General features: G+C 37.9%; 8 protein-coding genes and 1 long non-coding RNA gene across 22 annotated transcripts; 3 read left to right on the plus strand and 6 right to left on the minus strand.

Annotated features, from left to right (window-relative positions):
- Positions 1-14,432: 14,432 nt before the first annotated feature.
- On the minus strand, positions 14,433-27,637 carry LOC113582621 (sodium/potassium-transporting ATPase subunit alpha-1). Its single transcript, XM_027018486.2, has 22 exons — positions 27,438-27,637; positions 22,091-22,210; positions 21,918-21,977; positions 21,520-21,723; positions 21,325-21,438; positions 21,094-21,228; positions 20,880-20,997; positions 20,523-20,791; positions 20,110-20,418; positions 19,449-19,583; positions 19,141-19,333; positions 18,766-18,941; positions 18,528-18,664; positions 18,265-18,415; positions 17,991-18,159; positions 17,724-17,878; positions 17,515-17,638; positions 15,729-15,874; positions 15,384-15,514; positions 15,150-15,251; positions 14,900-14,991; positions 14,433-14,692 (listed from the first exon to the last, which is right to left on the minus strand). The coding sequence occupies exons 1-22, from the start codon at positions 27,447-27,449 to the stop codon at positions 14,664-14,666; spliced, it is 3,081 nt and encodes a 1,026-aa protein (XP_026874287.1). The 5' UTR covers positions 27,450-27,637; the 3' UTR covers positions 14,433-14,663.
- A 1,711-nt stretch (positions 27,638-29,348) lies between these two features.
- On the minus strand, positions 29,349-36,845 carry LOC113582623 (sodium/potassium-transporting ATPase subunit alpha-1-like). Its single transcript, XM_035535015.1, has 22 exons — positions 36,735-36,845; positions 36,485-36,598; positions 36,272-36,331; positions 35,791-35,994; positions 35,579-35,692; positions 35,357-35,491; positions 35,160-35,277; positions 34,792-35,060; positions 33,643-33,951; positions 33,388-33,522; positions 33,112-33,304; positions 32,839-33,014; positions 32,609-32,745; positions 32,379-32,529; positions 32,101-32,269; positions 31,852-32,006; positions 31,629-31,752; positions 31,202-31,347; positions 30,961-31,091; positions 30,718-30,819; positions 29,645-29,736; positions 29,349-29,477 (listed from the first exon to the last, which is right to left on the minus strand). Exons 1-22 carry the CDS (start codon positions 36,744-36,746, stop codon positions 29,449-29,451), a joined length of 3,075 nt encoding a protein of 1,024 aa, XP_035390908.1. The 5' UTR covers positions 36,747-36,845; the 3' UTR covers positions 29,349-29,448.
- Positions 36,846-41,423: 4,578 nt separating this feature from the next.
- On the minus strand, positions 41,424-65,214 carry LOC113582622 (sodium/potassium-transporting ATPase subunit alpha-1-like). Of its 4 annotated transcripts, none has more exons than XM_035535016.1 (22): positions 65,174-65,214; positions 64,879-64,980; positions 64,613-64,672; positions 64,079-64,282; positions 63,855-63,968; positions 63,629-63,763; positions 62,734-62,851; positions 62,293-62,561; positions 61,406-61,717; positions 61,060-61,194; positions 60,781-60,973; positions 60,510-60,685; positions 44,282-44,418; positions 43,824-43,974; positions 43,551-43,719; positions 43,317-43,471; positions 43,087-43,210; positions 42,853-42,998; positions 42,646-42,776; positions 42,435-42,539; positions 42,004-42,095; positions 41,424-41,526 (listed from the first exon to the last, which is right to left on the minus strand). In XM_035535016.1, exons 1-22 carry the CDS (start codon positions 65,183-65,185, stop codon positions 41,498-41,500), a joined length of 3,069 nt encoding a protein of 1,022 aa, XP_035390909.1. In that variant the 5' UTR covers positions 65,186-65,214; the 3' UTR covers positions 41,424-41,497. The 4 variants fall into 4 exon arrangements, with proteins under 4 accessions (XP_035390909.1, XP_035390911.1, XP_035390912.1 ...); XM_035535018.1 differs by lacking the exons at positions 60,510-60,685; positions 60,781-60,973; positions 61,060-61,194; ... (7 more) ...; positions 64,879-64,980; positions 65,174-65,214 and adding exons at positions 44,501-44,676; positions 45,280-45,472; positions 45,572-45,706; ... (7 more) ...; positions 49,051-49,134; positions 49,245-49,340; XM_035535017.1 differs by lacking the exons at positions 41,424-41,526; positions 42,004-42,095; positions 42,435-42,539; ... (5 more) ...; positions 43,824-43,974; positions 44,282-44,418 and adding exons at positions 57,227-57,462; positions 57,786-57,877; positions 58,120-58,221; ... (5 more) ...; positions 59,972-60,122; positions 60,252-60,388.
- A 6,338-nt stretch (positions 65,215-71,552) lies between these two features.
- LOC113582626 lies at positions 71,553-77,018 on the plus strand. Its single transcript, XR_003411174.2, has 3 exons — positions 71,553-71,624; positions 76,717-76,790; positions 76,930-77,018. It is a non-coding gene; the product is annotated as an uncharacterized LOC113582626 (long non-coding RNA).
- Positions 77,019-77,761: 743 nt separating this feature from the next.
- LOC113582624 (sodium/potassium-transporting ATPase subunit alpha-1) lies at positions 77,762-91,949 on the minus strand. 6 transcript variants are annotated; one of them, XM_035535011.1, is made up of 23 exons: positions 91,866-91,907; positions 91,523-91,584; positions 85,861-85,974; positions 85,678-85,737; positions 85,131-85,334; positions 84,802-84,915; positions 84,577-84,711; positions 83,596-83,713; positions 83,177-83,445; positions 82,415-82,723; positions 82,097-82,231; positions 81,821-82,013; positions 81,533-81,708; positions 81,297-81,433; positions 81,062-81,212; positions 80,802-80,970; positions 80,562-80,716; positions 80,297-80,420; positions 79,983-80,128; positions 79,728-79,858; positions 78,338-78,439; positions 78,136-78,227; positions 77,762-77,911 (listed from the first exon to the last, which is right to left on the minus strand). In XM_035535011.1, the coding sequence occupies exons 2-23, from the start codon at positions 91,580-91,582 to the stop codon at positions 77,883-77,885; spliced, it is 3,123 nt and encodes a 1,040-aa protein (XP_035390904.1). In that variant the 5' UTR covers positions 91,583-91,584; positions 91,866-91,907; the 3' UTR covers positions 77,762-77,882. The 6 variants fall into 6 exon arrangements, with proteins under 6 accessions (XP_035390904.1, XP_035390905.1, XP_035390903.1 ...); XM_035535012.1 differs by having other exon boundaries at positions 91,840-91,894; XM_035535010.1 differs by having other exon boundaries at positions 91,843-91,893.
- Positions 91,950-101,974: 10,025 nt separating this feature from the next.
- Positions 101,975-104,551, plus strand: LOC113582618 (small integral membrane protein 11A). Its single transcript, XM_027018476.2, has 3 exons — positions 101,975-102,087; positions 102,844-103,048; positions 104,354-104,551. The coding sequence occupies exons 1-2, from the start codon at positions 102,073-102,075 to the stop codon at positions 103,030-103,032; spliced, it is 204 nt and encodes a 67-aa protein (XP_026874277.2). The 5' UTR covers positions 101,975-102,072; the 3' UTR covers positions 103,033-103,048; positions 104,354-104,551.
- A 2,050-nt stretch (positions 104,552-106,601) lies between these two features.
- Positions 106,602-117,451, minus strand: rcan1b (regulator of calcineurin 1b). 3 transcript variants are annotated; one of them, XM_027018505.2, is made up of 5 exons: positions 110,125-110,640; positions 109,926-110,014; positions 109,501-109,674; positions 108,430-108,589; positions 106,602-107,675 (listed from the first exon to the last, which is right to left on the minus strand). In XM_027018505.2, exons 2-5 carry the CDS (start codon positions 110,010-110,012, stop codon positions 107,506-107,508), a joined length of 591 nt encoding a protein of 196 aa, XP_026874306.1. In that variant the 5' UTR covers positions 110,013-110,014; positions 110,125-110,640; the 3' UTR covers positions 106,602-107,505. The 3 variants fall into 3 exon arrangements, with proteins under 3 accessions (XP_026874306.1, XP_026874304.2, XP_026874305.1); XM_027018503.2 differs by lacking the exons at positions 109,926-110,014; positions 110,125-110,640 and adding an exon at positions 117,006-117,451; XM_027018504.2 differs by having other exon boundaries at positions 109,926-110,640.
- Positions 117,452-117,502: 51 nt separating this feature from the next.
- On the plus strand, positions 117,503-128,225 carry LOC113582629 (chloride intracellular channel protein 4). Of its 3 annotated transcripts, none has more exons than XM_027018499.2 (6): positions 117,503-117,598; positions 125,704-125,813; positions 125,998-126,123; positions 126,271-126,377; positions 126,551-126,732; positions 127,413-128,225. In XM_027018499.2, the coding sequence occupies exons 1-6, from the start codon at positions 117,575-117,577 to the stop codon at positions 127,572-127,574; spliced, it is 711 nt and encodes a 236-aa protein (XP_026874300.2). In that variant the 5' UTR covers positions 117,503-117,574; the 3' UTR covers positions 127,575-128,225. The 3 variants fall into 3 exon arrangements, with proteins under 3 accessions (XP_026874300.2, XP_026874297.2, XP_026874298.2); XM_027018496.2 differs by lacking the exon at positions 117,503-117,598 and adding an exon at positions 118,790-120,730; XM_027018497.2 differs by lacking the exon at positions 117,503-117,598 and adding an exon at positions 124,041-124,391.
- A 529-nt stretch (positions 128,226-128,754) lies between these two features.
- Positions 128,755-131,723, minus strand: urp2 (urotensin II-related peptide). Of its 2 annotated transcripts, none has more exons than XM_027018501.2 (5): positions 131,320-131,723; positions 129,846-130,085; positions 129,587-129,627; positions 129,273-129,432; positions 128,755-129,093 (listed from the first exon to the last, which is right to left on the minus strand). In XM_027018501.2, the coding sequence occupies exons 1-5, from the start codon at positions 131,447-131,449 to the stop codon at positions 129,062-129,064; spliced, it is 603 nt and encodes a 200-aa protein (XP_026874302.1). In that variant the 5' UTR covers positions 131,450-131,723; the 3' UTR covers positions 128,755-129,061. The 2 variants fall into 2 exon arrangements, with proteins under 2 accessions (XP_026874302.1, XP_026874301.2); XM_027018500.2 differs by having other exon boundaries at positions 129,846-130,397.
- Between the last annotated feature and the right edge of the window lie 12,456 nt (positions 131,724-144,179).

A 144,179-nucleotide genomic window follows, 5' to 3' on the forward strand; every position in this document is an offset into this window, starting at 1 on the left:
CTCTTTACACGCTGTTGTTTTTAATGCACAACTAGTTGAATGGATGCATCATTTCACTACACAAGTAATTACCTATGCCAGATTTGTTGGTGGTTTTGGATGTTCAGACACCAAAAACCTCTCAGAGAAACTAAACTGCACATTTAAAACTCAAGTAAGTAGAGTAGGCGTTTCCATAAAGAAAGTTTATATGTGTCAGAATTAAGGATTGTTTATACTGCATTGTGTGCGTGTGTGTGTGTGTGTGTGTGTGTGTGTGTGTGTGTGTGTGTGTGTGTGTGTGTGTGCAGAGGAGAGTGCACTTCAGATGAATATCCCACAGTTGCAGTGTTCTTTTTTATTATTGATCTTCTGTCATGCCTACCACCAGATAGATAATTCAAGTGTTTTATGTATCAGATAGATCTGCTTGGTATTGATCTATGTAAAAATGTTATTATCAGGCTTCTGACCATTTTAAGGTCCTTTTGAGCCCGTATTGTTTGCTTCTGCAGTTTGAACCGTGGTCATTTTAGTCTCTTCATCATATATATATATATGATGAATATGATGAATATGATGAATAGACATATATATATATATAAAAAAGGTCACAACCTGGTTTTAACTAAGCAAATAGGTAAGAGCCTCCCATTGGATAATTACTGCATGGATGATTATGTTTCGGCTGGAAACAAATTATTTAACCCTAACTGATGCAGTGAGTAGCTTCTCATTTGTTAAACAACCAAGTCGAAAGACACATCCTGTGGTCGTGGAAAAGATGTTAATCTGTTTCAGAAGGGTCAAATTACTGGCATGCATCAAGCAGAGAAAACATCTAAGGAGATTGCTGAAACTATTAAAATCGAGTTAAGAACTGTTCAACGCATTATTAAATAGTGGAAGGTCAGTGGGGAAACATCATCTTCGAGGAAGGAATGTGGTCGGAAAAAAATCTTGAATGACTGTGATCGGCGAACACTTAAACTTGTGGTGAAATCAAATCGTACAAAAACAACAGTAGAACTCAGGGATATGTTTAATTGTGAAAGTAAAAGCATTTCCACATGTACAATATGAAGGGAACTAGAGGGATTGGGACTAAACAGCTGTGTAGCCTTAAAAAACCACTTGTCAGTGAGGCTAACCGTCAAAAACGGCTTCAATTTGCTAGGAAGCATAAAGATTGGACTCTGGACCAATGGAAGAAGGTCATGTGGTCTGATGAGTCCAGATGTACCCTGTTCCAGAGTGATGGGCGCATCAGGGTAAGAAGAGAGGCAGCTGAAGTGACGCACCCATCATGCCTAGTGCCTACCGTACAAGCCTGTGGGGGCAGTGCTATGATCTGGGGTTGCTGCAGTTGGTCAGGTCTAGGTTCAGAAACGTTATGTGCCCAAAGAATGAGTTCAGCTGACTACCTGAATATACTGAATGACCAGATTATTCCATCAATGGATTTTTTCTTCCCTGATGGCATGGGCATATTCCAAGATGACAATGCCAGGATTCAAATTGTGAAAGAGTGGTTCAGGGAGCATGAGACATCATTTTCCCACATGGATTGGCCACCACAGAGTCCAGACCTGAACCCCATTGGGAATCTTTGGGATGTGCTGGAGAAGACTTTGCGCAGTCCAAATCTCCCATCATCAATACAAGATCTTGAGGAAAAATGAATGTAACTTTGGACAGAAATAAATGTTGTGACATTGCAGAAGCTTGTGGAAACAATGCCACAGAGAATGCATGCCGTAATCAAAGTCCAATGAAATATTAGAGTGTGACCTTTTTTTTTTGGCCAGGCATTGTGTGTGTGTGTGTGTGTGTGTGTGTGTGTGTGTGTGTGTGTGTGTGTGTGTGTGTGTGTGTGTGTGTATAAAGCTGGTAGTCCATTATTTAATGCTGTTCTTTGCTGTTTCATGCTGTTCAGACACTTACACAGAGTATAACATAGCTTCTTCTGGGAGAAGGCTTCATATACTCACCCCGAGGGGGCCCTGTTGATATTAATGCAATTCCAGCTCTCTCCAGACAAACTTTAAACAGTTTAGTAATCAGTTTCACATCAGTGTAAAACACAAAAGCTAATTCTGGAATAATTTAACTCGAGCATGAGAGCTAGTGGTGAGAGCTAATTTTGGTCCAGTATTTCAACCCCACCCTCACTCCCCGGAAAGGCAGCACAGGGCCGGCACACAGCATCTGGCCGCAGGCGGGGTAAAGTGGCACTGTGTTTTGTCTTGTTGTTTTTACATCATGTCACTACTGGCTCATGTCCTGTTCAATAGTCTGTCTCATATTACCAAGCTTTTAGTGTTGCTACAAAGTCATGGTTTAAATACAAGGGGTCATGTAATGTCACATTTTGTGTTTTACTTAATAACACAAATAATATGTACTTTGCTGTATGCCATCTTTTAAATAATGATGTTGAATAAGTACAGAAACTTATTTTAAAAACCTGCTTTAGCAGTAGTGTTTACAATGAGTTAAAAAGAATGAAAAAAGTATATACATATGCCCAATGCCCACTTATGCTATCATATGTCCACTTATGCTATTGTACATTTTACTTTAAATTTTAAACTGTAATTCACCACTGGTGGCACCACTATGATACTATAATGTCTGTTGACTGTGTTAGCCTGCTGGTTTTAATAGACATCAAGTCTGTAACTAACTTTGTAAATACTCTTTTTGCAAACCCTTATAATGCAGCATAACCTACAATATTTTCATGAATATGTACATACAAAAATACCCAGACATTGCCTGTCCTGATTTCAAAATAGGTTATTTTTAAAAAAGAGGCCAGCAGCATGGTACAACTGTACAGTAAACATGTGCGTGCATCAAAATCTGGTTAGCCTACAGGTCCAACTACACGCTGGGTATGCATGAGAAAGTCATCCCTTGGCATAGAAGGATATCAGAGGGAAATAACACGCATATCTATCTGACCCCTCATGACTTCCTGTAGCTTATCTTCATGTTATTTTACTGCACAGCGCTTTCTGTTGTGGGCAGCTCTGATAACTCTCTTACCTAAACAAGGTTTAGTGTCTGCTCTTAATAACATTTATACTGGGCCAGATTGTGTAATTGTGATGCAGTGCAAGTTTTCTAATTAGATTTTTTTTTTTTAATGCTGCCTCTTCAGCTCTCTGTCTCGCAGAATCCATCTACCTATTATATATTTAGACCATACTACATTTATAGGCCATACTACATATTGGTATATTCTTAGTAATTGTTCAAAATTGTATAAGATTTCATGTGACTCAGATTGTTCCTGTCTTTTAATTCAGTTGTTTAACGCTAAAATAACTGGGAATTCTGGATCCTGTACACTGCAGTCAGTAGTCTTTTGACTTCAGGCATCATATATTTGCATACATGGGTGAGGTTGTCTATCATCTTTGTGTCTTACCAAATTATTATCCTTTTCTCATGTGTATGTTTTCCACTTTCTTTGGGTTTAGTAAGTTTATTTTTTGAAAGCATTTTTTCCCACTTGGATACACTGTAAAGTTCTGTATGAAAGAATATTACTTGAATGAACAGAAAAAAATCATAATCTATTTAACAATTGAACAGTTGAAGTAGTTTCTTACTTTGTTTGAGTCATTGAAACTGGAACATTTGATTAAGGATAATTCTATTTGCAGTCCTAACTGATATAAACTGTCCACAAGAGATTTAAACTTACATGACAAGAGTTTAAATAAATCTATGCATAAAGCCAAATGTGAGGGATTCATTTTACTAATATGGTGCCTTAGTGTATTCATCTTCTTGTATTCCTTATGCATTGCTTTCTGTTACCAATCATTTTGGGAATAGCTACAAGTAAGGAGATTCAAGACATATGAACACTTGAAAAATGAAACATTTAAAGAAATGTTTGTACAATCATTTAAAGACATGTTTATATGATTGGTGGTTTAATAATTCAGTGATAGGATGCACCATTTTTCAGTGGTCTTCTGTCTGCTTAAGCATGGTGTGCTGTCTCTTCTCCCCTAAAGTTGGGCTCCTTAATCTCTTCATGTTGTCTATGGATGACAGATTTCTTCTCTATGTTATTAAATTTTTAGGATTGTTCAGATTTTTTCAAAACTCTTTGTGGTTTTGGTTTTGAAGCAGACTGAAGGAGAAACAGAAGGGATTTAAACTAATAACTGGCTTACCTGATGAAATCCTTAAAAACAATACTCCCTAAATTGTCACAACATTATATATATATATATATATATATATATATATATATATATATATATATATATATATATATATATATATATATATATATATATATATATATTTATTTTTTTGTCAAAATCAAGTTGTGCCTGAGAAAGAATGTTAAATAGTGTTTAATGAGTAAATTGTACCTTGATTAACTGTGAATTAACTCTGAATTGAATCCCAATCTGGATTAAAGCTTCTACTGCTAACAGTTAAAATGTACCTTGCCTGTGGAGATCAATCCAGCTAAAGAAGGGGAAGAAATAATTCAACTATTACATAAACATAGATAAACACAGTATCTCTTTGGCATCTGTAGCTGCCCTATTGAAACTGTAAAGCCTAAATCTTCCCATAGTGTGTATAAACAAATTTAATCTAGATGTAATGGAGCTCAACAAAACCCACCTGCTGATGCACATTCCCATATGTTGTTCTCTTTCACAGAATAATTTCCACCTAATGATTACTGATAAAGCTGTTATAAAAGAGTAAGAGAACAGCATAAAATGTAAATTTGTACACGATGAAAATGGCTGTTTATTCCTTCCTGTATGGATTGTCTGCTGTGCAATAAAACAATTTTGTATGTGTGTGTGTGTGTGTGTGTGTGTGTCTGAGAAAGAGAAAGAGAGAGAGAGAGAGAGAGAGAGAGAGAGAGAGAGAGCATAAAAGCATGAGAGGAGAGAAAGCGAGACATCCTCATTAATTAGAGGATTTTCCAAGCTCTTGTTACGAATTCAATATTCAGAAGCCTGGCACCCCATCCTAGTCTGCCCCACTGTTTATCTCTGGTTGTGTGGCAGAAAATGCCAGCAAGCCCTCCACAGTCTGGCATCAGCATGTCCTACCCTGAAGCAATGCCAGGTGTCATGCCAACATCTTGTGCCAAGAGCACACATGCAGCTATATTGCAAAGAATGTGGCATTAGTGGCACATATGCTGGGGCCTGGGACAGCCCCACAGTATTTTTACCTTTTCCATGTAATTTCACCCTCATTTGCATTGCACAGCTTTATTTGTGTGATTGTGTAATGGTGAATGAATATGCATTGAGTCAGTGTTCATCATGCATTGTAATTAAGGACCTATAAATAGTGCCCTCATCAGTCAGTGTAAAGGTTCTTTTTTAGGGTAATTATAATAGAAAGTAAACAAGTGCGTGTAATATTTAACCAAGCAAGGTGATGCCCATCACGAACCCTAGGGAGGGGTGAGCTAAAAATAGCCTTACTGTGGCATGAGATCTGTTCCTCCACACCATTCTCTGTTTGCCCAAGATATTCTCAGTGGCATGGACAGCAGATGGTGTTTGTGATTATTACTGAATACAAACCAAATTATTAAACATGGAGTGAGAAGGACTGGCATTGAAAAAACAACAAGAAAAAAACAAAAAACTGTTGACCATATTTTTATTCAAATTATATAACACTGAAAATACCATAAAGAGACAACCTTCTCAGTAAATAAATTAATAGGTAACGGGACAACATTTAATTCATTTCAGATTTATTTATATAATGCTTATTATGCTAGATATAATAACAGAGCAGCTTTACTGAAATACATGTCAAAACTTAATGAACAGGACGAGGGTGACAAAGCAAAGAAAAATCTCCTTGAAACAGCAAAAGTGAAGAGTTAAAGGAGAAGTCCATTCTCCTCTGGGTGGCACTGGCTAGCAAGATTATTAGCAAAGCAAGATTAAAAATAATGATATCTGAATGTAGGAGAGGAAATATTTCTAAGTCTGTACCTGATAATTAACTGCTATTTTGTTAAAAATCCTAGTTACAAATAGCTGTATTCACAGGTATTAAACCATCATTTGTATAACAAGATTAAAGCAATAATCACTGTCCTGAAATGAAATGTGGCTTGTCTTTGTCTGAGAAATGAGCAAAACAACATGACTGCAAAGAGTTCTTATAGCCCCTATCTGCCTGCTGCTACATCAGTGCTGTATTATGTTCAGATCCGACTACTTTCTCTGCCTACACTCGTGCCATTATGTGTGTGTGTGTGTGTGTGTGTGTGTGTGTGTGTGTGTATGTATGTGCGTATATGTGTATATATATATATATTTGCATTCTTTGAGAAAGAAAAACACACTAGTGTTGGTTCCATGGATAGGGGATATATATATATATATATATATATATATATATATATATATATATATATATATATATGCAGTAACAATGTAGGTTTTAACCAGTATGGTGCAGTACACACCATACACATATGGGAAACAAAATAAACAAGATAAAAGAAGTGTATAAGGTTTCAGGGTTGGTTAAGGCCAACACAACAAATAGAACAATATACGCCCCAGTTCCCTCTTGTTCTCTAGCTAAAATATAAAGAAAACAAAACACTTCTGCACTAGCAACTAGCAGATAAACAGGAGAAAACTGACAAATAAAATGGTACCCAACTACAAAGGCCCTGAAAGCACTCAGACTCAACAATCAAGTTCAAGTTTGGTTTATTTGTCACATACATAGTCATACACAGTACAACACGCAGTGAAATGGTGGAGAGTGCTCTGTCCAAACTGAGGAAGAGAACCAGGGGTGCATAGAGAAAAAAATATATATACAGATAAATATATATTCTATGTATGTATCGGACAATAACTGTATGGGACAATAACTGTATGGGACAATAACTCAGTCTACATGGTGATAGAGCTAATGGTACTAACTCGAGGTTCTCATCCTCAAACCAATGACAAGAGCTCAATCTACAAGGTAACTAAGCTAAAAGCACAAACTAAAGGCTCTGATTATAGAACCTGCAAAAAATAGTGCCAAGTATAAACTCAAGGCTCTATGGAACCAATGAATGTAAGCAGAACTGAACAGACAGAGCTAAATAGTGTTGCTTGATGGTTTTAGAGAATCTTCTTACTTGCTAAATCTTGTTCAAAGTTGCTGTATTGACTCAAACTCTTCCTGTTTCTTGTCTGGGCATAGTGGCATAATTAGGTTAGCCAAGATCTGTGCTATTGCTATATCTGCTTCTTGCTTAACCATCATGAATCTGGCTGGATCCATTAAATTTTTCCCAAATAATATCTTTGCTACCATAATAACAATGATTACATCTTTAGTTTGATAATATGTTAATGATCTGTTACATGAGGTTTGTGTGCCTTTGGAAGAAAACAACTATTGAACAAAACAACTTGACAAAATATTGCACAGGCAATCGGACAAAAAATAACATCAGAATAAAATTAAAAAATTTAAAGAACATCAAAAAAAATAAAATAAAAATAAATAAAAAATCACACATCAAAAAATAAAACATCAGAAAGTAAATGGTTAATTAAAAGCTAATCTAAACAAGTAGGTCTTAACCCTCCTCTTAAAAGTGTTTAGGTATTCAAGAGCCCTCAGGTCACTAAGAAGATAACTACAATGCATAATAAGAAAGGACGCCTTGCTACTTTTATTCGGGTAGTGGGTATTGCTAATGTATTACTGTTGGTAGATCTAAAAGCTCCAAAATACAAAGCAAGATGGTTGGTTGTACAATTTCCAAATGCAACATAATATTCACAGCTGCTTGGGGAGGATTGGAGCCAATTTAAAAACCAGCTTTGTGGCCATCAAAGTTGTATTGTGCAGTCAACTGTATCTAAAGCAGCACTATAGTTTACTTTAAAAAGTGCTGTTTCTGTGCTATGAATAGTGAGAATACCAGACTAGCATGCAACATTTTAAACTGTTAGAACTGAGATAATCATATAATATAATCTTTTCAATGAGTTCACCTTGGAAGGGAATATTTGAAATTGTTCAACAGTTGTTAAACATGGAGAAGTCAAAATGACTTTTTTTGTAATGATCAGTCTCATAACATCTTACTTCAGAATTATTGAAGATTTGGATAAATTCCATGTTGAATTTGTTGTTGTTGTTCCTGTCTGACAAAGCCAAGAATGTCCCATGAGAGTGAACCTAATACTTGTTTGAAATAACTGGGAGAGGAGTGGGAGGACAACTAGTGGCATTGAGAAGTGAAAGCACTTTTGTAAGTGTTTCATGATTAATTGATGAGAATGGAATGCTGACGTGGTGCTTGTCACATCGCCATGGTGATCTATTGCCAGATGATCATTTGCATTCCTGGCCCTAATGGAAAGTATTTTACTACTAAGAAAGTTGGCTAAAACACACATCATGTTTGTCATTCGAGATCTGAGGGGCACAAGATGCATGGATAATCAGCCTATTGATTGTAGTAAAGAAAGATTGAACTTATCTGGATTTACTTAACTTTATTTTATAAGAATGGACCTGACTGGGAAATAAAACACCACCACCAGCATTAATAATAACAATAATAACACACAAGCTGATGTTTGATCAGGTAGGTCCAGGTATGATTCCAGAAATGTGAAGAAAAAAGAAGGTTAATGTCAATGAGTGCATACATTTTATGATTTACAGTGTTATGTTTTTGGACACAGCTGTCACCATGACAATGTCATGAAATATATGTATAGGCTATAATACTTGAGGGATACTGATTTTTGGGAACTATAGTCAATGGTTTACCATACTCACTCTTCATCAGTGGTCAGTTTCTGACTACAGAACTGTTGGTGGTTGAAGAATTTGGTGCAGCAGATCACTCAACCCAGCAGAGACAACGATATGTATAAAAACCATGGCTACCTATAATAGTGCAACATCCACCACCATTCACCTGTGGCTAAATTACAGTTCTTTGCGTTCAGTTAGACCACTGTTACACTTCTTTACACGCAGTTCTGTAGGAACTCACATGCATCTTGACCGGTAATAAGCATTGTTTGTAGTACAGTATTGCAAAGTCTGTCATAAAGGAGGTTTCAGACTGATAGATTAATGGTGAATTCCAGTTGTACTAGTAGTTCCCTTTGACTGCACAAAGAATTCAGACATTTTAAGAGAGATTCCAAACCAGTGGGAGTAAAAATGTTCAGTCTGATGGAAACTCAAACTGTGTGAGGAGTAGGGAATAGCAGTTTATTATAAGAGTTTTGTTACTATGCAGGAAACTGACATAATTGTTTAGCCATCAATCATTGCTTGTCTTGTCAAGATCTTCTGGTGAGTTTGAGCCTGCTGGCTGGCGGATTATCAGAGAGCAGTATATAAAAGAGTTCACTTATGTATGTCAGAGCTATTAATAGGTCATACATTGTTGATGAAAACTATCTGTGATGTGGAAGTAACCTGTTCAGAAACATCACATCAGTTGGAATTTAGCTAGTTACCTTTTACCTTGTTAGCCAATGTTAATTGCCTTGAGGTAAATAGTGGCTATAGCAAGCTGTTTAGCTAACATCAACCAGATATTTGTTGTACATGCAAAATATATATGGTTGAGGTTATGTAGATACAGTTTAGTATAGCCACATTAACAAACAAAAACTGTCCGACTGTCAAGAAAAGCAAAACAAAAAAAATGCAATGCACGGATATGCACAGTTTTGCTGGGAATTCTGAATGAAGGGATTTAATCAAGTGCAGTTCAATCACATCACAGGATTAGTAGGCAATACATGGGAAATTCTTAGTGGAATGGAATGCAGCTTCAGTGTTTTCTCTTTTCAATCCAGGCAGGATATCTGCTCTATTGTAGTCACACTATTTTTGATAGTCTCACCATTTTACGAGAAGAGAAACAACCTTGTGTTTAATTAATCATCTTCAAACGTCTGGACTATTGGGGGCCTTGTGTCTCGCCTATTTATGAAAGGTCTGTGCTCAGACATGCATCTGGTGGACCCATGAGTCCCATGAGCAACAGCTACTACCCTCTGGCACAAGGTACAAGGTGGCAAGGTATAAACCTAACTGATTCAAATACTCATTTTTGGCAGCTTCAATTAAGATTTAAAATAATCAGGCTGAGGGAATTGTGCAATACTGTGGGAACTGCAACACGAGGACATTGTGCAATATTGTGGCTCTGTGCCATATTGTAGAGGTCATCAAGGGCCCTCAGGATGTCTGGAAGAGAATTCCGGAGTTTGGAGCCAAGGCAACAAAAGGCAGCCTCGGAACTCTTTAGATGGGTGGTGTGCACAATCAACATGTTTTTATCAGCTTATCTGAGGGCCTTTGACGGTACATGCCTGTTAAGGTATAGAGGAGCAAGACCATGTAAACACTTAAAAGTAAGCAGTAGTATTTTAATGTCAATTGTGAATGACAAAGGTAGCCAGTGCAAGTCTTTAAGGATGGGTATAACATGATTTTATTATAATCTCTCATATGAGCTCTCATTTTTGTGCATGATAGTATTCTGGCCTATGCATTTAGCATTTTTACTAACAAAGAATTCGGCAAACTCATCAAACTTGTCATTAGAAAGTTCTAATGAGATATGAGATGAGTGATTAACCAACTTGTCAATTATAATAAAAAGGAGGAAAAAATATGGTATGGTTGAGTGTGGTTTACAGGCAGAGAAGGTGCTAACCGAATGTAAGACATTTCATTTTCTCTCTTAGATGAAATAAAGCTTTTTATTAGCAATTTGAATGTGCTAAGTGGACCTTGTAATGTGCAGTGAAGCAACGTATAGACCTCTGGTTCTCTGACATTTCTTTTTCATTCATTTGACACCACTTATGGATATGTCAGTACCAGATATTTTGTATTTGTTCAATATCACACAAATTAACTGTTGAGCTCCCTTGGGAGCAGGTGCAGTATTTGAAGTATTATGACTTTTTTCTTGAGATATGTTTTTTAACCAGATGACATCTACATGGTAGAGGCTTTCAGTCATCCATGGCAGATGTTAAGCATGCAACTGAAACATTCATGATTCAATTTTGAAACTGAATTTCTAGACCGCTAGGTGCACACAGTGATGGACACGAGCCTGGCACATCTTTCCGTAACATGCCCTTCAGCTCAGGTCTAACAATAACAGAATTTCCACATGGAGAGCTGTTCCATATATTCTGTCAATACAGTGCTAAAATATTAATTCACTTCCTAGAGTATGTATGTTGCACAGGCAATAATTGGCCAATCAGCTGGAGGGAAACCCTGACTTAGAGATCCTGTAATCACCATTAGCAATTTTGGTGCAGGGACTGGGTGATTTTTAATTTCTTCAATGACTCTAAATGGAGGGTTATGGTTTTGGCCAAATGGGTTTTTTGTAGCTAATGTAATGGAGCTTATCTTACAGGTTAATATTTAGTCATATTAACTCCAGTCTGGTGAGCACTTAAAATCCCTTTGATAAGGCAAGGAATCTCTTGACATTATAGCTCAGGGCTCAACCATGCAGGTATATATTTCATCTTATGTATTTAAGGCCCAGTCATAGTGAAACAAGCTGGAGACACATTAACTACGAAAACATACTGCAGATTTAGAAGGGTATGAATTGGTCAACCCTTTGTCTTAGAAACCTCTTAGAAGGTTCCAACTTCAGACCAGTGTTTTGGTTTATAAGATCTATATCTCTAATGTATTTATTTATTTTTATTACAAAATACATGAAAAATATGTACTATGCAATATTTATTCACTATATGTATGGGCATGATAATAGTAAAATAGTTTGATCAGTCTACTAAGCATTTCTCATTTGAATAAACTGTATATAATGACTTACAAGTGTCTGATAAATCTCATTAGATCACAATATCTTTATGATTATATTATATATGGATTAGATTGGTTTGTGGCATAAAGAATTCTACATACATGACACATGCTAGGAGATGTTTTGATATTTACACATGAACCATACAGACCTTAAAAATGGATCACTTTGGAATCTTACTTATAAAAGACAGTTGTTAATGGCAACAAATGTGAAATCTAAAAATTTCACTTGAATTTTGTGTTAGATCATCCAAAAAAAAAAAAAAAAAAAATTAAAAAAATAAATAAATAAATAAATTACCAGTAGCTTCATGAGTATATTTATTATTCCACAAAGCTGGGCAAAAATGGCCTTAGTGTAGGACATCCGTTATAAGAGAAAAAAGAATTCGCCTCTGCAGAAATACAGTATGAGAATAATGCAATGGTTGGGTTCTTTGTATTAACAGTCTGACCACACCTGAGATCTCAAGCCTTAAAGTACTTACAAGTGATAAACATACAGCCTAACAAACAATGAGCTGAACCAACAATGCTCTCAAGAGATGGTAAGAAGATGGTTTATTGGTTTCATTTTAACAGTCTTCATTCACATAGGGAATGCATTTACAATAATGGTTTAAATATCCAGTAGGTAATAGACAACAACAATTGGCAAGCTCAAATTTCCTGCTTTTTAAGAAGGCTTCAAAAAGTGTTTGAGCTAAAATTAGGCAGAAGGTAGCTAGTTAGCTAGTTGTTTTATCAAGGTGAAATTCTGTATGGGAGGAATCTGTATTGCATTCAATTGTACATTATTAGCACTGGCTCTCCAGGCTCCAGCCAAGGGACCGAGTTCTACAGCAAAGAGTATCACTTAGCATTTCAGTGGTACAGTTCTCTGAAGGTCATGCAAGGTCATGCACACACTATACATGGTTTTGTATACAAATTACACAAATTTGTTCTCCCTTCACTTCATATATCAGGCAAAAGCATACTCCGACATAGAAAATAAATCGGCTTCATGCTTATTCTTATTGTACCGTGGGACCAAACATAATTGAGTCATCTTACTGATCCATCATAAACCCTTAAGAGGAAGAAAATAAGAAATTGCTTTATTTTGTGTAACAATGTTTGTACTTCATTGACACACCCTGCTGCTGAAGACTATAATAGTGCCCAGTAACTCGTGTGACTAAGTATCACCTTGATATTCATGCAAAATTGGCAATGGTGTTAGAAATTTGATTTCAGTTTCATAGTGGTTGAGGAGGAAATTTGGCTTGAAGAGAATTACATGCTGAAAGAATTAATGTCACAAATAAAAATGTAATTATAGTAATAAACATGGAAGTAAACCCAAATGTTTGATTTTCTTCAGAAATGATGCACACAAGCGCCCTGGTGTTGCATTACAAGAAACTAGACATTTGATTGCAGGGATGCTAGCCGGCTGGTACTTTTTCCAATGCAGAATTACATAAAACATGAACAAAATATCATGCAGACTTTCAACAGCCTCAGCTTCAAACATGAAATAACTCATCATCTTGCAGTATATGACCAATGAGTAGAAACAGAAGCATCTTGTGGGGAGCATCTCGTTTCTCCAGGCGTGAACTATGGGCTTTCTCTCCATGGAACCTTCTGCTTGGAGGCTGGCATATAACCAGAACAGGTGAGATGACCCTGACCAAGTCAAAGTCGGGGAGTGAGAGAGACAGGTGAGCCAGCAGACTAGGAGAAATGACTGAGCAAATTGAAAAGTCAGCGAGACATAACTTGGGCCATTGGAAATAAGGAGCAGTTTTGATATCTCACCTCCTGCCAAGAACTAAAAGACAGACCTGTACGTTCTAAACTAACCCCAGAGGACCTTTTGCACTGCTGTTTAGTCACTCGTAACCTGCTCCTTTTCTTTTTATATGCTTTGGACTGTTCTTTTAATTAGTCTAATCTTTCTTTAATACCTTGATATGTTAAATGATTCTAATCTATTGTTAGACTAGTCAAATTGTGTGCAAAGTATGGATTTTTATTTTTTCTTGCCATTTGTAGCCAGAAAGATTGACATGTCTTCAAAAAACGGAGCTTGTGAAAAGGGGATCTATGAAAGTCTATGGCAGACTACATGGTGGGCAGTACAATCATGCCCAAAGTCAATTAGATGGGTGTCGTCTCCCTAGAGAAAGGTGGAGCACTTACATGTACCAGAAATGCTTAAATGCTACTGGGAATAATGCAGCTACAGACCTTCCATTCTTTGATCCCCTTTTAGAAACTGAGGCTGTAGAAAATAAGACTTAGTCAAATGGAAAATGCAGACTTAACTGTAGGGATAATGAATTAAACTACCCATTTTGATGTTGGATGATGAGTCCCTCATATCAAATTAACCAATTGAAAAAGTACCCAGTATAGGAAGAGAAATGACATTTTTCCATCATGCTCCAAGCATTTGTCCAAATAAATAAATAAATACATACATACATACATACATACACACACAAATAAAAGTTATGTATATATATTTTATATCAAGATTTATAAATTAAATAAAACATTCAAATGACTCCAAATGTGGGACCTGATTAGTTTATTTATATTACATTTTTAAAAACATGTATAAAATTGGTCCGGCTTCAGAAACAAGGCACACAATGTCTTGGTTCACGATCTCAGTGTTTGTGTCAAGCATTCCCTAATGATATTTATGTAGATATATATAAAAAAAGATCCAAATTACTGAAGTTAAAATTCCAAGCAGCAAGACAGCCATGCAAAGAAACGTGTGACGTAGACTGGATGCATTAGTAGTAGGTCTCTCTCTCCACCCAACCTACAACAAAACAGAAACCCCTTAAATGATCACAAAGGTGTGTATGACAACAAGTAATGTCTAACTTCTAAATATTCCTGGTCATATTTACTCTTCTTTTATCCAGAAATAACCAACAGATTTTAGGATAACCCTTAGAAGGCATACTATGTTATATATACAAATACTTTTTCATGAAAAGAAACTAAGGTTTGAGTTTCTCCTCACCTCCTGGACTACGCCGGATAATAAGCTTTCGGATTTCATCATAAATAAAGATGAGAAGAGAGTAGGGGAAAGCGCAGAACCACCAGTTTGGTCTAGAGAACAAGACACAAGGTCGGATTACAATAGGAACATCCGTTTTAAACTCCAGTCTTAAAATTCAACTTGCATAAAAAACAATGCTCCTTGAAAAATGCAAGCCAGAAGACACGCAATGAGTGAAACAAATGACATGAAATGCGGTGGAGCTTACTTGAGAGGGTACATTCTGAGGGCGACATCCATTCCTGGGCAGTACGATAGAAATGCTGCAAGGGCTGTCTCCTCAAATAGTCCAAAGATGAGGATTTTGTTCCTACATTGATGGGGGGTGGGGGGGGGTGGGAAGAGAAAAAAAAAAGTTGACTTTTCAATCTAAAAGCTAAATGATTCACTAGGAGGAGGATCTGTAGCTTATTTTAGTGAAAAATATGCATCCACTACTTACTTCATTCCTTGCTGGAAGACAGAATTTCTCCTGGTCTTACAAATGATCAAGTCAGCCCACTGCACAATCACGATGCTGATAAAGAATGCAGTATGGCATGTAAACTCCACAATCTTCCTCTGCTCATATGTCTGGACAGACAGACGAGGTAGACGCAGGAAAAAGTTAGGACACCGTCAATCAAATATACTGAATCTCAAAAAAAGAATAAAGATTGGGATAGTACACAATAGAGCACTCGGAGTTATGCATTTTATTTTGTTTTTGTGATTTATTGTAAACAAATAAATGGCCAAAAAGAAAAAGGAAAAAAAACAAACAAAAAAAACAACCCCCCCAACTCACCCATTGCTGGCCATAGCTATCTTCCAAGTCATTGATATATTTGTCATCCCAAAAGACACGGATACCCAGCAATGTTGATGGCAGGAATCCATTCTCGGCCAGAATGACAAAGTAGGTAAAGAAGCCAGCAAGGGCTTGAATCATACCTGTGAGTGCACAGTGTTGAATTGGGGGGGTTGTTAATTACATGATATACCCAAATACGACAATAAAAGCTTTGATTGTATTAAAATTGGGTCATCTCAGAAATGAAATATTCTAAAAAAAAACATATTAACCTCATTTTATCCACACCAGTAAAGTTTAGTTCCATCTTTAATCCAACAAATCAAGGCCGTTGGATTGCCAAGACTAGTGTTAGACAACCTGGTTTAAAGCAACATGGATCATTATGGCTGCTGAAAGAATTAGAATCTAAAGCATAATACCGAAATAAGGTACAGCTAAATAAAACAGGTGAAAACCTTGAGAGTGTAAAGACAATCCATTGTTTGCAATAAACCACAACAGCAAAGTGATAAAGACAAATTACAGTAGGCTGTTAAATATAGATATGGGTCTGCAAAGAGGTGGATCCTTTATCAACTAAAGAGAAGATAAACACCTACCAACACCTAATGAATGATAATGTTTAGGCCTGTACAGTAGCCTCTAGCATTGTCTCACACTCATTTAACTAAAGATCGCCAACTAAAGTGACTTTGAATGTGTACAGAATTACAGTGTCTGTCTAGAACATGCCTCCAGATTACTAAATTGTTTTTATGATGCCACATGATGGTGCCAGCCCCCTTAAAAAGGGATCTTATTATACTGGGCTAGGAACTGAGGGATTACTGACTTCAGCGCAAACAAGAACTGAAAATAGTTTGACAAAGCATCTCAGAACTCAAGATCATGGGACCCATTTTTCCAACAAGTAATCCAAAAGATAATCACTTTATAAATGTCCATTTTGTCCACTTTCTGATAGCAGGATCATAAATACTTAGATTAACCTTAATGCTGGCCTTTAGAGCTCAGACATGCCTACAGATGAACATTCACAATTGTTCCAAAATTTCTGCCTCTGGACAATGGGGCTTTGACAGTGGTTGAAACTAACCTTGTATTGCTTTGCTAGGCTCAACAAGCCAATACACTACAATGACATTAGTCATTTAGTATAGGGAATGAGGAAAGAGTTTCCAGTAAGAGTCATGTTACTTCAAAGAATTCAAATAACCAGTCATGTGATGAGCCAGCACATAATGCCTCCACCCCCCCCTCCTCATTACTGATGGTATGTGAATCCAGACATCAGTAATGATGGTAAGACCAAAACCTTCTTTCCCAGAGACTTCTGGGTGACGCATCTAGCTACATTCTCATTTCACACTTATAGCTAAAGTTAGTTTAAATAATTTTGGGCATAAATTAACTATGTGCCAGTATTCTCACAGTTCACCAAGGGTGTCAAGAACTTTTAAATACCTGAATATTTTAATACGCAATTACATTCAGGAAGAAACTAATGAAGGAAGCAACTTCCTCTACCCACAGAAAAATGTGACCATGTTCACTGTGAAGAATGTGCATTTTTTTTCTGCAACATCATAACCACTTATTACATTCAATCAACTGATGTTGATAAATGTGATTTTTTTTTTTAAAGCATCCAATATTTTTTGTAGGCCAAAACATACCTGAACATATATGAGAGAAATCCAAATCATTGTCATAGGGTTGCTCTGGTTGATGGTCTAAAAACTTTGCTAAATTTCACAGAGGTGGCAGAGATTCTTACCAATCTGTCCATAAGCCATGCTGATGAGCCTCTCATTCACCAGTTTGTCTGTTTTAGGGTTTCTTGGCTGTCTCTTCATAATGTCACTCTCAGCAGCCTCATAAGCCAATGAGATTGCAGGAACCTGATGGTTTTAGAGCATGTTAGAAAAGCATAATTTTAAATTAAAATTGTTTTTAAAAAAGGTAAACTTTGACAATTTTACTTACCATGTCAGTACCCAGGTCAATGCAGAGAATGGTGACAGTTCCCAGAGGAAGAGGTATATTTGCAATAATAAACAGGAGAAAAGGAGTAATCTCTGGAATGTTACTAGTCAACGTGTATGCAATTGATTTCTTCAAGTTGTCGAAGATCAAGCGGCCTAGGAGGAAAAATAAATTTGCTTTTAAATATAGTTAATAATACCTATACTGTATGATCTTGAACTATAGTGCATCATGCATCATTGCTATTGTGCATTCTATGTCCTCTACCTTCCTCAACTCCAGTCACAATAGAGGCAAAGTTGTCATCTAGAAGAATCATATCAGCAGCCTGTTTGGAGACATCAGATCCTGCGATGCCCATAGCAACACCAATATCAGCCTTCTTCAGAGCAGGAGAATCATTGACACCATCACCCGTCACAGCCACGATGGCACCCTGGAAGTATAAAATATACACGTGAAGTAACAATATTCAGTCTTTTTAATCACCAAAATCAATTCTTACTGGAGAATTCATGGCTTTGGGATCATCAGTTGTTACCTGGCGTTGGCAGCCTTCCACAATAATAAGTTTTTGCTGTGGAGATGTTCGGGCAAAGACAATTTCAGTGTGATGTTTCAAGACATCATCCAACTGCTCAGCGGTCAGGTCTTTCAGATCACCACCATGAACCACACAAGCCTTGGCATCTCTGAAAACAAAATCAGTGAGTAGTTCACATCACAACATATTGTGACACCATACACACACACAAAAAAATCCCACACCTGTAGGAGAATGTAAATACAAGAATAACACATTACCTGGGGTTAACTTCATTGATGGGAATGTTCAGCCGAGCAGCAATATCTTCTACAGTCTCGTTGCCTTCAGAGATGATACCCACACCTTTAGCAATGGCTTTTGCCGTGATTGGATGATCACCAGTGACCATAATAACCTAGATGATGTTACAGATTTTGAATTCTGGCAACCTTCTCAAATTAATAAGAAATGCTATGGTATATGATAACATTTCTTATGATTTATAATGGTTATAACCTTGATTCCAGCACTCCTGCACTTTCCAACGGCATCTGGCACAGCTGCCCGAGGAGGATCAATCATAGACATGAGGCCAACAAAGCACAGGTTTTCAGTTGGAAAGTTCACTTCATCAGTGTCAAACTGGAAGTCCTCAGGGAACTGATCATCAGGAAGACTATAATGGCAAAAACCTACAACGAAACAAGACGTATTGTGATTTGTAGACAGACCAGTTCACACTTGACTGTAGCTTTTAACAAACGTACCAGACATGTGACCAGATAGCGTCTGATTTGCTCAGTGGTTCAAATGGTGGAGTTGTTCAGTATAGATGGTGTAATAAGCAAAAAAATTAAAAAATAAATAAAATAAAAAATATATATATCTTACCCAGCACTCGCTCTCCCAGACCACCAAGTTCTAAGTAGGCATTCTGGAAGGCATCCTTCATCTCATCATCAAGAGGCTGTTCTTTTCCCTGAAGCATGATGGTTGAACACCTGTCCAGGATCCTCTCAGGGGCCCCCTTCATCACTAGCAGGTGCTTGCTCTCACCCTCATTGGAGTTTTTATGGATGGACAACTAATACAGAGAAGGCAGTCAACAAAATGAGCAAATTTCTTGTTCACAGGAAGAATATGTAACATTTACAGCATAACTGGGTCCATCATGAGGTTAACTGGTTGCATCATGTTACCTGATATTTGTTGGTGGAGTTGAAGGGGATCTCAGCAATCTTTGTATACTTGTCCCTCATGTCCTTTACTGAGCCACAACACAGCTCAATACACTTCAGCAGAGCACTCTCTGAAGCATCACCAGCGGTATCTCTCTGTGTAAAAAGAGGAGTTAAGCACGCAATTTCGAATGTTCTATTTGTAAACATTTCGGAAAAATTTCTCCAAATTCCAAATGGAATATACTTTAGCTCACTGCATTTTCTTCATCATAGCATCATATTTACAAATAATAATCATTGTAATTTAATTCAATTACACAAACAACCAAAAAGTGGTAACCAACTAGTAAAAATGAACTTGATTGCAACTGTTAATTCAGGAAAAAGGGTTCAGAAGCTATCCATAGCAGAAGACAGTAAGGGTGTTTACAGGGAAAGTAAGTGCTACTGAAAGGCTCTTGGGAGCAAGGGGCACAAAGATTCCCTGGGGCAAAGAGCCAAATTACACCAGAGTATAAGCAGAAAAACAAGTCTTACTTGTCAGTAAACAACTTGGCAATAACACAGTAATAAATAGCTGACCTGCCCAATTGGCACTTTTAAAGCTTAACTTTACCTCCCTGAAGCAGACTGAAATGTAGCATAACAAAAACTGAGTGATTATGAATCATGTGAGTACCTTGAGGATTGGAACATTATCCTGATCAGCTAGGAAGACAGCACGGTTACATAGACCAGCAATTCGAGCAAGAGCAGCCCAAGTGGCAGAGCTTCTGTCAAAAGAGGTTCCACTCTGGTTCTCGGTAGTGTCGGCCTCATGGATCTGATTGTCAAACCACATGTGAGCCACAGTCATTCGGTTTTGAGTGAGGGTTCCTGTCTTGTCTGAGCAGATGGTGGAAGTGGAGCCTAGAGTTTCAACAGCTTCAAGATTCTTCACGAGGCAGTTTTTCTTGGCCATACGCTTGGCAGTCAGAGTCAGACAGACCTTCATATAGGGATAAGGATGGGTCGGTTAGCAATCTCAGAGATATGGAAGTTTACATTATTATACATTACAGTGACTACAGTATTTTAGTATGTTCTACTTACAGTTACAGTTGCCAAAAGACCCTCTGGCACATTAGCAACAATGATACCAATGAGGAAGATGACAGCCTCCAGCCAGCTGTATCCAAGAATCAGTGAGAGAATAAAGAAGCTCACACCAAGAAAGACAGCTACACCAGTAATGATGTGGATGAAGTGTTCGATCTCAATAGAAATGGGGGTTCTGCCAACTTCAAGACCAGAAGCAAGAGTGGCAATACGACCCATCACAGTTCGGTCACCAGTGTTGATGACAATACCTCTAGCAGTTCCTGGGGAAACAAAATACCAAAGCATTATGTATGGACCATTTATGCTGATTGGCAGCCAAGTGATTAATTACCACAGAATGAACAGTACCTTCAACACAGTTGGTAGAAAAAAAAGCAATGTTCCTTGTTTCCAGGGGATTGTCATTGGAAAAGTCAGGAGTTCGAGTCTGAGGTTCGGATTCACCAGTGAGAGAGGAGTTGTCAACCTAAAAAGGAGGAAAACAATAAATGAGTCATCACAGACATGAGAAATCCTGGTACTCAGAAGGCCAACGCCTCACTAAACAATGAGCCAAGTTCACCTTGCACCCATGGGCAGAAATTATACGCAGATCAGCAGGAATTCTGTCTCCGCCCTTAACCTCCACAAGATCACCAACAGCTACCTCTTCAGCATTGATGCTCATCTTCTCTCCATCACGGATGACCAGGGCTTGCTAAACAACAAATCACAAAGATAAGCCACATAACAGACTTTGGCTTAAGACAAATTAAATAGTCCTAATATTAGAAAAAGCATGTTTTTTCTGTACCTGAGGCACAAGATTCTTGAAGGAGTCCATGATTTTTGAGCTTTTAGCCTCTTGATAGTATGAGAAGCAACCAGTGATCATAACCACCGCAGAGAGCACAATTCCAAGATACAACTGTAAGACAAGAAAACAGGCTAAAGAACCCCGTTGCTAATGCTTTCAAACAGGCTTCTAATGTAATAAAACCGTTCTTACATTATCATTTGCTGGTTCATCTTCTGATGCTGCTTGAATTCCATAAGCCAGGAAACAAAGAATAGCTCCAATCCATAACAGAGTTGAAAAGCCACCAAAGAGCTGTTTGCAGAACTTGACCCATTCCGGGGTCGTGGGAGGCGGAGTCAGAGCATTGGGACCATCACGTGCAAGGATCTCTTTTGCACGGGAGGCAGTCAGTCCCTACAAGAGGGAAAATGCTACATTTAAACAAAATTTAGACAGTATGGCAAATTATTACAGAAAATTATGGACTGTAATACAGAAACTAGTGCAATATTGCACTAGTACTTTCCATATCTAAAGAACAATATTTAATAAAGATGTGATTGAGTGCAAAATAGATTTAGATTTAATTAATTTTTAATGAGGCTTACCCGCGTTAGATTTGTCCCATACTTCCTGCTGAGGTCTTCCAGTGAGAGCCTGTGATCATCCTAAAATAATTTTAAACTTTAAAACAATATCTCCAAGCTAAAACCTTTAGATTTTTAAATAACATTTGAATAAAACTAGCTCTTTCACATATTGTACAAAAGAGCCAACTCACCAAATCCACTTCTTTTTTGAGTTCATCCATATCCTTATCCTTGTCCTTTTTACCCTTGGACTTGGATTTCTTGTTCCCCTGTTCTGAGGTGGCCGCAAGTTCATACTGTTCCCGACCTTCCTGTGATACATTAAACAAGCACACTTGAATTTTTTCCCACGATTCATGGGCTTTTGTTGAAGAGAAGCACCAATCAGGGATAGATAGGAATTACATTTGTAGTTACTTCTGCACAATGTCAAGAAAATCTGCCTTGTGGGTGCACTTTGGAATTCTCTCACAGTCCTCAGAAGGTGGAATGTAAACCAGGCAACCAGCAATTTATGTCTCACAGTTTGACCTTCAGAATGAGAATTCACTTAAATTTGTAAATTACTATAAAATGTTGTTATACTAAATGGCAGTCAACAATGCCTAATTTTCCAAAAGACATGCTGTAGCCTAGGTGCAAAAACACGCCCATTCTTCATAAATGCTTTATTGAACATAGATTTTGTCAAAGGTCCGCTCTACTGACATGGAAGGCACACTGTATGCAGATAAAATGTTATTAGTAGCTGATGCATTATTAAACAACAACTTCAAGAAACATAGGTTAACATTTGCCACCAAACTTTCAATTTTTTTAAATTATTTTTTATTAGCACTCTTTTCTGGGAAGGACACAGTGCTAGGGTTCAGTGGTGTTATTCAAAACTTGGACTGAGGCTTTAACAGCCAATTTTACATGCAGAGGTTTCCTTTAGATTTCAGTGGGCTCAAGTGTGTTCTGACTTAAGCCAAAGGTGCTTCAAGCATAGTCACACTAACAAGACTGTTGACTGGCCAATACATTCAGCAAAATGGGTTGTTTCATCATCAGTATCATTTTAATGTTATGCTGGCACAAATCAAATCTGTATTCCAATGTATAAACTTCAGGTAAATGTATTTGTATTATCTTACATCGTGATGCCGATCCATAATATGGGACTATGGAATGTAGCTCTAGGAGCTACTGACCAGCAAATGTGTGTTGTACCACACACACACACATGACAACAGTTATATAAAAGCAAGCACATTCATGCAATCTCCATAGACAAAACACAGGAAAAAGAATGGGTCACACTGATGGAGTCAGTGACTAAACATGGCACTGCCATGGAATGCCATCTGTGCCAGAAGTCAGCTCATGAAATTTGTGCACTGCTACACAGAGCTGACCAAGTCAACTCCATGTGCCATTATTGTGAAATGTAAGAATCTAGGAGCAAAAACAGCTAAGCCATGAAGCAGTTGATGGTGTAAAGTTGCAGAAAAGGGGTGGCCAAGTTCTGACATTTAACACGTAAAAATCGTCCATTTGCTGTTGCATCACTCACTAGAGTTCCAAACTGCTTCTGGGTTTCCATGGCCGAGCCACTGCACACAGCTTAAATAACTATGTGCAATGCCAAGCATCAGTTGGAGTGGTGTAAAGTAAACCGCCACTCAACTTTGAAACAGAGGAAACAATGATCACACTTCTCTAACTGGCAGTCTGATGGATGAATCTGGGCTTGGCAGATACCAAGACAACACTAACAACATGCATAGTGCCAACACTAATATTCGGTGAAGGTGACATTATGGTTTAGAGCTGTTTTTTTAGGGTTGGGGCTAGTTCCAGTGAAGGGTAATGTTAACACTACAGCATCCAATGACATGTTATACAATTACATGCTTCCAACTTTTTGGCCACAGTTTAGGTAAGGCCCTTTCCTTTTTTATCATGACTGTACCCCTGGGCAAAGTGAGGTCCATAAAGCCATGGTTTGATGAGACTGGTGTGAAGGAACTCCAAGGGCTCAACACCAGTGGGATGGATTGCAATGTTGCTTGTAAGCCAGACCTTCTCATCAATCATTGCCTGACCTCACAAATTCCCTTTTGACTGAATGAGTACAAGTGTCCACAGACAGGGTCTAAAAATATTGTGGATAGCCTTATCCACAAGCATAAAGGTTGTTATATCCACTAACAGGCATGGGGATCAGGTCCATGGGTTTGGATTGGAACGTTCAACAAGCTTATATAGACGTCATGGTCAGGGGTCCATATACGTTTGGCTACATAATTTCTTTAGAAATTAAGATGGGTGTAATGCTGGTGCTTTTCCATCAAGTCTTGTATGTACAACTGTGGATGGTGGTCAACTAGGCCAACGTTATTAAACAAGTTTGGTAACTTACATAATTGGCTGAATTTTTAAAACTCTGCACCCTGACATAAGTCGTCTTAATCGAATTCTGTATTGCACATAATTCAAGACTAATTACACAAAAAAAAAAAAAAAAAGCAACATATTTCATCCCTTGTGCTTTGCCCCTCTAAATAGCATGACGCTTTTTCATTCAGCATGGAATTGCTATACTCTGGCAAAACAGACACTGAACATCATGTCTCTAGTCAGTTCAGGACTTTCATCTGCCTTTGAGTGAGCACTGAAATCCTTTTGCCCTCCGTTTATTAATTTGCTCTAAAAGGCAAAGAGGTAGTAGAGGCTTGGTAGCACGACATATCTAAGGAACACTGCAGCCAAGAAAGAGAGACGAGGCTCTCCCCAGTCGCTGAAAATGAGTGACACATTTTCTATATTTGCCGACACATTTCAGAAGCCTTTGGACTAAAATACAAAGCTCATAAGTATATAGCTCATAAGTAAATGACATACTCCCAGACCTGGATCTGTGAACAGATCGGCTTTTTTGGATCATTATCCCTTTATTGTCTGACACAATGTAAATGGAATTAAACAAGGAACATAAAATGTAATACTATTTGGTAAAAAAATTAAAAAAATAATAATCCCATGACCTCTCCTCCAGAAATGCTACTGAATGGTAATCTATAATTAGGACTCCATCCATTTGTTATCCATGAAGAGCTGCAGATCAGGAGAAAGCAAGTGAGAAATGTTTAGTCAGTAAGATAAATCAGCATCTATGTATAAATGCTCTACAGAAGAGTATACAAACTTCAAGAAAAATGCCATTGCGCTCTACCTGTCTCTTGGTAAAATTATGCTTCTTACCTTAATATTTTTATGCTTTATTTAATCAGACAGTAGTATATGGTTTAAGTTATATTAAATGAAGCTGTGAGTGTGGAAATCACAAAGCATTGATTTTCCAAACAATGAAACAGTGCTGCATGTGTGCCTTTCTTCGTCTCCTATTCACCCATTTCATGTGAGCCAAAAACATACGACTGAGCACACCAGTAGATCACCTCCCCAATACTCAAGACTTTGTCCTGTTGCCATGGGTGCTAGAGCCACACCTCTAGATATTTGAAAGGGTTAGGTCATGTGTGAAACCAAGCACCCTTGATTTCATGGCTAGTAATTAAGAAAAAAGCTTTCATTTACTGCATAGTTATAATCCATAACCTAGTATAACTATTTTAAAATGTTTCACATTAACTTACATTTATTAAAAAATTCATAATGAAAACAATAACAGAACATTTCATGAGGAAATATTCTTCAACAGCAGCAGAGTGGGAGCAAGTTTGACGATATGCATGTCATGCCTCACGGTAGCTGCTCCTTTAGGCCACGTACCAAAAAAAGAAAATGGGTGCCAAGCCAGCCTCTACATGGGGGGGGGGGGGGGGGGGGGGGGGGGGGCGCTGCCTCTCCTCTCAGTTAAAAGAGATGGGATCACCACTGACAAACGGGCTCACCAACAAGTAGTGACTGCTGAATGGAAAGAATGTTAAATCCTTTGGAGGGGACAGTATGGCCTCACCCTCAGGGGTACATGAAAAAACACAGCTGTGATCTGCACATGTTGCGAACACCCAAATTACTGAGAGGGGTGAAAAAGCAAACACACAAGAAATATCGGTTTGTAAATTTCAGTTAATTTCACAGATTTTACCTGACATTCAATGGCATGTCAAATGACATAACTGGAATTAAGCCACATATTTCCCTGTTCTTCCGGCGCAGACCAGCACCGAAAATTAATAAAAGAATTAACGTGGAAAGCTTTTTGTTTGATCTCCGTCTCGCACAACCCTCCCAACATTAGACGCTTAAACAAATATAATGTCCCATGAAAAGGAACGGCATCTGTGTTACGGCAATGGGGGGGCTTTAGAGACGGGGGCTGGGAGCGTTGCTCAGCCCACCAGACCAGATGCAGTATATGAATGTTAGGTTGCTCCAAATCACAAAGATGGCTCCGGCTGCGTATGCATAATTTGGGTCTGGACTGGTGCTACGCTACTCACAGCAAGCAGTAACGCCGCTTATGTATGATGCCATGACATCCAGGGATCAAACAATACCCATGAACCCGCGCGCCATTTACCAACTGAAAATAACCCGACAAAGTGACGGGTTTATTCAAAAAGACGAAAAATCTGTCTCTCTCACGTACTCGGCAGCTTACCCAAACCAGAAGAGGAATCCTAGAAAAGCGGCAGATCTGTTTAAGCATATTTTTTGACGGGATTTACGACTTCTATCCATTGGCAATATAATGCGGGAGTTTGAAGTAGAGGGCGGGGAAGAAGAAATGAGGCCCCCACGTCTCCCATGACAGTGTTCATATTTCGCAACAGACATGAGGAAAATGCGCTCTGCCGCTGTCAGTTCAGAATTGTGTGTTACACGTACAAACTGTACATAGTGGGCAACTCAAACTGTTGCAGCATTAGTGTCAGCAGGGTGGCAGAAGCTTACGATTACAATTCACAAAATGCGAACAAGTTCATTGGAACCTCAATAAAGCAAACGTTTCTTGTACATTTCCATTGGCCGTGTTAAAAACGTGTTGCGTGGAAGCTTGCAACATTGTAACAGGTGAAGAGGATCAACCATTCCGAAATAAAGGCTAGCACCCCGAGACCGCTAAAATATTTGTGTAACATCACAAATGTAGTCACATTTCTAAATTTCGTTTAACACAAACAGGCCATTCAACAAAGCGGCCATCTCAGAGGAAGTTTCACTGCCTGCTACATTCCTGTAATCTTCACTGAACTCGGACGTTCTTTCTGAAATAATTAGACCCAAATTAATTATCTTTTTGAATCTGCAATTTGTGAACCTGTTGCTATTTACCTTAAACGCAATGGTTTTTAAGCAGGTAAAAATCAAGTCTCTTTTTATTAGCCCACATTAAACCACCTAAAGAAGCAACTGCGGAAGTCATGTGCGTGGTAGCCATCTGGAGATGATCTGTTACTGCATCCATTAACAATGAAACTTAACATGCGCTCACTCAAAAGCTTTTTCGTGACATTAAAATATTAATCTGTAACAACAACAATCGGTTAAACAACAAAGATAAAATATAAAGATAAGCGCACTTACTCCGCGTCCCATTTTGCGTCTTTTGGGTAAAAAACCTTGACCGTTCAAATCCCAAGTATTTTACAAATCTATCACAACTCACAAAATTTAAATTTCCGTCTACTTTATCTGAGTTCCCCCTTGATGTATCCTGCCTACACGTGTCTCTCCACCCCGACACGCACCCAAGCTCAGTCGCTGTTTGAGGGTTCGACACTTATATCCAGTGAAGGTTTTTCGTGTGACGTCTAGGTTTTTTTTTGCCATGGTAACATGAAGGGGGTGGAGTCTGAATCACTGAGTTGGTCTGGTTAAGATGTTGTACAGATTCTAATTCCTTTACAGTGCTTTCAACTCTGAATTAAAATCCCTTCAAAGCAATAGACAGACGTAGATCTGGCAACTATTCCTGACTGAATCTAATTTTAAATATTTATACCTGTTCAGATGCCACAAATAAAAACCACCCCATTCTGAACTTCAATGGTAGAAGTTTACATACAATATAGAATGAAAATACCCTGAATGGCAGGAGGAGAGCATGCTCTCAACTCCTTTGTTCAGCATGCAACTCTGAGAATGCAATTTCTGTCACTCTAAAAGCCCTGTGACTGTCTTACAACATTAACCTTTTCTTAGTATTATCTACAGAACTGAGGAAAATAGTACATTCCATTGAGCCCATGTCAGCTTCATCATGTTTTATTTCATACCAAGATTGAAAACTTACAGAGGCAACTTTAAAATGTTATCTTTAAAATAATTTTTCAGAAAACATGTATTTGTTCTGAGCAGCAGAAGATAGAGAATGGGCTATATCACAGCCCTAATATTTTGATTACATAATCTCTGCTTTTGCTCCTTTTTTGCCAGAAAATATTCAACTATATTCAACTCAACTGAGTCTGTGTTCAGCATATACTTAATATCAAATAAATAGTTAAATGTAAAAGTAAAATAAGGTTACCTTCATTGTTGTAAGAAATTTCAGTTTTAACTAAAATCATTAACTGAATATTGACTTTAAAGTTAACCTTTAATCATCAAGTCTAACACATTTGGCAAAATTTACAACCACACATAAATGGATGAGGCCATTTTGAGTTGCTTTATTTAACTGGTGAGTATTATCTACAGTATTCAATACCCTTTAGTGTTTGTGTCCTATTCAGGATTACAAATATGAATCTACGTCACCATTTAGGTCCATTTACATTTTCAGAATCCATCATGGAAATTGACCAGCCCTGCACAACTTGCGCATGTAAGAATGAGCAGCTTCAAAGTGGAAGCTAAAAATATCAAATGTTATTTACACACTGCAGGCACTAGCCTATAAATGTGTTGCCATGGAAACTATCATGTTCCACCCCCATTACAGCAGAATGAAGCCCACTGTGGGAGGGCATTAGGCTGATGTAATATTAACAAGGCCTTAAAGGCCCATTTCAGTATATCTAGGGTCTTTGGGGTTATACAGTGATGGCTACACCAGGACACATATCCAGCTCAGTGATGTCCCTTTTTGAAGTGAAAATGTAATTTGGCCATTGCAGTGATGGAAATTAACATAACTTCAGTTATTGTTGTTGAATACACATGGCAAAATCTTTCTATTATAAAATCACTACAATCAGATGTGATCAGTCAGCTGACTTTTCTTATCATTGTTTGCTGAAATAGGTAGCCAAATCTTTACTTTATGACAGCAATCAATATTCAAGGTAAATAAAATTGTAAGTCATGGATGTATTCAGTAAGCCCTATCGCTTGACCAGTTAAGCCTGCTGGTTTTCTTATGTTAACATGAATAAGATGAAAGCTCAACCATTGCTGATGTTGATTTGACACTTTGACACGCCCATAGTAATACACCTCCCTTTGAGCATGTGTTATTCTTATATATTTTCCATACAAATAAGGAAGCTTAGGTTGCTTACCCAGGAGATGTTTTTATTGTATAAATAAAAACAAAAAATATTATTTTCAGTACTGCACATGGAGGAGGTGTTAGGGGCAGAGTCATGGTGGTTTAATAGTATGTCTCTTTTTCTATCCAACCTAAAACAGGGGAAACAGAAATCCATGAATGCCCCTTTATAATGTAATTTAACATTTGCATATAATTTACTTGAGTACAAACTAAGCAAACTATCCTTTCTTTTAATCTAGTTAATAAAGCAATCAGAGCAGCCAAACTCAGACAATAAGGTGACATCTGATCTCACCTCCTGGGTTCCGACGAAGATGGTATTTTCTGATCTCATCATAGACAAAGATGAGAAGTGAATATGGTACAGGACATAACCACCACCATGGTCTAAAAAGCAGGAACGGAATTCATTAATTATATATTCATTGTTTTTTTAATTGAAACCTTCAATTATGAAACCTTTCAATATTTGGATTACAGTACAGTTTTAAGTACATGACTTGATTAAAAACTGTTTAATACATATAACCTTCAGGTAGCAGGAAGTGGATTGTGGCTGTGGTAAGCCATAGACTGACTACACTGGAAACTGACTACACAAAATTACAATTTAAAAATGATCAATAGGTGTCTGTTCACTGTAAGGGAAAGTCTAACTTAAAGATAAAATTTAAATATTTTTCCATACAATTAAAAAAAAAAAGTGCTTCCTCATAGTACTCTAAAGTGCTACATGGACTATAGGGTGAGAAACATTTTCTCTTTAGTGGTAAAATCAGTATAGAAGCTTGTGTCCAGTATAGAAGCTTGTGACTTGCACTAACTCAGAATTTAGTGAATAATATGATATTAACAAAAAGCAAAACTGTTTCTCAGAAACCACATGGTAACTTTTAATAACATTTCTTCACTCAAACCCACCATTTGCATTCCTCACACTATACATTGTTGAGTTTATGCTGACATCTATCTACTACTCAGAGATTTCCCTACAGAACACAAACTGTAAGAAGTAAGTGCTTCAAAGTTCTTTGCTATTGCTGTGATGATTTGGCCTATGCCATCAGTGGGTGCAGTCGATGATTAAAGGAGACTATTTTGCATTGTGACACTGACAGATTGAAAAATTACCCAAGACAGCACTCAACACACTAACTACTCTGTTAAGAAGCTGCTGATTAGCTTGCTTTAAGTATCTTGGGTAACTTGTTGTGTATTTGTGGATTAAATTTAATGCAGTATAAGAACAGAATTAGATTACCAAGAAAACCCTGAATGAAAGGTAATTCAGGTTCTTCTGTGATTTCTGACTCACTCTCTTGATGTAAACAATGACTTTTCTTTATATGTAAGTAAAACTAAACTTACTTGAGTGGATACATTCTAACAGCAATATCCATTCCTGGGCAGTAAGACAGGAAGGCTGCGAGTGCCGTCTCTTCAAGCAGGCCAAAGTTGAGGACTTTGTTTCTAAAAATACAAAAACACACAAATGATAAGGAAATCCCATAAATCTTGTTCTATTTTGATCTGAGCAAATGGTAACTGCAACAAAACTCATAAATCTTTAGGATAAATTTGGTCTTGTTTTTTTTTTTTTTTTTCACGTACTTCATTCCCTGGTGTATGAGTGAGTTTGTCCTGGTCTTACAGATGATCAAATCAGTCCATTGCACAATCACAATGCTGACAAAAAATGCAGTGTGGCATGTGTATTCCACTATTTTTCTGCGTTCGTAAGTCTGCCAAAAAATGCAAAAACACAGTGAAGTGTACAAAATTAAGTGATTTGGTCTATTAAATGTGGATTTCTATCATCTCATCTTGATTGCTCCTGATTTATGGCACATACCCACTGCTGTCCATAGCTATCCTCCAGATCATTGTTATATGGATCATCCCAATGTACACGCAGTCCGATCAGAAACAAGGGAAGGAAACCATTCTCAGCAAGGATCACAAAGTAAGTGAAGAATCCCCCAACTGCCTGCATCATTCCTATAAAGAAAGGACAAATGAAAGGGCAAATGAGAACATAGAAATGAAAAATATATAAACGACTGATTGTATTCCATACAGGGCTAATATATTTATATATCAGGAGATTCTTTTTTATCTTGGTGCAAGCGGTTTTCAATGTTATAGGTACATATCGCTTCTATTGTAATAAAGCACTTTAGACCCAGGAGTAACAAATAGCTGCTCATGCAATATATTTAAACACCCTAAACAAGACTGCCTAACAGTTGTATTTTGTTAGACAAAATTGGTTCGCTTACCAATTTGACCGTATGCCATGCTAATGAGCCTTTCATTCACCAGTTTGTCTGTTTTGGCATTTCTGGGCTGCCTCTTCATGATGTCACTCTCAGGACCTTCATAGGCCAAAGAGATAGCAGGAACCTGTAAGATAAACATAAGAGCAACATTTCTATAATTACCTATCCACAAATATCTAATACTTTACGTAATAACAGAAGCATGAAACTTCCTCATTCTTACCATGTCAGTTCCCAGATCGATGCATAGGATAGTGACAGTGCCCAGAGCAAGAGGAATGCCAGCAATGACGAAGAAGAGAAATGGTGACATCTCAGGGATTTTACTTGTCAGGGTGTATGCAATGGATTTCTTCAAGTTGTCAAAGATAAGACGACCTGGTAAGAGAATCCCATTTTTAAACTAACATGAACATCTTTAAAATCTTTAAAATCATCTTCTTTAAAGCCTTTCAGATGAAACCTTTTCTACCTTCCTCAACACCAGTCACAATGGAGGCAAAGTTGTCATCAAGGAGAATCATATCAGCAGCCTGTTTGGAGACATCAGATCCCGCGATGCCCATAGCAACACCAATATCAGCCTTCTTCAGAGCAGGAGAATCATTGACGCCATCACCTGTCACAGCCACAATGGCACCCTGTTGGTTAAAGATGTAATGTATAGTAATATTAAATAATAAAGCAGAAATTGAAATTGAGCCAAAGAATAATAAAAGTTTCAGCTTACTAAAAGTCATATCATGGTACCTGGCGTTGGAAACCTTCAACAATGATGAGTTTTTGCTGTGGAGATGTTCTAGCAAACACAATCTCGGTGTGGTGCTTTAAAATATCATCCAGGTGGTCTGAAGCCATATTTTTCAGCTCTCCTCCATGGACCACACAGGCCTTTGCGTCTCTGCAAATACATTTATCATTAGTCTAATGTATATTTAAAAAGGTTGAGCATTTTATAAAATGGTATTTTTTCTGCTTACCTAGGATTAACCTCTGTAACAGGGATGTTCAGTCGTGCTGCAATATCTTCCACAGTCTCACTGCCCTCAGAGATGATACCCACACCCCTAGCAATGGCCTTAGCTGTGATTGGGTGATCACCTGTAACCATGACAACCTAAGAACGAAGGAAAACATTGAAATACATTGCCATGGTTATGGAATTATATTTCTGCAGACACATGGCACATGTAAAGCTAAAATGCCATACCTTGATTCCAGCACTTCTGCACTTGGCTACTGCATCTGGTACTGCAGCACGTGGAGGATCAATCATGGACATTAAGCCAACAAAGCACAGGTTCTCAGTGGGAAAGTTCACCTCCTCAATATCAAAAGCAAAGCCCTCTGGGAACTGGTCATCAGGGAGGTTGAAATGGCAGAAACCTGCAAGAGAGGACTCTTTGTTCAGTTTTCTGTTTTGTACCTGAAAAAGTGTTTTGTAAGTGTGCATTTATTGAATAATATTAACATTGTGGCTAACCTAGCACTCTTTCTCCAAGACCACCCAGTTTCAAATATACATTTTGGAATGCATCCTTCATTTCTTCATTCAATGGCTGATCTTTTCCCTGAATCATGATGGTTGAGCATCTGTCCAGGATTTTTTCAGGAGCTCCTTTCATTACTAGCAGGTGTTTGGTCTCTGAGGTGTTTGGATTCTTGTGAACTGAGAGCTATGAGAAGCAAATTAATGTCAGAGTAAAATATCTTTATTGTAATCTAATCTAGAAGATTATTTAAAACAGTGAAAATGAACCTGGTATTTGTTGGTGGAGTTGAAGGGGATCTCAGCAATCTTTGTGTATTTCTCTCTCATGTCCTTCACTGAACCACAGCAGAGTTCGATACACTTTAGTAGGGCTGATTCTGAAGCATCACCACTGGTGTCCCTCTAAGAAAGGCAAAGACTATATTACCCAGCAACCTTTGGTTGGAAAGATTCTCCATTGACCAATCAGTGGTGACCAATCAGTGGTGACCAATCAGTGGTGACTGGGACACACAGACACACCTTAAGAATGGGAACATCGCTCTGTTCTGCAAGGAAGACAGCACGGTTGCACAAGCCGGCCACACGAGCGAGGGCCGACCATGTAGGAGAGGTTCTGTCAAACGAGGTTCCACTCTGGTTCTCTGTAGTGTCAGCCTCATGGATCTGGTTGTCAAACCACATGTGAGCCACAGTCATTCGGTTCTGAGTGAGGGTTCCTGTCTTGTCTGAGCAGATGGTGGAGGTGGAGCCAAGAGTTTCCACAGCTTCAAGATTCTTCACTAGGCAGTTCTTCTTGGCCATTCGTTTGGCAGTCAGAGTCAAACAAACCTACAAGAGGAAATTAAGTAAGTAGGAATACTGAGTAATGACTGCTGTACAATACTTTGGCAGTGTTTGTGCATAATCATAAAAAAAACCCAAAATTTTAAGCAGAACTAAGTGTCCACTTATTGATTTCAAGCATTTCTGTTCTGATGCTAGTGCTTATATTATGATTCATCAGTAGCATGTCCATTGAAGTAATTTTAAGTTAGGTAAATACCTCTATGCACAAGCTTTTTACTGAATACCATAAGACACTTTTACTAAGTCTGCTTTTTACATGCACATAATACAATACAAATACAAATAATATTGTACTATATTCAGCAAATTTCACTAGGCAGTTTTTCTTGGCCATATGCTTGGCAGTCAGAGTCTGACACACCTAAAAAAGATGCAAACTAGGTAATATTTTTGGCACTGTACAAACAGCCTTCGAATAAACATGAAATATTATTGCCCCAAAGTGTTCTGTGTCTGTCAGAGGAGCATAATGTTACATTATCTTACTGCCATCACTGCAACCACTGGGCACAGTTTCCAAACAAGCACGAGTATAGATTCAGCAGAGAATACAGGTCAATACTGATTTATTTTTGATACTAAAAACATTGAATTGGCAGATTTGGCAGATTAACAACAAAATGTGTTTGAAGTTTACATTATATTGTGATGCAACTGCTGACAATTTTGGCTCTGTTTAAAGGCCCTCAAGATTATAGTTTACATTATACAATACTAGAAATGATTAGTTAATCTGCTAATCAAATACTACATAAATGCAATTTGTATAATCTTGACACTTCACCTAAACCTTATAGACTGATATTGAAAGATTCTACTCACAGTGACTGTGGCAAGTAAACCTTCAGGTACATTAGCAACAATGAGTCCAATAAGAAAGATGACAGCTTCCAGCCAGGTATATCCAAGGATGAGGGACAAGATGCTGAAGGTACCACCCAGGAAAAATGCCACACCAGTGATAATGTGGATAAAATGTTCAATCTCTATGTTAATTGGTGTCTGTCCAACTTCAAGGCTGGAGGCAAGTATAGCAATGCGACCCATCACAGTGCAATCACCAGTGTTGATCACAATACCTGTGGCAGAACCTGAGGAAAAATTATGATTCATTATACATTTAAATTACATTTCTATCCATTTTTTATAAATCAGAAAACTTTTACCATTTTCATTGGTTGTTTTCTTACCTTCAACACAATTTGTGGAAAGGAATGCAATATTCTTTGTCTCTAGTGGGTTTTCATGTGAAAATTGAGGAGTACGACTCTGGGGCTCAGATTCTCCAGTAAGGGAGGAGTTGTCCACCTGGAAGAGTAAGAAAAAAAAAGTAGCTTTATTTGGTAAAGGATTTTCGTGTTGTCTGTGCACATTTAACTCATCTTACCTTGCATCCCTGTGCAGCAATAATACGTAGATCAGCAGGGATTCGATCACCCCCTTTAATCTCCACAAGATCACCAACAACCACATCTTCAGCATTAATGCTCTTTCTCTCACCATCACGAACAACCAGTGCTTGCTAAATAAATGACAGTACCATTAAAGGAATTATTGCATACAGAGTGACAGAAATTGCATTTGTAAAATATGCAGTCTGATTTTATACCTGTGGGACAAGTTTTTTGAAGGACTCCATGATCTTTGAGCTTTTAGCCTCTTGATAGTATGAGAAGCACCCTGTGACCATCACCACAGCTGCAAGTACAATACCTAGGTAGAGCTGAATGCAAATACCATCATACCTCAGTACTGCTTTATGATTGTCCTATACCATTTGTACATGTGTACCGAATTCTACAATCATAAGTTACTTCTTACATTATCATTTACAGGCTCACTCTCGGTGGTAACCTGTATTGTGTAAGCCAGAAAACAGAGGAAAGCACCAATCCACAGCAGAGTGCAGAATCCCCCAAAGAGCTGTTTGCAGAACTTCACCCATTCAGGAGTTGTAGTAGGGGGAGTCAAAGCATTGGGGCCATCACGGTCAAAAATTTCTTTAGCACGGTAACTGGACAAACCCTTGAAAGAATAACCATGAAAGGTGTTAGATAATATACCATGCTAGACTGAAAATCAATATCTATTTTGAAAATTTTGAAATTATGTTAAAAAAAAATCTTTGGTCTAGTTTATTCAGGCAGCTTAATATTTTTGTTTGTTCTTTTTTCGGCATAAATTTGCCATTATTCATTAACCAAAGATTAGATGAGCAAGACAAATGTTAATATATGTTAAATGTTAATAAACAGACATGAAGCAGTGGCTTAAAAAATTTGCTTGATTAATTTGTACTTACTCTGTTAAGGTCAGTGCCATATTTGTGTTGAAGCTCATCCAAGCTCAATTTATGATCATCCTACACAGGAACAAAAGGTTAATTTTTCACAAAAATAAATTCTAATTCATGTTAATCTGATTTAGAAAGTAGACTCATATTTAATTTATTAAAAAGATTTTCTGTCATGGCGAGCATCTAAATGCATGGATATGTTGACTAGATGTTTGTCACCAGGTCCACTTCTTTCTTCAGTTCTTCTAGGTCTTTTTGATCTCTCTTCCCCCTTGTCTTCTTTTTTGCTTGATTCTTAGAGGTTGCTGCCAACTTGTACCTATCATTCCCTGTCTGTGTAAATGATTAAAATGGAACCAATTAATTAAATGAAACATGTTGCTTACACTAGGCAAAAAGGAAGTATTACTTAAAATAGTATGAAGAACAAAAACAAAATTTAGGTAAAAGCGATTAAAAGAGCACTCACTCCTAACCCCATTCTTCTCCAAAGTCTGGTGTTATCCCCCCTCCTAAGTCCTCCTGCTATTGGCCTCAGAGACGCATTAGAGTCTCTGTATCTCTAACTCAGTTATGCCAACCTTTATACTCCACCATCTCACCTATTTGAAGAGGAGGAGATTCAGATATAGCTGAGACATACAGGTAGGTCATTTGAACTTCTCAATGACAACCTATCAAAGACCTTCCCTAAACATCTAGGAAGTGGGTGATTTGTTTATGGATACATCGTTAACATATTTTAGATACACAAGATGTTCATACAGGCAGGTCATTTAAAGTCCTCAATGATGAGAAATTATTTTTGCTTAAAAAACCCCTCCCAAAAAAAAAAAAAAAAAAAAAAAAAAAAAAAAAAAAAAAAAAAAAATATATATATATATATATATATATATATATATATATATATATATATATATATATATATATATATGAAGGAAGGGCACAATCTAAGTAAACATCCCCATAGCCATCATAAGCATGATTCATTTCATAAACCTAAAGTTTAAATTTACCACTGAACAAAGTGTGCAGGCATTTTTAGCTGCTGTCTGTTTCTATGAGGCAGTGAAGCCGGTCATGTTATTGAAACACTTACTCACAAGTTACATGCCAACCAACTACACCTAGTTTTGTTGGTATTAAAGAGATTATGTTAAGGACTAAAATACTATATCGATATCACTATCATACGGTTTACTGTAAAGTGCTCTTTGTTCTAATGCAGGAATAATGCAGTGGTATCTTCTTCATATGGATGATGTAGATTTGTGAGTAGTGAAGTGTTTTCACCATAAACATCTAGGATGTGGACGAGCTGTTTGTGGACAAATTTGTAAGTACTTTTGTTCTTGTCATTGACAAGCTCAAATGACCTATAGAGGAAGGTTGAATATATTATAATACAAATTTACACCTGCCACATCTCTACTGTAGACTCCTCCTTTTCAGGTACATGGGTTGCTAGTATGTCTCTAAAGTGGCTAATGAGAGCTAAGGGTTGCACATTAAACTCTATACTTGTTTTTGGAGGTTCACCACAAGAACATGGTGAGTAGCCAATATGTCTCATGCACTATCAAAATGTTATTTATAGTGTTGCAAAAAAGAGTCGCTTTTTTCACATAAGCAGGTACCTTTCCTTTTAAGTTATTATTATTATTATTATTATTATTATTATTTTGCAAAACCCAAAACTTAAAAAGGTTTATGTTTAAGATAAAACTCCTTCTTAGTTTGGTTTATAAACTAAGGCTGTAAGAACAATCTATCATTCCTCCACAGCAGGAATGATCTGAATGATCCTTTTAAGAATAATGTGTTATTACATGCTGCTGTTAAATTTAAATGAGAATAGTCCTGGTGGAAGACGAATCCCATTCTTTAAAAAAAGTGTTCTTTAGAATGTCTCAGTGCTTGCCCTGCTGCCGATTTCCAGAACAAGTTCTTGTTGAAAGCTTGATGTGTCCACGCTGTGGTGTGTTACAACCATTAGGCAGCTGTTTCCCAAATCCACGTTTGATTTGAATATGTATCTTGTTGGTCCATCAATTCTAACCAGTGAGAGGAGTTGATAACTTGCAGAGCAAAATAAATGAGTTTTGCTGTCATGGTTTAAAACAAAAATAACAGGGCAATCATAAAAGGCATGGCAGACAGTGTGGATAGTCAGCTAGATGAAGTCAGGAGTCAGGAAATAGAAGGTAGAATAGAAAATGAAAAGTACTAGGGAAAAGAGAAACAAAAGTCCAGAAATATGCCGTTAAAGACCCAGGGAACCTAAACCTGTGTTTCTAATTTGGTTAATCCTGCTCTTTGGGGTGCATTATGACAATATACAGTTTTTCTTATGAAAGTTGTTCCAAAGTATAGTAAATTACTAATTTATTTCTCCAGAATCTTTCTCCTTGTGATGTAAAATAGTTGGCTAAAGTTTAGGTAAGATTTATTCTCAGCATTCAGAAAGCTGATCCCCCCCCCCCCCCCCCCCCCCGCACACTCTTTCCTGCTTTCTCACTCTCTTCCGATCTGAGCAAATTCACTAGTGAGTGAAAATGATCTAGTCGAAGCTGTAGCCAAATGTATAGTATACTGCAAGTTGCATGTTTGGGACAGATCTACCAAGGGTGTATGCACAGCTGTTTTCAAGCTGAAACCTCTGCTGTAATATTGGTACACATGGATCAGTATGCTGTAGTGATTGCATAGCAGTAGCAGATTTTACACAGACATAAATTTAATATTGTAGATCACATGGTCTCATGAAAATCAGGCCATCACAGTGACACTGAGATTGAATCTTGAACAATGATGAGTTTATTTAAAAAACAAAAGCCTACCAATTAATCAGTACCCTTCAATAAGGCTTCTCTATTGCCTGAACCTCAAAATGATTTGTACTGGTATGTTTATTGGTAGGTTCTCACAAGTACAGCTGTATTACTTAAAATGCTCTGTCCCTGTGCCATTACATTTGGCGATTCTTAATTAGAGTAGCATGCAGTAAGACTGTGATGGTGTGCTGTCAATCAAAGCATGCTCACTGGAACATTAAAACCACACCCAGACAGTTCTTAGCTATGACCAATAAATTTGTTGTTTTTTGAGCAGTGTTTTATTACATTTATGTTCAGTTTTGTAGCTGATATTGTAATTAATATATAGTTCTGGGTGTATAGTATTATATATTCTGATTTCAGTGTTTTTCATTACTTTGGTGTTACATGCTTTTTTACATCACCAGTGTTGATGTAAGGCCTCAGAGCGTTAATTCAAAATGTATGTTTAATATCATACAAACATTTTTAATACTTTGCAATATATTTCCTGGGTCTTTTAGAACGAACACAGGGAAGGTTTCAAGGCTATGCTGTGGTAACTAAAAAGGTAATGTAGCAAGGCAGGAACAGCCAGATGCTTCTGAATAAAAGTGACTGATTGTTAAGTGACAACAGGATAATCCAAAAATGTAGTCAAAGAGTCTTAAGGAAAAACCAGAAGAGCAGGATTGCCAAACCAAAGCAGCATCATAAAAGACAGTCCAGGTGAAAGCAAAAACAAAAACAAAAAGACAATCCAAACATCTGATAAATCCAGATAGAGGTAAATCCAAAAACAGGCAAAGGAAACAAAACCAGTCAATACACAAGTGCAATGATACACAAAAAAACTGCTTTGGATGATCTGAATAACACGGGCAATACTTCCCAAAAACAGGAAAGAAATGCAGTCTTTATAAGAAGAATAAATGAGGGGCAGGTGGGCCCAGTCAGTCCTCCAGGGATGATGATCTTGAGACCTTCATCTGATTGGGTGATTCCTGAGTATGGCGGTCCACCTTACTCCCCTAGGGATTTTGGGGAGTGGCGTGTACACCCTGAATGCTTTGCTTGTTGGCTAGGGCTGCATGACACTCATCCACATGTGTAGGGGGCTTGGGGTTTCTCCATGCCTTGGTTTTACATCTGATGGCAAATCTGTGTTTTCCAAGTCACTGGGAAACTGTTTTACCCTCAAGACCAATGTACTGTGATGTTTTACTGTGAAGTTTTCCTTGTTACTGATGATGTACTTCCCTGTAGAATTCAGTTCCAGTTTGAATGTAATGCCTGATAATGGTTTGGTAAAGCAGTTATTATTAGCAGGATGATATGTGCTATATGATGTTTGGAGCTAAACTAAAATAGATCTTCAAAAGCAGGGTGGAAGACCACTGTTCTATCATCATCATCATCAACATTATCATCATTATTATCATCAATATGTATTATTATTTTTATTGTTATTTTGTTGTTGTTGTTGTTGTTGTTGTTGTTGTTGTTGTTGTATGCATGCACAGATACTCCACTTGTTTTAAAAATGGAACTTGGTGTTGTCTAAGCCTCCTACCCCCAGATCAGAGATCTGAAACTGCATACTAAGCATCCTGAAGGCAACAATGGAAAATATGTAAATTAATTTCAGGTGAGTTCCACTACAACATACTCTGTTTTAAAACAAAGCATCTACCGCAACAACAATAGTGCTATTATTATTATTATTATTATTATTATTATTATTATTATTATTATTATTATTATTATTATTATTTGATTGTCTACCTGGGTACTGGATATTCTTTCTTTTCAGCTTCATGTTGTTTAGCATTTGTTGTTTACATTTGTTATGAAAACTTTGCCAGGCAAAAATGAATAAATAGATAGAAATGGAACATGCAAAGTGACACAGTATAAGGCTGCATTTGTAGAGTGTCTATGGAACACAGGGACTAAGGCAAATATTTTCAGTGCCATTTTCAGATTTCATTGTGATGTGGCAGATAAAGTACAGTGGAAGAAGTGGATACTATAAAATACACAGCTGCCTCAGGGTGGTGAGGATTTTTTGAGCTATAGATTTACCAAGATTGTCAGTGTCATATCATATCATATGATGTGTGGAAATATAGTTGCACATTTAAGCTTTTAACTAGTCCAAAAGTCCAAAAAATGAAACCTATTGATTTATTATATGAATAAGCGAGACACATAAAGCACTGCAGATGTCCAGCTTCTGTGATATCTTGTATTTATTTATCATACAAATAAATATATGTCATATATTTATACAACCTTAAATGTGTTCCTTGTCAGAAAGCCCAACAGAGAGATGTGTTCACAGATGTGTATGCAGAGGAATGGATTGTAGGGAGTGGAAAAAAGTTTTGGGGCTATTGTAAGGTTGTTCCTTCATTTAATAATATGTCTCCTTGGCCACCCAGCCTATGAAGAGAAATAGAGAAACACACTCTATAATGTCATGAAAAATAAAGAGCACATCATACACTTGATTATCCACAATATATTCACCTAGACCTTGTGAGTGTAGAGTAAAGAGGAGAAATCATTGAGTCTAGGTGCATTTGGTAGCAGACACACCATGCCTAGTAAAGTAGTTTTATATAATTGTTTGAGTATAGAGTTGCTACTGGTCATTACAGGACTATTATAACTATTATCAGTAAAACTTGTTGGCAGATTTGACACCACTATTCACCCCTATTCATTTAATCCATGTTCATGTTGTTTAATCTCACTTATCAGATATGATATATGAGTCTATGGGGTCTCTTGCTGTCTCACAGATTTGTGGTAAACCATCATACTCAAGAAGAATTAGAACAGTTAATTTGCTGAGTGTTTACATTAGACCTGAAATATCCCATGAATAGTGTGAGGCGCAGGGGTATGAATTCTTACCTTCTGGGTTTCGCCTAAGTAGGTACCTTCTTCCCTCATCATAGAAGAAGATAAGCAGCGCATATGGTACGCCACAAAGCAACCATGCTGGTCTGCAATGTAACAACAACAGTTCATTCAGTTAACTCATTGCCTGCATAGTAACACAGGCTTAAGGTAGAAACAATTGTGCTATCATGAGACCTAGAAAAAGTTAAAATATTATTACAGTACATTAATATTATTAAAATGTGACATCTGGGTGTAACCCATAATGCATAATGTTTGATGTGAGCATACATTGGAGATTTCTGCTTTTATAGGAACAAGTATTCATAAACACAGAGAGAATCAAAGTTTTAGTTTCAAATAGCAAGTGTATGCAATATTTGACTAGGATGCAACAGTAGACATTTGCAATGTTTTCATAATCAGGGACATGGGAAACTTACTCAGGTGGATACATTTTTAGGGCAACATCCATTCCTGGGCAGTAAGCCAGGAAGAGTGCTACTCCCATCTCCTCTACAAGACCCAAGTAGAGCACTTTGTTTTTTCTGTGTATGAGAATAAATTTCAGTATGGTAAATTTGTCGGAATTGTAAATGCCCTACAATCTTATTATTATTTTTTACTTTTGCTTTGGTAAAATTAGTTCCATACCGCATTCCCTGCTGTACAATGGAATTAACTCTGGTTTTACAGATGATCGTGTCTGCCACTTGCACCACCACAATACTGACAAAGTATGCTGTGTGGCATGTGTATTCCAGAACCTTTCTGCTCTCATATGTCTGCAATGGAGATATAGTGTAACTAGAAAAATACAGTTCTTTTATCCACATTGATTCATTCACTTGTTATAAGTACCCATTGCTGGCCGTAGCTGTCTTCCAGGTCATTGTAATCCATATTGTCCCACGTGATGCGTAGTCCTACTAAGAACAATGGCATAAAGCCGTTCTCAGCAAGGATAACAAAATAAGTGAAGAACCCTGCTGCCGCCTGCATCATCCCTGGGAGGGAAGAGGAACGTTTCATGAAAATGAACATTTTTCAATGCGATCTGAAACAAACGGCTTTGTCTGATCAGTGCATTCCTACCAATTTGGCCGTATGCCATACTGATGAGTCGTTCATTCACCAGTTTGTCTGTTTTAGCATTTCTGGGCTGCCTCTTCATAATGTCACTCTCAGCAGCCTCATAAGCCAAAGAAATAGCTGGTACCTGTGAAAGACACAATATAGTATAGTGTAATTCGAATGGTATATTTAGTATAATTACTTATATTTACCTGAAATTACATCATGGTAGTTTGAGGATACTTATTTACCATGTCAGTTCCCAGATCGATGCATAGGATAGTGATAGTGCCCAAGGGAAGAGGAATGCCAGCAGTTACGAAGAAAAGAAATGGTGTCATCTCAGGGATTTTACTGGTCAGGGTGTACGCAATGGATTTCTTCAAGTTGTCAAAGATAAGACGACCTAGTAAGAGAATCCCATTTTGAAACAAACATGAACATCTTTAAAGTGTAAAATATCTTTCAGATTAAACATTTTCTACCTTCCTCAACACCAGTCACAATGGAGGCAAAGTTGTCATCAAGGAGAATCATATCAGCTGCCTGCTTGGAGACATCAGATCCTGCGATGCCCATAGCAACACCAATATCAGCCTTCTTCAGAGCAGGAGAATCATTAACACCATCACCTGTCACAGCCACAATGGCACCCTGTGGATATAAAAAATACAGTTATTCTTGTATTAAATTTTATTTCTGCATTCTTTTAACCATTTGCATTTTCAAAGTGTACATGGATAATTCAGTCCTGGTACCTGTCGCTGACAGCCTTCAACAATGATGAGCTTTTGCTGTGGAGATGTTCTCGCAAACACAATCTCAGTATGGTTTCTCAAGAGGTCATCCAGGTCTTCTGGACTCATGTCCTTCAACTGTCCTCCATGGACCACACAGGCCTTTGCTTCTCTGGAAATATATTTATCATTAGTCTAATTATCAATAAAATTAAATCCATAATAGTTTTAGTTCTCCAATTAATTATAATTAATAATAGGTAATGGTGAAATGTGTTACATATGTCACCATCATATTTGTGTATGTAGCACTCTTCATAGTTGCAAAAATTTCTTAGTGCTTTATACAGGCAAAGTTAAACATTACATTTTATTTCATAAAGTAAGCAAAGTAATTAAATGTTATAAATTTCTAAACATGTGCTTTTGTATCTGTATCTGTAAAATGGATAGAGCAATTGTACTTTATTTTACTGTACCTAGGGTCAACCTCTTCAACAGGGATGTTCAGACGAGCAGCAATATCTTCCACAGTCTCTGTGTTCTCAGAGATGATACCCACACCCTTAGCAATGGCTTTAGCTGTGATTGGATGATCACCAGTTACCATGATAACCTAGAAATACACGAAGATGTTGAGAAGCATTATTGCTTTAGTATATTCTGGTGCTTGAAGAAATAGCAGCATAGAGGTTTACCTTGATTCCAGCAGTCCTGCACTTGGCTACTGCATCTGGTACAGCAGCACGAGGAGGATCAATCATAGATATTAGGCCAATAAAGCACAGGTTCTCACTGGGAAAGTTAATCTCATCAATGTCAAATACAAATCCTTCAGGGAACTCATTATCAGGCAGGTTGAAATGGCAGAAACCTGTAAGATTGAACATAAATAAAAGTATAGGATACGATTTTATATATATATATATATATATATATATATATATATATATATATATATATATATATATATATATATAAATAAGAGCACTTAAAATTGGACGTATGGGTTCAAAGGTGAATATTGAATTTTCTTACTAAAATTTGTTCTTAGGATTAATTTTCTTTATCAGCTGGCCAGGTGCCAATTTAAATGTTAAGTGTTCATTGTTTTAAAATGAATTGTTTTGATTAAGTGAGAGCTACCTCCCACTTACCTATTTATCCAAGTATGGAAATTATGTAACGTTTGGGCTAAATTTTGAATCAAATTTTATAAAGTATAGGTCTGGTTTAAATTTCAGTAATGTAGGAGAGGCAAATCCTCATCTGCAAAGCATCTGAATATAGGATATGTTCTAACAACTTAAACTGCTGTTAGATGTTAAAATAAAGGGACTACATCCATGAAAATGTCAATTGTTTTAAAAGGAAAAGATAAAGATCAGCAATGTAATGTGCCTGAGAATAGGGAATGTCAGAAAAAAGGGAATGTCTAGCAATAGGAGGGTGTATGCTACTTGATAATAAAGCACACCTATGACTCTTTCTCCAAGACCGCCTAGAGTCATATATGCATTCTGGAAAGTATCCTTTATTTCATCATCCAAGGGCTGCTCTTTTCCCTGAAGCATGATAGTTGAACATCGGTCCAGAATCTTCTCAGGTGCGCCTTTCATTAATAGCACATGCTTGGTTTCTGCAGGATTTGGGTTCTTGTGGATTGAGAGCTAGCAAAACACACATTAAATTGCTGTTAGAACATATTCCCTTGAAAATGTTTAAAGATATATTAAATTAAAACCAGCAAATAAAAAAGTACCTTGTACCTGGTATTTGTTTGTGGAGTTGAAGGGGATCTCAGCCATCTTTGGGTACTTGTATCTCATGTCCTTCACTGAACCAGAGCAGAGCTCAATACACTTCAGGAAAGCTGTCTCTGAAGCATCACCTGCAGTTTTTCTCTGTGAAAGGGGAAAATATCTATATTCAGAGGTGCCGAGTATTCACCTCAAAAGTCCAGATAGGCTGCAAGTTTGAATTCAACCCCAGCAATTAATATTATTAATTATTAATTTTTCATTATTATTCATTTGTTCTTCAATGCAATGACATTCAAAGACTGTCACTTCATCTCTTACTAGTCCATTTTATTGATTCTGATTTGACATGTAAGTCTTACAATAATCACAAATGACATATTTAGGAATGGATATTCAGTTGTTGTAAAAAAGGCCAAATGTACCACCAGTTATTTCAAAATATCTTGTGCTATACAATATACCTTTATGAAAGCAAACATGTCTACACCATGTTTTCTTTGCTAAACATTTTGTAGTGCTGTAGTAGACAAATGCAAAGCCTACATAAAACATGAATTAGTGCTGAGGATTGTTTAGCAATATGTAACAGAAAATAGCCATGTATCCAGACAGACCTTAAGAATGGGAACATTGCTTTGATTAGCAAGAAATTCAGCACGGTTGCACAGGCCAGCTACACGAGCCAGGGCTGACCATGTAGGAGAGCTTCTGTCAAAAGAGGTTCCACTCTGGTTCTCTGTAGTGTCCATTTCATGGATCTGGTTGTCAAACCACATGTGAGCCACAGTCATTCGGTTCTGAGTAAGGGTTCCTGTCTTGTCTGAGCAGATGGTGGAGGTGGAGCCAAGAGTTTCCACAGCTTCAAGATTCTTCACTAGGCAGTTCTTCTTGGCCATACGTTTGGCAGTCAGCGTTAAACATACCTGCAATTAGCAGAATTAACAGAAACCTGAACATATTGGTCATGAGCACATTAGACAATTAAGAGACCTAATTTCAGTGTAGCGTATACATTTTTTCATAAAGTAAGACTTACAGTGACAGTAGCAAGCAGACCCTCAGGCACGTTGGCAACAATGATTCCAATAAGGAAAATTACAGCTTCCAGCCAGCCATATCCAAGGATGAGGGACAGGGTGCAGAAGGTCACACCCAGAAAAATAGCCACAGTGGTGATAATGTGGATAAAGTGTTCTATCTCTATGGCAATTGGGGTCTTCCCAACTTCTAGGCTTGAGGCAAGAGTAGCAATTCGGCCCATCACAGTGCGATCACCAGTGCTGATAACAACACCTGTTGCAGAACCTAAGGAAGAATTGTATATTTCATTGTGTGTTTCCTTCTTAGATATAACCAAATAATGAATGGACATCTTAGCTTGACTGTCCCCAACAATATCTTTTTATAATATACATTCAATGACCAGTGTATTTTCTCCACCTCTATTAAGCATTTTATAAGTGTATGATTACAGAATGTATCACACTTGTTGGCACACACAGTTTGTAATCCATCTTCTATTCCAATCCTCACTGTCTACTACTAAAGAACTAGAAGACTAGATATTATTTGGTTGGCAGACCATTCTACTGACATAGTAGGTGCATGGTTGTGGATGTTGAGCTGGTGTAAGGTACACCAGTTTTAAATATGGCCCACCACCCAAAAATATCCAGCCAATAGAAACTGACCACTGATGAAGAGTCAGAGAATATTTAACACATTATCCATAAGAAATATTAAATGAGTACCTTGAACTTCAAGTAGTAAGTGAGCAGAGTGTAAAACACAGATTATTCAGTTAATGTGATGTACGTACAATTTTGAATGTTAAACTACTATATAATTATTTTTATATGGTACCTTCCACACAGTTTGTTGAAAAGAACACAATATTTTTTGTCTCAAGTGGATTCTCATGGGAGAATTCAGAAGAACGAGGTTGGGGCTCAGATTCTCCTGTAAGGGAAGAGTTGTCCACCTAAGAAATTATTAAAGAAATTAATTCATTATTCATGATCAACATAAATGAAAGAAAATTACTTAAGCTATTTTACTGTAAAACAAATCCTGTTTAATCAGAAAGTTTTGAGATTTCTTAGCAACTTAGCTCTGGTCTAACATTTCAGAAAGTATAAATTCATCTGCTTTAGTTAATTGCCTATAATATAAGTGCAAAATTGTGATGTGATTATTGCTGAATGTTTCTTTTATTGACGATTAGTGGTTTATTGACACTAATATGCTATTTAGTATATTTGTTATGGTGTTCTTATGACCTTGCATCCATGTGAAGAAATGATGCGTAGATCAGCAGGGATGCGGTCACCACCCTTAATCTCCACAACATCACCAGTAACCACTTCTTCGACTTTAATGTGCTTCTTTTCACCATCCCGAACCACTAAAGCATGCTACATAACCAAAATACCACCAAATGATACTTTATACAGGTAGTATAAAGGTAACCAGTGAAACTGTTATTTCTGTATATTTTTTAATACCTGTGGAACGAGATTCTTGAAGGATTCCATGATCTTTGAACTTTTAGCCTCCTGATAGTATGAGAAGCACCCAGTGATTATTACCACAGAAGCAAGAGCAGCACCCAGGTACAGCTAATGAGGAGAGAAAGATACAGATCATCAGACAATTTTAAATATAGTAATGACATAAGCTATATAAAATGCTTTATATGAGTAAAATTTATTGTATGTTGCCATTAAATTCTTAAAAGAATAAAACAAAATATGCTTCTCACATTATCATTTGTTGGCTCACTCTCTGTGGTAAGCTGTACTATGAAAGCCACAAAACAGAGAAAAGCACCAATCCACAGCAGAGTGCAGAATCCCCCAAAGAGCTGTTTACAGAACTTCACCCATTCAGGAGTTGTAGGAGGGGGGGTCAATGCATTGGGCCCATCACGGGCCAGGATCTCCTTTGCATGGGAACTAGACAAACCCTTACATGAATAAATAAAAAAAAGATTTTCTAAATGAATAAAACAAGAGTATTAAAAGACATTTTACACACACACACACACACACACACACACACACACACACACACACACACACACACAATATATATATATATATATATATATATATATATATATATATATATATATATATATATATATATATATATATATATATATATATATATATATATATAGGTTTCTAGAGAAACAGTGCTTCAACAGCTGTGGAAACAAACATTCTGTTTACTCAGAAACCTTGTGTACCTAACTGCAATTTTGACTATCTATATATAGTAATTTTTGTTTTGCTTACCCTGTTAAGATCTGTACTGTATTTTTGCTGGAGTTCATCCAAGGTTAGCTTGTGATCATCCTGCAAGGTCACAAGTGCAAAAACTGGTACCACATTTCCACAAAAATATTAAAAGTGTAGCTTCATCACAGCATTTGAAAGAGTAGCCATCTGTGTATGTTAAATGATAAAAATCCAGAGTCTTACCAGATCCAGCTCTTTCTTTAGGTCACTGACATTCTCCTCATTCTTCCCATTATTGTTTGTGGCCTTGTACTTGTTCTTTTCTCTCTGTAAAAAAATCATAAATAACAAAAAAAGAAAATCTCAAAATGAGAGAAGTGTATTATAGCAGTAAAAAAGTGCTATAACAAAATGGTAAGACTATTAGGTCCACTCACTTCCTGTCCCATTTTATTTCTTCTATTAAGAATCCACTGTTGGCTGTTGGTAAATTACAGTGCTTCCCTTCCAGTGTTCCTGTCTGAGTCTCTACAGACACATCACAGAATCTGTTTCTCCAAACAAGGTCCACAAATCTTTATACCCCATCAACTCTCTGACGGATGGGGTTTGGATAAAACTGAACATACGGGTAGGTCTTTTGTTCTAAATGACAACTACGCAAAGGAAGCAAAGGTCTTCCCTAAACATCTGAGATGTTTGTGTACATGTTTTTAAAGTATTTTTGATACACATTGCACCTATAAGGAGCGGTGGCCTCTCAGTAACTACAACTAAGTGCAAAATGTACTTCCAGTGATCCCTGGAAATATAATTCTATTCCAAGAAACACACCACTACCATGAAAACACCGTCTTGATGGTATTCTCTACTGAAAGCTAATCTATTAAGTTTTAGTATAAATGGAGCAATATATTTTGTTCATGTGCAATCATTTTTGTTGTTTCTCTTTCTGTGTTTTACAATTTCTCCCAGATTAATCACTTCTAATATACAAGTATACTTTCCTCTCACACAACAGCACAATATGTCAACAAGTTCAACTAGCTTGGTCTGGTGCACTGGTGTGCATTGGGACATGTCAAATGAACTCTTAAGGAGTTAAATTTTAGGCATAACATTGGTCATATATGGAAAAGAAGAGCAAGACAGGTTTTTTTGTTGTTGTAATGAAAAGTAAAGCACGATCCAGACATTATATTAAGTACTAACAACAGAAGATTATTAAGATTACATTAGTAATCTAAGAAATCTTACTAAGAGTTACTAAGATTATTAACAACAGAAGTGTGGTCATTGGTTACCAGTGTGGACTACAGATCATGGTTTAATTATTATTTTTAATTACCATATCTTGTAATAACACCAAGAGCAGAGAAATCCAGTTGCACAGCAGAGCGTATACCATAAACATCCATGATGCGGGGAGACTGTTTATTAGAAATATTCAAAGTATTTTGGGCAGAGTTTGTTTTTCCATAATTCAGTGGTAACAATTTTTTTAACCCCAGTACTCAGTAACTGGCCTCATCCCTGGAATTTGTCTTCCCTTCACAAAATTTTCCATTGGTACATATTACAAGATTTCAATATCCAATTGAAAAGCTAGATTTTTGTGTGTGTAAAAAGTTGTCTTCAACGAAAAATGTATTTTTAACTACTCTCTGGATGCCAGAAGAACTGCAAGATAAGTCTTGTTTGTTATTTTGGTTTTATTGTTTAGTTACTATGTGATAGTCTGCCTTAGGGAGCAGTGGAGGGTATGCATTTTAGAAGCAGTGCTGAACTGACTAATATTTCACTTGACACTATATGATATGAGTACACATGACAGTGCAGCAAGACCAGCTAGAATGACTGCAGAATAAACATGATGGAGGGTAACAGACCTGAACAATATTTAAATAATGACTGAATGGGTTTACTTGGTTTATTCAGACAGGAAATTTACATTTACATTTACAGCATTTGGCAGATACTCTTATCAAGAGCAATGTACAAATGTGCTTTGTCATATACCAAAAATTATCTCCACATAATGAATTCTTTATGAATTATGTTTATTTAGATATGGAAATAGTTTGTTTTGTTGTTGTGAAAAGTCTTTAAGCATTCACTGGCCACTTTATTAAGTGCATCACACTAATATTGAATAAGACCTCATTTGCACTGAGAACAGTTTTAGTTCTTCATGATATGGATTCCACAATATGGTGGGTACATGTCTTGGAGATTTTAGTCTGTGTTGATATGATTGTATCACATAATTTCAGCAGATTTTTCTGTAGCACATTCCTGCTGCAAATCTCCCATTCTACCACATTCCAAATGGTTTTTCTTTTAGTTGTTGTCTGAATGGTTAATCAGATTTGTTGACTGAGAATGCCACTGAGGTACAATAAGGAACTCATTGAGATGGTGATGAAAACCTATTTGAGATGACTTGTGCTTTGTGACATGACACAATGTCATGCTGGAAGTTACCATTATGGCATATTGTGGCCATAAAGAAATGTACATGGTCTGCAACAATACTGAAATGACATTCTCACTACAGTAAATCCAAAAATATTTGCCAAACAATTATATCACCACCAACAAGTTGGTCCATGGATGTATGCTGTTTACATGAAATTCTGACCCCAACATTGTATGCAACCCAATATTTTTTATAATCTTATTGTACAGTTTCAACAAGTCAAATACCTGTTCTTGGCTGATGGGAGTGGAACTTGATTTAGCATTTTGCTCAAATCAGTCTGGCCATTATCCTCTTTCAACAACAAGGCATTTCCGCCTGCAGAATTTCTCTTCACTGGATGTTTTTGTTTTTTTGTGCCATACTGTGTAAAGTAGATACTGTTGTGCAGGAAACCTCAGGAGGTTGTTTGTTTATGAAAAACTAAACCAGCCTTTCTGGCACTAAAAACCATGCCACAGTCAAAGTCAGTCAGATCACATTTTTGTCCACTCCGATGTAAGATGTGAATATTAACTGAATAATTAAATTATTTATTTATTTATTTATTTATTATTTGCTTTTGTATTAATATTTTTGTTTACCTAATTTTTCAGTCAGTTTTTTGATGATCACCCAGCAGTGATTTTTGGCAGATAGGTGATAGGAAAAGGTTTTTAAACTCACCAAAAAATATAAATGACAAAATTCACAAAGAAATTATACTCTAAAAGATTGCTTTTTTTTTTGGGGGGGGGGGGGGGGGGGGGGGTAGGTTGTCAATATGAAAGGTGAACTATTGACCCATTCCTTGTGTGCACTCTGGAGGAGGTTAATTTCAAGAATATTCCTGTATTTGGCTGCATTTATCTGTCTCTCAGTTGCTACTAGTCTCCTTGTCCGTGCCATTGAGCATAATGTAACATATTGTTGCCACCACCATGTTTCACCACAGGGATGGTATTAGTTACATATAATAGTGCTTGCTGTTCTAAGTTTAATTTTCATTTCACTGGACTACAGAATCTTTTGCCACATTTTACCAGTTATTTCCATACCATTTACTAAACTCCAAGTGATCTGTCATATGCATTTTACTCAACAGTGACTTACATCTTGCCTCTTTACCACAGAGGCTTGATTTATGGAGTGCTGCAGAGATGGTTGTCTAATAGGTTCTCCTATCTCTACATAGTACTTTTGGACCTATTTTAGAGCTAACGTTGCGTTCTCTCTTACCTCCCAAACATGGACCTTCTTGACCGAATTTCAAAATTGGCTAGACAAAGTTCAAGGTAGTACCAAGCTTCTCCCATTTCAAAATGGTCCTGGGAACACTATGTGACTTGCCACAACTTGATTGCAAAGATTTCCAGACCCTAAGACCTCATGGCTTTGTTTTTGTACTGGCAATGCAGTGTAAAATATTAGCCCTTACAGAGCCAGATGTATGTCTTTCCAAACTATGTCCAATCAATTCAGTTTACAACAGATGTACTGCAGATGGAGTTCTCAAAAGATCTCAATAATAATTAATCCAAACTGGATGAGCCTGACAGCTATTTGGAGTGCCACAGTATAGGTTCTGAATACTTTTATGAATAACAGATTTCAGTATAATTAATTTTATGAAGTTTAATTAAATTTTTAAAAACATATTTTAACTTTGCCATTTTAAGTTAAGTGTAGATTAATTGTAGATGCATGAAATGAAAATTAGTGTGCAACGAGTAAAGGGGTCTGAAACCTTTTCAATTTATGATACACACAATATAATTTGTATCTAAATGTAACATAGAAGTGAACTGGAAATTAGTATCTTGATGTTAATAATAATAATAATAATAATAATAATAATAATAATAATAATAATAAAAACAACATCAATAACAATTTCACAGAAATAAATATTTGATAGTTGATGGACAGTCTTTCCCATCATGAACACTATGCAGTTTTTTGAGGACCCAAACCTAATGCTATTCAAGTTTCAAGTTTGGTTTATTTGTCACATACATAGTCATACACAGTATAACTCGCAGTGAAATGGTTGAGAGTGCTCTGTCCAAACTGAGGAAAAAGAAAACAGGGGGTGCATAGAGAAATATATATTCTATATATGTACAAAAATATATATTAACAATTGTATGTACAATATATGTATATTATGTTTATATACACAATGTACAATGTATATGGTTGTGTGTGTGTATATATATATATATATATATATATATATATATATATATATATATATATATATATATATATATATATATATACACACACACAACTGTACAGAATGTACAGTTCCATCTTGTAGATGACATATTTGCAGTTTTTATGTTACATGGTGGTAATTGAACATATTTACAGTTACGTTACATGGTGGTGGTGACGCCCACAGTTTATCAGTTTCCCTGATTCAGGACCCGAATGGCCTGTGGGAAGAAGCTCCTCTTCAGTCTCTCTGTCTTGGTCTTCAGGGAGCGAAAGCACTTCCCTGACCTCAACAGAGAGAAGAGCCTATTGTTGGGATGGGTGGGGGTGGGGTCCTTCACAATCCTCCTTGCCTTGGTCTGGCACCGCTTGTAGTAGATGGTCTGCAGGTCAGGAAGTTCCGTGTGAATGATGCGCTCTGCTGAATGCACTACCCTTTGGAGTGCTTGTCTGTCCTGTTTGGTGCTATACCCAAACCAGACTGTCATGTTCCCCGTGAGGATGCTCTCGATAGTGCAGGTTTAGAAGTTCCGCAGTACCTTGGAGGGCAGTCTGAAGTCTCTTAGGCATCTGGGGTGGTAAAGACGCTGATCAGCCTTCTTTGCCAGGGAGTTGGTGTGGCGGGACCAGGACAGGTCCTGCGAAATGTGAATACCAAGGTACCTGAAACTATCTACTCTCTCCACCCTGGTTCCACTGATCCTCACAGGTTGGTAGTGCCGCACCTGCTTCCTGCTGCAATCCACGATCAGCTCCTTTGTCTTACTGACGTTTAGGAGGAGATTATTTTCCTGGCACCAGTTTTCCAGGTGTTTAATCTCCTCCAGGTAGGCCCTCTCATTGTTGTCCGAGATCAGGCCCATGACAATGGTGTCGTCAGCAAACTTGACAATGATGGTGGAGCTGGAAGTGACTGTGCAGTCGTAGGTGTCCAGTGAGTAGAGCAGGGGGCTTAGGACACAACCCTGAGGAGCTCCAGTGCTGAGGGTGAGGGTGGATGAGGCACAGTTGCCCACCCGTACTGATTGTGGTCTGTCTGTTAGGAAGTTGGAGATCCAGCCGCACAGGGATGTATGCAGTCCTAGATCCTCCAACTTAGTAGTAAGTAGGGAGGGGATGAAACTGAACTGTAGTCGACAAACAGCATTTTAACATAATTACCCCTCCCTTTGTCCAGGTGGGTCAGTGTGGTGTGGAGCAGATGTGCAATTACATCATCAGTGGAGTGGTTGTGGCGGTATGCAAACTGCAGTGGGTCCATGGAGGCTGGCAGTGAAGATGTGATGAAGTCTCTGACTAGCTTTTCAAAGCACTTCATCACGACTGATGTGAGGGCAACAAGGCGGTAGTCATTGAGGCCAGAGGGTCGAGGTTTCTTCGGGACGGGGACGATGGTGGATCGCTATCCATCAGTAGTTATCTGAGTGGGAGTCATTTAGCAGCCAGAGAGAAGTACAGTTCATTCCTGATGGAGCTCATAAAACAAATAACCAAATGTCTCACAATAAAATAAAACTGGGTTAAATATTTTACATGTATTTGTTTTTTAGCACATAAAAACATTTATACATTTGATCTCTTTCCCTGGCCATGAGCACACAATCTTTTTTCTTTGTGTTTTACTTAATTATCCAAACTACACAGAAGAGCATGGCTCTTATGGTTTGTGCATACCCAGCAAGTTTGCCTACCCAAAGTTTGTTTTGATCCAGATCTCAATTAAGCTACTTTGTTACAATGTCTGCCAAGTTACTTTGAAACTCACTAAACAAACAAAGAAACAATCACACTAACTTGTATTTTCCCTGCAAGCAAAAGCATTATAATATAAAATAAACAAATAAAATAAAACACAAATTGCACAAATTAATACATTTTATATAACACCTTTTTCATAACACGTAAAAGTATAGTAAGAAGAAATTAAGACTGAGATACAAGCTTTAAAGTAAAATACAAAGTAAAAAAGGGACAGATCAAAGGGCAACAGAATTTTACTGATGAGTAAAAAGTAAAACAAATGAGATTTAAATTGTCAAATAAAAGCCAATTAAATGACAGAAAAAAAGTCTTCTTTACCAGTCAAGTATAATTAAAGGCTACTGTTATAATAAATATATTTTGAACATCATTTTAAAGGTGTAGCATCTGCATCTTTTGTTATTGTTTTATAGCTGTGTCACTTCAATTATAAAAAAACAATTCCAGAGCTTGGTGCCATGATAACTAAAAGCTTACTTCTGTGTCAGCAGAATTTCTGATATGACCAGGAGATTGCTGTTTGTTGACCAGAGTGAGATAGTAGGAACATATCTAACAATCATTTTCATTCAGTATAGAAGGGGAAGAGTATGAAGTAAAGTGATTTAAAAGCTAGTGTAATGCCAATTCCCATTCTAGGACATTCTAGAGAATTCTGACAACATCATTCTGAATTCAGTGTAAATTAATAGAAAAGCTACTGGGTAGGCCCAAATACAGAGCATTGTACTAGTCCTATATAGATCAGTCAAAGGCATGTATAAATTAATCACTGTCAGCGCTGGAGATAACATCATAGACTTGATCGATATTGCACAGGTATGTTGTTTTGTAGACATATATAGACACTTGTTAAATAATGATTGACTTAGCATTTAAGCAGACTAAATAAACATGTATATTGTTTTTCTGAGCCTCATTTATAAAATCTTTGTTTTGTCTTAGTTGCAGGAAGGTCCTATATATCTGCTGATTAATGTCATATATATAAATCAAGCAAGGAACTAGTACACTTGTAGATGTAATTGATATATAATAATAGACATATTTATTATACCACCCCAAGAAAGAATTAAAAGATTAAATAATGAATAACTCAGAATTGACCCTTGTGGCACTCAAAATACTATATGAGGCTTATAGGTGTGAATAGCTTGGCCAGGGCAAAACAGTAATCACAGCCATTTAAGTAGATCTGAGTGAGTCTGACACTGATTCATAAATGCCCCACCAAACACTATCCAATCATGCTTCACAGATTTAACCTACAAGAGAAGGGATTGTATATTTGAGCTTTGATTGCAAATGTAATTTTTTTTTTTAATGATGCCTTCTGTGCCATGAATCAAGGCACAAAATGCTAAAGACCATGAGCAACAATGAACTCTAATTATGATTTCATTGTTTATTTGTTTATTTATTAAATTCTTATTCAGTTACTCACTTTGTAATTGTTAATTGTAAAATGTAAATGTAATGTTTTTTTTTTTTTTTTTTTTTCCTTTTTGTGAACAATAACTCCAATGTCCAGATACCCAGACACAAATTAAAAAACTCTTGGACTAAACTACACTGCCAATGATGAATCATCACTGGAAATTTTTCTTAGTCTATGCTTAGGTTTAATATTTATCTAGGAAACTAGCCCCCCAAAAGCTTACTTCTGCTTCTTATTACCATTCATTAAACATTAAATCTAAATGCCAAAACAACAGCAACAAAAACAAAGCAGATTAAACTTTTATATTGTCTGAAATCTCTGTTGAGTGGGAATAGATTCATTATTAGTGTGAACATTTATTTTGTGATAAATTCTGTTACCAACATTTTGTGTTCACTCACCATATGCACAAAATTACTCACTGTAATCAGCTTCATTGTTCTCATGGTCAGTATTTGCTGGATTATTAAGGGGTATCTTTGTGCAGCAGCTATCATTAATTAAAGACAATATTGCAAGTCATATTAAGGTAGGCCTATTGTTTTTATTGGTTTGCTGGCAACCATTGCCTACAATCAGCTCATACCTGAAATTCAGTGTTTTAACTTTATTTAGTTTAAATGATTCAAATGCACTATTTGAAATCTATTATCTTATTTGATATAAGATAACAAATCTATTATATTATTTGATATGTGGGCCATGTTGTGCAAATGTCCATGGATGTGCAGAATATTCTTCTTGGTTTAATAATAAGTTTCCCTTTCCACCCAACCTAAAAAAGCAATTAAAAAGAGATTATCAGGAAATCCCATCCTCCACACATGTAGTCATTTTCTGTACAGACTGAAAACACTTTTTGTCCTGTCTTGCTTTGTCCATAGGTATTTGGACATTTGAAATCTCAGATGATCGAAAGGTAAAAATCTAAACAAATATAGAAATGTAGGATATAATTTTTACCCTCTTCTAATGGCATCTACATAGGTTGTACCATTTTTATCATGTACAGATTCCTAATCTATTGGTTACTTGAAGCTATGACAAAAATGCTGAAACTGACAAATATAATAATGTGACTATAAAATTCATTTCTACCTCCTGGGTTCCGTCTAAGGATGTATCTTCGGGTCTCATCATATATGAAGATGAGGAGTGCATATGGTAAGGCACATAACCACCACCAGGGTCTAAAAAAGGGGGGTGGGTGATATAATAGTGATGTTCGGTCACATATACATGATTTAAACTTTATAAAAGTAAAGTGAAAAGAAAAATCACATCTTGGATGGGCTGCATTCCTCCTAAACCTTTTGAGAATAATGATTCCAACCATCCATCATTTAAGATATCACATCACAGAGGTTTGGAGTAAAGGTAAAAATCATGTGCATTATTGCTTACTTGCAAAGTATAGTGTAGGCAAACGTACCTGAGAGGATACATTCTAATGGCAACATCCATGCCTGTGCAATAGGACAGGAAGGAAGCCAGAGCTGTTTCCTCAAACAGACCAAAGATAAGGATTTTGTTCCTGGAAAAAAATAATGAGGGTAGTGAGATTTTTTTTTTTTTTTTTTTTTTTTTGATATTTCTGAAGTCTGAAATCCTAATAAACTTTGGATTTAACTTCACAACTATTCACAGCAGTTTTGAAATAAACACTGTTTACATACTTCATTTTTTGTTGTACAATGGAATTTCTCCTGGTCTTACAGATGATCAAATTGGCCCACTGAACAGTCACAATACTGATAAAGAATGCTGTCTGGCATGTGTACTCTATAATTTTTCTGCTCTCATAAGTCTGCAAAAAAGAAGCACATGTTGATTGAATTAAACAATGAATGGGGAGAATCTCTCATGTGTACTCTTTTACTTCCTGATATGGATTTGTAGGATGTACCCATTGCTGGCCATAACTGTCCTCCAGGTCATTGTGGTACTTATCATCCCAATAAATACGCAGTCCTAACACATATGTGGGCAGAAATCCATTCTCAGCCAGGATCACAAAATATGTGAAGAAACCAGCAACTGCTTGTATCATTCCTAAAAGAAGGAAAACCTCAGTGGTCAAAAAGCAAAATGCTTGTTGTATAAAATTTTCTAAATTGCAGTTCTGAGTGCTATGCTGCACAAACCTAGTATACTTTATAAGTTCATTGGGCTCTAATATTGGCTGCTAATGGGTTTTAATATTGATATTAACATTCTGTTAAAATGTATAAACCAACATTTATATCACCTCAGTGGTCTTACCAAGCTGGCCATATGCTAAACTGACAAGTTTTTCATTGACTAGCTTGTCTTTTTGGGGGTTTCTGGGCAGCCTCTTCATGATATCACTTTCAGCACTCTCAAAGACCAAAGAAATAGCAGGAACCTGGAGAATTAGAAAAGAAAACATATATAAATAGGTCTGTATATCAAGAAAAATGAAGAAGTAAAGTGTGAAACCTGTCCTGTATACCCATCTCTCTATATATCTGTATATTTCTATCTATCTAGTGTACTGAAAACATTCAGTGTGTGACACAAATTTTCTAAACAAACTGGACATTTTGGATAGAGGTCCACTATCAGTACTTGTTTTATGACTGTCAATGTTACAAAAGCCTCACTGTCTTTTAAACAAACAAACAAACAAACAAACAAACACACACTTTCTTATTCTTACCATGTCAGTTCCCAGATCAATACAAAGTATAGCTACAGTGCCGAGAGGAAGGGGAATGCCAGCAATGATGAAGAGGAGAAAAGGGGAGATCTCTGGTACATTACTAGTCAATGTGTAAGTAATTGTCTTCTTCAAGTTGTCAAAAATGAGACGACCTTAAAAGAGAAGTACAGTTTCATTACAATGTTCACATCAGCACAAATTCAGCTTTTAGGAAATATATATATATATATATATATATATATATATATATATATATATATATATATATATATATATATATATATATATATATATATATATATATATGCATTTTTACCTTCCTCAACACCAGTCACAATGGAAGCAAAGTTGTCATCAAGCAAAATCATATCAGCAGCCTGTTTGGAGACATCAGATCCTGCGATGCCCATAGCAACACCGATATCAGCCTTCTTCAGAGCAGGAGAATCATTGACACCATCACCCGTCACAGCCACAATGGCCCCCTGTAAGAAAAGAGACGCTGACAAATAAAACACTTAAATAAAAAATCTCACCTTATTGGAGCTCAAAATGATTAAATTTCTCATTCTTTAAAAAAAAAAAAGTTTCATCCTGGTACCTGTCGCTGACAGCCTTCCACAATGATGAGTTTTTGCTGTGGAGATGTTCTCGCAAACACAATCTCGGTGTGGTTTCTCAAGATGTCATCTAGCTCTTCTGGGCTCATGTCTTTCAGTTCTGAACCATGGACCACGCAGGCCTTTGCCTCTCTGCAAAGATGTTTGACATCAATCTGGAGCAATTGGACTGCCTGTATATTTAAATGTTTGAAAACAATTTTCACTCATGGACCATTGCAAAATAACACTTGAAAAAGCAAATAAAAATTTCAAAGTAACCTCCTGTGTACATCTCCAACAGGAATGTTTAGACGAGCAGCAATATCTTCTACAGTCTCGGTACCCTCAGAGATGATACCCACACCCTTAGCAATGGCTTTAGCTGTGATAGGGTGATCACCAGTTACCATGATAACCTGGAATCACAGAAAAAAAAACATGTCAGTGGTCATCTAAACATATTTAATTTTGTCATGCATTTATGTAAACTAGATGTTATTTTCTGTCAATGCATATATGTTTACTAGAAGGCACTACCTTGATTCCAGCACTCCTGCACTTGGCTACTGCATCTGGTACAGCAGCACGAGGAGGATCAATCATGGACATGAGTCCAATAAAGCACAGGTTGTTAATGGGGAAGTTCAACACCTCAGTGTCAAATGCAAAGCCCTCAGGGAACTGGTCACTGGGCAGATTTAAATGGCAGAAACCTGGAATGGAGAGCAATAAGCATAAGTGCAACGTTCCTTAATTTTCAACAGTATCTAATTTTCCATTTTCAAAGAGTGCAACTAGATCACCTCACCTAACACCCTTTCGCCAAGGCTCCCAAGTTTTACATAAGTATGTTGGAAAGAATCCTTCATTTCATCATTCATGGGAAGCTCTTTGCCCTGAATCATGATGTTTGAACACAGGTCCAGAATCCTCTCAGGAGCTCCCTTAATTACTAATAAGTGCCTGGGCTCAGAGGGGTTGGGGTTCTCATGGACTGAGACCTGATAAAAGATAATTTAACTTCTGTTAAAAGTATCATCGAAGTCACCAGATCCTGAAAATATTCTGGAAAGTTAAGTCTAAGTACCTGGTACTTGTTAGAGGAGTTAAAAGGGATTTCAGCAAGTTTTGGATGCTTGTCTCTCATCTCCATTACTGAACCATAGCAGAGTTCAATACACTTTAGTAGAGCAGAATCTGATGCATCACCATTTGTTTCTCTCTGTTGAAAATTATGTAGAAAAAAAATCAGGCAGTGGCAGTCTGAAGAAAGTGTAATGTTCTTCATCCCAATATGGAGCTACCTAATACAGGTTACAGACCTACTAGATAAACATATTCTTGCTAAATGGAAGTCTTTGTATCAAAAAGTATCAAGAAAATTATAAAGAAAAAGATAGAAAATAGCTTACATATGAAATAACTAGACAAACCTTGAGAATGGATTTTTCTTTGTTTTGATCAGCAAGAAATTCAGCACGGTTGCACAGGCCAGCTACACGAGCCAGGGCTGACCATGTAGGAGAGCTTCTGTCAAAAGAGGTTCCACTCTGGTTCTCTGTAGTGTCCATTTCATGGATCTGGTTGTCAAACCACATGTGAGCGACAGTCATTCGGTTCTGAGTGAGGGTTCCTGTCTTGTCTGAGCAGATGGTGGAGGTGGAGCCAAGAGTTTCCACAGCTTCAAGATTCTTCACGAGGCAGTTCTTCTTGGCCATTCGTTTGGCAGTCAGAGTCAAACAAACCTACAAGAGGAAGTTAAGTAAGTAGGAATATTGAGTAATGACGGCTGTATAATGCTTTGACAGTGATTGTGCATGATCATAAAAAAGACCAAAATTTTAAGCAGAACTAAGTATCCACTGATGCTAGTGCTTATATGATTCATCAGTAGCATAATAGCAATTTTAAGTTAGGTAAATACCTCTATGCCCAAGCTTTTGCTAAGTCTGTTTTTTGGATTACATACCAGTTTTACATGCACATAATACAATACAAATACAAATAATATTGTACTATATTCAGCAAATTTTCTGTCTATATTTTGTTAAGATATCAGTCACATTTTGAAATTATCTATAATAATTCCAGTAGATGCATGTGTGTCATAGATGATGTGGTTAACCTCTGCCATTCATGTATGACTGGGCTTGGGTCATGCTTGATTACTGATATTCATTTCATCTTCATTTGCAATTAAACTTCAATTACATTTGTAAAAATTTCATTTAAGGACATCATTCACATTATATAGTATGATATAGTATGAGGCATCTGTATAACCATCATGGAGGTGTGTCTTTGATGGTGTAATACTTACTGTGACTGTGGCAAGCATACCCTCAGGCACATTGGCTACAATGATTCCGATAAGAAAAATGACAGCTTCCAGCCAGCCATATCCAAGCATGAGGGACAGGATGAAGAAGCTCATACCCAGACAAACTGCCACAACGGTGATAATGTGGATAAAGTGCTCAATCTCTTTGGCAATTGGAGTCTTTCCTCCCTCAAGGCTGGAGGCAAGTATAGCAATGCGACCCATGACAGTGTGATCACCAGTGTTGATGACAATTCCTCTGGCAGAACCTGAAAAAAAATTGTTTTAATTGCTGTAAACATTTTTATTATTAATATTATTTTTTTATTGCACTGGTTTGTGAAGCCCTTATACAGTTAATGTATATTATTTATACATTAACTGTATAATATATAATTATTAATGTATATACATAAATATTATTAAGTATAATATTTGTACCTTCCAGGCAATTTGTGGAAAAGAACACAATGTTTCTTGTTTCCAGGGGATTTTCATTGGAGAACTCAGGAGTACGCGTTTGAGGCTCAGATTCACCAGTAAGAGAGGAGTTGTCCACCTGGGGAGGATGGAATATATAGTTGTTATAATATTCAGCCTCATGGATGTTGAACTTCTGGTTCTGTTTTTAGACCTTTTCCACAAAGCAAGCATTTTAGTGAGCTTTTACAAAACGCTGGAAGTATTCAGGGGTGGGGATTTGAGCGTAGCACCACTTGCATAATCTTATGTTCATTGGTGAAGGGTTCCTTTTTTCACTTCATCCCTCAGTAACGAGGTTTGTATTTGCTTCTGTGAGCATTCAGTTCTTTTCTTCAAGGCTATGCACATCAATGTTAGGGTTTAAAAATCTCCCTGTGTCCATGACATATGATCAGTCTCTTGATTGATATGATTCAAAGTTTATGTAGCCAAAGAGCTTTTTACTGAGGCAAATGTGTGTTTTTAATAGGTGGGGAGTTCTACTACATTAGACACTCAAGGGAATCATCTGTGACAGGCCTGATTCTGTGAATGGGCTTGCAGATTATTTTCTTATTTTCCTTATAAAACTGAATTTTGAAAAATGTATTAATTGGTTAATTAATTGCTTAATTTTTCTATAAAGTTTGTAATGCTTGAGACATTCAGTGATCATCGGAAGAGCTTTAGTGCCCATTTTCTTTCTAATGAGTGACTAATTTAGTGTTTTATCTAAAGAGGAACCATTTTGCTAGAGCTTAGCATCTTGAAGTGGATAAGAACTGAAACACCTCAAGGGAAATTAAATTTAAGTAACTTAATTCTCTGTAAAATAAATGCATTCCATTAATTATTTACTAGGCCTTTTTCCTACCTTGCATCCATGCGCGGAGATAATACGCAGATCAGCTGGAACTCGGTCACCACTCTTAATCTCCACAAGGTCACCAGCCACAACTTCCTCAGCATTGATGCTCTTCTTCTCACCATCACGAATAACCAGGGCTTGCTATATATATAATGCAATCAAGTGAGATCTGGGATGCATGAAATATTAATATTCCTATTATAGTTTGTTGGTATTGTGTATATTATTATACATGTGGGACAAGGTTCTTGAAGGAGTCCATAATCTTTGAACTCTTAGACTCTTGGTAGTATGAGAAGAAACCAGTGATCACCACTATAGCAGCGAGCACAATACCCAGGTATAACTGCAGAAAAAAAGACAAGTGATGTGACAAAAACTGCAACTATTAATTATGATAAATCATACTTATTGCTCTATTTTTATACTAAGACAGTTCAAATATACAGGTCTTACATTATCATTTGCTGGTTCATTCTCTGTGGTAAACTGGATTGCAAAAGCTGTAAAACAGAGAAAAGCACCAATCCACAGCAGAGTGCAGAATCCCCCAAAGAGCTGTTTGCAGAACTTCACCCATTCAGGAGTTGTAGGAGGGGGGGTCAAAGCATTGGGCCCATCACAGGCCAAGATCTCCTTTGCACGGGAACTGGACAAACCCTTACATGAATAAATTAGAATGGCATTAGTTGTATTATTTTGAGCAATTGAGTTTGATTCAGGTTTAAAATAACCAGGTCTTAAAACAAAACAAGCAAAGAAAAAATGAAAAATCCTTCATGTTGGATTAAGTATTATAATATAAAATATATAGATGGTTTATATTTTCAGCATATTTTCAGTTAATAGACTGATGAATATCATGCCTACTTCCATTATATTGGAAATGAACTAAGCTTGGGAATTGTAGCACTGTGCATTTCTGTGTATTATTACAACAGATTTAATGAATTAACAAGAAACATTTGTTACAAGACACCCTCTACTTACTTTGTTAATGTCAGTCCCATATTTGCGATGCAACTCATCTATGGTCAACTTGTGATCATCCTACACAAGGGTGGAGAGGATTTAAATATTTAAAAAACCAAAATTACCATTCCTTTTACTCTTTCTGTCATAATGTATAAAAACAGTAATACAGAACATGTGCCATGAGAATGAAGTGATCAGCCAATAGCAAGGATTCCTGCTGTTTGAATGTATTCTGAAGATAAAATGGTTTTCATAAGAATAAGATAAGTTGTTTTTTTTACCAGTTCCACTTCTTTCTTGAGTTCCTCAATGTCTGTCTTCTTCTTCTTTTTTTTACCCCCATCTTCTGAAGTTGCTGCCAAATTGTACTTATCGCTTCCCATCTGTACAAAATACGCCCAATTCAAACTGAATACATCTAACCTCAGGAATTATAGATTAAAAACCACAGATTAACAGTTTCATATTCAATTAATCAAAAGTACTAGCAAAATCAAGGCTGACATAAACAAACAAACAAACAAAAAAGTGGTCAAAACAAGAAACACGTGCAAAAGGAGAAAGTAACCCACTTACTCTTAACCCCATTGTTTATCTTGTTATATCTTAGGTTATTTTCTAGCGATGTGTTAAAGTATCTGTTTGTCCAAACCTGGCTGACAAACTTTTATACCTCACAAATTTTACCTGTCCAAAGGGGAGGAGGTTTGGTCATACCTGGACATAGTGGTAGGTCATTTACATTTCTCCATGGCAGTGAAGCAAAAGTCTTCCCAAAACATCTGGGAAGTGGGTGAATTGTTTGTGGAAAAGTTTTTAAAGTATTGTATAGATACACATTATATCCATACAGGTAGGCCATTTAAACTCCTCAACATTGCATGTTTACATAGAAATATTCCAATTTTCCTGTAATATGACAATTTTCCTAGAAAGGCACTTGTCACATAAACACCTTATTCAAACATTTGTCCAAATGGGATTTTATATGTAATAATCATATTCTAGCTACAATATGTTGGGTGGTCCTCGCTTTTGTAGGGTATCATATGTAAAAATTATACTCTGAATCACAAAGTATTTCATGTTTTTTTTATCTTTTTCCATTGCTTCTCTGACTGAACTCTACTGAAAATCATGTCAATTTCAATGAATTAATTTTTAACTGGATTACCCAGTTTAACTAATGTGCTATTCCATTTTCATTAGCTGACACATTAAGGCAGACCAAGGCAAAGGTGACAGCTGCTGTTGATGTGTAACAACAAATGTCCAAAAATAGCAGTATCACTTCATGTCTGGGTTCACAGTGGACAAAATGTGAGACCATAATTCTAAGATTTGAGATCATAATGCTTTAATGTTAGACCACTGCTAAAATGTGAGAGCATAATGCTAAAATGTGCCCTGCTTAATAGCACTGGGTTCAGGCTTTGGTTCCAGCCTCCTGGCAGGTGGAGACTGACTTTTTTTGCTTTCCAGAACACAGCTAAATTGCTAAAGGCCAGCAGAAAACAACAAATGTTTCTGCACATGTGTCTTATCCTCAAGCCAGAGTGGAAAACCAGCAGAATAACAAAAAAAACACCATAAACATTTAGGATGTGGGTGTGATGTTTGTGGACAAAATTTTAAAGTATTTTTGGAAGAGCATTTAGATTTAGTCCTCAGTCAGAGCTGATCACCTCGTTAGCTAAAACCCTTTCAGCATATGCACTACAGCCTACCTCTTTCACTACAGTCTGTTTTATGTCTAAAATGTCTTGTCAGACATGTACTAATTTATTCCTTTCCACATTGAGCAATTCCTTTCCATTTGTTCCTACATGCAGTAATTCAATGCAGTAAAAACACACTGCTCAAAAAAATGAATGAAAGATTCAAGCTGAAAATCTTGACTGATATAAATTGTGTGCTTAATTGAGAATGCTCAATGGTAACCAAAATCACCAACACAATGAGGGTTGGATTTCAAAATCACACTGAAAATCAAAGTAAAAAACTGAAAATACAGGTTGATCCAATTTGTGTGATTCATCATGGCAACTCATAGTTTGTCTCAGTAGTGTATATTGCCCCCACATACCTGTATGCACTCTTGACAAAATCTGGGCATGCTCCTAATGAGAGTGAATGGTGCTGGATGATCTCCTCCCAGACCTGGATCAAGGCATCATTGAGTCTGTGGCACTACTTAGTGGCATTGCATGCAATGATACATAACATCCCAGAGGTTCTCATGACACTCTCATGGAGTCTGTTTCTGACAATTTGGTGCTCCTTCTGTTCCTCCTCACACAAAGGCTCAGATACCAGTCCTGCTGCTAGGTTGATGCCTTTCTATGGCCCTGTCCAGCTATCCTTGGCCTGTGTCCTGGTATCTCCTCCATGCTCCTCAGACTATGCTGGTATCTCACACAGCAAACCTTCTTGTGATGGCACATATGGATGAGACATTCTGGAGGAGCTGGACTACCTGTGCAATCTGAATGAGCTTCACATACCACCTCATGCTACCAGTAGTGATAATGACATCAGCAAAACACAAAACTACAGTATTGTGGAGAGAATAATTGTGTGAGGCTACCTCCTATAAAAACATTCCCTTTTTGGGGGTTGTCTTGCTGTTGTCTCTCCAATGCACCTGTTGTCACTTTCATTTGTGTCAAAGCAGGAGAAAATGATCCACATTCATTTATGCTTCCTAACTGGACAGATTAATTCTTTGAGCAAGTGTATTAATTGTCTTTTACATTGACTCTCAGACCAGACTTGAAGAAATCTGCTCTTTCAGCTCCAAATCAACAAGGTGTACGGACATCTTATCAGATAAAAACCTGTACCACAAATGCTTGGACATTGCTAAATGTATAAAAACAAAAAGACTGAACCCTGTGGAGGAGGAGGTGGGCTGGAAACATTATTCATGGTACAATTCTGCAAGACAAAATAAAAGTGTTCAAAACAAAAATGAGGGTTGCTGAAAACTGACCAAAGACACAACATCAAAAATATTTAGCACAATAGCATAATTTTCTCAGTATGTTAGTGTTATTTTAATATCATTTAATATGTCCAGCATAAATGAGTTCAGCACACAACAGTGACAACAATAAGAACAACAAAACAACAACAACAATAATATTAACAACAGCTGACATAATGAAAGGCTAAAAAAGGCAGAAAACCCTCCACCTCCACAAACACACCCTAAAGCCACATGTTTATAGTAAGAAGAACGCACTTTACAAACATAGACTACATTGCAGATTCTTTGATTGTATAATGAGTTCATTTATTTATCTTGTACTTGACTTTTCTGGAACTCCTAAAGGGAGTAAAGGGAGATATCTGTTAAAGATGCTCAGAACTATCTGTGTGCAAACTTTCAACACGTGTATTCTGCAGCGTAGATAGTATGTTACTGTGTACAGTGTACTCATGTCAGGAAGGCTTCAAAGGTTCAGAGAGTGCGTTTACCCAGCGCAGCAACCATTGCACACAACAACAACAACAACAGCAAAACAGTTGAGATAATGGATGAAAGGCTAAAAAAGGCAGAAAACATTCCAGCTCCACAAACACACCCTAAAGCTACATGTTTATAGTCACAAATAGCACACTTTACACACAGAGACTGCATTGCAATTGCTTTATTTTTTCTTGTTTTAAAATAAATGCCAAGGCCAGTATTCCTTAGCCACATCACTACCCCCGACCTTTAATGGGCCATGAACTTAATTTTTAATTCCATTTTTTACTTTTCATTAGTGATGTCACACAGTTCATTGTTTGAATATGATCATACAGAGATAAAGGTGATGAGGTACCACAACCACCCAACACCCTCCACTCCCCTGCACCCCCCTCTCCAGCAACCTCAGCAACCTCCCTCCCATTCATCCCATCCATACCATGCATCTTGTGAAAGGAAATAAAAAAAAGAACTGGAAACAAGGTAGGAGAAACATACAGACATTGGACCAATTGGATAAGACAGGACAGACACACAAAGCACTTGACACCATCTAAAAACAATGCCACATTCCCCTGCCCCCTCCACTTTAACAGTTTCTTTAATCATATAACGAGTTTATCTCCTCCTTTATTTTTCTGGAGCTCCTAAATAAAGGGAGACATCTGTTTAAAATGGTCAGATCCACTTGAGTTGCACAATCTTAACACGTGGGATCTGCAGCCTACATAGTATGCTACTGTTTACAGTGTACTCAGAGGTTCAAGCGTTTACCCAGCACACCAACCATTGCACACAACAGTGACAACAACAACAACATACTTCTACTACTACTACTACTACTACTTCTAATAATAATAATAATAACCATCATCATCATTATCATCATCATCATCTGTGGATTTAATTAAGTAATAACTGAAATACCTGTACCTTCCATCTACCACGCATAGTGGTATATGCAGTAGATGTCAAGCAGGGCAGGCAGAGTCGAATGCAAGTACGAAAGCAATAGTATTTTATTGACACAAAAGCTTGATGAAGACAAAATAACAAATAAACAAAACACTGGCTAACAAAACCTCAAAAGGAGAGACAAACCATACAAGAACAGAAAATAAACTAAAACGAAAACACAAGAACAACAACAAGATTACGATAAAAAACTCTTGTGGGAAACTATAGGGATAACATACAAAAACAAAGGGAATACAAACACTTGGCTTAAATAACAGAACTAAGGAGAGTACAAACAAGGAACATGTGACAATAATCAATGGTGGAGAACTAAACAGGGAGGTGGAAACATGTGAAAACAATACAAGGATGCACATGGATAGGCGTTGCTATGGGAACCACGACACCATGGAGGGCATAATTGTGACAACATACAGGTTATTTTGTGTTCCTTACTTTGCTTACTCCCCCCCACCCCCAACTTTCTTATTGTTCACTCTTTATATTTATTAGGCCTCAAGGGCTATTTGGCAGTCAGACTACAACATCATTCATCCAGAAGTTCAAACCATGTTCCCTTTCCTAATTTATGCAAGGGCAGCCAGGTATGTAAAGGATATTTGCAGATGTAAAATTTTAAAATAATTTGTTTAAATAAAGTGTTAAAAAACAAGTCAAAGGGGAGTTTCAAAGTAAAGTAAAATAGTCAAACCAGAGGGATCAAACTTTGTCACAAATCTTGGAAGAAGAAAGGCTGAATGCATGGAATGTACACCGAAGGATGCTAGATTTCTTATTTGCGGAACATATGGAACCCCTTATGGTGTCATTTGGTGTGACTCCATGCGGTCATACCATCAGCTTGGTGGACATAACTCTTGTGGACGCTTGAGAAGAGCAGAGGCTGACAGACCTTGTTCTGAGTTTTTTATCCGAGGTTTCACAATAGTATCAACAAGTTTCTATATTATCATCAAAAGGCAAAGAGGATATATAAGCTGACTGGACAAATATTTTCTGTGTGGTGCCAAGCAAACTGCTTCCTCCTGTGGTCTCTGTAGTTCCTGTTTCCTGTTGTCTCCCCTCAGACGTTTTATATTTTGATCCTCTCAGGTCTGACAGTCAAAGAACTTCAGGAAGAAATAATAAAGAAATTGAATATACATTTGCAAGGTACACGATTTTTTCTACATCACTCAAAAATTAAGGCCTAAGGTGGAACCTGTTACATTAAGTTGCCTAGATATTTTGTATAATATCTGTATTTTTAATTATACTTTAGAAAAAGTCTGACTTTAATAGTCAATCTTTCAAGACCTCTGACTATAGCAATTGCACTGAAGTTGCGTGGAAGTCATAAACATACATCCATTTTTTTCATTGTTTAGTCCACTGAGATTGCCAAAATCACTTTTGCTCTCTGTGTTAAATATTAAAAAATAATTATATGTGCACAATATCAGAGAAACCAACCTGGAGAAGCACAAACTTGGCTAAAAAAACAGCATTACCTTAACACAGAGTAGCAAATTTCTGAAAGCAGTTAAGAAATATTCACTCTCTTCCCTTTCTTCATGCTGACGTATTTATGTGTGCCTGTATTCATGTCTATTGGCATTTTTTGGTATGTGCCTCTGCCCCACCTGAAAGGGAAGAGATTTGAATAAAAAGGACTCATACAGGCAGACCATTTGAATGTCTCAGTGTCAGCCTGCTGAAGGACTTCCCTAAACATGTAAGAAGAGATTGAACTGTTTGTGTACAAGTCTTTAGGTATTTTAGATACATGAAGTGTCCATGCAGGTAAGTCATTTTAACTCGTCAATGACAACCACGCAAAAGCTATTTATTAAAAAAATTCATTTTTGTTCATTTATTTTTACTGTCATCAAATTGTGCCAATAGTTACCACTCTGATTTATCCTTATAACTTACATATCCTTACTGTATATATTATATACAAGCACTTTTTGGAAGCTTCTAGATTTGTGGAGAAAAGAGTGACATTTAGATGCTGTGGTAACTGTGAGTTAGAATAAATACAGTCATGGATTGGGTATTGTACATGAACATGGATGGGAATCTTTGGGCTAGATCACTAAGCACTACAGTACATGGTTTTCCATCTACTAGAACAGGGATGATGGCACTGATGACCTTCACTGGGGGTGTGATACAGCCACAGTGAGCACACACATAATGCATCCTTGTAAGAATACTATAAACATTCAGGACGTGGGTGAGCTGTTGGTGGACAGTTTTTTTTAACATGTACTTTAGCTACACTAAGCAAGACAAAAATAGGTTCTTACCAGCTGGGATCAGTTTGATTGCCCTTCTTTAACTAAGGACACACAGTAGTGTTGGGAAGACACATGCTGTCATTGAAAAGTTCAGATGACCTACCTGTGGGATGGTGGGTTGGCTGATGAATAAATTAGTCATGAAACCCCTCCCATTTTTGCTGATAGTTGTTTGCCTCTGTGCAGGGAGCTGATGAAGCATAAAGGTGTGTTGACCTGTTTTAGACTTGCGGAGAGTCATTTTTTGAAAGAAAGACAGACACTTTCTGCTATGGACTTTGGAGGTTGTCATGTAAGTAAAGGAAAACTATCAGTGTACCTATCTGTTCCTGGAAACCTTGTGTATTTCACTACTATATATATATATATATATATATATATATATATATATATATATATATATATGGCTTTGTCTTCTGTTGAGCATATTCTATTTTCATATACAAGAAGTAACCATTTAAATTAAATGAGATAAATGTGAATGATAATACATCAAATTAAATTGATTTTGGATCCTTGATGTGACATTAACCAGTCTCCTTGCTATAAGTGTTGTAGGATGTTTCACAAAATGTTTAGAGTATAAAAGACACAATTCATGAATTTACTAGCAGTGTTCAGCTAGGTTTTTAGCCTGGCAATCTTAGATCATAGAACCATGCTAGCCTAAGTCTGTCTTTAAAATGAATTCAAATATTTATCATACAATACCAAAACTGCAAAGTAAAACAAATACAGTAATAGAAACTTGGCAAAAATTTCATAATTCGAATGACCTGTATGCTGTTATTCCACACTGTAAATTAAAACCAAACATTACATCATACTGTGCCCTAAAAAAAGACCCAAATTTAAAATTTAACCACAAATTTCTTAAGCCAACTCTGAGTTAGAAATGTTACAAGCCAATAAAAACATATTAAATAAAACAGTCTGTAAGGTTGAAAAATAATATACATTTCAGAATGAAATTGTTTAGACATTTTTGACTGTAGTCAGAACCTGTTACATGAAGACAGACTACTCAGAATTTTAAGGCCACCAAAGAAAATTATCTTTAATGTTACCGATTAGGTCAGTAAATGTTTTAGTTCTTTAAAAAGTATTGTGATTGAAACTGCGTTCTGCCCAGTTGGTTTCATCTGCTTTTAAGCTGTTTGAAGTCATGGTCATACCAAAATATTTTCTCGCACATAAATCATAGATGTTTAGGACCCAAATGTGTTCATCTAGCATCTCAAAATACTTCACAAACTTTCTGGAAGATACAGTGCATTTTTTTTTTTGTAATGTTGCTTATTTACACTGATGTTGCATTGTATTAGTGGCTATTTTAAACCCTTTTACATGCAGATAAACAGTTAACACTCAGACAAACAGCTTATTGGTAAGATTATCTGAAACTTTTTTCACAGTACTATATAATAACTTTACTTTTTTGTGACATGCTGAAGCAGTAGCAAACCACAAGAGCTGAGCTAGAAAAAACATTTATTTGCAGAATACAAAGGGGGGGGGGGGGTGGGGGGGGGGAAGAAACTGAAGCCAAGAAACAGGCTTTGTAAAGTCCCTGCCCACATCGGGGACCTTAAATTGAAAGCACTGTGGTATACTACCTGTGGAGTTTAAATAGGGAAGCAAATGAATGAGGAACAGGTGTGAGTGATAATTCAATTAGCGGGTGATTCGGACCAGGGAGGTGACTGAATGCTGTGGTTGGCATGTGTGTTATGTGAGGGCGGACTGGATACCAGCCAGGGCATGATGCATTCTATGAGTTTACACCAGTGCTAAAGGGAAAGATATAAATAAATGTATGAGAGCTGTTTGTTACTCTAAGTGGTGTGTTTTTGTGGTAGGTTTTTACTGTGAGTGGAAGAGAAATGGCAGTGGGGGTGGTGAATGAACATGCTTTCATTGTACTCTTACTAATGATGCTACTCTGAATAATGAAAATGAAAAGCAGTGTATCTTAAACCAGATTTGAAATATGAGAGACAATAAACTAGAGGGTATTGTTTTGTTGAATCCCCCAGATTTCATGCTTTTCTGCCCTTCTTTTGAATTCAATTCAGTGATGTTATTGTCAGCCTCATCTTTTCCATTTTACTGAACTCTCGTGAACTCCAGAACTGGATGTAGTTGATTTATTAGCTTCATTTTGACAAGACCTAGATTGATGAATTTTGCAAAACTAAATTACCACACCCTTGTGGTTACAGAGGACAGTCTTGATAATATAAACAGAATACACCACATCAGTCTCAAGTCATAGCCTGAAAGACTGGTACAATTTTAATTTCTCTCTGTATGCTTTGAGTCCTACAGAAGATCCTCAAAACCATTTGTTTTGCTGTGTGTATACACAGTGAAGTGTATAAAAATTTGTATCACTCAACATTAAAATGTTTCCTGAGTTTAACTGATCAGTGAATCATCTTTGAGCACGGATGGCTGTGTTGAGAGGAGGAACTGTGGGAGTGCAGAGGACTGCGAGAACTGGGCATCTTCTGTTTTGCTAGTTACCAGACGTCCTACTGAGTACTGAAGTCATGAGGGATAGGGGAGGAGTCAAGGAGGCTCCTCCCTGAGAAAAAGAGAGAAATAAGGGGAAGTGAAGAACCTATAAGAAGTGTTTCAGACATTGCCCTTTTCCACTACCCCCCCCAGACTTGTAGTTTGCATTAGTGATTAGTGATTTTAGTGATTAGCCATTACATCTTGTGTGTGTATCTGTAAGAAATAAATATCAGCAAGAAATTAAATGTGAGGTAGACTGTTAACATGAATATTGTCACATTGTAACATTTCACATCATCACACAGATTACCTCTCAAATATTTAAATATTAAAACTAAAACTAAAAATTAAAAACTTCTACATTTAAATTGGATCCTGCTCGCACACACATGTGTGCAGGCACACACACATAGTGGTTCTCAACCTTGTTTCTTTAGACCCATAATTTTAAATATAAAATTCAAATGCCTCCCTACACAAACCACAAACCACAGGCATGCAGCCTACATAGTTTCTCTCTTGTACTTTTGCTAAAATGACAAAATAAAAAAGATCACTTGCTTTCAAATATGTTCATTAACAAACTAAATTAGGTAACAATGCTAACCTGAGCTACTTGGCAACAAGTCCCAGTGTCCTAAATGAATAGGCATTTACAAGCTGCAGTAATAAATTTTGCAGTTTTCATTAATGCCTGCTAAACATAGCCCCAGAAGGAGTCAAGCCATCCACTCCCTAACCCTACATCCCTCCAAATACATGCATGCTTAGAGATGAGCTTTCCTTCTATGTATTGCATGTACAAGCAAAATAACTGACATGTAGGGAAGAGTTAGGGTGACGCTTAATTCTAACCCCCTTGTGAAGATTGATTACAGCCAGACAGTTTCTGATTACAGAAGCCAGGACAGTCAAAGAGACAGGGCTGCCCTTTATTGATTAATATCAGGATGCAAATGATGGAAAGTTTACCCAATTCTACAAGTTTTTAAAATAAATCACTAAGTTTGAGATGAAAAAATAAATTACATGGGTATTTCTAATTAATTCAAAAATTTAAATTCAGAATTTGTTACTGTAAACATTTTCAGAAATCATTTGCAATATCAACTCAGGATGAGCATTGCAGCTGTGTGAGACTGATGTACTCAATGCGTGGAGAGATTTTTGACAATCCTCTATGATGAGTCTGGCCCTGTATTTAGTTTGGAGGGCCATCATGGTTGAAACCCAGGCTCACCCAAACAGGCTGTGTGGAAGGATATCCTTCATGGTAGCAGAAGCACACACTGGGTATTCAGCTCCATTCTCACTCTAGCGCATTTCCAATGGGACTTCACAAAAAATACCTTTTAGGCTACTATGATATGTCTATAAGCTCTTGATGTGTTGATGAGGAAGTTTTTAAACCACAGGCAAGAGAGCTCTTGTTCCTCTGTAAGTATGAGGAAACAATTGTCAGATTTCTGCATTTCTGTACTGTTATCTAATCTTTGATGGTACTAAAGCTTTCTATCTTCTGAGTGTATGTGCTTGCTCAAACATTTCACTGATTTCTGAGCAGTGTGGTTAGGCCTATTGTCCACAAGAGCGTCATAAAGCTCGTCCTTCAGACCAATCAGAGATGTGGGTGACTATTTCTGGGACACCCATTCTACCTCTGTACACCTGAGCAGGGAGTGGCTGTTAGCATCTTACCTCTGCACAGAGGGCAGTGAATGGCCTGGAGTTTGTGACTTTGGTTTTTATGTTTACAGTATTTGGTAGATGCTTTTATGCAGAGCAACTTACATACTTTACATACCTTTTAATCAATATAACAGTATGTGTGCTCCCTGGTAAGTGAACCCATAATATTGGTGGCCCTTGAGCTACAGGAGCTTTATTTTATTTACAGTTGCATCAGTGCATATTTTTCCATTCATGCTGAACATATTTGATATTTTATTGTCATGCAAAGGCACGCAATGCACCATCCCAGCATATAGTACCATACTGTACCATATCTTCTGATGTAGATGAGATGCAATGTTTGACTGTATAAATAGCAGTATTTTAGCTAATTGCTTTGATCACTCCTCTCCAAATAATTCCAACATGAGTTGTGGAAAAATGATTCACTTGCATCCATGACTGAAACATTAACACTAGAATGACTGAAGGTGTTGCTTGTTAAGAAACCTGTTTTTAATGTATATACAAAAAATATCAATTTGGCATGACAGAATCTTTGCCATGGTTATGCAGAGCACAGCAGTGAAAACCTTGGTCCAGCTGAGAGCAAGCTTATAGAATGGAATGTTCATATGTTTCTTCACTATGCTATGTTAAAAAGCATGCCATGCTTTTCAGCTTGATGAAATCTTTAAGGCTACATGTTACAAAGTTATAAGATTTGTTCCTGTTTTAGGTTAATCTATTATTAACTATACCTTGCTCTTCATTTTTTCTCAATATTTTTTCAATTATTTAACATCCTCTTTTGCACAAAACTATAAAAAAAATTCAAACATTTTCTTTTAAAAGTATAAATGTGATCTTTTCTCATAGGCCTATACCCTGTTCCATTTAACATGCCTCCGACTGTCCCAGTGTTATGTGGTGGCTCTATCAGTATTCTCCTCATGTGAAGGGGAAATATGTCATTTATTTATGTCGTTTTATGCTATACAACAAAGAAGTTGACTCTGAGAGAAATTATACAATAATGTATATTTAGTCAACATGGAGTATGAAATATCTACATTACCAGTGTAAATAAACAGTTCATATTAACATTTTTGCACAGTACTGTATAATACTTTTTAAATTTTAAATTATGTATATATTATGTAAATTAATGTATTTGCCTTTCCTGCTCTCAGGGTTTTCATCATGACTCATCCTTCCAGATGCTCAAGTAACGCAAACATAAACTATATGGATTGCAACAAGTCAGGTGCCCATAAGAGGATTGTAAAACATTTTGCTCAGTCTGGTTACAGGAGACATTATCATATTCCTTAACTCGCATTAAGCCCTCTGACATGTATGAACATTCCCTCACAATAGACTAATGCTTGATCATTTCTCTTTAGCTAGAGCAATGCAGTCTCACATTTCTGACAGAGGCTGCTCGTTGCTGGAGTGGGATTGGAAGAAACACTGGGTCACCCTACCTGACACACTGGAGCTCGGCAGAAGCCGACAGAAGAAAGAAAAGCATCAGTGGAGATACCATAGATGATACCACATAGATGATGATCAACAGTGCTTTCCAAGTAAGGTATAATTCATATTAGCGCAAATAAGTATTTAAGGTGAGATATTCTGAATATATCATTCTGTGATTCAGCCCTCAGTACTTTGTAGCACAGTAATTATAGAAGCCATAAAAATGGAATTTTTTGTTGATGGGATATTTTGTTGTCTTCATTTTTAGTTTGTGTTGCTATTTGTAACTCATATGCTAACACCTGATAACTATAGAAACTAAGCCACATCTTTGTAGAGGAAATAGCTTGTGAAGTACAGTGTGGCAGCATACATTTTAAAATTCCAGCATGCACTTATGAGGCAACTCATGAATAGTAATTCACAAAGAATCTGTGCTAACTTGCGAATCAGTGTGCAGTTTATATACTGTCAAAGTTTGGTACTTGTGCCATGATGTGAACTGCTAAAACTAAAGAAGGATCATTTTCGAAAGATTCCTAGTGGGGCACTATGACCTACATCAGCAGAACAACTGAATTGAGGTTAATGATTGTGGCAGTGGGTAGGTACATGTGCATGATTACACATGATACATTGCATTTCTTTACATTACAGACTAGTGCAGAAATATTATGTATGGACTATATAGTGCAGATATACATAATGTAATATTCAAACAAACAAACAAAAAAAACCAATAGACAATACTCACGGTCATTGCTTTAGTTAACTTTAATTTCAAATAAGATATATATTTGTTTGAACACAAATTGATAGCATAGAAGTAACACAGATAAATGAACTGCTTGGAGTGGGTTGGTGGAGTCTGCTTAGTTCAATAGTATGTCTCTTTTTCCACCCAGCCTAAAGAGAGGGGATGAACAGACCAGAGAAACATCATTCATGCCATGAAACAGAGAAGCACAGATATCAGCATGATATCAGGCAACGTATTGTTTGTCCTGCTGGATATTTTCTCTAGTCTATCTTTCACAGTGCAAGGCTTATTCAGATAGAATACCACAAACTATATCTATGTTCCTGAAGCACATAAAAGAACCACACCCATAAGAGACCTTTGTTCATACCTCCTGGGTTCCGTCTAAGAAGGTATCTTCTTGCCTCATCATAAAGGAAGATGATCAATGAATATGGGAAGGCACAGAACCACCAGGATGGTCTAAAGGCGATGAAATGCAGTGAATGAATGAATGAATGATTGAATGAAGATCTCACTAGCACTGTATACTATACAGTATGTGGTACCATATAGGTGTGAGAGAATCTTACTTGAGTGGATACATTCTAAGGGCAACATCCATTCCTGGGCAGTAGGATAGGAAGGCTGCCAATGCTGTCTCTTCAAACAGGCCAAATATTAAGATTTTATTCCTGAAAAAAAGGCAATGAGACAAAGAGAAAGAATAAAAGAGAAGCAATAATTGATGCAGTGAGTAGTTTCTCATTTGTTAAACCACCATGTTGAAAGACACATCCTGTGGTACTGGAAATTATGTTAATCTGTTTCAGAAGGGTCAAATTATTGGCATGCATGAAGCAGAGAAAACATCTAAGGAGATTGCTGAAACTACTAAAATTGGGTTAAGAACTGTCCAACGCATTATTAAAAAGTGGAAGGACAGTGGGGAAACATTGTCTTTGAGGAAGGAATGTGGTCAGAAAAAATCTTGAATGATCGTGATCGGCAATCACATAAACGTGTGGTGGAAACAAACAGTAGAAAAACAACAGTAGAACTCTGAGATATGTTTAATAGTGAAAGTAAGAGTATTTCCACACACACAATGTGAAGTGAACTCAAGGGATTCGGACTAAACAGCTGCGTAGCCTTAAGAAAACCACTTGTCAGTGAGGCTAACCAGCAAAAATGGGTTGAATTTGCTAGGGAGCATAAAGATTGGACTCTGGAGCAATGGAAGAAGGTCATGTGGTCTGATGGGTCCAGATTTACCCTGTTCCAGAGTGATGGGCACATCAGGGTAAGAAGAGAGGCGGCTGAAGTGACGCACCCATCATGCCTAGTGCCTACCGTACAAGCCTGTGCTATGATCTGGGGTTGCTGCAGTTGGTCAGGTCTAGGTTCAGCAACGTTATGTGCTCAAAGAATGAGGTCAGGCTTGTACCTGAATATACTGAATGACCAGGTTATTCCATCAATGGATTTTTTCTTCCCTGATGGCACGGGCATATTCCAAGATGACAATTCCAGGATTCATCGGGCTCAAATTGTGAAAGAGCGGTTCAAGGAGCATGAGACATCATTTTCACACATAGACTGGCCACCTCAGAGTCCAGAAATAAACCCCACTGAGAATCTTTGGGACTGTGCTGGAGAAGACTTTGCGCCGTGGTCCAAATTTTCCATCATCAATACAAGATTTTGGCGAAAAATTAATTCAACTCTGGACAGAAATAAATGTGACATTGCAGAAACTTGTGGAAACGATGCCACAGTGAATGCTTACCGTAATCAAAGCTAAAGGCGGTCTAACGAAATATTAGAGTGTATGACCTTTTTTTTTGTTCAGGCAGTGTATATATATAATTTTAATCCTCTACTTCAATTTGTTTGTTAATGTATAAAACATTCTGCAATTACACCAAAAATCTTACTAACAGCTTGATTAATAATCTACTTTTTGCTATTTTGTTTACATACTTCATTCCTTGTTGTAGAATAGAATTTCTTCTGGTTTTACAGATGATCAAATCCGCCCACTGCACAATGACAATACTGGCAAAGAACGCAGTGTGACATGTGTATTCCACAATTTTCCTGTGTTCATAAGTCTGTAACAGCGATAAGGAAAGAATAAGATTAGAATCAACATGTAGTTGTAGTGGAATGTACTGGGAAACCTCAGTAATCCAAACCTATTTATAATGTCTACATAATCCCATTTGGGATGCATACCCATTGTTGGCCATAGCTGTCTTCTAGATCATTGCAATATTTATCATCCCAGTTGACACGCATTCCTATTAGGTCTGCAGGCAAGAATCCATTCTCAGCCAGGATGACAAAGTAAGTGAAGAACCCGGCAGTAGCTTGCATCATTCCTATGAAGGCAGAGAAAGATATTATAACAAATGCGAAGGACTGATTTTGATTATGTTCTTGTAGCTCAGTCATGTGCCTGATATCTCTTGCATGACACATTTTGACACAACAGAAGAAAGCTGAAATGATACGTCATTTGATCATTTGATTAGTGAGAGTTATCTTACCAATTTGACCGTAAGCCATACTGATGAGTCTTTCATTCACCAGTTTGTCTGTTTTGGCATTTCTGGGCTGCCTCTTCATGATGTCACTCTCAGCAGCTTCATAAGCCAAAGAGATAGCAGGAACCTGGGATACAAGTAATACTAAAGTCATATCACATCCTCCTTACATTCTTCCAATACCACATGGGTCTATTCTAAGAGGTGAACCACATGCTTTTTTTGAATAAGAGTTAAGATGAGGTTGAATAAACTCCATTGTACTTACCATGTCAGTTCCCAGGTCAATACACAAAATAGTCACAGTGCCAAGAGGAAGAGGAATATTTGCAATAATGAAAAGGAGGAAAGGTGAAATCTCAGGAATGTTGCTGGTCAGTGTATAGGCAATTGATTTCTTCAAGTTGTCAAAGATCAGACGGCCTAGAAAAGAAGTAATAATTTCAGCAAAACAAACAAGCTTTAGCATTGCCATCATTATGGTTGATTTGATTTGTAAATTTTCTACCTTCTTCAACACCAGTGACAATGGAGGCAAAGTTGTCATCGAGGAGAATCATATCAGCAGCCTGTTTGGAGACATCAGATCCTGCGATGCCCATAGCAACACCAATATCAGCCTTCTTCAGAGCAGGAGAATCATTGACACCATCACCCGTCACAGCCACGATGGCACCCTGTCAACAAAAGAAAAAAATACTGTAAAGTATTTAACCATTATCTTTCAAGATGTAGGAAGAAAGTTAATTTTGAGCTCATTCATGGTACCTGTCGCTGACAACCTTCCACAATGATCAGTTTTTGCTGTGGAGACGTTCTGGCAAATACAATCTCTGTGTGGTGATGCAGGATATCATCCAATTGTTCAGGGGTCATGTCCTTCAAATCTCCACCATGGACCACACAGGCCCTTGCATCCCTGCAAACAAATGTTGTTTCAATCAACATCTGAAGGACTTTGGGACCGCAGAGATTAATTATTTTTCCCAAGATTTGAAGTTACCTGGGGTCAACCTCTCCAACGGGGATGTTCAATCGAGCAGCAATGTCTTCTACAGTCTCATTGCCCTCAGAGATGATACCCACACCTTTAGCAATGGCTTTAGCTGTGATTGGATGATCTCCTGTAACCATGATAACCTGAAAATGCATAAAGGTTTTGACATGGAGAACAATGGTTGCCTACATATATTTGGTTGCCTTTGTCATACAGCACACTGTCATTCTTAAGAGCTTTACCTTGATTCCAGCACTTCTGCACTTGCCCACTGCATCTGGTACTGCAGCACGTGGAGGATCAATCATGGATATTAAGCCAACAAAGCACAGGTTCTCAGTGGGAAAGTTCACCTCCTCAGTATCAAATATAAAGCCCTCAGGAAACTGGTCATCAGAGAGGCTAAAATGGCAAAAACCTGCAAGAGAGGACATTATTGGTTTTCATGAGTTTAATTATAGTATATCTATGTGTAAGGTGAATCAGCTATGAAGGCTATGTGTAGATATCATTCATATATAGTGCCCTACCCAGAACTCTTTCTCCAAGACCCCCAAGTTCCACATAAGCATTCTGGAAAGCATCCTTCAACTCATCATCCAATGGCTGCTCTTTCCCTTGAATCATGATGGATGAGCACCGGTCTAGGATCCTCTCAGGAGCTCCTTTCATTACTAGGAGGTGTTTAGACTCTGAGGAATTTGCATTCTTGTGGATCGAGAGCTGGTGCAATAGAGATGATATTAGGACTTCCAGTTGTTTCTTAAGGTGGTTTTGTTGCAAAAGACTGAATATTTGTTGCATACCTGGTATTTGTTGGTGGAGTTGAAAGGGATCTCAGAGATCTTTGGGTACTTGTCTCTCATATCCTTCACTGGACCACAGCAGAGCTCAATACATTTCAGTAGAGCTGACTCAGATGCATCACCAGCAGTTTCTCTCTTTAAAAGAAGATTCGATTTAATTTACACCAGCAGCTTTGATCTTAAAGGTGTTTTTACCCTTTTACAGGGTTAAACATAAAATAAAAAGCTATTGATATGGTTGGAAGGGTCTGGGCTTTTTACATTTAAAGGGAATGAGGAGGATAAACAAACTGATAGCTAATTGATAGCAAGGCTAACCTTAAGAATGGGAACATTGCTCTGTTCTGCAAGGAAGACAGCACGATTGCACAGGCCAGCCACGCGAGCAAGGGCTGACCATGTAGGAGAGGTTCTGTCAAAAGAGGTTCCACTCTGGTTCTCTGTAGTGTCAGCCTCGTGGATCTGGTTGTCAAACCACATGTGAGCAACAGTCATTCGGTTCTGAGTGAGGGTTCCTGTCTTGTCTGAGCAGATGGTGGAGGTGGAGCCAAGAGTTTCAACAGCTTCAAGATTCTTCACTAGGCAGTTCTTCTTGGCCATTCGTTTGGCCGTCAGAGTTAAACACACCTGCAATTAGCAGCAGAAAATTGAATAGTTTTGGTCATAAGCACATTAGGCAATTAAAAGACTACATTTCAGTTATTTTGGCTGTACCCTTGGCAGTCAGAGTTAGACACACCTACACAAAATAATAAATTGATGATAATAAGTTTTGGTCACTGCAAAACATTCAGCTGATTGGCTTAGACAATATCTCCAGCAATTTTGTATGTATGCTGACAAAAGTTTTCAAAATGGCTATCAATCAGCTACATCTTAATCAATGTATTGCATGGTCCCAAATACATTTATCCATTTGCTCTTAATGTAAAATCTGACTGAACTCACTTCTGCCCAAGAAAGGCACTACACAGCACAAACATGTGTTTTGGTATAATTGACTTGCAGAATATTTGTTTTATAGATCTGTTTAAGTGGCTACTAATGCTGAAAATGGATAATATTACTACTTTTACTCACAGTGACTGTGGCAAGTAGACCCTCAGGCACATTAGCAACAATAATTCCAATAAGAAAAATGACAGCTTCCAGCCAGCCATATCCAAGGATCAGTGACAAGATGAAAAAGGACACACCCAGGAAAACAGCCACGCCAGTGATAATGTGGATAAAGTGCTCAATTTCCTTGGCAATGGGGGTCTGTCCAACCTCTAGGCTTGAGGCAAGGGTTGCAATACGACCCATCACAGTGCGATCACCAGTGTTGATAACAATACCTCTGGCAGAACCTGAGGAAGAATAACATATGCACACATTTTCAATGTCTTCTAGGTTTCATTGTCCTGTTAAAACAATGTTTTGATTTTTTTGTTGTTTTTTGTTTGTTTTTTTTTTGTATTGTATTTTACAGTTCTGCCATTTTGTTTATTTGTTATTACCTTCAACACAGTTTGTTGAAAAGAATGCAATATTCCTTGTTTCCAAAGGATTGTCATTGGAGAAGTCAGGAGTACGAGTTTGGGGCTCAGATTCACCAGTGAGAGAGGAGTTGTCCACCTGACAAGGTAAGTAGGAAGTTAATATTTGTTAGGAAACAGTTTATAAAGAGCCTTTTAAATGTTTTAATACATTACAAGTGTTAATTAGTTACTGACTTAAATTATTTTATTTTTGGTTATGCTAACTTAAGGGCCAAAACTGTTGCATCTTATAAAACATTTAATAGTATTTTATAGGTGATTATTTTAAGGGATGGAAGAATGAAGAAAAACGTCAATGGGTATAGTGAACTGAATCTAAATCTAAATAACCTTACACTACTAAAAAAATGTAAAAGATGTATATAATGAATAAATAAGTATGTCGGAATTTTCTGTAGTTATTGTATATAGAAGCATAATAATCACAGTTCTTGTGATCATTATATTTCCATATAGTTCTTGTGTTCCACAGGTACTTGTGTGAATTCAACTGTGGTTGTAGACCATGTTTAGATATAGTTCATGTGGAAAAACAAAATAATTTGAAGAACTTTGAAATTTGAAAATGATTAGACACAACAGTCTTAGTTCTTGCGGTGACCAATGGAAATTGAGACTGATTGAAAAGTTGGAGGCATGGATATTGAAAAGAATTGATAACTTTGGCCTTTATAATGTAATTTTTTGATGTACATCAAAGTTTAAAGTAATTTAAAATAGCAAGATAAACAAAATGTACACTTGGATTCTAATTCCCTAGGTATAATTTGGCCAGTTCAATAAACAAGAATGAGTGATTTTATGGATTTCAAAGTGGAAACACATTGATAGCTGTAGCAGTTGAAACATTCAGAGATGGAAAATACCAAAAGGAAATTTCAGTGTTGCTTGCACTGACAAAGTCAGCAGTATTATTTGTAGGGGATTTGATGATATCACCTTGCATCCATGTGCAGAGATAATGCGCAAGTCAGCTGGAATTCGGTCACCACCCTTAACCTCCACAAGGTCACCGACCACAACTTCTTCAGCATTAATGCTTTTCTTCTCACCATCACGAATAACCAGGGCTTGCTATATTACCAAAATGCAACTAAATGAAACATCTTGTATAAATATAAAAAATACCTTTCTTCATGTGATAAAGTTTTTATGTTTTTATACCTGTGGTACAAGGTTTTTGAAGGATTCCATGATCTTTGAGCTTTTAGCCTCTTGATAGTATGAGAAACATCCTGTGATTATCACCACAGCAGATAGCACAATACCAAGGTACAGCTGCAGAAAGATTATGGCCGGTGTTTGAGAGAGAGAGAGAGAGAGCGAGAGGGAGAGAGAGAGCGAGAGATAGAGAGAGAGCGAGAGAGAGAGAGAGCGAGAGAGAGAGACAGAGACCAAGATAGGGGAGATAGAAAGGGGTATGATGAGAAGAAGGTGCTGTTTTGCAATATTCAGGTAAATTTACTTGGCTAAATTCTTATGAGTCTTCTTACATTATCATTTGCTGGTTCTTCCTCAGCCGCAGCCTGGATTCCGTAAGCCAGGAAACAGAGAATAGCTCCAATCCACAGCAGCGTGGAAAAGCCACCAAAGAGCTGTTTGCAGAACTTGACCCATTCCGGGGTCGTGGGAGGCGGAGTCAGAGCATTGGGACCATCACGTGCAAGGATCTCTTTTGCACGGGAGGCAGTCAAACCCTTTTTACGTAGTTCGAAAACATGTTGGATATTTATTAATGGACAAGGTTGGGACAAGTTAGGGTGTAACAGACTTTGTTGTTGCAGCTTCATAACACACTCTTCAGCTTCATAACCTACACTGTTCTTTTAGTCTCTTTTTAGGCCTCAGTTAATTTTTAAATAGAACCTTTCAAACATTTGGTGCGTTTATGATCTAAAAGTGTAAGACAAAAAAAAAAAAAATATATATATATATATATATATATATATATATGTGTGTGTGTGTGTGTGTGTGTGTGTGTGTGTGTGTGTGTGTGTGTGTGTGTGTGTGTGTGTAGCAAGATATATAATTAGAACTCACTCTGTTAAGGTCACTACCATATTTGCGATAAAGCTCATCCAAGGTCAACTTATGATCATCCTATCAGGAAACAAATATAATTCAAAATTGAGTAAATCGCAATAAATCTAACAAAACAATCTTTAAAAGAACAACATGATTATTGGCCTCTGGCCTTTGGGATAACCTGGAAGAGTTTCTCACCAGATCAACTTCTTTCTTTAGATCATCCATGTCCTTCTCCTCTTTCTTTCCTTTTTTCTTCTTTTTCCCATCATCCTCTGAAGTTGCTGCCAACTTGTACTTGTCGTTCCCTGTCTGTTCAAAATATTTTTAAAAATGCACTCAGTTAGGTGAAGAGAAAAGTATGAAAACAGATAACCCATGCACCAATATATAATAATGCATGTTAACCTATTAGAAAAAAAAGAATATATATATATATATATATATATATATATATATATATATATATATATGTCAGCTCAACTATGCCCTGCATTCACAAAAAAAAAAAAAAAAAAAGTTGCGCACTTACTCCAAATCCCATTTTCCTGTTCTATTTCAATTTTACTCAGCGTTTAGCCGTAAATTCAACTTCTTTGGTTCCAGTCCTCCTGTTAATCTCTCTGGAGTCACAGGAGAGACCCTGTGGCTGCAAACCAGATTCACAAACCTTTATACCCCACCAACTCACCTGCCTAAAGGGGAGGAGACCCAAATATAATTGGGAGGGGTTAGGCAGGTGAGGGTTTTTTTTTTTTTAATAAATGATTCAACCTTCATCCATACAGACTTTCAATCACAGCCGATGGCAAAGGACAAATGTGTTTTTCTGTAAAAACTATAGTTAGTTGTATGAGCTTATGTAGCAAGAGAGTTCAGTGGCATTCTTATGGTGGTAAATCATTTACAAACACCAGGCCCTTATTTATTGATAAGGGGTTTGAGAAATCATTGAAATCTTCTCCTTGTTTGTGTTAAACAAGTATCCATGAACTTTCCTGCTAATTCTCTCTCTTTTTACCTTTCCCTGTAAATGTTTTCACTGTAAAGGTGTAGGACTCTTTACTGCCACTGGATATTACATATATCATTGCACTCAATTACCCCAAAATTAAATAAATAAATGGAAATAATGAAAACCTGCAGTGACTTGCTCATGTATTCTAAGGATATAATCATGTTGAAAGTGATTATGAAGCTTGCATGTGTTTTGTAAACGACTGTCTGTTTGTTGTCAGCCAGTGTTGCAAAGTTTAAGAGAGTGCAAAGCTTTGTGTCCTTCCCCCAGTCTGAGCTGTTCACCTGGTTCTCACACTCCCTTCACTAGCACCGCATAGCTGTGGCTGACGAAGTTCTATTTGCATGTGAAAAGTCTCTCCCTTGTCAGGGACAAAGGGGTGAAGGAACTGGTAGCATAAGCAGCAGCTGATGGCTGTGAAGTGCATCCATGGGTGAGGTCAATAGTCAAGGTGAAATCCAGAGTGCAGGAATTTTATTTTGTCATTAACATCCAGAGGCTCTTTGAAAAGAACCAAACTGAACATTTAACCTTGTTAAAGTTTAAAACTCAAGCCTATGTTGCTTGATGTGGTTACATTTTAATAATCTCCATTCTTGCCTGTCATAAAACTCTAACATTCATTAACTTTGAACTGCACAGGAGAGAGGGCCACTGAAGTAGTAAAACCAGTTTCAAGCCAGCAAGTGACATGTAACCCTATACCCAAGAATCCATTTTCACGACAAAAATGTCCTTTGGATCAATAGGGCAGAGAATAATACAGGACCTGAATACTGAACCCTTTAACTCATTCATGCAAAAGACACTGGGTCCTTTTCTTTAAAAGTGCAAGAGGGGTCTTATAAAACAATATACAATTCAATATAAATTCACCAACAGCCATCACAAACTCTTGCTGTTGGGGTAAAAAATGGCTCAAAGACTACTTCACTGTGAATACTGACCCAGTGGTTCAGAACAGTTACGATGGCTGCCACGTTGAGAGTAGTTCACCAGTTCACAGTCGTACCTCTACACAATCTGACCCCTGAGCCAATATAGCTGATGGAGCTGAGATGGTCTGGTGGCTTACATCAGGGAAAACATGAAAATTGGGTAGACAATATAGTCCCTAGTACCACTGTACCACTCTCATAATTGATTTAATCAATCTAAACGCCAGCGCCATTCTTCAAAACAGACTCTTCAAAAATGTCCTTCATGGGTTTTTCCATTTTTATAATATTTATGAGTATAATATGTTACCCCTACAAATAGTCAGCATTTTGTTATAAATTGTTTACATTAAAGCACCACACACTATAACACAAGCACTGTCTATTGAACTATGAAATAATTACTGATCTGCAGCAAGTGTTTTTACCCCTTATTTATCTCTTCCATGCCACATCCTATAATTAATCACTTCTGTGCATCCCTTGTGGTGTCTGCATGTGACAGTTATTGTACCAGAGTGGCTCAGGGCCTGTCTCTCAGTGGACCTAGGGCGTGACACAAGGCAGCACTTCAGCAAAGAGAGAGGTGGGCGGGGGCGGGGCATTCTGTCTCTAACAGGGAGTCTGGGGCTGGGGATACGTGACCAGAAACTACAACCAGGGAACTTGGTGTGAACTGCTCCCAGAGGAAGACAATTCATTGACATTTGTTTGCTACATTTCTGTCTGCTGCCGAACCCACCTTTTTGCTCTGCCTTGTCAAAATAGTAGCTGTATTTCTCTCTCTCTCTCTCTCTCTCTCTCTCTCTCTCTCTCTCCACTGGCAGCAAAAAGCCAAAGCACTTACAGAACCCTGGGGAAGAACAGAGAGCTCATCACAGAGCAATAAGAGTGATCAATCTGTCTACAAGAGACACTCTCTCAGTCATACGGCTTTATGTACACTGGGAGGGAAGTGTCACAGACACTAAGGACAGAAGCAGAAACATGTCAAGTTTGAAAGAAAATGGTCTGCCGTCTGTATTTGTGTTTGTCTTTTGCCTTGTACAGGGATTATAATTAGCAATGTGATGTTAAATGAACTAGATAGCATGACCTTAGTTTGAACACATTAGATTGAACTGCTTGAATTTTAAGGCACATGTCAGACTTGTCTTACAAAGTGAGGGGTAGTGTATAGTGTCAAAATAGAAGCATGAAAAATGTAGTCAGCAATGAGTTGCCATTACCGTTTTTTAGTAGACATTAAAAGAATATGCAACAATACACTATTTGTATATTTATAAACAAATATTTGTAATTTAAATGTTTAGTTATAATTGAAAATCTATGTGAAACATGAATATTTAAGCAATGGAGTGTTTAAGGGCTGCTCATTGTTCCTGTACCAAATAGTACCGTGTGGAATCTCAGGACACACAGTCCTGCCTTCTCTGTGTCTGTGAATGGCGACCAGTCAGACAGTTGCTCACACAGGAGTCTATTGTATGAGCTAGGCATAGTGCATGTGAGAGACCATTGTTCCCAACTAGCTGAGGAGAGAAAAAGAGAACAATTTTGTGTGTGTGTGTGTGTATGTGTGTGTGTGTGTATGTGTGTGTGTATGTGTGTGTGTGCACTTAGGGCAAAAAGAGTGGACACTGAACAGGGATTTTTAGTCTTTATGGCTCAGGTTACCAGACTACACCCACCCCCCACAACAGAATTTTCCACTCCTCCCACTGTAGAAACATGTTCACTTTTATTCTTCCTGCTCTTGGCCCCCTTCCTCATCTTTTGAAAGAGTCAAGCACAACGGTTGTAACCAACTTAATTCTTAGCTTTTCCATACAAAGACAAGCAGGGACAGTCTGGAAAATGTTCAGTTTTCAAGATACAGACAAGCTATCAGTGCAAAGTTTTCTGTAAACTAATACTACGACAACATAGGTTGAATCAGTGTCATGGAAAAAGGGTTGCAATTAATCAGCCTCCACCCACAGAGCATATTAAAAAAAATCCATCATCAAAAGAAAAGTTTTGTAGGAAAACACTGAAATGCTGAATTGCCACTTGTTGTTTGCCATGTTTATGAGCTACAGTAACACTGAGCAATCAGTAAAAACAATAACTTTGTATTTTGTTACAAGCAAAACTGTTATTACCAATGGGTTTTATGATAGCATGTGCATATGGTAAACATTAAATATGTATTTATTATTATTGTTGTGGGTTTCTTGATGCTCTCATAGTGTTTTACTGTATTGTAACAAGTATTTTGAGATAGTTCAAGTATTTTTCACTTTGTGGTTAGCTTATACTCCCATTTCCCAATTTAATTTCTTTCTTCATTTTTCTTTATTTTTGCTGCTCCCAAAAATGAAGCTTCCAATGACAAAGAGCCAGTGAAGCGCAAAAAGGCAGGCAATTTTAAGATTTCACCACACAGCAGTAAACCTAAAAGCCCAAGAAAGGGAAGACTTATAGAAGGCTGAGTCCAGCTGAACATTTATCGCAAATTCTGTTTCATTTCATCCCAACATTGGCTGGTTTTAATAGATTTAAAAGCCCCATTTAACCTCACTGAAACTGCAGACTCCTCAAGAAACTGCATACCTTGATGCCAACTAATCTGCAGAAAGTGCTTATGTAGAGTGTACTGTGAGTAAAAGTCTTATGTTTTACCACTGGTAAGTCAAAGAAGCGCTAGCTGGAAGGGGTTAACTTGAAGGGGTTGACAGATAGAATTCAGACTATTGGTGCTAAGTTTGTATATCTGACTACATGCTTGCTATTATTTTGTAATTATTGTAACATTCACATTTATTGAGGATACACTGTGTTGAAGGTAAATTACTGTGGATGTGAAGGAGACCCAGTGAAGGAGATGAGGGTAGATGCATGGCTTGGCACTGAATGACTTTTATTCAGTAGATAGTGATAATGAAATTAAACTATATTAACACGATAACATGTTTCCAACAATGGTAAGTTAGGAAATCATGAATAAAAAACAGTTTTGATTTATTACAGTTTAAATAGTTTACTATGAAAATGTTTTGTTGCTATTACCTAATTAATAGTATGTGATTTTAATTACTGAACCAAGTGTCACATAAAACTAGTAGGCATATGATGCACCTAGTAACAATAACTAAACAATAAAATTATATATTTGTATGAATCTATGGTGAGTAGGCCACACTTTTCCTCCCTCCTGCATACTGTTGCTTAATCACTATTTAAGCAAGTTTGAGTTGTATGAACTTTAAACTGTGTAGAACAGAATTTGGACCCACCCAGTTGTGTCATTTTTTGCTGACCTCAGTTCAGTCAAATGTCAGATGTGCACATGAGGTCAAAGATTTTAGCTTAGCATAGCAATATGACACAGAATAGCAGAGAGGTTCAATTTCCAAATATTTATTCACAGTACACATGAAAAGGCTCTACTACATGCTCTCATGGTATAGATGTTCAAGATTTTTCTCAAGAACATGTAAAAATGTTCAATACATGCCTTTCATCGTTGCTGTAAGGACATTGTGTTACTAAAAGCCAGTCTTCAGAGCAGGGTCAAAGACACAGCGAGGAACAGCATGTTTGAAAGGAGTGGAAAAGTTTAGTCCGGGCATGTGAACAGAAGGAGGAGCCCATGTTCCTGCTCTGGCACACCCTCTGCCCTACAACTCCCTGTGTCAGACCAAAATGTCCTTGAACCAGGTACTCCCATGCTTCTCCTACACTTTTCTTCACTCCCCTAGATTCCTTTTTTATTTTGTCACAGCCAGTACCACCCCGCCCCTATCTTTCTGTCTCTGTTTCAGTTGGTAACAGGGTAACTTGTCTGGGAAAGATGTCATTGCGAAATGTTACTGTTCTGCTCTCTCTTTCACACTGCACTGTAAAGTTGTGGAAGACTCACCATGTCTTTTCTAAAAGGATAGGAGGATACTCCATGACACATTCCAGAAACAGTACCCATATCTAAATATAAAACATATATGACGGTGTTAGCATGCCTGTCCTCACATAAGGGAAACCAGTTTGATACATGAGAAGGCTGACCTCTGCAATAAGCATAGGAAAACATTCAGGAAAGAACAATCACTCATTATTAATATAGTTTACGCCAACAGGATGGGAGGTCCAAGTTCAAATTTACACACATGCCTAAAGTTCAGTCATACCACTAACGCTACTAATAAAGCTTTTGAAAGCCAGTGGGAGAAATATACCAGCAACCTGAGATTGAAGAGCGAACTCACAGAAGAGGTCCACATGTCAGCTGCTTAATCCGCGTCAGAAGCTTCAACATCTGTGACACTGCAGCCTGAGTCTCTTAATCCACCCCCCCACCCCCTGCTGACTGAATCAGATTTACAGGCAAAAATCAACAGAATTTTGGAATACGCTGTGTGACCAGCTACGTGTAGCTACGTTATCCTCTAGTACATGATAAAATGTTTTGAACAAATTCTTCAGGATTTAATTTATCCTGAATGAAAGAGGGACAAATTAACTACAACAGACACGAATGTTTCGAACAGCATGACACTGACCATAGAATTATTTTGTGTCTTTAATAAATTGCGTTGAATGCACACAGAACGAGCCGGGACGGCTGTCGGTGAACGAGCAAAGACGAAGAGAGGCTGCGTAAGGTGGATCGAGTTGGACAGGCATCACGCTGGTTCGGGGAGGGCAGAGAGACGTAAAGAAAGGGGAATGCATGCGCACGCATCCACACAAACGCGACTAGGATTGTGTAATCACAGATTGTGTGCACCGGGGCATGTGTGTAACACACATTACTCAACGCGCCACGAAACACATTTCAGCATCGCCACTTGTAGTTCCGTTCTTGGTTATGAGAACTTGGATAGGAAAATGAATACAAGTGGCCACTCGCAACGCCCAGGGTGTAAGGTTATATCATAAATGTGTCCCTGTTCCCATTCACGCCTACAAGGCTACCTTGCTGGCGGTGCTCTGTGACTTTGAATCGGAGAGACATGCACTTCAAGTTCTGTTTTCAGCAATGGAGACTAAGTGACTCCGTGACTAACTTAAATTTCTCCGCGTCAGAAAAATTGGAATTCGAGACATTAAAAGTGCTAGAGGGAGGAGTTTTCTCCAGTCCTTTTACAGTATTGGATAGTGGTGTTTATGCATAGCTCGCCACACAAACACACACACACACACACACACAATTTTTCCATTTCAGCTGATGTAACAGCACATTTCCAAGGCTCAAGATGAGTGCTCCTGCTGTTAATCAGGAAGCGGTACAATACTGGAGTATTATATTCAATTCTAACACACAGTTATATCTTAATCGAGCAACAAATTACTACTAAAGATCAGTTTATGAATGTTATGGTCCTCCTCTCAAAATGGCTAATTCCATTAACATTTTTCTTGACTTTTTATTTTTAGCTTTTGTTTTGTTTTTTTTTCTTGCTAATTTTCTGCATGCCCTCATTCTGGACTTCTCTGCATACAATGCTGGATTTAGGCACACAGAGTAATCAGTGTTTAGTGTGAGGGTGGAACCAGGGGGCAAGCAACGCGGAGAGAGGACGCAGAGCCCCACCAACGCCACAGCCCCCAGGAAAAAAAAGGCTGTTGCTAGGCAACCTCCTCTGCATGCCAGAGACATCGCTTTAAAGATTATCTTGCGGAATCCAAAAGACTATAATATCTCTTCAATTAAATCGAAGATGAAGTGCAGTAATTGGGACATTGTTGTTTTTTTTTTCTTCTTGGGAGGAGAGCGGGTTATAAAGGGCAGCAGAGGGTGTGGACAAGTGGGAGGTGTTTGGTGAAACGCTGACTCATAATGGACGTGTGACTTTCATCTCTCCCATAGGATGCAACTATTAGTGATTCCCGTGCTAACATAAACGATGTGTTGCAATCAGAAAACAAATGACCAAAGAAACAAATAAAACCTAGCAAAAACAATTAATAAAATTTATGGAAGAAAGAAAAGTTCATCTCCCAGTCAACTCCCCTGATTATCCCACATATTACTCATAAATCCAGATTTTTCCTCTATATTGGTTTTTATTCTATTCTCAAAGCAATAAACACACATGCAGGAGAGCATGCATGGTCTGATGTGACATTTCCTATTGAACAAAATTATGGGTTCCTCCATATCAGCAACCACACTTTAATGTTCCCCAAAGTAAAATGCGAGACAGCGGAGACAAGAGGCATATGGCCTTTTCTTTCTCCATTTCAAGTTCCAGTCTGTAATGTGTGTGTGTGACCGGTGTTTCTGATGTTTCCCACTTTCCAACAGACTGCTGTCCTCTGCATCCTGTGGGATGGCCCTCGTTGGATGTCCTACAAAAATTCCTTCTGCTCGGATACGCTCCACGTCCGACAGCTACAGTGGAGGAGAGGAGCAGAAGGCACTGATCTCGCCATCTGATTTTTCACACTTGGCACTCCCCCACCTCCCCAAATTACACTCCACCTTAACCCAAGTGGTCTCCGTGGCAACAGATTCCTCAGCTCCCCTAGGACTTCAGAACTCTCATCTTCTACAGACCTCAGCATCGCCACTCTCTGAGCTTGTTGTCTAATGAGGCAGGGGCAGATACGAAGAAGCATACTTTTCTGATGTGGACGGTTAAGAGTGTAGAACTGGATACTGGGAGAGCTTGGTTGCCCTTTTAAATCAAGTGCCAAGTCACAGGAGTGGTCCTCTGGGAGATTGCCATCCTGGCTGCAGCTCAGCAAAGCCAACTGAGCAGATCATCCTCTGCCAAGTATCAGTCACAATGACTGGTGTAGGCATGAGACGGCCAAAAGAAAAGCACTAATAAGGCCACAGGCTTTGAAACAACGTCTCTCCAATCAAATGTAGATGGCGTCTATGAGGAACGCTCGCCAATGTTGCCTCAGCCTCACAGCATTGATCAAAAGGAGAATTCGTTGCCTCAAGGTCTTGCAGGCTTAAGTGGAGACCCATTAGTTACAGTATCTGTGTCATAGAAAAAAGGAAAAGAAAAGAAAATTACAGCTCATTAAGTGACATTTTTCCCCTGTAAAAGCCACAGATCCATCTTCTTCCTCTACACTGGTGATGCATTCCTTCCTGTTTCATTATTTAGTACCCTGCCCTATTACTGATATAGCACACAGCTGTATTAGTGACCTAGAAAGCTGAGGTCAACATCATACATTTCTTATTTGCTCTAGCCACAAGGACATCTTTGGACATTGCTACATATACAAGACGCTTAACAGGAACTACATCAAAGTCGAGCATGTCATGAATTCACATGCCAACTTACTGCTTTGGTCAAATTAATAATGAATTATCTGTATATTATAAAATAAAATATTTCAATAACCTCTGAGGAAAACAGTTATGTTTGCATAGAATAACAGTATGCAGATAGATGTTTATTGAAAATATCACACAGAGGCAAGCAGAGGTTAAAGGAGTCATTGCAGAAGTGTGGACTTAAGAAACCTTTATAAAAGGCAAGGTTCCTTCAGTAATTTAGATCAATGAACACATAAGGTGTGAAGTTAATGTATTTTTCAGCAACTGGCATTAGTAGATGATCTAAAAGTCAGCCTGATAAAAATGACTCAACACCTGTCAATGACAGTGCTATCTAATTCAACAGCAGAAAAAACCAGTAACAGTAACTTCTTGTTCAGAACCTTTTCATCTTTGCAAATGTTCAAGAGTTCCTTCTGTGATTGCCAAATCCCCAGTATCATTCATTTCCTTTCTGTTTTTTATTGCAGTTCAATGTTCAATGTGTTTCTTTAAAAACTTGGTAACAGAGCTCAAGGTAATACATTTCAGTTATGCGTCCAAATAAATGTTCAGTATCATTATCTACGTCGGAGAATTGCCCTTTTGACTGGCAAATCCCTTGTGTAATCTACAAATAGCTCATGCATAGTTTCTCTTTGGTTTGTCTTGTGGTCCTATCATATGTTCATTGTTGACACACTGAGAAGGAAAGTGACTTAACATTCATCAAGGATATTTCTGGGAAAGATATTCTCACAGTTACACAGTTACATCCCACCTATAAAATGTAAGTATAAATTCCACAGTAAAGGTTCTAAGTTACCTTTTGCAGGGTTTTGGGGTCAGACAAACATACCCTGACTCTTCTGGAGAAACTCAAGAAATTGCCTACAGCGTCACAATTTAGAACACAGTTATGTGTAATCTAATGTGCCATTAGCTACAGAACACTATGTAATGTACTCACTCACCAAAATCCAGGACAACAATGCTCTATTTACATGCTGTAATAGTGTCCAGTATTAGTAGCCTAGTATATTCATTACTTCTTTGACTACATAAGTATAATTGCCATTTCACTCAGTCCAAAACATTAATTAATCAATACAGCATTTCTCTGCAATATGAATGCATTGCCATCCGCTGCATTGTAAGTTCTCCCTGTTGATTAAAAATAACAGGCCTAAAAATAACAGTACCAGTAGTTAGTGTTACACACAATTCAAAATATGTCACAGTCAACCAATATGTCACAGTCAACCAATGTTCAGCAGGGGGCTTTATTAGAAATGCAGAACAGTCACACTGGCAAAAGTCACACTGCGTTTTGCTGAAGTGGCCCTTTCAAGCAGATCCACAGTCGGTCTTTCTGCTGCCATCTTAATGGTCAGTGTGTTAGCCATATTTGGGAACTGGGGGCAGGGGGGTGGGTCCTTGATCAACAAAAATAAGTGACTTCCATCCACAGCGACAGCGACTTGTGTGCTGCAGTAGGTGGAGCTGTGTCAGCTCTGGCTGGCCACGCCACAGGAAGTTAGGAGCACAGAGAGTGAAAAAGCTGGGCACGCAGCTGTCAACCATTACCACGAAAGATTTGAGAGCATGAAAATTGACGTCATCTAAAAAAAACAAAGAACTCCAGCCAACTTCTCTGTATCTCAATAGAGAGAATGGCCCAAGGAAGCTCACTGCTGACTGACTGATGTCCTCTGTAAAAAAGTAACGCAGCAGAAGAGCTGTGTTGTAGGAATGGGTCTGTGCATTTGTTTACTTCAGTTACATTCATTTTGTTCTATGGATTTACTCAGCTGAGTAGACGTTAATTATTTGAATTTAAAGCGCATGTCAGGAGATTTGATTGAATACATTTTACATAATTCTACATAAATTCTACATCCTAAACATTCATAAACCATATCGTGTCATCTTTGAGTTTTGTAATTCAACCAGTCTGTAAGAAGACATGAACAAAGCAATGCAACAACAAAAGGCCCTGACCTTGGTCCATGTTTGTGCTTTTCTAAGAGCTTAAGATATTTGACACAAACCTATAGAATGTCAATGTTACTATCTAGTGAGGAATATAACGCAGGGGATATCTCACAATCTCATGTCTGCACTGCCTCATCCATTTATTTCATGCCCAATATCAGCCACATCTTAAAATTGCTCTTAGAATGAAACTCATATACATATAATAGGTAACACAACATTTTACACCACCAACATCTCAGTGTTTCAAAGTAACACAATTATTGGCATCACATAATATATAGCTGTGCAGACCAGTTCATTCAATCACTTATCCAATAACTTAATAAGTATTAGAATATTAGAGGCCTCTAAACCAGAAGGGGACCATCGAGAAGCATCTGGTGGACAAGCATGTAAACTTATGCACAACTCACCCGCACAGCTAATGAAGATTTGTTTGCTTCAGCTCTAAGTAGCTATTGCTCCATAACCTTAATTTAGGGCTTGTGGCCTGTCAAAACCCAGTATTTAAGGTCTTCATCACCTGTGAAAGTATTGGGTGTTCACCTATAAAAGCCACACAGTGGCAACACAGCACCAAAGGGGTCATTGCAGAAGGATTAAAAAAGAATGCAAGGAAATGAAGCCAGTAGACCACCGGACCAAATATGGTTGCTGTTATGCACTCCTCCAGCCCTGAGTCCCAGTACAGTACACATGTGGTACATTCTGGATCACCATCTGCTGACACACACTGGGGACTATGCCAAAAAAAAAAAGAAAAAAAAAGAGCGACAGAGATGAGTGTAATGGAAAATAAAATAAAATAAAAAAATAAACATGGGTGTTTTGCTGTTTTGCAGGGAAATGATAAATAAATAATAAATATAAATATCATAAGTATGATCAAATAAGGGGTGATGGAAGAGTGTTCATTTATGATGTTTCTTTTGGGGGTATCCTCCTGTTCTGCCTCCTCTGGTCAAACTCAGATGTGAACTGATGGTGGGATGGTATTTCCTAATAATTTCAATCACAGCACTTGCAGCACCATGTCTGCACCTATGGAAAATGTTGACCTCTCAGGACATCTGACTAGATGGTAAATCAATGAAATCAATACCTGGCATTCAGAGCACAGATTAAACCGAGTCTTAGAGTACACTGTCAGTGAGGGTTCACTATTGGAAATTACTTATAGCCCAGCACTAGGATTAACCTGAGTCCAGGAAACCAGACACCCCTGGAATGTTTGCACCATCACTGCGGTACATTACTTTATTACTGTGTTTCCATTATGAGCTGACATTATGCAAAACCGACACAATAAGCTAATTTCAATTTGCAATTTGGATCTTTCCCTGGACATGCTATATTTAGACTCATCACTATTCCTCCCCTTACTCTTAGCATTGATGATACACCCGCTTCATGAATATGGACATTACAAATGGATACTGCAATGACAGCTTAGCAGTGCTCTTTAAAATCAGTCCAGTGTGCAGTGCTTCACTGAAAGCTCTCTCAAGTCTGAAACTGCAAAGGGGTCTTTTTCATGAGGGTTTGGGGCCAGGTTTGGTTGATGTATATACAATGGCTGGATTTTAATTTGCATCTGAAAATTTAAATAGAATTCCAGTTCATTTCGAATTGAAAGGTAATTTTTCACAGGACAGTACAGTGATAAGGAGTATGAGAATTTAAATGAACAACATTAAATAGTCTGTGCATCGGAATAAGCACCCTTTATATAGCATATTAGGTTATCATTTGTACTTCATCAGAACTGCGTCACAACAGATTTTGTATGGCTTCTAAATATGGGCCTATTTTCATTTCATTTCTAAGACTCTGCTTCTGAATGAGATGCAGGTGTAGCATGCTCAACAAACAGCTCATAGCACTGAGGGTGTGGGGGGAGTCTCTCTTCAGGTGTACTTCTATGCATTGTTGGGCATACTGGAAGACACCCTGAAATTCACTTTCACATCATCATCTGCACAGCTAACCCAAGGAGGAACAGTTGAGGGCCATCGGTCTCTGAGGCACTCAGTAAGCCCACAGGCATTAGATGACCTTGCACTACTAACAAACAAGCTGTATACTAATCTGGCATTTGCTTGTAGGGGAATTCAATTAATCTATGATTGCCACAATGCTCTTCTCAACAAGTAGTGTCAAAGATAAATTCGAACCCCCCAAAAAAGCGGTCTACAGTTGAAAAATTCTCCCTAGGGACACGACGTAGTTATTTGGTAATGAAGAGCTAGATAGCTGTGAGGATCGAGAGGGCCCTGTGACAGATTCAGGTCAGACCAGTCTCAGGAGAACAAAGATCTCTGACAATACTCAGAATACTCCACCTTTAAGGGCTGAAGCCATGGTCCAAGAATGCTGGACACATCACTGCTTAATAGTATTAGTATGCACTAAGGTGTCTACATAGCTGGTCCAGCATGTAGCATTATCCTTCACACACTATGAGAAGGTCAAGAATACTGCATGTGTAAAGAGGTGATGACAAACTCCTCCCTATACATTGTGTGCTTGTCCTCCCAGACAGGTGGTTGCAATTGGCTACAGATAAATTAGAGATTAAAAAAACAAAAACAAAAAAAAAAACATGTTTGTGTGGCATGTGGAGACTTGTTGCAGATAGGGAATGGTATTTATGTAACCAACTTGCTTCTGAAAGATTTAGAGACAAAAGCTATAGACTCTACATAAGAATAAGTCTTTATCTTTTAATGCAGTAGTTATCAGCAAACCAGGCCTGCAGAAAAAGAAATGTAAGAAATGTCCTTATTACATTACTTAACCATTAACATATATCATGCATGTACAAAATACACTCACAACGGGTAGTGAATTTGAAATTGAGTTGCTGTATATTTCTGCGAGCACACTATCTACAAGAAATGTGAAATGTGAATAGTCTGGTCTGCCACCAGCAACAGAGCCCGTATGGCAATTGTTACATAAAACCCCTTCTCCTCCTACCTACTGTGAAACTAGTACAATTCTTCGGGCACTCAAAACTTCAGTCCCCCACGGCTCCCCTTGACAAACAAAATAGGTCAGCTGCACAAGCTGACAGATTGTTTTATGAAGGGGTCCAAAAAAAGGCCCCAGTTCCCAGAATCCAGTGTTGGTTTACCCAGCAGGCCGAGCGTTTGGTCTCCCAGTTTGGAAAGGGGGCCTGTGGAGTCCGGGGAGCAGGGAGGGTCAGCACACAGAGGAGGCGTGACATTCCACACGCACCTCACCTCTTCGTCTATGTTTGTTCAGGTGGAGTCATGCTCTTCTCCTCCTGCTTTCACTGACTCCCTGTCAGGAGTGCAGAACGATTAGATTAGCCTCTCACAACACGGCTTGAGTGTGTGCATAGCGAACTCCTGCTGTGTGGAGATGGTGACGCTTCTTCCCATCTTCACTCCCCAACTCTGCTCCAGCCTCACCATTCTCCCAACGCCTTTTGCTACACACATTTTATTAGCAATTAAGCTAATGCATGATGGGCAACACTTGATTAAAAAAAAGGCTCTTAAAAATGTGCATTGTGTAATTGAAATGCTTTAAATGCAGTTACATGATTTATTAATTAATTCATTTACACATAATTTAACATTGAAGACCTGATAATCAGTTTTTAGATTGTACAAATACAGTCCACATAGGTTGAAATGCAATGTTACTCTATTGAAAAGTCACATGGACATGAGCCATTCAAAATATTCTAATAAATTTGTACTTTGCTATAATGCTTATTAACATCTGCAATTCATTCTAATAATTACTACAAGAACACTATATTAGTTATAGCAAAAGAAAAGGATTGCTTGTTTCAGTGGATTCATAAGAGGATGAAAATCCAAAGTATATATCTCAGCTATCAATAAAGCTGAACCAAAAATAATGTTACACATATTCTCACATATACACATACACAACTGTCCTTGTGTGAACAAAGTAAAATGTGTTTTTGTGATCTTAAGCATTTTGTGACACAGGCATTCATCTGATTCTTTATTGACAATCCTTCTCAAAATTACCCTTAGAAAAAAAATACAAAAACATTTGGATATAAATCACTTTGCTTTAGAGTGAGAACTAAAAAGATTTAATAAGCCTCTCTCTCTCTGTGTGTGTGTGTGTGTGTGTGTGTGTGTGTGTGTGTGTGTGTTCTCATGGCACTTCACATTCCATTTGTCTAGTTTACCTTTCAGCTACCGTACCCTCATGTTAGTCCTTCAAGATCAATCATAGACTTCTAGCTCCCTCTGCTGTGTGGCATACTATTTTGCGTTTGAGAAAAAAAAAAAATAGATGCAAGATTTAAACTAAAGTAATAGAAACACTACATTAAAAATACATAAGGTGTTTTCTCTTCTTATTTATTTATTTGGTCAAAGGGAAAAAAATCTGATACTTATTAAAAAGTAAGATACTTTAAGGCATGCTTTACTTTTTGAATGTATACAGCACTTGGGTCACAAATTATATGACACGGAAATAAAGTTGTTTTCAAGGAAAGTCAGAACCCACACTAACTCAACACAACCAGATGAAATACTCAAAATGTTTATGCAAACTACAAACTACAAATGTACAAGATGGTTTGTAGTCTTGATAGGTCCTAAACTAGGGTTTTCCAGACAAGTTAAACTCTCAGACAGTTATTTTAGTCTAGGTCGAGCTATGTCCAGACAAAACTGGTTATTTGTGAATCATGGGTACAGAGAAAGTAGATATATACTGGTTTAACAAGAAGCATAAATGGTCTGTACACTTTAAAGGAAACGACAGTAATTATGATGAACTCATAAAAGAGGACCAGACAGTTGGATAGTAGTCTACCACTTCCCAGAGGCTATATACAGAATTTTAGATCTGCCGTTCCCTTTTATGGAAAACATGAATAGGTAAATTCATGAAGGGCAACTGCTGCACGATCTACATATAAAATACCAGAGGAATTATATGTTATTTCCGGTGTGTATTATTTGAAGACCAGCGAATTTGCGCTGAACTATGGACAAGACATGGACGTGTTTGACCTTTCAACCAGAGTTCTGATAGGTCCAACTGGAGTTTCTGACCTGGATGTGATCACTCATTGGTTATTGGTACTTTGCCATGCCCCGCTAAGGTCTAGTCTAAAAATAAAAATCGTATAATTGTTTTATTCTTAAAGACCTTAAAGCAACACGAAAATGATTAACTGGCGGGTAAGGATCTTTTTTTTTTTTTCTTCCGGAGTGTAAGAATATAAATTAGGTTTGCTGTTAGCTAGCTAGTAAAGCTCATTAAACTTTACCATGACCTTTAAGAATTTCAAGTAAGCAAATGAAAGGCAAGGAAGATTTTTTGCGTTATAGCTTATATGTTGATTTATTTTTCGAAGTTATTTGTATGTGAATTTGCTCGCTATCTAGTCTTACTGCTGTCATATATTTGACGTGTAAAGTGGTTTTTGTCCGGACCACACACACACACACACAACACAACACACACACACAACACACACACACACACACACACACACACACACACACACACACACACACACACACACACACACACACACACACACACACACACAAGCTAGCAATCATAGTCGCATTGCCCGCAAACGATTCTAACTGTAATGAAACTGCGTTCACATGGGATATTCGGAGTGTTAAAAAATGTAGTAAAGCAGATTTAGGAATGTGATTTAGAAAACAAATTAAGGTACAGGTGGGCAAGCAGCTGCTGTTCTGTCATCATCTATTCCCTGCCCCCTCACCATATACTCTGTTGTGAATGTGCGAGTGAAGGATACTTGGCCCATTACTCGGGGTGAAGATAGATGTCACATTCTACTGCGACTGACTGTCTGCGTTGACACCTGTAATCTTTATCGTAATGTTTGCCATCAGTTCATTCTTGTTTAATATTATGCGCTGAATTCTTTTTATGCATGTTTGACCCTTTCATTTCAGGCTTTGGACAATGTTCCAATCCTCCTCTACATTCTGGCTGCTAAGACCCTGCTCTTGTGTCTTGCCTTTGCCGGAGCCAAACTGTACCAGCAGAGGAGAGCGGAAGCTGCCCTAAAGCAGCAGCTGGAAATGAAGAGAAAGCTTGCACAGGAAACACAGGAGCTCATTGACAACAAGAAGAATCACTGACTGACTGACTGACTAGGTGAACACAGTAATCTGCTCTCTTGTAAAATAAATTAATATTACATTTAAGATTAAGGCTTTTGAGTGAATGTAGTTAGGCACCTTATTGTTGTTTGTAATGCTCCCAAGAGAGGTACATCTGGTAAAAGATTGCTTGGATGTACAGGAATAGTTTGAGTACATGCAATTTGGTTTTTTAAAAAAGTAAGCATTGTGTAAGCATTCCTCCCATTTTTTTTGGACTAATTTAAAATTACTTAATTTCTTTTTCTATTCTTCTCCATCAACCTCTGTCAGTGCGGTTCCTACCTCTGACATGCAGGTGTCAAGTTCCAGTTGTTCCATATTTTGTTGTATTTGTAGCCATGATCATTGAGAAAACAATTAATATTTTCCTGATTGGGAAAGAAAGATGTCTCTCTTTTGTGATGCAGAGTAATGTTGGCTGCATGTCTTAACAGTTATGTAAAAGTATTGCATGCTTTGGTCTCCAACAAAGGAGGACTAAGGCAATTTTAAAGGAGCTTGACTTAGATGTTTGTAATTTAAAAAGACCTGCAATTTGCAGGTTTTATGATAATGACAGTGTTACCCCTGAGTTGCACACTGATTCTCTGTTCATATAGATATTTGGGCTGTGAAGACTCTCTTTAATGTAGATTTCCGTATGTGGCATTGAAAACACACAAGGCTGAAGCTAGAAAGAAATGTGTGTCTGTCACATTCTACCAGGACTGCACTGTATCTGTAATCTTTAGCCAAATAGTTATCAGTTGATTTCTTGTTACACTGAATATAATGTCCTGCAATTATTCTGTTTGTTTTGTTCAAACAGTATAATGCTATATTGATGTGCAAACAGATGAGTACAGATATTTTAGCAATCGATCTGCCAACTTGTTTTGTGGCATTGATGCCATCTCCTTAGATGGCTCTTAGCCCTCCTGGGTGTGGTCATGGGGGTCCCAGGTCTCAGTGGAGATTTACGTAGATGTAAGGCACACTTTTGCATGGGGTTCACTGTTTGGAAATGTTAGTGGTACAGTCTCTTTGGATCCATTAGGGGTACAGTGTCTTGGGTTTAAAGTTATAAATGATCAGGTAATTTGTAAATCAGGTAAAAGTCACTTCATTTTGCTGTACTGCATGTTGCCTGTCGCACTCCAGAAGGGACCTATGGAATCAGGGAATTGATTCTGGCTGAACTGGGGATAACAGATGAAACCCCACATTTCATCATAGTAATGAACTTTATGGGTATATTGCAGGCATTGTGGATTTGCAGTGTCACTAACCATGATGAAATTTTTTTTTTTCTCCACAGAGTTGTATGCCTACCGCAAGCTGCCAGTCTTTAGGTGGGATTTGGGGGGGTGGTGGTCAAACCTGTAGGAGATGCTCTACCTAGGACTGTAGCATGTGTTTCATCTGGAGCTAAGACAATTGTTGCAGACTGTTGCATTTTATTTATTATTTTGTGCACTTTGTAATAAAAATTACAGTTTTGTACCGTTGGGTCATTTGTAATAGCAGGGATGAGTATTTTTTGTTTACATTTATATCTATGCCATTTAACAGATGCTCTTATCCAGAGGGACTTACAGAAGTGCTTAAATTGTCTATTCAGAAAAGTATCCTAAGCTAGTCACAAATAGGTCTTGTTCATATTAAACATTAACTATAGCAGCATCTAAATTCTATACTTCATTAGGGCTACAAATAACATCAGAAAGAAATCTTCTTAGTCACGCTCTTTACTTCACTTTCTGTTTTCCTTCACATACATATATAACTCATGAGGCATGCAGTCAAAATGTCACAGCACATTTTGGAAAGAGAGTACTCTGTAGTGGGCTATGGGTTTACCTCGGACATATCACAACTCCATATCTAGAGTTTCTTCTTGCTTCACTAAAACAGTGTAATAAATATTGTAATACACAATGATTTTTTTTCTTTTCAAGTTAGTTGTTAAAGTCCAATTTCATTTCAGATTCTGCATTTTATTTTTAAATTAACAAATATATGAAATAGGATCATACAAGGTCAAAACCTGAAGTAATCAGTATATTTTAAGCTTAACTTGGAGCAGTCAAGCCGTCTTTTTATTTATTTATTTTTCTTGTTTCCCTAAAGGGTCATATCCCCTCTATAATGGTAACCAATAGCTGGAAAAGCTTGTGTCAAGCAGATCCGTTGTTTCGTAAAGAACCTCATTTTCACCACCAGATGTCACTAAAAGGTTTATTAAGGGGTCTATATTTCCTTATGGCAGGTCAGTGTCCGTCATTTCCAAAGCCGGTTTAGGGATTTGACGGATCTAGCTTTCTCCTGCTTCACACGTATAGTCTTAAACTAATGCAATCATAAATAGGTTCGATGAATGCAGGGGTTTAATATTTTATGTTTTCTACCTTTGAATGTTCACCTTGTGAATGTTTGAAATACGTGCACCTTTTTTGTTTTATCAATACACCTCCTATACACCCACACCGGTTAGTCAAAGTTTGCTAAATGAGAAGACAGAAATCTACAAATTAACTCTTTTTAGTGAGATCATCTTTAACAGGTGTGTTGGGGGTTTAAAGCATTACAAAATGTTTATACTGTGAGTAAACCCCTATACACCCAATTCCCCAAATATCTACTTAAGTGTAGATTTTAATCTAATTACATAGCATGTTCAGTGTATTTGCAATTGCATTACATTTCAGTATGAGGAGAAAATCTTCAGAGGAACCAGCACTTAAAGTTGTCAGTGGTATGCATTACAAAAGGATTTGATAGAATTTGAGAGACCTGGGGTATAGAGTTGAGACTATGCCAAGTGTTTATTTTTGGTAAGTTTGATTATTTCTTATAGCGTTTCTAACAGAAATAAATGAATAGGCTCTAATACAGAGGTAGATGATCAGCAAAGTTAAATCAGTTCACTGAATCAGCAAAGAATCCAGCCACTCCATTAATGTAGTTGTGCTGCTCTATAAACTTGCATTGACTGTACTAGAATTCTTAATATTTTGTTGTTTATATTGATATATCACTATTAAAATTTACTAATTTATGTATTCATTCAACTTAATTTTATATATATATATATATATATATATATATATATATATATATATATATATATATATATATATATATATATATAAAATTATTTTGTTTTGTTTTGTTTTTAAATGCGAGCCAGGCGAATATGCTGATCAAGCTACCTCAGGATGCTCTCCTATATCTTCCACCCAGTACAGAATATTTCAGGTCTAAACTGTCCTGCCACCTTTCGGGTGGAGTGGGTATGGTCATCATACCTTGGGCCAAGGTTTTTCTGGACAACTCCTTTCTTCCAGAGCAATAGTACAATTTTCAAACATAGCTCAAAATGCAGACCTTCAGCATACTCTCATTCAGTCACTGACTGGGTTCGATCAGGTCGTGTACGACCGGATGGTGAACTGGCCATAGTCAGTAAGTCTAGCAACGAAAGCAGTCCATGTGCACAGTGGGGTGATTGGTGCAGTAGCAAAGTGACATATATTATGCTTGTGAAAAATAATTACTAGAATCAGTTTGGTCACTGCTGTTTTATTAATGGGAGGCTGATGCTCCCTTTATCTCAAATTCCTGCTGCCTAAGAACGAAATTAGTTCATTCAAGATATAAATCCTGGAACTCAATAGATAGGGGCGACATTCAGATACCACAAATACTGTACATACAGTACACTACGTTTGCTGAAAATCACAGGATGCATTTCAGACTTCCATTTTCTTGATCCTCTGACAGTGGCGATGACATATAGCTAGTTTCCACAGACAGTAGAGCATGATAGAGCAATTCAGGTAACACAGATGATATGCTGTGACAAATACTTAATAAGGTTATAACATATACCACATTATAAGGCTCTATTTTAAAGTGCATAATATTCTGAGAAGGTTGTGGAAATTTCAGCAACACTAACAATATTTTTGCAGAAGACAAGAATCAACAGAGAGAGAGCGCAAAAGAGACAATAGGCTACAGAGTGGGCCAACATCAGCGCCACCTCCCCAACAGTGTACAGTCAACATCCAGACATGAAGAAACAGCCAGCCAACATCCAGACATGTCCTCTGGGTTAAATAAAAACAACCTTTTTGTCAACTTAAGTAGAAAAAATAAAAGGGTTAGCACACCCCAAGTGCTACTTTCGAGGACACAAATGTAATGATAAAAGGAAAAAAAAAATTGTTAAACAAAATGAAAAGAGTCACATTTCTAAATCTCTGGTTGCATGTAATTTAACCAGTATTAAATCAAACCCATATGAGATGATGAAGGTGAGTACCCCCCACCCGTCCCAAATCAGGAAGAGGTGCTTACACTCACTGCACCCCATCCCAGGGATGGTAGGGAAGGCAAACCACATGACTGTGTCTCCCGGAGCTGGACAGGACGTTCGAGTAGATGAAGTGTCCCAGGCTTGCAGCTTCACTGTTTGACGGATGGGCCGTAATCTGGGCGGCGGGTCTGGATGATTTTGGGGCGGGCGCGCTTCGCCCCCTCTGTTTCTTCCTCACCACCCGAGCTGTCGTCCTCGCACACGTGCACGATCACACTGGGAGTGGTGGTGGTCCCACTGTGGAGTTCATACTGCTCGCCTGCAGCAGACAAACGCGTTTGGGTATGCAGAGTTTAAAGACAAGGCTTGTGTGCAATGGGAACTTGAGTCTGCTTGCAGGATGCATAAATGCATGACATGTTATTTTTGACATCCTGTATACAAGAAGTACTAATGAGTACGGATCTCTTATATCTTGGGTCTTAAGATGCATAACTGACCTAACAGTTTTACATTCAAAGTTTGTTGTTTATTGAGGTGCTACAATGAATACCACTGGAGGTGCACATATCTTAGAAATAAGCTTGTCTCACAAGCAAAAAACCTCTTAAGTGGGCAAGTTCAACAGCAAAGTAACTGACAAAATACTAAACTAAGAAGTCTAATTTAAAGGAGACGGTTCTGAATTGGAATGTATCCAAGTAGCAAGAAGGTGAGTTAGAGAAAACGTGAAGCAGTGTGTTTACATCACTACACAGACCAATGCAGGTGTGCAGCAGGTTAGCTACATTTCTCCACCACCTTGTTTACATAGCAACGGATCATCTAATGCTGCATTATGATAACCTGCACTGATCTGGTTCCAAGCCTGACTCCAAGCCAGATTTGTTGCAAATAGCCATCCATTTATTTTAAATAGTAATTTTTTTTTTTTTGTGTGTGTATTTACTTTTATATCTACTACTAGATTCCATTGTGGCAGTCTACTGATTTGAATCTGTTAATTCTGTCTCATGGTTTAGGTTGTTCCTCGATATGCTATGCATCTGAGACAGCTGTTAGGAGCATCATACCTGGGCCAAGTTTGGAGACGGCACACAGAAGGTCATAATTAATGACAGGAGTGGCATCCTGAGACTGTGCCCAGCCCACAGGGGGGGAGGATGGGGGGGAGATGAGGAACTGCTTCTCCGGCTTTGGAGGTTCTAGTCGAGGACTGCCTATATGAACAGACTGAAGAGAGAAGACCGGGGGGGGGGGTACAGGGGAAATAAACCAGCAGAAATGAGGAGACAGATAAGGAACAAACATGAAGCAAGTTGAATTCAAATCAAATTCAAAGCACCATATGGAATATAAATCAGTGAGCCAGTATTTCGGTTTTGTCATCTGCTGTGTTTTGACTGAAGTCCAGCTCTCATGACTCACACTGCTATGTGTAACACTTCAGAGTGAGACATGGTAAGTCATTCAAGGTGAGAACAGATATCATCTGTCATGATGTGTCTTTTCATGGAAAATATGACTTCAGTCTTAATGATGTTATGCCTTCGTAAGAAAAACATTTACCTTTTCTCAGGGCAGAGAAAAGTGTTGTATTACAAGTGCTTCTTATATAAGAACCTAGTACTTAAAATTATTTTGATTTGGAGGTAAAAGGGGTAAGAACATTTTCTGGAAATAGTACCTGGCTGTAAATTTGAATATTTTAAATATATATTTTAGACCAAATTTATATTTTTGGACTTTAAGGGGGAAATAATGTACATTTTAAAGGAAATAATAAAGAATTATGGTAATATTTAGTTCTTTCAGCTTTTCAAAATGTCTACTTCAAATTGATATCTTTGATATTTCATCAAATCAGAAAATTAATACATTGAGCTTAATACAAAAATCACATTGGCATAAGCACCAGCATTATAACACATTCGTGATAAATTATTCGTATTCTGTTTTTTTTTTCTTTTTTTCCAGAAAGCCATTCAAATAAGCTCTTAATTTTATTCACATAACTTTGCTAAGCAAATGAGGCAAACAAGGAGCTCCTCTCAGCAGCCAATGAGTATTACATCTTGGATTTACAGTGAATGAAAGTGTCAAGTTTCTGATTCTCAAGTGTGTGAATTCGGCATGTGAGATACCTGAGCGAAATAGAGGCGCATCTCTTTGCCATTGAAGTTGCTCTTGTGGAGGTTCACGCGGGCCTCAGACGCGGCAAGTGCATCCGTGAAGTTGATGCGCACACGCCGGAAGCTTTTGAAGAACTGGAACGAAACCCCGGCGTCGAATGGCCGAAAGAGCCCCTCGAACTCATCCTGATTATGTGACAACAAAAAATAACTGAGACAGAGTGGCTTGTGACCTGGTCAAGGGAAAAGTGTTATGGCAGTCTAGTTTTTAGATAGCATTTCGACATAATTTGCATTCTCCCTAGAACAAGCAAACACACAAGCAAACACGCAAAGAACTTTCCCCCATTTCCTTAATTACAGAGCACTAACAAGCTATTATATGACACATTAAAGCTGCTCTATTACCTAGCAATAGTCTCTTTTCTAAACCTTACCCTTGTGTCTGGGTGGCTAAACACTGCACTGTCCACAAGTGTAGACACCAGACAGAAACGATTGCACTTAGTCGTCTTTAGGAGCATGACTGAAGAAAGTAACATCATCAAACATAAATTTAGTAGCAGCTCCGATGAGAAGTCAGTCAAAATGTGGTGAAGGTCCTTTTCCCAGCAGATATCTGTTAATTCTTTTCACCTTGAAAATTTTGTGTCAGCCTGTTCCTTCTTTTTGTCCACTTCTTTCCCCTTTTTGAGATAAGCACAGGAACCCTAGTGCTGACCTATTTCAGTGCTTTTCCCCGGGCCATCCAGTAAGGAATTTTTTGGAGTTCCAAAAAGGTCTCGTCCTCTGCATGCATGAAACAATAGAAGCCTGTAGTCGGATTCCTGCTGTGGGAATAGGTCAAAGTCTTACTAATACCAGTTTTTCTGCCTTGGCTTATAACAGAGCTGATTTTGTCGAGCACCGCCTCTCTCCTTCAGGCAACCAAAATCAGCAGTCCAACAAGGCTGTGTTTCCTGGTCACATAAAAAGGCCGGCAAATTTCAGTAATTCTCCATTTGTCAACATGTAAAGTCACCTACAAACTGTCATTTTGGAAGTAAACAGAGCAGGACAAATTTGTTTTTTAAAGCAGCTTTTCCATTGCATGTAGTTGGACTTTTTTTCCCTTTAGAATTGAATTAAATTGAATCAGCCTCCTCTCTCCTGCTCTTTGTACCTCTCTCTCTGTTGTTCTCTCTGTCTGTCTTTCATTGACTCTCTTTCTGTCTCTCTCTCTCTCTGTCTCTTCCTTTGTCTCTCATTTTCCATTACTCTGTTTAGTGCTGGCTGATCCAACCGAGGTAGAGAGTGAGGGACTGGAAATGACTGAAAACGCTTTTCTACAGTCAGCTGCTCTCAATCTTTTAGTGAATTCTTTCACTTCTTTCCCAGTGTCCTTTCTTTCCAATTCACTTGGTCCACATGGTTTTATAATTACCATGGTGGTAATGTACAGCTTTTTGTGTCTTTCTCTGAAGGCCAAACCAGCATACTTACCTTTTCTTTGTTGCAGTTCACATTTTACATTTGCTAATATACAACTTCTCTGATGTTGTCATTTTGGAAATAAATGCAACAGCACCAAAAAATAATTTGTAGGCAATGTGTGATATCCATTTTCAGCAAATTCTCTTATTGCATGTGCAAAAAACAGGCACCATTGAGGAAAAACCTTTCTTGGCTGACAAGAGTGCACATCTTTCATTTTGTGTATGTTGCATCCTTGCCTTTTGTTCATTCCATATGTATGTATGTGAGACTTGTGTGTGCATATTTACATTGGAAAGAAAGTATGGAAAGTCGTGCTATAAATCTAGAAGACAAAGGGCATTGTTATTGAGCGCTACGAGCATATTTGGCATCACAGCGCCACGATTTGTTTTGTCTAAGTAGGCTGTCACAGAATGTGTTTTTGGTGTGTCCTGTGTAAGAGTGTGTTTACACTGTGTCAGAGCCATGTCTGTGTGAGGAAATGGAAAAATGGAAATATGAAACCACAATAAAGAGGTGGAAAAAATGCAAAGTGGCGAAGGCACTAGATGGCTCCTCGACAAATGCTGGAGATATTTTTGGGTATACCTCTGTATGACTTAATGAATGTTATTATTTTTAAAGTTTGCAACTCTGCAATGCTAATGAACTGCAAAGAAAATAAAAAATTATTTACTTTCTAATTCTTCAGCAAGAGAAGGACCAGGGTTTAAAAATGTATGTCCTATGAAGGGGTGTTATGGAGGTGTCTCTCACCATTATTTCCAGTACAGATATTCTTATCTCAGTAGCTTGTTATATTGCTGCTATCTAACTTTTAATATATATTCACACTGTTCTGGGAATTTACCATACAGAGATCATACTTCCAGTTAATTAATTTCCAATGTATAGATTACTAACAAACAAGTAAATATTTCTGGAATTTTCTGCAGAGCTACAGAGTGAACTGCTCAATACACTTTCAGCCGCATAAACTCCAAGAACTACCACCCGCGCAAAAATATGCATGCGCTCTCAGCAGCTGCTGGCAGACTATGCCGGTAACCTCAGATGTACGTTCATGTTCAGCTCACATCAAAGGTAAAGGGGGAACAAAGAACAAATAGCTTTAGAGTACTGCACCATTCAAACAGGTGTCATATGCGCATATCTGTGTGACTAAGTCACTCACTGACTCAAAGCCAAGTCAGGCGTGCCAACACACAGCACAGGTACAGCAGTTTCCACATGTTCCACTCTCACACTCTCTGTGTGAGCACTGTGCACTGTGGTGGATGCTGCTATTTTCCATTTCCCCAAGATCAGTTTTGCCATTTTCTATTAGCAGAGTCCACTTCAATTAGCCTAATATAAGTCAGTTCCTTTTTATTTGTTTGGCCCTCTTGACAGCCTTGACAGCTGTAAGCAGAAATTCAGGTGCAAGCAGAGAAGAATAGTGGCAAGTATAGATATAAAATTAGTTATGATTAAAATGGAGAAATCTGATGCAGATCACTTTCCATACAGAGGGCTAAACATGACCAGTCTGGTGTGTCCACCACAGACAGGGCACAACAGAGGCTGGTAATATTTTCCATTTGCAAACAGAGCTGGAGGTGTAGTGTTACATGAACTATAATAAATAACCAGCAGTCTGTAGTTGGATCACTAAAGGTACAGCAGTAACTTTTTGTTTTGAACATATTAGAATCTTGTTAAATATTGTAAAACGATGTTTGGTAACAGTGGAAGAGGGCACTTGTAGTTTTTGCTGACAACCTAGAAACTAAAACACAGAATGATCTCGACGTTTGTGATGTATCATTCGTGTCACTAATCCTAGAAATCTGATGAGTAATGTAAAAATGTTATTTTTGGTCTCAAAATTATATGAAGTCACTGATTTTTGATCACTGAGGTTTTGTCCATGATTCTCACACGGTTTCACTCATACGTGCATTTTTTTCCTTCTTTTTCCCTTCAAACACAACGTGCCATCTCCATTTGTTGACATTTCTAGCTACTTTACGTGACAAAGTGAGAAGAGACTGTATTGCAAGTGCCAACGGAGAATTTCCTGTCAGTACATCTTAATGTCTTTCTAAACTATTGTTGATTTTATTGTTTGCACATGAACTTCATAAAATAAATATAACAGTTAAATATAAAAGTATTATATTTAGTAAGCTCTACTGCCCTGTGGCACACACCTTTTGACTTGCTGCCCTACAGTGCTAAGCGCCAGCCACAGAGGTGGAAAAACACACTTGAAATGCATGAGCACTCATAAAGAGTTGTTGTGTATACAAAGATATGCATAACATGCTTTTCCAAGGTGTAGTGGAACGAGACAAAAAGTGCTTAGTAATACGACCAGAATAGTTAAAGTGTGATATGCGCAGCCTGCCAGGTTTTGGTAGCGCAACATCTGTGAAACAATGCTGATAAAAGTCAGACTGCAGTGTTTGGGTTTGCAAGTTTGCAAGTGCAACAGTGCTTCTCATTTCCTTGACAGACACCAAGGAAGAAGAGGAATTAAGGAAAGGTTTTGTTTAAGAATAGGTTTGCTGTATAACTCAATAGTCTTGTTTACAGTAAAGAGGTGGTTGCAAACCCCATATCATCTGTTATCATCTGTGTGTTTTGCTAGATAGATCTTTAAATTCTAGTAAATTTGTTATATCCAAAATCATTAAAAATTAAGGATAGGTTCTCACACTTCCCTAGTGTGAACTGGAGCCTACAAGCTTCTCAGGTAAACTTACTAAGGTTACCATTTTAGGGTTATAATACTCAAAAATGAAAACAAAAAAACCCCAAAAAGTAAAAATAAATAACAGGTACATGGCTCCACAGTCAGTCACTGGCTACTGCGCATTGGCTGGCATGGGGCAGAATCCCCATGCAAGTTTTTGAAGAAATAAGAATTTGAAATGTCTATAAATATAGTTTCTGTGTTTCATGCCTTCCGATGGTTAGGAGATGCTAACGTTACCCAGACTGACATCTGGTTACATTTATCAGCTGGTAAAAATCCTAAATTTCCCATCTGGGAGCAATAAAGTCTCATGTTATCACCTGGAAACACGTGCCCTGTGTTGTGTTGCTTGCTAAATGTAGATAATGTAGAGAGTGAAACTGCTGCCTTCGAAATTGATTGTTACAGGAACAATCGGACCTAAGCCATGTATTTCAGAGACAGTCTGGATGAATTCATCCACAAACCTCAGAGAGGAAGGCAACTGTACATAGCAGAAAGGAAATTCCAGTAGATAGATCAATGTTTGAGAGACCATGGTATCACAGCCTAGCAAAACTTTGGCTCAAGAAGGTCACAAACCAGCATGGTCTAGTGTTTCTCCTGTTTTAACAATGCTAGTTCAACTGATCAACTTCATGCATTGTTTTTGTGAAAAGGGAGGGAAAACATAGCCTGGTACTCTTGTTAGATATGTGAAGCCTGGCTTGTGAGTAACATGATAAATGTGCACTACAATATATAGTAAACTTGAATTTTCTCTGCATTAAAACATGGAAAAAGGTCTTCTCATCCAGGAAAAATCTGAGCTGGCTAGGTCCAAAGGGAATGGACAATGACCTCATTGTCACTGGAAAAAGTGTGGTGGCAGGGGATTTTGTTCACAAGAGCAATTTAGGTCAAGGATATTTCTAGAGCCTTGGAACTTATAATTATAGGTCCTTTCCTACCAAAATAGCAAGTACCTTACAAGAGGAATAGCCAGAAAGTTACGCTGACCGTACAAACATTACAGATGACAATCTTATAGCGTTACATATGCACCAGTTCTGAGTTGTAACACACCTACTTGGAGACCACTGGCATACCCAGAAGTATGCTAACCTTCTGCAGAACCTCTTGTGCTTGGTGGAAGTTGTGTCAGGCTCTATTCATTTTCCATGAACAGCCTGTCATATTGACAGTCAAGACATCAGTAGCCCTAGCACAAAGGAATTCTAAGCAGGGGGACTGCCACAGTGCTGAAACCCACACTCTTCTGCTGATTTAAATATGATACAATTTGATCTGCTGAACTTTAAAATATAAAAAAAACCAAGGGATTTTTCTTCATATTGTTTTGCATCCTCCATGAGCTAAATAGACATTGTATCCTTAGTACAACCAGACTATTAATAATTTGGAGAGCACAATAGGTTAGTTTGTCATAATTGTTTACACATACGTGGCCTTGACATTCCAAATTATACAAAAATAAAAGGTGCTTTCATTAAAGCATGGCACCAATTTACCCATTCTCAGGGCAACTACACGCTCAGTGTGTTTGTGGTTCATATGGAGATTGAATATAATTATAATGAGGTCTGCAATTTATAAAAACTAATTAAGAAATTAAAGCAGCAAGGTAATGGAACCTTTCCTCTGTCCTCAGATGCACTTTAATGTAGAGTGCCTTCTGTACACATGTAGAGTGCCTTATGCATGGTTGGAATAAAAGATGGACAGAAAAGGGTGTGAAACAATGTCAGTGTTGTTTACCAGGATGATTCTACACTCAAAACATGGTTGAATCAAATACTGATTAGGAGAAAAACACCAATAAACAAATATCTTTCACAAAATATTCATATAAGCAAATGTTATCTTCTCATATAGATTCTCATAGATTTTACTAATCCACGATGTCACATTTGACTGGGCTGTAACTACGAGGTTAAACACATGCCAACCCCTTTTACCCATATCTATTCATAACCAAAGGGAAGGCCAGAGAGCTCACAAATGAAATATGACCAAGGAGATGGACCTTCGTAAGTCAAGCAATCTGCAAAAGCTATGGCAACATGGCTGAAGATACACATCCAGAATGAGGTCGGTCTGCCTGTGAGGATGACCGAGGAATCAGCCGCAACTTCCAGGAGAACAAAGGCCTAAACCTTCCTTCCTCATCCATTTAAACAGTGGATGGGCCACGGGTTTGTCAGTGATAATTTCCTTTGAAAACCCATGGGACTTCATTGAGAAGGGAGACTCCCCAAGCAAGGATGGAGCTTGGAGATGTTCTGAAGAGCTGAAGATGTTCTGCATGACAGTATCCACCCTAATCGCTCCATCCATCATTATAATTGCAAACGACTCACCCAGTGCTGTTACACTGGCAAAGGAATGTTACGCAATGTAATAAGCTGCTGACTAAATTATACGGTGCAACTATGATGTGTTTTTGTGGGGAGAAAAACTATTGTAATTGTATTTAGAAATTGTATTATAACTCTGAGAAATCGTATCATAGTAAACCTACATAATTTTTTTTCAATTGCAGAAGACATTTCATAACTAGTAAAGTATATTTTGGTCAGTAGTTTTATTCATATTACTTGGCTGATAATTTTGGATGACAGTGAATGTATTTATTCAGTAATAATTAAACAGAAAAGACATCGGATTATAAACAGCATTAAATTCATAGTGTAAGCTGTGCCTCATTTTCTACACTATGCATATTTTTCATAAGTTTCATAGTATATTTGAACATCTGCATGACTTTTTACATTTGAGTATGCTCCCAGCAGTGTGAGTTTATTGCCATGTCATGATTGAAATATTGCAATGGAAACACCGAAAAACGTCTGAGGAAAGGTAATTGGTCCATTAGAGCATTATATTGAGTCTGTTTATTCAGAGACATCTTGCATTCCGCCCACTGTAATATTGAACCGCTTTAAATTGAATACCTTATTGTCTTACAGTAATACGCTGACTATGGTAGTTTTACTTTCAAGTCTATCCATCTTTACTGAGCACAGAATATGCAAGTACTTAACATGCCATTTTGAGTGATGTTTGTTAATCCTTGGTGACCTATTTGTAATTAATACCCGACAGCCTTTAGTGGAGCGCTAAATCCACTCACAGATGATGATTCATTGCACAATTCACCTGCATGTAAATCTGTCACAAAACACAGCTATAGTCATCCTGACTATTCAAATGTTAACGGAAAACACCGGGATACACTGTTGCGGTGTCAAAGTTGAAGCTTTAGATCGAGACATCTGATATTTACTGAAGGGTAACCTACCTTTAAACGTTTGTCATTGAAGACCTCTTCAGGGACTTTGCATGCGATAAGCGCGTAGGGCTGGTCGCTAACCTGCACATCCGCTGTCGCCGCCCCTCCTCCATTCTCTGGCTCGTGCATGGCAGATGTAAACAAAATATTCTAGCCTGCACGGTTGGTGCCTTTTCGACGGGAATTGTACACACACGATATAGAGCAGAGGGCTGCGTTCATGCCGTGGTGGACCGGCAATAGCCCTCCGTAATGGAACTGGTGTATTGTCGCGGGACAACAAAGCAATCCGAGCGCAACTTTATCGATGGACATTACAAAATTCCCGTGCCATCTAAAATCTGAATACGCACATTTTTTGCTGCTTGTAATAGTCAAATCATGTTTTCAAACAAACAAACAAACAAAACGGAGCCAAATTTTATTGTTTTCTAAACAGAAAATGACGTCCACTCCACTGGAAGCAAAACAGCTGATATGACGTTCTTGTTTCCGCTGACGCACAGACTGTGTCAGTGCACATCAGTTGGTTAGTCTACATTTTGACGCAGGAAAATTGAGGATAGCTCAATATACATATGAATTCCCATCTGCCTTGCAAGGTTTGTACAAATTAATATTTATATTTAGTTAAGTGTCATATCCAAAACGCACTAGAACTGAGCACATTGTGCGGCGTGCGGTCTGTAGTAAGTGTACAGTAAGCGTTTGTCTAGTGCCCTCTTACGGCACTAATGTTGATGCGCTGCAAAAACGAGGTGAACAGCACTTGTTCTGGCCTTGTTATTTTAAAATCTGCAAATTGATATTAAATTTTAGAAGGACATTCAAATGATGTATTGTTGTTTTTTGTTTTTTGCTGTGAGCCAAATGAAGGATTACCCCATCCACAGGCTAGTCACACATTAAATGTCCTGAATACAGGGTATTTGTTTATACAGTTAGTTATGTAGTTATTTAATGAATCTCTTATATCAAAAAGGGAGAGAATTACTTGAATCACCTAATGGAGTGAAGTTCATCTTTGGCCTTTTTTAATTAAAAAGTATGATGTGGCTTATATTGCCTCCTACGGCAGGTAAGATGCAAGGCGTGCCCTGCCCTTTAAACCGATTAGCCTTGGTCAGGCCAATTCCCAGTAGTGCGGATTTGGGAGGGCATTGAAATCATGTGATGAAACTTATAATCCTCTGGAGGAAAGGGGGGTAGTTGGACAAAAAGAGGAGAGTAAGCCCTAGTTACCTCTGTCTCACAGAGGCTTGACGTGTAGATTGGACAGGCAACATCCCAGGGGCTTATAGCAGCAGTCGCCTGGAGTTGTTCAGCACTGAAATACAAGTTACACACTTTTGCTTCTATGCATCATGGCTCAGGCCAAAAGCGTCATGGATTTTGTCTCCGAAGTTTCTTGCGATACATCGATCTGCTCAGCTATGGGACCTTGCGTGGACCGTGAAGAGGGAGAGGAGGAGGAGACTGAACCAGCAATGGAAGTGGATAAGGATCATTGTATGGGAGGGGAGGACAGTGCAGCAGGGAAGCAGATAGTTACTGATGCAGCATCTCTGCCTGATGTGCAAATGGAATTTGAAGTAACCAAAATCATAGCATATGAAGAAGAGGGAGAATTTGAAGAGGAAAGTGCTAATGAGTCCAGCAAACAAATCGAAAATTCAAAGAAAGAGCTTAAAATCATGGTGGAAAAGTTAGAAAAGGAACTGGAGCAAAATTACTTAAGAGCATCTCAACCTCAGCCCGAGGTTAAACCCCCTGCTCCAAGTGAACTGCAACCAGAAGTTCTTCCTGTAACTAGTACAGGACATAAGGAACGATCAGATTTCACAGTTCAAGAGCACCAATCTCATGAGATGTTCATGGGAAGGCTCCAAAAGCCAGATGAGTTAGAACTTCTGTGGAGCAGAAGCACTGAGAAGTTGGAGCAAAAGCGCACTCTTCAGGAGCCAGCTGAAGAAGGACCAGGTGTGGAGAAATGCACAACACCAGAAAAGGTGGCACCTCCTGAGGCTGGAAAGATGGAGGACCTGACCCTAGAGAAAAAGCTAAATTCAGTGTTCTATAATAATGAGACAATGCAGAAAGCAGATGAAGGTTTAAATGCAGCTGAACATCTGACCAAGGTCACTACTGATGAAGTACAACTTAAAGTAGCAGTGTCTGGAGGACTCAATTGGAAACGATGCAATCTTCCCGCAGATAACATGGTTATGGAGGCTAAAGATGTGATGGTGGATGAACATGCAACTGGATGTAATTTTAATAATGTAAGAAAAATAAAAGATAATGGACTCTCACAGCAAGAGGAACAAGTCCCCATTTCTTTGAACTCCAAGATTAACACTATTCAGCATGAAATATTACATTTAGCAGAGGAACAGCCTGATATGTCCTGTAGTGGAGAGGTTAAACATATTCCAGTATTTGACCAGAATATGATAGCAGTCATTGACGATACAAAAATTAAAGAGGAAAGACAAAAACAAATGTCATCTAATGATGAGGCTGAAACAAAAAAGGCAAAGGAGTCTGATGTCCAGCAGCCTTTAACTGCTGATCATGATAAAGGAAAAAATGCTACAGAGAATAAAATAGAGATCAGAGAATCCTTGTGTGGTGAGGTTAGAAAAGACCCAGTTACACTACAGGTAACCTTACGTGAAGCAAGGAATGGCTGCCAAGAAAGTCAGAAATCAACCAAATCCTTTGAAAACATGGTAGCCTTTGAGAGGGAGAATGAAAATGTCTCAGAGACACAACAGCAGATTACAGTAATTAAAGTAGATGAAGTAGCACTGCAGGGGGGGATGGCTCAGAAAGAACATGCTAAGACCCCAGCTGAGCACCAATGGAGCAGCATCTGTCCTGCTGCTGTAACAGAAGGTCTGAGTCATGAACAACCACAACAGGCATTTGAAGAGCTGAGTGAAATGAAGTGGAAAACACCATCCACCAGGAGCAGAACACAACAGAAAGAAGGAGAGAAAGATGATGTTGAAAGGGCAGAGAAAGAACAAGATAAAGATGGAAGCAATGGAGCAGATGAGGAAAGGGAAAAGAGTGTAAGGATGCAGGAGTGGATAGGAGCAGTGTTATGGACCGAGGAAGGAGACCCACTAGAGGAGATCAGTGAGGAGGGAGTGTGTAAGAAGACACAACAGCCAGGGAGTGTCACGAAAGATGAGCCCCAGCTTGTGGTGGGCAGGAGAAGCAATGTGGTACATCCAGCACAGCTGAAGCATGTGCCTAAGGATAAGCACAGGGTGGTAAGGGGAGAAGGCACTAAAAAAGAACAGCCAAGTCCAGCCATCGAAAGGGTGCCAAGATGGGAACACTTCGGAGAGAGTGAGAGTATAGAACACTCTGAGACTGTCACAGAGGACGAGCCAAAGAAGAAATGTAGAGAAGAAGGGCGTAAGGTGACAATACCTACATGGCTTATTGCCAGCGAGACCTCAGAGACAGAGAGTCTGTCGCCAGCCTGGTCCACTACCAGCCGCTTCAGAAATGTAAGGATGGAGTGTGAAGGTCAGAGCAGCATCAGGGTCAAAGGTCAAGAGGTCACGGTGGGGAACGGCATTCCAGGACTTGAGGTGCCACCCCCAACTGTGATGCAAGAGTGGTGGGACACGAAACTCCCCAACATTAGTCCAACTGAGCAGATGCAGGAGAACGTTTGCTCTGATCCATCCAACTGGGAGATCTGTCTCTATGTAAAGGTACCCGTACCCTCAAATATCACAAGTAAAGCAAAATCTCTAGGGTTCACTGTAGCCCACTAATACAGAGTTAAAACTGATTCTGTTTAACACTATAGGGGTTATTTTATTATGACTAATTTTCTTAATGTACCTCTGTGTGTGTGAAAATATAATTTACTCCTGTAATGAAATGTCACATTTACAATCAAATTTTATTTGATAGATTCAGAGCTTGATACAACACTAAAACATTTTCTTTTAACCCTTTTTATTTTGAAAACATAAAACATTTCTTAAATGTGTTCATTAACTATGTAAGTACATTGATCTTTCTGATATCGACTTATTTTAATTTCCACCTTACAGTATACAATATATACATGTTTACCATACAATGTGAACGTCTTATTACCTACTACTTGATTTACTGACTGATTACCACATAAGCATCATATAAAGAAAATATGAAATATGAATGAAATATGACATATGAAATCCCCAATACTGGAATCTGCAGCAGGTCTTGTAGGTGTGTTTCTATATGGTCTAATATGGTCAGACTGAGCTTATTTCACTACACAGCCATCTAAACCTTACTCTACTTTGACCAATTTAAAGCTCCTTGGCATGCAAGGCTAAATAGCATGAACATTTATATTTACAATTTTAGAGTTTGTTCTAACTGAACAGTTTCTGCAAAGGTAAACATGTAGGCTATAATATAATGCACAGTTGTTGTATATATGTTTCTCTTTGGTGTATGCCAGGCAATATAAACACAAATATTGGTTATTTCTGTCAATATTATATTAAATCATATAAGTTCTGTTGAAGTTATTGGACTTTTGGTTGAACCTTAAAGAAAGATTTCACTATGCACTGTTACCAATTACATATGAGGAAAATACTGCAGACATGTCCTTTTAGAAAGATTTGCCCATTTCATTCTGAAACATTTGAAGTGTGCTCACTCTTTGCAAGAAAAAGGTCCAATATGTTACTTCCTTTTGTCGCAGTTCCTTCCACTTGCTTCACTTACAAATATGCAGATTCTTTCCTTTGTAAGACAACACAGGGGTTAAATTCTTGTGAAACGTAGGTGGTAGAACAGTAGAGCTCTAAGCCTGTTAAAAATGCCGCAATAAACCTAAGCTTCTACAAAGCAGTCCCTCAAACAAAGATTTCCATTGTGTGTGTGTATGTGTGTGTATGTGTGTGTGTGTGTGGGGGGGGGGGGGGGGGGGTGTGGTTGATGCCCTATTTACAGTCTTTAGTCATTTAGGATCATAGTGTAATAAATATTGGAATTAGAAATTGGAAACATGAATCAAATGTCACTAATTATGGGTCTAAGGAGGTTTAGTATTTTAGACTTAAAGTTCTCAGCCTTTACATAAGGTATCCAGCTAGTAAAAGCATTATGTGCCAGTTTTGTTATTGTACTTAAGTAAGTTACCACATAGTCAAGCTTATATGGAGTGAATCCCTAAGTTATCATGTAGTTGGCCCATTTAGTGAGCTTTCTTCTGAAGGGCTTCTAATTAACCCCCTTCTAATTAACCCCTGTACCATAGAGTTCATCACATTATAGGAAATCATCACATTATAGATAATCACTGCAAATATATTAACCATGTGTGACAGGAGCTCACATGAATATTTTCAGTGTCATGTGATCATGAACCTGCTTTTACATCCTTTTATCTAAATACAACCAAACTCAGTATCGGAAGGCATTGCTGTAAATATTGAGGGTGAATGAATGCTTACCTTTCCAATCACTATAAAAAGCAGGTTGGGCCATTAAAACTGATATGTGTTAGGATAGGATGACTTAGGGAGTCAACTTGATCAAAGTGTAGTATAGAAGTGTCCTTCAGTGGGACAAGATTTGAGAAGTTACCACACTGCTGTTTGTCTGATCCACCCCAAAAGTTATTATAAAATGGTTCAACCTATTTTAGATGCGTTTTAAGTAATTGTAAGCAATAGTTCTTAATTTTATGTCATCTGATATGAAATTATCTTCCTCCATTGGTATAAAATTATTTCGTTTCTGTCAACAAAAAGGAAATAAAACTATTTGCCTATTTACCTATGCACTAAGATGATTTCACTTGATAAAGCACTTAACATTTGTGAACGTTTCCAGAAATCTTATTAAAAATAATTTCCAAATGAAGAACTACTGTCAGAGCCTGACAACAACTGTCCATCTTGGGCAGTAAAGAGTGGTTACTGTCCACTGGGTATATGATGTTACTGTAGTGATGAGTGCTCTGATGCTGTTGTGTGCTTGAGCAACAGTATCACCCTTGTCTCACTCCTTGGGCTCAGTCTGTACCCATTGGAGAGGATGTTGGAGAGGAGAATGCTGGCTGATTCTCAGCTATCAAAAACAAACCCAAACCTCCCTTCCATGCAGGTATTAGTGCAGGGTGGAGCACAGTGGGCAGTAGGCTCCTTCTGCTTGGGTTTGTTTCACAGCTCCTCCCTCGTTACTGGAGTCAGACTCTATAACACCATCCTCACCTTGTCGATCTAATATGGACATTTCTTTTCTCCACTTGCACTGACTACTGTATTCTCTCTGGCCTTTATATTTTTGCATATATTTTCTATACATCTGTATATTTGCACATCCTCAATCTCATATCTCTATATCCAGTACTTTTCATACTGTATGTGGGTGCATATATTGGGCCCCTTTGTAGAATGTACATTTTCTATTGTTATTTATACTCTCATACTGGCTATTAACACATAGATTTTCCACATAGTTGTTACCACATAGATTTTCCATCTGGGATCAATCAAATTTGATTTTATCTCATCTTAAAATCACACACACACACACACACACACACACACACACACACACACACACACACACACTGTCTTCGATATATATATATATATATATATATATATATATATATATATATATATATATATATATAGAAGACAGAAGAAGAATAATAATTATTATTATTACTATTATACTGTTACAATACTGTGTAACAGTAACTGCCATAGTCTATGACAAAATATACTGAAATATTTGTAAACATGCCCCTTACTTTTCATATTAATAATCACTTTTCACAACAGCAGTTGGGCCATCCAAATGCAGTCCTTTTTTTCATGGCTTCCATCAAAATCATCTTTAAGGTTCCTATTCACTTGTCTTGCACATTTTGTGCCTGTCTATTTCAGAGCAAAAAAGCTCTGAATTCCAGACTTGCCCACACAACGAAACGAGGAAAAACCAGTGGATAAGACGAAGGCTCATATACAGGCTGTCTATTGATGGCTGTGTGTTAAACAAAGAGCAAGTGTTTGGCAGGCTTCTAGCTGTCACACACTCCATCCTGAATTTTCACTGGACATTAGAACATCAGGTCACAGAACCCTTCAATAAAATAAACCAATAATTACAGCGGTTTTATTTTGGATGTAGATACTAAACACTATAATACAACAAGTGGATAGTTTTAGTGTTGGGGGGGAGGGGTTCCATATGTAAATAGAAATAATTTGGACCTGCCATTAGAGAAGTCAGAATAGATAGATATCATTCTGTCTTATTTTGACCTCTCTTTCTGGAACTTAAGGAATGGCTTGGTTTGATGTAACAGCTAAAAAGTTTGGATTTCCTACTATTGAGCTGTTTGTGAAGGTAAGGAGTTCTTTGAACAAAATATCGTGAGAAGTGGCATTAAACATTTAATGCAAATGCAACTTAATGAATGTAGGTAGATGAATGTTTTATTGGCTTATTTGAGATTAGGATGACTGACCACAGTGCAGTGCTGGAATGGAAAAAGACCATTTCTTTTAGAAGAATTTGTCAAGTGTTCTTGCAAAGTTCACTTAAAGAACTGAATTGCAGAGTAGTCCACTTATGTATAGAAATGGCATTCTGTTCATAAAACATTGAGCTGAAATAAATTACATTTTGTCCATGCCTTAATTACCATAACCTCTTTTATGGAGCTACAGATTTACCATACAAAGCCTGCAGAACCATTGTAGTTACATTCCTCAACCTCAGCATGATCTAAATCTTCTTCAAAAATATAACATTTATTTGAAGTATTAAGAAAGCAAATTATGTTATAAGCCTATTGTTGAAAGAGTACAGGGGGCCCCAAGCGGCTAAGCTATTTAATGCCTCCTTTGGCTGACATAAATATCTGAGGAAATTTAGCTAGCTTTGTTTTCTGCATGACAGGGGCTACCACTGGAAGCAGACTCAAGAAAGCTAGCAGGATAGATGTCATACAGAAAGTATTTTTATACCACTACCCTAGCTCTGAAAAAGAGGCCATCATATGTTACAGACTAAAGCAAACGCAGAATCACTGGGGCATTTATTTGTTAGTTTGTTTGCATATGCCCTCAAAAATCTACTTTTAGTTAATGATTATGATGTACTTCATGGGTGTTTGTGCATGAATTTGTGCTACCATATCTGAATGGTATTCCTTTACATTCCCTTATCACCCACTGTGATTACAAACCTTGCTGATTAAAGACTATGCCCCCACTCCCTGTTACCAATGCACAATCTGTGTAAAGAAAACTCTTCATTAGTTGTCACTGGTCAGTTTCTGGCCATAGAACTGCTGCTGGCTATATACTTTTGAGGTGGCTGACCACTCACAACCCAGCCGTGACGCACATGTAAATAACCTCCACCAACACTGTGGGGCAGTGAAAAACTCATACCTGTGCAATGCTCATCACTATGTATCAACCATGACTGTGCCACTGCTGTTTCAAGAATGGCCCACCATCCTAATAATACCCATGTAGCTGTGGTAGCTCTAGTTGGATACTGACCAGTAATGAATGGGGTAGAGGTTAGCTGACAAATAGTTTATTACAACAGATGGGCTACAGTCAGTAACTGTAGGCCTGTGTATAAGACAGGTATACCATATGGTGGGTATATATAGACTTCTCTGAGTTTGTACTGTATTCTGCAGGCAGGAAGTGATGGGGAAAGCATTGGCAATTGTCCTTTCTCTCAGAGACTCTTCATGATCCTGTGGCTAAAAGGAGTCATCTTCAATGTCACAACTGTGGATCTCAAGAGGTAGAGAACCCCATCTTTATAAATTCCCAGTTCCCCAAAATCTGACATTTTACAATAAGAATGAGCACTGTACCTTGTTAGTATACACAGAATACATAATGTAAGATAAAGTTTATTTGTGAGAGGTTTGCCTTCAATAAATGTAATTAACTGATTGACTGATTTGTTGGGGTGTGTCATACAGGAAACCAGCTGACCTGCAAGACCTTGCCCCAGGTACAAACCCACCTTTTATGACCTTCAATGGTGAAGTACTGGTGGATGTTAACAAGATCGAAGAATTTCTTGAGGAAAGACTTGCACCACCACGGTACTGAGCTCGAAATGACTTTCTAATGGTCATCCAAACCTTCAGTTTTTTTAATTATTACATAACTGTTATTACATAACTATAATTACATATAATTTTGTAATTATTACATAACAATTTTTGGTCTTTTGTTGCTTGATTCTGAAGGTATCCAAAGTTGGCTTCCAAGCATCCTGAATCAAACACAGCAGGAATAGATGTATTTGCCAAGTTTTCTGCCTATATCAAGAATACTCGCAGAGAAGCCCATGATGGTAAAATTTCCTCAAAGAACTGACTAGCCTTAATTTGTTAACTACAATAAACTACAATTAATTCATATTCCTTAATTTTTTAGCTACATTTTTTATTATGTTTCAAAAAAAGGTAGAAGCAAGGAGTGTAAGTATTTATGGTTCTGTTGCTTATTTGTTTAATGATTTTTTAGGCTTGGAGAAGGCCCTGTTAAAATCTCTGAAGAGACTGGACGAGTACTTGCAGTGTCCATTGCCAGAAGAGCATGATGCCAAAAGCACTGCTAACCCAGGTCCATCCACACGCAGCTTCCTGGATGGACCAGACCTCAGTCTGGCAGACTGCAACCTGCTTCCCAAACTACATGTCATCAAGGTGTTTAACCTTGTTCTCTTTTTACTTAAAAAGTGTTTTGATATTACATTCATCATCTAGACTTGTCAGCTAAGCTTCACACCATATTTATCCAATTTATATAGTAGGGGTGGATCCTCATTGTTAAATCAACATTTGTTTTGGTCTTTTAAAATGGGGAGGAAGATTTACATTAAGCTTTTTATTGACTGGTTGATGGCAAATGTTCTTCTGTTCTGTTCTTCTGTTATTCTTATCACTTTTGTAGTTGTTGATATTTATAAATGTTTATTCTTTTAACTCAAATCTAAATCCAGTCCTGGATTTTGTAATCCTTTATAGTTGATTAAATTATTCATTCAACTGGTTGGCCACTTTGTCATAGATAAAGGGAGGGTGAAAAATCTGTAGAACATGGACCATGAGGACTATCATTTGAATACCTTTTTTAAGCCATATGTCAAATCCTTAACAGTGAAACATCATGTACTGGGTATCTGATTTCCAGAGTTCAGAACCCTGGAATCCAGAAATAGTAGAGAGTAGAATTTATCTGAGCCACATCTAGCTGTTGTCCTCTGTTGTATTTACATATGTACTTAAGGTATGTTAACTATCTAATCCCAGATATGGTTCTTAAGTCATGTGTTATGTAAATGTATAATGCTGCTTAGTAATGGCCTTGTAATACTTTATCTCAGATTGTTGCAAAAAAGTATAGAGGCTTCCAGATTCCGGCTGAAATGGAAGGCATCTGGCGGTATCTGAACTCTGCCTACAAGAGAGAAGAGTTTACGAACACCTGCCCTGCAGAACGAGAGATCGAGTTTGTCTACCTGGATGTTGCCAAAAAGATAAAATAACATATAAATAGATATAGATTTGCAGTTTGTACTTTGGTGCATACTTATGTGTGTGTATGTATCTGAGAGACATTGTATATTATGGTTAGGCATTTTCTGGAGGAATTTTACATAGAGTGTGAAATTGCTGATGTTTTTTTCTTCAGTCAATGGCAGTACCCCAAAGAAATGCAGTAGGAGATGCACAGTAATAGCACTAATCAATTCATCTTGTAAGTTTCTCTCTATTCCAATGTCTCTCTGTTCCAAAGTTTTCATGTATGACACCATGGCCTTGACCTCTGTGAAGAAATATTACTATTTAATTTGTATATTTGTTTTTTCTATTTATCATATGATCTGTGGTTTACCCATACTTTTTTATGTATCATTTTTGGCATTCATTTGATACACAACAAAATTTAGTTTGACATTGTCATAAATTAATTTATTGATCTTGTTTGATTTTGTCTCTTTTTTTTTTAAATATATTGTTTCTTCTGATTTTTTTTAAATTATATATAAAACCAGACAATGTTTATTTCCTTGTTGACTATTTTGCATCTGTACACCAAGCATGTTAACAATGTTTAAGCAAGTTTATAATGCTCTTCAAATTCCTTATGAAGCTTTGAAAGTGAGACTTTAATTAAACTGATTCTAAACATTTTAGAAAGCTTTTTTGTTTTGTTTTGTTGCATCTTTAATGTCTGATTCCTGAACTCCCATAGTATGAGCTTAGCTTGGGATTTAGATCCAACTTCAGTCTAATTTGTTTTTGTAGTATTAAAAAAAGGTCAGATACAAGACAGGACAAAGGGGAGAAGAAAGGTCGGTAGACATGCTGGATCCGAATCTCTCATCATTCTTCTACTTGCCTTCACAATTTTGGATTTGCTGACTGACTCTCCCATGGATTTGGAGAGCCTTGTTAACTGGTCACCAAGGCAACAGTGTTAGCAGCCCACTGAACAATCTAATCACTTTTAAAGCCATAATATCAACAGCTTGGTTTTATGGGTTACTAAATATACTTGGTCACCACAGAGACCACCGCCAAGAGAATTTGGAACAAGAGCTTAAACAAACATTTAGAAAATGTACAAGAGTTGAAGAGGAAGAAGAGCAATTCCACTGAAGAGCAAACAGGTGTACCTGACCTCTTGGCATTACATTTTAATGATCACCAAGAAAGGGGATGTAAAAAAAATAAACTTTATTATTGGGACTTTTTTGCATGCTTGTAAAATTTTTTTATTGATGTCAGGGGTTGCTGGTAGATGAGAGTTAGTAGGCTTTCGTGCAGCAAGGCTACACACGTCATGGGAGGTCACAGGGGTGAGTCATGTTATTGATGTGTCAATGAGAAGTGCCCTTACAGTTGCTTGCTTGTGACTATGAGGTCAGCGTAGATGTCCGGATTGTGACACTGGTTAAAGGAGTGAATTGATAATGTTCATGAAGGACTGATGGATTTGAGGGGAGTGTGTGTGGTCAAATGCCAGTATTTAATTCTGAGAGCAGTATTTCCAGAAGCATACTGTTAAAAAAGGACACAAAGAGTTTTTATTGTATGCTTAATATAAGTATAATATACTGTTTCTTTGCCATAAAAAAACACTAATATATCCATATTTGTGCTCTGCCTTTTAAAAGTTACTTTTATTTAAAATAATTTACACAGACTTTAAGGGTTTGGAAGTTTTAATCTTAACTCACCTCTTTTGTTAGTTTTCTTGGTCGTTGATGGCAAGGACTTTTTAAACACTTTCCCGTTCAGGTGTTTGGGTTCAGCATCAACAGTGCTTGCTTTTGATGAAGTGGCACTGCTGACCACAGATGACACTGTGGTCGATTTTAGGTTCCTATCTGTTACTGCCTATAACAATGAGTAAAAATGACAAGACGATTAATTAGCAACAGATTTAATCTGTTAAGAAAAGTGCCTTTTGGAATTCATTCTATTAGATGATTTACCAAACAGTGTAACAATCATTTATAATATCAAAACTTGACAATTTACTGAAACATACCATCTTTCTCTTCTTTCCCAAACTTCCATTGTTACTATTACCTTGAAAAAGACCAAAAACACAACCTTATGATTCTGTATTCCATAAAGACCACCTGTTATCCATTAGGGATACAGTTTATTCACTCAACCAATAAGTACATTAAGTACAATAAGTACAATCTAGTACATTGTACACTGTCCCAGACCATCCTTCTTACTAGGGTAACATCTATATCTTAAGATTGCAACATGGCTCTTGACATTTCCTTGTCTCTTACCTTTAGGTATGATGGCGATGTGACTGTACCATGTGCTGTTCATTGACCTATGAATCTCCTCAAGAGTACTCAGCAGTTTGGCAATCTTCTCTCGCCTATCTGGGCTACTAGTGGCCAAATTCATCTTAGCCCTTCTGGCTGGCCGCATAGCCTTATCTTGTTTATTTGAATTGGTGGTCACGGGAGTTAGCTGTTTGTGAAGGCTGCTTTCTTCCATTGTGGCATACCCCTCCATTTTACCTGTTACAGGGTCAATGGTAGAGTGTCTGTCAACTTGGATGGTTTTCTTGAAACCATCAGAATTGATTGTCTCACGAGCAGTCTTCAGTTTTTTGCCTAGACTGTTAGTCACTGCCAAAGTTTTGACTAGATAACTTGGACTGTTTGTGGCTTTGGCTGGCCTGTCAGATGTTTTTCTTGGTTCTCTCTTTTCATAGCTATCAGAATATGTTTTCACTGGTCCCATCCATAGTAGGTGAACAGGACTAACTGTTGCTGTCATCTCCTGGAAATCTGGACCACTTGTCCAAGGATCTGGTGGTTTTTGGTCACCTTTGTATAAAAAAGTTCATGAGACACAGGGAATCAAATATCAATTCTGCTACACTTGTTTTTGTCATCTCTTCATATTGCAAATAATTATACACTACTATGATGGAGTCTGTTTTGAGTTCTAGCATTTTCTATGTTTTCAGCACAAGAAACATTAGACCCAGTACAAGAAATGTAAACAGTATCATGGAACAGTAGCATGCACAAAAACCTTCAAAGAAGTTTTAAGTGGTTTCTTTTTCATCATCCTAGACGCAGACAGAGACAAATTACTTCTGCACCCTCATACAAACACATATGTACACCCTTGTTGACACTGGCAGGAGGGACTCAGGATGTTGCTAGGGGATAGACAGGGTTGACTCAGTGGCATCTCCGGCAGGTTTGTGGTCACCATGCATAACGTACGTCATAACGACTATATAACGTCAAAATATCTTCCAGAAAATGTTAACAGCTCCTTGGAGAGACATCCTTTTCAATAACAAGTGAGGAGAACTAACATGCCATGAAACTTTGTTCCCAACTGCATATATTAAAAGTATAGTAGTATAATTCAATGAAAGTTCTATGTTTTCTTGAAGACTTTCACCATTTTGGTTCCATGCCACATGGAACATCAAGCAAATAATTTTCCATACTTCTAAGTGCTTCATGATTACTATAGAGACGTTGTATAGGTATTGAAAGGACCTTATTCAATCTATTTTATACTCCATATCTTAATCATTTAGCCAGGTTGTGTCTTCAGATTGTAGACCATATTCCAGTACAACATTGGGCTTTTTAACACCCATGAACATCTGACACCAGTAGTTTATTTGACTGGGACCTCTGCCTATTGCCTTTACAACAAAACTATTTGAATATCAATGACATTGGCTGAATGGATTAGAATGAGTTAAAGAGTTTTCAGACTTACCTCCATTTAAAGATGAGGGTACCTGACGAAGATCTGGTTCCTCAGAAATCAGTGGTGCCGCATCCACATCTGGAGCCAATATCAGCAGTGTTACCACTGCCAGTAACCTTAGCAGACCTCCCTTTTGCATGTCTGCGTCGTCTAGGTGTGATTTCAATCACAGGTCTACACTTATAGACTTATAGACTTATAGTCTTGTTTCCTTAGAGCAAAAGCACTTCAGTGCAGTGTCTAGTCTAGCTTTTTTTTAACCGACGCTATTGCTTAAGATCTCATTGATTGTCGTGATACACACACACACACACACACACACACACACACACGTTCGCCACACTTGTTACCCTGATGCGCCCCTACAACGAGAAGGCTTGTCGAGGCCTCTACAATGTGCTGTCACGCCAGCGTTGCATGTCGCTTTGTCTACATCACGCATTTGCCGACAGGCATTTTAAACCAGGCACAGCGTGGGTGTGGGCGGACACCCACCACGGCGTGGTCCAATCTGGCCACACTCCCCACCCCACCATGCCTGGATTTTGGTGTGACATTTAGGCCTGTGTTTGGTGTCGGGGCCCTCCATTGTGAAGAAGGCAGCAGGCAACGGGCCCTCCTGCGTCAGAGCCCCTTTCTCCTTCAGCCCCTGTGCAAACACATTAAGAAGCGCCTTATCACTGCTTATACAGCAGGGCGCCTGGTCACTCCTTCAAGACATAGACAGTGGGATGCGTCAAATCCTAACAACGTTTGATGTATGCTTTGCACAAATGGAGCACATCAATAACTGATTACATTAGCGTGTGAAGTGCAGACTTTATCAATACAATCTTGTACAAATATATGGATACTCAAGGAATTACTGAAGTGTGCACATGGAGACATTTTTCTTTCCTTCTTTCCCTGTCCCTCAGATGTATATAAGTAGCATACATTGTCCTTCAGAAAACGAAGCTTGACTGATGGTTGAAATATGAACTGTAAAGACAGCAAGGTAATCTATATTTAATAAAACAAGAGTGTACGTTTACAGTCCTACACTGGCGAGAAAACAATGACAGAGCTTTTGGTTGTTTTTTAATGTGTTGAGGGCAGCAGTGAAACAGGAAGTTCCCGTCTCTGTTTGTCTGGCTCTGTGATGTCAGGAGAGTGGGATGCAGAATCTGGGCTGAGCAGATGACACAAGAGACAGGGAGATGGCACTGGATGAATGGAGGCTTTAACAGCCAGTTGCTGGGACGGCAGGCCTTAACCTGCGAGTATTTTAGCAATGCACTCCCCTTTTGAACTGGAATACTGGCTTATGCTGTACAATGTCCATGTTTGTGCATGAGTGTATACATGTTTCTGTGTGTTTATGGGGGTATTTTGTAACTCATTCCTGTTCTTAGTTAGTGCTATATGGTCTTGTATTCAGGTCACAGGGAATAAAAATTCTTGATTGGTCGCTTATATGTCACTCTTTCTCTCTTAAAAGCACTCTACCCAAACTTGGTGAACTCACAGGTCTTTATTTTGCCATAATTTTACAAATGCTCTAAATTCTTCACAAACCCAAACATAAGGCTATCAGAGGAGGATGAAATTATTGAGCAAGCTGAAAGAAATGTCCAAAAAATCAACACAAGCGAAACTTTTTTTTGCTATGTCTAACTTGAGGTGTTTCACAGCCTCTTTTAAAAGTATTAAAGCCAGGCTAATTGACTCATTAAGCAAACTGGGTCCTTTATTACACAACAGCATGTATGTGGTGGTGCTCCAGAATACACTGAACACTCAATCACTGACATATTGCTCTGTGGGTCACACTGGGGCCTGACTGTAAAGACTCAGCCTGAGACAATGAAAAGCAGACTTTGAGTTCTCCTCTAGCTTTGAATTTTCAGTTGCCATGGAAATGATCTCAGATATTAAAAGTAGATACCTTATGTTAATGCCTAATGCAGCTTTGCAGTCCAAAGTCATTTTGAGGTTATATCAGAATTAATTCCTAAATATTTTTGTATTATAGATATTTTTGCATTGATATTTTTTATTGTATTTTTGTATTGTATAAACTTGTGTGGAAAGCCAAGAGTAAATTTACCCTGGAATTTTACTAGAAGTATAATGAGAATGAAGAATTATAAATAATCTTACTATTGTTTTATTTGAAGTTAAAAAAAAAAAGTTAAAATAATACAATAACATAGGAGCACCTTTACTTAGAGCAAATGACAGTACTTCTACTTGGCTATTTCTCTCCAAATACATCAATTACTTTTTCTCTTAATTATATTATTAATTATGTTTTTCTTCCTTCTAAGGCTGTTAATGTATGAGTCAGAAACAATGGATCCTCATAGCAAGGTTGGGATTGGCCATTTTTGTTGGGTTTCAATGCTATTGTCTTAGAGCCAAATGGGCTGACCTGGAAGTGGTATTTTAGTGAGTTCATCATTGAAACATGGTTATGTAGGAGACTAGCTAGCCCTTTTAAAATCTACCTTCATTTGGCTATAACATTAGATGCAAAGACAAGTGGTAGGTTAAATACAGATTTGTTGTTTAATTTCTTGCTAGAAATATTACTGCAATAACAATTAAATGATCTTGCGCTTTAGCATATATCTATTTGTAGTTACTGGCCATATTTATCTCAACCATGAGCTATGATATTTTTTTTACATGAATGCACATTCAGAGCTTTAGGGTTACCACATTGTAAGGAGTGATGTGTGAGCATCTGTTTATAACAGCGCGGACACAGACTGAGAACTTATTGAACTGTTAAATTAGGATGACTCCCCTACAGTATACATCTCTAGCGGTGATCAACACCTGTAGAAGACTTTGTTGTGATTTTCAATTAGTTCTTCATCTACACTGAGACCGGACCTCGCAAACACATCTAAGTATCTTTTCTCAAACTATTTCAAACTTTCATCTCATACGTCCACAATCCTAGCATCTTTCCAATCTATAATGTGTCTTGCAATTCCTGTCTACATATCCCACAGATCTCCTAGACACTATCATCATCATCAGCAATCTCTGCAACCTAATTTACTCTCAACGTTCGGCACAATCATGGGTGGCAGGAGGGCTCTGGAATTGCCAATCTGCTGTCCAGAAGGCTGACTTCATCTCAGCCCTAGTATCCCTCCACTCACTACACTTCCTTGCTCTAACAGAGACCTGGATCACTCCTGAGAACTCAATGACTGGCTGCCCTGTCCTCTGCCCTTTTCATTCACCCATTCTCCAAGGCATCTCAGCAGGAGTGGTGGCACAGGTTTAACTAATGTCTCGAGAGTGGCATTTCACTCCACTTTCTTTCTCTGGTATTTACATTTCATCTTTTGAATTTTATGATATTACAGTGTATTTCCCTATCAAACTTCACATCATTATCATCTATAGCCATCCAGGTTCCATAGAAAACTTCATTGATGATTCAATTCCCCATTGAAGGCAATCCATTCATTCTCCTTGGGGACTTCAACCTTCCATCAGATAAGCTAAATTCCTCCTGCATCCTTCTGCTATTGTTGTCATTTGACCTCACACTCAACCAGTCTCCTGCAACTCACAGAGCAGGCAATGTTCTGGACCTGATTTTCACCCAGACCACCACAACATCAGATATTAAACTCATGCCCCTCCACCTCTCAGACTATCACTTCCTATCCTTCTCTCTCTCCCTCCCTTCTCTTTCCATCCACCCCAATGTGTTCCTCCTCCTTCTGTCGCAATCTGTGCTCCATCACTCCCTCTTCCCTTACTTCTACTATTTTGTCCACCCTTCCTCACCCTGACTCTCTGTCTTCTCTCTCTCTGGATACAGTTACAAATACTTTCCTTTCTACACTCTCCTCATCAATGACTCTTCTGTGCCCTCTCTCTTCTATACCTGCAAGATCTTCCCCATCTGCCTGCCCCATGGCTGCTGCCACAGGAGAGAACTAAGTACTGCAGAGAAGTGGTGGAGGAAAACTTACCTAGAATCAGACCTCAGCTCATACCAGTCTCTCCTTTCCAAGTTCTCATTGGAAGTAACATCTGCAAAGTCATCCTTCTACAGAGGATAATTTGAATCATCAGCATCTGATCCACACAACCATTTTTTCTTCTCTCCTAAACCCTTCCCGTCTTCCTCCTCCCTCATCTCTTACTCCTGAGGATTTCATCACCTACTTTGAAGAGAAGGTTGCAGCAATCCACCAGTCCTTTTCCTCTGTTCCCATTCTTTCAACCAGTGTTTATTCCCCTACGTCCAACTATCTGGCTTCTTTTTCTCCTCTCTCCTCAGACAAAAGTCATCAACTCCTGACTTCCAGAAATCTGACTATGTGTCTGCTGGATCCCATTCCTTCCACTCTTTTCCAGAATATCTCAAGAGATCTGCTTCTTTTCATCTCTGTCATCATCAACAACTCCTTATCCTCTGGGTATGTACCAACTGCATTCAAAACCGCCAGGGTGGTACCAATCCTCAAGAAGGCCACACTTGATGGCTCCAACATAACCAAGTAGTTACCAAGTAACTACTACCAACCAAGTATCACCTCTCTTTCCTCTGAAAAACCCTTGAACAAGTAGTTTACAATTTGACACAGTAAACCACAACGTTCTCCTCTCTGTTCTCACCAGCCTTAGTGTGACTCCATGCTCTGCATGGAAATGGTTTCAGTTCTATCTGGAAGGAAGGTCCTATGAACGGAGATCTAGGATGTTGCTCCTGGGATCTGCTGGACCCATTCTGCCAGTTTGGGGGGCATAGCCCATAGTGCTCCAATTACAATTCCTTCTGTCTTCATTGCTAAAGCTCATAGAAGCTTCAGATGATTTGTAAATATCTCAGGTTGTGGTGATGCTATACAGTTCTTGTATAATCCCTTTTCACTGAGTCTAAATATTTGGACTGTGTAGGACTAATATGAATTAGCTTTTCAAGTTTTTCTGACATAAAATGCTGATTTGAAAACTTGAAGTATCTTAATCAAATAGTAAATTATATAAAGAGAGCGCATGTACAATCCCCATTAATCACAATTACTAATATGTTAATTAATCAGATGTTAATTAGATGTTACTAATTTTAATGTCATTGAATGGAGGTAGTTCTATTCAGTTCATTGATTCAAATCTACATAGCTTAATTTGAGAATTATTTAATCTCAAATAATTTTGTCTATTAAACTTAAATGGTTTAAGACAACTGGCTTCCTCAAACCATTTTTGTTGACTTAGTTTATCATATTTTGCCTTGTGTATAGTGTTTCCTTTTATGATGTGGGGTACAAGATTGGCTAGTTACACACAGTTACCTTTACTGCATAATATACACTGCCTCCAGTGGCTAATACTACAATAACACTAGATGATGGTAGATGGTGCTATAGTACAGCATATGACATTTCCAGGGCACTTCTTTCTAACTAAGGGGCAGTGACCAGTGCAAAGCCAGCACATCACAGCCACCCAGAGCAAGCCAGAGAAGCCACCTTACTCTTGTCTGGAGCCTGGAGCAAGGTTTTATGGTCATCTGCTGCAAAGGTGAACACATTCATGTCTAACATCATTTCATCTCCTTGAACATGGATGAAGTCTAGATGATCTAACACCAGAGGATCGGTCAAGATACATTATATCTTACACACAGGAGTAAGTTTGAGACAGGTAATACATACTCTGTTCATATTAAAACAGGAACTCTGATCTGTCCCCACCCCCTTCTTTTAATAACATTAAAAAGGAAAATACATACTGTGTTATTTTTTGCTTTTATTAATGATGTTCAGAGTTTGATTTTTAAGTTCCAAATACACAAGCTATGAATGTATATGATCGGTAGGTTTAGATTATTAGATGCTTCTGTAACTACATTTATTACAATATTTAATTACAGACATAAAGAATAACTACCAGTCATGCAAATATTATTTCCATGAACTTGTGTTTGCTTTGTGTGTGACTTTTAATAAAAAAGACAAATGTACATCAGTTATGCTCTTTTGAAGTAAATGTTGCCTCATACACATATACATATGTCTACTTTTATATTACAGCCACATGAATAATGCATGCATTACTCACATGTAATAAGCATTGTTTGGTCTTTGAAAAGGGCTATATAAATAAAATGTATTAATATTAATTTCTTTATTAACTTGAGCTGCTAGAAAATATAACGAATAAAGACACAATGGAAGACTGAAGAAGAAACAGGATGGAATAGGGGGGAGAAGGTCAGGGCCCAGAGAAGAGCGATTTGTTTTCAGTGAAACTGGAGAGCCCACCCCCCACTTACCACCAGCGCAACCTACAGCGGAATCAATTACCACTTGTCAGGATGAAACCCAAGCCATGCAACACAATAAGGGCATGACCCAAGGAGTGTGTGTGTGTGTGTGTGTGTGTGTGTGTGTGTGTGTGAGACAGAGAGAGAGAGAGACTGTGATTGTGTGCATGTGATTTTTGTGAAGGCATTTCAGGAAGTAAACATCAAGTCATTTTTACATTTACTTTAACAAATCCAAAATTTATTTCTGTGTATATCTCTTAGTGTAATTAGTGCAATTATTAATTTGTTCTTCTTTTGTTAATATTAATATTTTTGTTGGTGTACATTTAAGCTTTGTGTTTGCATGAAGAGGGAGAAAAAGGGTGCACGTGAATAAATACTTGTGTGTGTGTGTGTGTGTGTGTGTGTCTGTGTGTATGTGTGTGTGTGTATGTGTGTACTCTCTCGATCACTGGGCACTGAGGGCAGCCTGTGTCTTGTCACACTACACCCTGCACACACTGTGGCTCACCAGAGGCCAGTGTGGTTCAGCGCGGGTTTGGCAACGTCTGAAACCTCTAACCACAGGAGCAGGTTGGCCACCCAGGCTGTCGGAGCGTGGTCTGGAGCTCGACACCGGCCTGGCCTGCGCCATCCCCCCACTGGAGCAAGAGAGGAGTGCAGAAGCAAAACAGTTACTGTACAAACCCTAGTGTTACATCAGACCCTGGGGAAACTCTGACACTGTGGAGTCGGGGTTAAATACACATCTAATTAAGCCCTGGAGGCATGTGGGAACATGTCCTCTAAATATGATTTAGTCTTATGAGCACTGATGTGTCACTGGTAGGTTACACTATTTAAAAATAACAGTGCTAATGACACAATCAGAAACTGTTCTAAGGGTGTCCCACCCATCCATGACAAACATACATAATGTTTTGAGGGATGCAGTGTTATTGGGGGGGTTTGCAGTCCTAAATCAACAAGCCTGATTGTTTCAATGATTGCAAATTGGCATAAAAGCACCTAGGTTTTAGGCAGGGAACCATATAACCTCACAGACTTGGGGCAGGGACAAAGCAGTTTGACTCTTCTCAAATGTACACAATAGGCATTAATGTAACATGGAGGATTTTGTTTTTTGTAGTTCTTAACTTTGAATCATTCTGGATGTGTCCTGGAATAAGGGAGGTTCCTTTTATTGCAAAGTGAAGCATTGCTCAATGACTTTATGAAAGATTCTAAGCATGTCACATGAAGAGCCCTTAAACACCAAGTTCATTTTATATGGAGTGTTAGTGAGTGTAGTCAGGCAAAGATCATTTTGCATTAAAACATTTTTCACTATATCTCTGACAATTTGTGGTCATATCTTGCATGTATGCCATTTGGCAAACACTCTTATCCAGAGCAACTTACATATTTATCAGTATAACAGTATATATGTTTCCTGGGAACTGATCCCATGGCCTTGGTGATACTGGTACCCTTTTGTACCTAGTCTATTAGGTGAGCAACAGGCGCTAACTTACAACTCAACCCAGAGTAATATGGAAATAATTAGCGTAAGATTAATCAGTTTCAACTCCACTATGTATTTTTTATGCTGTCTCATACACCGATAATTGTGTCCATAATCATTCCAGCACATAAGTCATCATGGATACCTTCAACACCTATCATGACATCTTCAAGTACACAATATGATACAATAACACATTCCCCTTGGAGGCAATATAATCTGGAGAGTCATCGGTCAGAAAACAATATAATAGGTGCTTGTCTCTCATCTCTGATCCAAATATGACAGATCAGTGAAGGGGAAAAGACAGAGTCCTGATGTGATCACATCAAGGAGGAGTGGAAAAGGAGGGAAGAGAGGAGAGGAGCGGACAGAGGAGAGGGCTGAAAGTGTGGACAGGATCTGAAGGAAATTGAGGAGGACAGTACAAGTGATTGGTTACTATTAGCAGACTCTAATGGGTGTGACATCGATGAGGACTGTAACTTGATCGCGTGTTTTTTAGTGCTAACTGCTGCACTCCCGTCCAACCATCAATCATTATCGCACTCGGACTGGGTTCCCTCAGCTCTCTAAATATTTAATGAGCTTTAAAAAAGAAAACAGGCAGAAAAAAGCAAGAAAGAGAAAAGAGATTACGTCAGATTCTGAGCTCATTCACTCTGGCTCTCCATGCCAAGGACTTTAAACTTTTGCTTATTTGATGTTTGCTAATGTAATGTTGGAATCTTATTTGAGGCAAAATAATGGATGTGCACACTGCTGACCTCGCATCCTTACCCTGGAACACCTTTTTAAGCTTTATGTTTCCTTCATACATCTTCTACTTCTACTTCCTTCCTAAATTTAACATCATCTCCACCACAATGAATGACTTTGGCCATCCCAGTAAAGCTACATACCAACACCGGCCTGTCCCAGCTGACAAGGCCTTTCCTGCAACATGTCCCCAAAGTCACAGGACATCGGACTCCATGCTAGTTCCACTGGAGCCCATAATTAAAGTATATGTTACTGCACATAGCGCAGTGTCAGGTGACCAGGGGTGAGATCTGATACCTGGTGCTCTGGTTCTATAGCACTGGGCCCCCATTAGAAGGTATGAATTATACATTCAGTGCCATAGTATGCATGTATGCAGTATGAGAGAAAGAAATGACAAAAGTACCATCCTGGCGTTTTGAACGCAGGTGAAAGAAGAGGTCCATGCAAGGTGGAAAAAAAAACTGAACCAAGTCAGTGTAAGACTGAGGGACCGAGGTTGTCTGTATAACAGTGGAATTCTTTGCCAAAGTTTCAGCAGTAGACCACCTTCTCTTAAATTTGAACCAAATTCCTTCTGGTCTCCTATATACCCTTGGCGTTGCAGGAATTAAACATTTAGGATTCAGGTTTAAGTCACTGGGTTGCTTTGCATGCACTGGATGGAAGGAGAGTTGGAAGGGCTGTAAGTCCAAGCTATTACCCTGGCGCAGGGTCTGATGATGACAGCCAGTACGCTTCATGTGTGATTACAGGACTTCTCCATCTCAAGAGATGCCTGGAACTCCTACACTATTGATCCCCTCAATAAAAGTCAAGCGCAGTAGAGGGAAGAAGTGGAATGAAATTAATGCTGTTTTGTTCTTTCTTTTTTCCCCTCCTTCTTTAGTCTTTAGTTTACTTCTTCTTGGCTCCTCCTCTTTCTCTCTCTCTCTTTCTCTCTCTAAGCTGGCAAAGCTGCAGGTCAAGGGAGTAGCACAAGCTATGACAAATGGAACAGGCAGGACACTAATGCCACCGATTACAGGATATTTTGATCGATGAATGTTCCTGGGCACGGGAAAGGTAATGGGGACACTGGCTGAATTGCAAACGCATTGAAGCACTCAAAGGCCTCTTTAACAATGTGACAACATTATCCTAATGTTCAAGTGAGCCAAACTCTATAAATGGAGTAGATAGAATGAGATGAAGCAAAAGTAATTTACCTTGTCGATGATCCTTTAATGATTGCTTTCAGAGCCATTAACCTCAAACCTACAATTAGCCCACCACAGAACAAAACAAAGTATGACAAATTTATTGGATGAGACATGAACCAGTTTGATTTTCAATACTTCAATATCTTCAAATATATTGTACATTGGACTATTGCATCAGATCTATTTGTACTGAATGTACTAATTAGTACTACTTAGAACTATAAAAGCAACAAGCATTGTCCCAGATGCAGAACTGCACATACAAGTAAAATAGAACTGTCTGTTATACTCCAAGAAGCTAAAATACTTTATTTTGTTAATTACTTTACAGTTACAGCATTTAGCAGACACTCTTGTGTGGAGTGATATAATAATGCTTAGTTGTCTCCATGGAAGAAATTCTTATGCCTGTTTACTAGACATGAGTCTAAGGATAACAATAAGCCAGAGCCCAGTCAGAGGAAATATACAGAGAAGGCACAAATATAAATATTTTTTTTATATGAGAAGTAAGTGAAGGATTTGTGATTATTAAGTGCCTTGAAGTGACTAGGAATCCTTTAAGTACTTCTTTAGGTCTGGGCTTTAGTCTACATTTGAAGACAGCAAGAGACTCTGATGTACAAACAGGAAGTGAGAATTTATTCCACCGTCTGAATGCTGGTACAGAAATTACTCGAGGCATGTCTTTCCTGTCTCTTAAGAGGCACTGATTTGAGCTATTTGATTTGATACTCGACATAGAACAATTTACTGTATTTACTGCACTTGAAGTGACAGTATTTGACCCTATAAATTCTGTCTGGCCTGAGGACTCCTGTATCTCCTGACAACCCAGAAGATAAATATTTAGGACCTCCCCTTCTTATCACAGAGCAAAAGCCCAGTGCTGAATTATCAGCTATATACAGTGTGTATAAGTCCAGCTGATCAGAGGTAAACACTAAAAATGAACTTAACTCTATTGGGGTAATGTGTCATTGTGAACGCAAGCTCTGGTAGACACAATCAATTCCAGGATCTTAACATTTCAGATGCTGGTCGAAACATTGCTTGCCATTCCAGGTCCTTCAAAAAATAAAATGCATTCTTTCAAGACTTTTTTAAAAATCAGTCATGCTCAAGCCACATTTTCTCTCTTTCGCGTTGACATTTCTTAAAGAACACATTTTGGAATCAGTTTAGATGACAATGTCACCACTGTGATTTATGGTTTGCTTTGAAAGAAGAGTGTGGTGTACTTGAGTGAACCTCCAAGAGTACAGTTAGGCCCTTTCCAGAAACAATACACTTTAGTATGCTGTCTAAGAGCTGGAGACACAATGTCACTCTAATAAACCCATAAGAAATAAAAATACAGATACCTGAAATAAAACCAACAGAAAATTCACCAAAAAACTGATGTCTTCACACAGAGTGAATGGTCATTGGAGAAATTGGATATTCTAGTCTAAATTAATCTGGCCTGTAAAGAAACAGGCTGACAAACAAACATGTCAATAAACATGTTCACAGTTGGTCCTGTCTTAGGGCAAATTCAGATCTTATTGTAATTACTGAATATAGCTTAGTGCCACTATAATTCTCTTCCTAACATGATTTGGTGTGTTTAAAATACAGTTTCAGACTTTTCAAAGATATTCAACAACAGAGAAAATTGGAGAGAAAAATTTAGAGGTCTTTTTCCATTTGTATCACATTTGAAATTTGTTCCAAGGAGTTCAACTCTCAGTCCAGCAGGTTTGTGAATGAATTAAAATCAACTGAAACACACCTGTATAAGTCTATTAGGCAATGGCTCCAGGAATGTTCAGTATGGTGATGAAATTCACATTAGGCTCCTTAGATGTTGTCATAAGATAATTTATTGATAATTGAATTAGGTTTATTGAAAACTGAATTAGGCCTACTTTTGAAGGCCTTAGGAGATGATATGTAGGTGCTTCTTTCCCCTCTTATAACCTGTGATGTAGCCTAGTTGGCCTATTTCTCTAAGCGCTCTTTGTCAACCAAGAAAGCGCATTCAAAGGCAAGTCTGGGAAGCACATTCATATGTTCTATATCAATATAATATCAGTTTCAAAAAGTGGAACATTACTGGTGAATCAAACCAATGCCTAGACCTATTATAATTCTGATGATTTATATAACTTTATATTGGTTAAAAATTCCTTAACTCAGCCACAATTAATTTTACATATTTATTTTTAAATAATCTAGTGTTTTTAAAAAGTGTGAATGACTGCGTAATTACTTAGCACTATTTACCAATCTCTGACTTATTCTTGTCATGGTATGGCCCCTCCTCCCAGATGTCTCCCTGTTGTGTGCGTGTTCATCCAAATGGCCACGCCCTCCCCGTGTTTCGCACCTGCTCCTCATTTTGTATTGTTATTGTGCATGTATATAAGTCTTGTTTAATTGTGAATGTTATCTGTGTTTAACATTATGTTTGCCTGAGTGCTGTTTTGTGTAAATAAACATATCATTCTGTTTCCCACGACTCGTCCCCACATCCTGCTTAGCCTCCTCTCATCACAATTCTGAGTACAGGAATTTGAGTATATGTTGCAAAGAATGGTGTAATTGTCAGAATTTAAATGTATTATCTTTCTTATAGGGTTCATCACACATTGATCTCAGCGTATTCATCTTAAACTCTGTTTGTACCATCTCGGGAATTTCTGGGGCCTGTTCAAAACCATAGTGTACTACAGATTTGTTGACCTTTGTCATGAACATAGATAATAGATAATGTTCCCCTCCTTACAGAGATTATTTCAGTTAATCATCCAGTCACCTGGTACAAACTATACCTCACAATACATGTTTGTTATCTTGATACTACACTAAATTGTTATGTAATTACGTCTGTCACAGCCACCAGGCTTAATGTCAAACTCTTATGATCATTTTGCTGCCAATCCTACAAAACTTGAGTAATTGGATTCTTAGGGTTTACATACTACCCTTGATATGATTTTTTTGAATGAAGAATTGAAAATATTGTATGGAAAATTAAATACCTGATCTGATATCTCTTCAGCACTATTTTGCATGGAACATCTGATAAAGTAAAATAACTGTATTAAAGATAAATAACAGGTTTTTT

The sequence above is a fragment of the Electrophorus electricus genome, chromosome 16 (genome assembly GCF_013358815.1).
Source record: "Electrophorus electricus isolate fEleEle1 chromosome 16, fEleEle1.pri, whole genome shotgun sequence".
NCBI classification, from domain to species: Eukaryota; Metazoa; Chordata; class Actinopteri; order Gymnotiformes; family Gymnotidae; genus Electrophorus; species Electrophorus electricus.

What these genes read in the sequence shown, in the direction of transcription:
- LOC113582621 (XM_027018486.2), bottom strand. An exon ending in TGGAAGGCTGCCAACGCCAG is followed by an intron (nt 18,160 to 18,264) that starts GTAACAACTGAT and finishes TTATACTTCCAG; the next exon opens with GGTGCCATCGTGGCTGTGAC. An exon ending in TATCCGGCGTAGTCCAGGAG is followed by an intron (nt 14,693 to 14,899) that starts GTGAGGAGAAAC and finishes GTTTTGTTGTAG; the next exon opens with GTTGGGTGGAGAGAGAGACC.
- LOC113582623 (XM_035535015.1), bottom strand. An exon ending in ATGGCACTGACCTTAACAGA is followed by an intron (nt 35,995 to 36,271) that starts GTAAGTACAAAT and finishes TATTCTTTCAAG; the next exon opens with GGTTTGTCCAGTTACCGTGC. An exon ending in CATGGCATACGGTCAAATTG is followed by an intron (nt 31,348 to 31,628) that starts GTAAGCGAACCA and finishes CTTTCTTTATAG; the next exon opens with GAATGATGCAGGCAGTTGGG.
- LOC113582622 (XM_035535016.1), bottom strand. An exon ending in GTTGAAGAGGTTGACCCTAG is followed by an intron (nt 43,975 to 44,281) that starts GTACAGTAAAAT and finishes ATATATTTCCAG; the next exon opens with AGAAGCAAAGGCCTGTGTGG. An exon ending in TATGGCATACGGCCAAATTG is followed by an intron (nt 42,999 to 43,086) that starts GTAGGAATGCAC and finishes CTTCCCTCCCAG; the next exon opens with GGATGATGCAGGCGGCAGCA.
- LOC113582624 (XM_035535009.1), bottom strand. Translation starts at nt 91,690, where the DNA reads ATGTTTTCCTATGCTTATTGCAGAGGTCAGCCTTCTCATGTATCAAAC. An exon ending in ATCCTTTTAGAAAAGACATG is followed by an intron (nt 85,975 to 91,522) that starts GTGAGTCTTCCA and finishes TATTTTGAACAG; the next exon opens with ACAGGGAACGACAAGTACAA. An exon ending in TCTTGGAGAAAGAGTTCTGG is followed by an intron (nt 81,709 to 81,820) that starts GTAGGGCACTAT and finishes CCTCTCTTGCAG; the next exon opens with GTTTTTGCCATTTTAGCCTC.
- rcan1b (XM_027018503.2), bottom strand. Translation starts at nt 117,125, where the DNA reads ATGCACGAGCCAGAGAATGGAGGAGGGGCGGCGACAGCGGATGTGCAG. An exon ending in TCAATGACAAACGTTTAAAG is followed by an intron (nt 109,675 to 117,005) that starts GTAGGTTACCCT and finishes TCACATAATCAG; the next exon opens with GATGAGTTCGAGGGGCTCTT. An exon ending in TGCGCCTCTATTTCGCTCAG is followed by an intron (nt 108,590 to 109,500) that starts GTATCTCACATG and finishes TTCTCTCTTCAG; the next exon opens with TCTGTTCATATAGGCAGTCC.
- LOC113582629 (XM_027018496.2), top strand. Translation starts at nt 118,865, where the DNA reads ATGTTCATGGGAAGGCTCCAAAAGCCAGATGAGTTAGAACTTCTGTGG. An exon ending in ACAACTGTGGATCTCAAGAG is followed by an intron (nt 125,814 to 125,997) that starts GTAGAGAACCCC and finishes TGTGTCATACAG; the next exon opens with GAAACCAGCTGACCTGCAAG. An exon ending in CCAAACTACATGTCATCAAG is followed by an intron (nt 126,733 to 127,412) that starts GTGTTTAACCTT and finishes ACTTTATCTCAG; the next exon opens with ATTGTTGCAAAAAAGTATAG.
- urp2 (XM_027018500.2), bottom strand. Translation starts at nt 131,449, where the DNA reads ATGCAAAAGGGAGGTCTGCTAAGGTTACTGGCAGTGGTAACACTGCTG. An exon ending in ACCCTCATCTTTAAATGGAG is followed by an intron (nt 130,398 to 131,319) that starts GTAAGTCTGAAA and finishes TTTTATACAAAG; the next exon opens with GTGACCAAAAACCACCAGAT. An exon ending in TGGGAAAGAAGAGAAAGATG is followed by an intron (nt 129,433 to 129,586) that starts GTATGTTTCAGT and finishes TCATTGTTATAG; the next exon opens with GCAGTAACAGATAGGAACCT.